General features: G+C 33.5%; 2 protein-coding genes across 2 annotated transcripts; one reads left to right on the top strand and one right to left on the bottom strand.

The window, feature by feature from the left end:
• Positions 1-71722: 71722 nt before the first annotated feature.
• On the bottom strand, positions 71723-100153 carry LOC133198502 (uncharacterized). Its single transcript, XM_061334587.1, has 24 exons — positions 100091-100153; positions 92716-93174; positions 89983-90981; positions 89276-89431; positions 88417-88588; positions 87776-87894; positions 87172-87268; positions 86239-86435; positions 85642-85735; positions 83403-83488; positions 82742-82997; positions 81567-81682; positions 81160-81322; positions 80659-80856; positions 79700-79787; positions 79447-79595; positions 78993-79085; positions 78613-78701; positions 78117-78284; positions 77799-77949; positions 77120-77173; positions 76363-76521; positions 75384-75509; positions 71723-72276 (listed from the first exon to the last, which is right to left on the bottom strand). The coding sequence occupies exons 1-24, from the start codon at positions 100151-100153 to the stop codon at positions 71906-71908; spliced, it is 4623 nt and encodes a 1540-aa protein (XP_061190571.1). The 3' UTR covers positions 71723-71905.
• A 15869-nt stretch (positions 100154-116022) lies between these two features.
• On the top strand, positions 116023-142321 carry LOC133198501 (mucin-2-like). Its single transcript, XM_061334586.1, has 8 exons — positions 116023-116815; positions 133682-133777; positions 134319-134387; positions 135078-137447; positions 138558-138650; positions 140241-140486; positions 141896-141961; positions 142116-142321. The coding sequence occupies exons 1-8, from the start codon at positions 116023-116025 to the stop codon at positions 142319-142321; spliced, it is 3939 nt and encodes a 1312-aa protein (XP_061190570.1).
• Positions 142322-144179: the final 1858 nt, after the last annotated feature.

The raw sequence follows: 144179 nt of genomic DNA, 5'->3' as shown, positions 1-144179 counted from the left end.
GTCTTTGAATAACAGTGACATCGGTTCAGAAAACCATGTCCCTAGGAATGTACATGTATATAAAATAGGCATTGCCTTTCTTTCGGAATTCATCACCTGCTTCTGTAAAGCTCCTTCCTCTCTTGTACTTACATGTACCTGGTAAAACCAACCGACTGCGAAGGAAAACATTCTATTTATTTCGGGGATCGGGGTATACGTACAGTGATGAGAGGAAATTTATTCATCTATACGTTCATTAAATATGAAAGATTGCTTCTGAGTATTTGTATACGATCGCACGACTTTCGTGTTAATTTATAAAAGTTAGATTATGAAAGCAAAGAACTAAACTAACATTTGTTGTAGATGAATTAAAAAATTATTTAGCCGTTTATAAGGTTTTTTTTAACATCTGTGAGAACCACTTTATTTTAAAAAAAAACAAATAATCGTCCTATTATGGGCGCCCATGATATATTAGACTAGGTGTTTAAATAAAACCTAATTCAGATATCGACATCCAAGAGAATAACACATTCTTTTTCAGTGGCGGATACAGGAATCTTGAAAAGGGGGCCCGACCAGTTTTGTGTCCGGGTAGGGGCCCAAAGCCACATAATAATTTGATTTATTAAATCTTGTGTATATTTTGGATACAAAAGGGGGCCATGGGCGGATACAGGATTTGTGATGGGGGGGGGGGGCGTGGATAGCTTCGTTCAGGCAGGGGGTCTGGGGGCCGACTTAAGGCCCCCAGTGGGTCCAGGTGACCCAGGGCGCGAAGCCCCCGGAAGCTCCTGGGTTTTTGTGAATTTTAAGAGTCAGTAAAACCAGACACAAAAATAGTTGTATTGATTACTTCCTTTACACAAAAGCCTATAAGATATGAATTTAGTTTGTAACTTACAATACTCTAAAGTCTTTGTAGGAATTTCACGTCTGCTTAAGAATAATGTACAAATTTATTAATCATTCGATAATTTTTATTTCAAATTTACTCTTGAGAAAGCAGAAACTTTGTGTATCTCCGAACGTCGTGATTCTCCGAACTTCGTGTATCTTAGAAGTCGTTCTGAATTATTGTTATTTCAGCAAGGATGCTAGTCAACCTGATATTTGTATGTAACTCTGTTATTCCAAGAAGTGTTGTTTTTTTTTTAAATTCCATTCACTGACCTACACATGCAGCTAACGAAACAAAATAAACAAACACGCGGTAACGTGCAGTTCCTTTATAGTAGTATGAAATAAACGAAGTACAATGATACACAAAGAATATCTGAATATTGAAAAATTAAATATTGCAACGTTTGTTTTTAAAAGTATTATACATATATGACAGATACACTGTAGGGTAGGGTGGTGTAATTTCGACCGATTTTTTTTTTGTATTTAGATTTGTTCAAGTATGTCACTGCCCATTACATGTATTACGCTCAACTTTTACTGGATCCTTTTTCCTTCGGAATACCTTTTATTGTTCAGATTACATTGTATTATATGTGTTATTCGTCATGATATAAAATAAATGTGTTCGATTTACAAGATATGTGTGTTGGGTAACTTCGACCGCACACGGGGTATTTTCGATGTGCAAATATAAATGAAATTATTCGCGTCATCTCTATTTTAAATATATATATATATATATATATATATATATATATATATATATATATATATATATATATATATATATATATATATATATATATATATATATATATATTATTCTGTTGTAAAACATAAAAGATTGTAAAAAAAAAAAAAAATGCTGACAAAAAGAAAAAAAAAAGTAATTTTCAAATGTACCTAATTTGAAGACATTAAGTGCACCAAGTGCCTAGAGACTGATTTACCGATTTGTCAAGGCATGCTACAAATATTTATATGCGCAGGCATCTAAACCGCATGTCAACAAAACAGATGATTTTTTTCACGGTTATATAACTAGTTTCAACGGAGTATTCTTGTACATAATACTCATCATAATACTTTTTATACGGACGGTGGTCATGATTTTTTTTCTGGTAACAAATAGCATTGCGTCATTTTCATTGGTCGAAATGAGTTACCTGCTGACGCCGTATTCATGCAAAGGGTAACTTCGGCCGATTTCTGTTCAGCTGATTTGCATTTTATTTGTAAAAACTAAATACTATAAATTTAAAAGGTATGAATTTAAGTTGCAAATTTAAATAGTTGATAAATTTCACGCCAGGAATATCCACTGTGTCTTTCTGTATATACAAGATATTTTCAGAGGTGATAAACTGATAATTCCCTGCAATAGTTTAAAAATACTCGTCCGTAATTTTTCGGGCGATAAAGTTTCTTCTTGTATGTAATTTTCCAGTGAAGAAATAAATTTCGCCTATTATTATCGACAATGATTTGTATATGAAAAATGCATTTTCTTTCTGGATAAAATAGATGTGTGTACACTATAATGGGTTATAAACAAATTATTTTAAGGTATTTATGAACGGTCGAAATTAACCAGGTGGTCGAAGTTACACTGTGACCATCCTAACCTATATCCTGACGTTAAAAAAAGTTCTTGTATCTATGTAAGTAAATTACTGCATAGTTACACCATTTGATAAATAAATACATAAATCAGTGGATAGGTTTGTAACGTAGACCGTCTGATTTTAAATTCATTTATTTACCTCACTTGGCACACCTCGGCCGATTCGTACCTCATCTGGATGAAGGTGACGGAATCAGCCGAGGTTTGCCGAATGTTATTTACCTTCGAACAGCCTTTAAATATTGCAGTATTTTTCCTTGCATCATGATAGGAAATTGACAAGTGCTGTCTACCCTTCAAACGAAATCGGGAGACGTTTTCCGGTTTGAATAATTAAGATAATATTCGTAGCCCAGGGAATGCAAGGTTTTCAGACTTGATTTTTAAGAAAACCGATACTTGGTCATAAAACAAAATTACCATATTTTAATTGACCGTTAATTATAAAACCAAAGTATGGCATTATAAATATTGGTCATGTCATATTTTGAAAATTTTAGGGTGGGGGGCGTGCGCCCCCACGCTCCCCTTAAATCCGCAAATGGGGGCAGGCCCCCTGAACCTCCTCTAAATCTGCCAGTGTTTTCTTTCATTATAAGGACTTGCAGAATAAGCGAAATACTCCAGACATTTAATAAAAATATCAAACCCGATCTAAAACGCGTTGACAAAGTCAAACCAGACGGTTTTAGTTTTTTAGGGCATTTTTACAGTGATATGAGAAAAATCGGATAATTGCTGTTAATTTTAAGAAATAAAGTTCGGCATTTTTCAACCTCGTTCGGTATAATATAATTTACTGATAATTTTTTTCCGTTAAGGAGGAACACATGGATGAAGGATAAAAAAAAGCGGTATTCTGCATGTACATGTACACATCATTGCTATGATAATTGTGTACTCGAGATTAAACCCAAAATCCTTCGTTACATTGTATTTGGGTATAATTTTCACATGTTCTCAGGCAAGACAATAATTTCAGTTAATAGAGAAATGTTTTTTTTTTCTTCGTTTTTTCCCATCCTTTTGGTTTACACATTTGCTTTGTATACAAAAGAGAGTGTTCATATACCGCTGTTTCTACACGCTATCGATGTGATCAGGGAGAACATGATATTCTCCAGCAATTTACTTCTTATGAAAACACTTAATGAAAACATATTAGGTGAAAATATATATACCCATTAGTATCTTAGTACCTTAGTATCGACCTGTTTAATTGCAATGTCACCAACCGGAACGATCGCTGGCCAGGACTTGAATATAATTTATTACCGTTATTAAAACAACTCGTCAGCTGAGCGGACCTATTATTTAAACAGTAAAATAGGGAAATTCCAGAGTTCGAAGTGTATTTATTTTGGGCACAAATTAAACCGCATTTACGCGTACTTACATGCATGTACCAGTAATTCGTGTCATGGGTAAATTCAGTTTATTAGATGAAATAAAACAAATGCATAAGATTAATCTTCCTAAACAACACGTTTTTAAAACAATCTATCTGATATAACTGACGGTATAAAATAACAAAGAAAATAACGGATTTGTGTTTGTATTTAATTTGGAATGAGAACAAATCTTAAACTGTCAAATCACTTATACAACACACTTCGTTTTCCAGACACTAATTGCCATGCGTGATCTTCACATGCACTGACCAAGAGGTCACAAGTTTGAAATGTATGGCTTCTCATTGCGTGAGTTTTGTCAACACATGTCGGAGTAGACTATCTAAGCCAATTGATTCCCAAAGAAAACTGCATAGGAAGGGTTTTTTTTGGTACACTTTTTAACGGGTAAAATTCATTCGACGCTCCATAGAATTTTCAAATACAAGTGAAATATTTGGGTTACTTGCGTCCGACCTAGTATTTTGTATGCAATAATATTGTAAGTTAAGAAGAAAATAATACAAACTCAAAAGTACTTAATTTTATTTTCGATTTTCCTGACAATTAAAAATGTGACCTCTACATACAATTATCGGGATAATTATATACATCCTGTTTAATGTTCATGAAAGAAATAGCAACTCGTTAAATAATAACATAAGAGAGATAAATAAACTGTTTCTTTAATACGCAAAGAAAGTGGTCTTTTCGGCATTCAAAATGCATTGAATTTGAAGTGAATAAGTGAAAGGCAGTTAAGACTAGCTGATTAAAACAAGCGAGTGATAATTAAGCAGTAAGACGAAATCATGTTAAAGATTCGAAATGATTTTAAAGTAATTTTCCACAAAGCGCAATTATCTCAACAATGCAATGTTTATAAGAATAAATATGCTACTTTCTTGTAATTCAGCGAATAAAATATAAATTGAAATGTACTAGCGACTTAATCAAAGATATGAAATAATCTGAAAGATTCAACATATTTATCCACTCATCACGTAGTTAAAATGTATTTGGAATGGCCATTCTATGGTTTGTTTTGTGTATGACCTTAGGTCGCTGGTTCACACGCCGATTGATACTCGGTGACCTCCTTTGCCACGTGCTATCGAGGGAGGATTTACATAATTGTAAACAGTAAAAGGCGTGTACTTAATGGCTGTGAATAGTCTATGTTTAAAGTTTTGTTTTATTTTCTAGCTTTATTGTTTGTTTTCATATGATAAGAAGAAAAGGTTATCTTTTTTTCCCCTGTTTAGTAGACTGGTTTATCCAAATTTGAAAACAAACGAAATAAAAGGGAAAGTTGTCAGTAAATAATTTGGAAATAAAGCACAAAATACTTCAAGAACCTGATTCTAAAGAATATTAGCATCTAATGTAGCAAGGTTTATTATTTATAGTAAGTTTATTTTAATTACACGCATGAAGAGCTCTTTTTTACTTGCTGAATGAAAACACCTGTATATGTGTTATGCTTCTAGCCCATTTAGAACACAAGACTCAAACAAAATAACATTTTCTTGAGATCAATAAGATGTTAAATAACAACTTTAATTACGGCAGCTATTTTGAAATATGTACCGTTTTTGAGTTATAAAGCAAAAACTTTAAAGGGACCCAGATCCCTAATTTCCCCTAATTTTAGGGGCCAGACCTCTTTTAGTGGTCTCAAATGAAAGGCCTTAAAATTGTGCGCAACTTTTATTCTACATGTTTTATCAAAATATTTTTAGTTTAGAAGATAAAAAGGAAAATATGTGTAAATTTTCGCTCTTTTAGGCGTTCTAATTTTTGACCCCTCTCTAGCGCCATTTTGAATACAGAAATTGAAAAACAAAAACCGATGTGCACAACTTCAGTGCTTCTTTTATTAAAATTCGGTAGAATTTCTACTCCAGCTTCAGTAGTCTCTGAGCCTTTGTCTGGAAATGAAGCCTCATAATTTTCATGTAAAGGGAGATAGCCAAAAAGCGGAAGTGGGTTTTTGAAATGTTTGACAGCATTCTGATAGAGTTTTGTAACGTCTATAAACCCTGCAAATTTGAGCATATCCGTTGAGAAATGAGCAAGATATGAGGTCTCAAAGTTGGCGTCTAGGAAAAAAAAAAAGAATAATAAAAATAATCTTAACCATCAGAATCAGTAGAAGGTCTCCTGCTGGAGCGGAAGACCTTAAAAAAAGAATAACTAGATGCGATCTCGTTGCGAGCAACGAGTGGGTCTTCCGTCCGATTTTTGATAAGATGAGATAAGAATTTGACTGAGATTTTCGTTCAAATACAATGATATAAATAAATTGTTAAGACAAAGAATTTTGCTCTAGTAATATTTAAGAAAATATTGATCATTAAAAGGTTACAGATTAAAGACTTTCGGCCCTTCTTTGCCCCTAATGTGAGAAGTCAGCCCCCTTCTCTTGATATCATCCTAAAGCTCTCATAATTTTGAACACTTTTTGTTCAACAACTATTCAGAAATTCTTTTTGTTTTCGGGATATATGCAAACGAAATATTAAGGGCCGGCCCTTCAAGACCTAAATGGGAGCGTCTAGCAAAAATTGAAAGAGTGCATATTGTTCAGAATATTATTTTGAACGTTTTTTGTTCAATACTGTTTATCAAAATATTCTTCCTTTTCGAGATATATTGCGCAAAAGATTATGTAATCTGGCCCCTAAAGACCCCTTATTGCGTAACATATGATATCAACATCATGGAATTGAGATAAAGAGTGTGAAGATGAACTATTTCGCTTCAGTAATATATTACAAAGTATTGATCATTGAAGAGTTATTGATTGTATACTTTCGGCCCCTCTCGGCCCCTATCTTAAGGGGTCAGACCCTTTTCATTGATATCACCTTAAAGCTCTCATGATTTTTAACACTTTATGTTCAACAACTAGTCAGAAATTCTTTTTTGTTTCCGAGATATATGCGAAAGATATTCTAGGGGCCGGCCCTTCAACTCCTTAATGGGGACGTTTAGCAAATAATGAAAGGTTGCATATTGTTTAGAACATTATTTTGAACATCTTTTGTTAAATATTGCTTATCAAAATATTTCCCACTTTTGAGATATAAAGCGTCAAAAATTTAGCATTCTCGCCCCTTATTGCCCCTAATTATGTAACATATGATGTGAATATCATAATATATACGAGGGGTTATCAAAAAGTTCGTGGACTTGCGCCATAAAATTAAAACCGCTTTAGATACATCAATGACTTTTAATACATTTAATTAGCATCATCTTTTCTATCTATAGAATAAACCGTAAATCATAAAATAATTTTTTTTAATAAATTGTTAATGTTTTTGTAAGCAATGGTATGTCCAAGCGGCGCAACCTCAAATATGACGTTTTTTCTACCTGAGTTTAACTGAGAAAAACTCTTTTGATATGAGCATTTGTCGTCCAAAAATCCGGTTAATTCAGGCATGTGATACAACACAATTGTTCCGTAAAATTTTCAATTTTTACCCCATTCTGTAAATTCTATGATATTTTATCGTAAATTTTATATGGAGAATCCAAACAATTAAGGACTTGAAAATGACGTCAAAAAGGGGGAGGGGTTTCTGTTTCCAACATTCTTTAAAGTTTCGCACCTGGAAAAACTGGTATAGACCTAGAGAATGTTTAAATCGGCTACAGAAAAATAAGATACACCCAGAGTACTCGTTTTAAATACCCAAAAAGATTCAGAGAGATGAAAGATGCACAGTTAAAGTCAATTTGTAGTCATGGTGTCAAAAATCAGTCACGTCGAAAAGTGACATTGATCATGTGTGGTAGAAATTGAACTCCAACAAGCTAAGTATTCTGGCATAATCAAGTGAGGATCTTTCCTTATATATAGATACATTTACAATATTATATGCATTGAAAGCAGCTGTTCATGACATTGTAAAGTCACATAAACAAGACGGGCTAAAGTACTTACTTAACTCCAAGTAATCACTTTAAGATAAGTGTATAAGGTAGACGGAGTGGACATTGAGAAACAATGACGTTGTCGGACGTCATGAAACTAAACGGCGACAGCGCCGGGTGATCATACAATGTCTTTTTTAATTTAGAATAATTTGGCAAATTATCAACTTATTAAGCTAAAATTTTCAACATTTCTTAAACTTTTGTTGATTTATGTTTTTCATAAATTTTGTAAGCACAGACTACATAGTATTAATTTTATCACATCAGTCCACGAACTTTTTGATAACCCCTCGTAGTTGTTGAGTTAAACATTTTTGCTTCAGTAATGCATTACAAAATATTGTTCGTTAAAGAGTTATTGATCAAAGAATTTCGGCCCCTATCAGCCCCTTTTTTGAGGGGCCAGCCCCTTTTTCTTCATATCACTTTAAAGCTCTCATGATTTTGAACACTTTTTGTTCAACAACTAGTCAGAAATTCTTTTTCGTTTCTGAGATATTTGCAAAAGTAATATTTAGGGGCAGCCCTTCAACTCCTTAATGGGGATGTTTAATAAAACATGAAAGGTTGCATATTGTTAAGAACATTATTTTGCACATCTTTTGTTCAATATTGCTTATCAAAATATTTCCCACTTTTGAGATATAAAGCGTCAAAGATTTAGCATTCTGGCCCCTTATGACCCCTAATTATGTAACATATGATGTGAATATCATAATATATAGTTGAAAATTGTTGAGTTAAACATGTTTGCTTCAGTAATGGATTACAAAATATTGATCGTTAAAGAGTTATTGATTAAAGACTTTCGGCCCTATCGGCCCCTAATGTGATGGGTTAGCCCCTTTTTCTTTGATATCATATAAAAGATCTTGTGATTCTACACAATTTCTGTTCAATATGTTTTACCAAAATACTTATAGTTAAAAAGTTATCGTAAGAAATGTCTCTAAAATTCACTCATGATTCGTGTCCTAAATTTCGTCCCCTACCGAGCATCCATACTAGGCACTTCCGGAAGATTTGAAAACCCAGGTGATCAACGGCAACATGTCCTCTATCATCGCTAAAAATTTCAACACTCTAGCTTTACTCGTTTTTGAGTTCCATTGCAGACAAGGAGGTCCTCTGAATTTTGATTAAAGGGCGATAACTTCCGACCAGAAGTGAATTTCAAAAAAATGAGAAAAACCTCTGAGGTTCACTCAAAGATACATCTTCCCTGAAATTTTCAAGGAAATCGATCGAGCCAACTCCGAGAAATCTTCTGCACAAAAATTGTAAAGAAAAAAAAAAGAATAATAACTAGTAGACTAAATGTTCACAGAACAATTAGAGGTCTTTCCACCTTTTAAAGTGTTTCCATGTAATTTGGGCTGTAAAAAAGGAAGAAAAATGGAAAAAAAAAAATGGAAAAAAAAATTCTTCCAGCAGGGATCGAACTCAGAACGCTTAGCTTGAAAGGCAGGCGTGCTAACCACTACGCCACGAACTCCGATGAAGATGTATGCAGTAAACTACCTATTTAAGAATAAAAAAATGTTGAACAATGTAGTTATCGGAATTGAATGGTTTTGAGAAACATGTTTCCATATCATTTGGCTTTCAAAAGAACAAAAGAAAGAAAGAAGAAGAAGAAGAAGAAGAAAAATACAAGAAAATAAATAAAACTCAAAAATTCGTCTTTTGCTATAGATTTATTGTCGGGCTCGTTTCTCTGTAGAGTTCAAAAGGTCTTCGCGCAGCTCCAAAAAAAAGATGTTTTTTTTATTTGTTTTTCTTTTTTTGCGATTTAGGGGCCAATTTTTCTCTCTTTCCCCTTCTCTCTTCCTTTCTCTTCCTCTCTCTTTCTCTCTCTCTCTCTCCTTTTTTCTTTTTTGCTTCCGTGTTGATGGCATTTGTTTACATAGTTACCATGGAAGTACAATGCATGACATGTGTTTTACTGTGCATGTCGTAATTCTATTTTTGTGCATTACGCTTACGAAGGTTTAATTTGAGGTGTTAAATGTTCTGATTTAGTTAACCTACTTAAAAATGTGCCGATGATATAAATCGGACTCGAGGCTGATGGTACGTAGGTCGTCATATAGGAAAACTTGGATTGCATGGACTCAAAGCGACCTGACTGTGGATGCTGAGATTGTTGCAGGTTCAGTATGAAGATTGCTGAATGAAACAAGCCTCCACGTGGGTTATATTAAATGCAGTTATGATGAATAAAATGTTTCACATGCATTTTAAGAAGAAAACAAGATAATTAAAGCGTGGAATAGTTTATTTCATACATTTATATTGGTTTAACCCCCCCCCCTTTCATATATTCAGTATTCCTCATATTTTGGATGACCTTGACCTTTGACCTTGACCTTAATATCAAGAACAAAAATGCAAGAATCCATTCCAGTTGGTCCCATGTCTCTACGTCTCAGCGTTAAATTTTTTTTCAAGTTTACGTCAACAGCAAAAAACCTTCAGGGGCAATAACTTGTATAAGGCTTCGATGAATCCTTTCACAATGATAGATTGGAAAGCCCTCTCTATTAGTGGAAAGCATTGGTGAAGGTTCTGTATCTCTACGGTTCGTGGTTTCAGAGGAGTAGCGATAACAAGCTATTATTGCGAAAAGGGCAATAACTTCATTAAATGTCATCGATCGAAGTCATCGGGTCAAATCTGAAAATCATTTAAGTAGTCGACTAATATGTAAGATGCGTCTCTTCGATAAGTTGTGAAACAAAAAATCAGTGGAAGAAAAATAATAATAATAATAAACAGAACAATTTCAATAGGACTTTCCACAGAAAGGTGGAAAGCCCTAACTAGATGGTTCTCGTTGCGAGCAAGGAGTGGGTCTTCCGTCTGATTTTTGATAAGATTAGACAAGATCTTGACTGAGATATTCATCTATAAAAAGTAGAAGGATGCATATTGTTTTAAACATTATTCTGAACATCTTTTGTTCAATATTGCTTATCAAAATATTTCCCCTTGTTTGAGGTGTCAAAGATTTGGCATTCTGGCCCCTTATGGCCCCTTATTATGTAACATATGATTCAAAATATTTTAATATATAGTTGCATAATGTTAAGATGAACATTTTTGCTTCAGTAATTTATAACAAAATATTGTTTATTAAAAAGTTATAGATGAAAGACTTTTGGCCCTTCTGAGCCCCTAATTTGAGGGGTCAGCCCCTTTTTCTTCATATCAAATGAAAGGTCTTGTGATTTTGAAGACTTTTTGTTCAACAACTATTCAGAAATTTCCTTTCGTTAAAGAGGTATATAGAATAACAATATTTAGGGGCCAGCCCTCCAACTCCTTACTGGGGATGTCCTGCAAAAATTAAAAGGGTGTATATTGTTTAGAACATTATTCCAAACATCTTTTGTTCAATATATATCCCCTTTTCGAGATATAAATTGTCAACGATTTAGCATTCTGGCCCCTTATTACGTAACATATGATCAAAATTTTATAATATGACTGCCGTCATGAGAAAAGGGCCCTTAAGGTCAACATTTCACAAAATGACTTTTTGGTAAATTTTGATAGCCTGACTCTTTCTGAATGCAAAAATACATTACCTTTAAAAATATCTTATTTTTTCACTATTTTATGATAATTTTAGTAAGGCGCATCAAAACAACGTTGACGTTATTCCATGAAGACGTAATGACGTCGCGAGCGTAAAATTCGGTTTTAAATTATTCAAATAAACTTAATAATACGTATAAACTCTAGCCGATATTTGATTTCTTCTTCCAAGTTACTAGTTTGTCAATATAAACCCTGAAGTTGCCTTTGTTCTAACATGTTTACAATTCTAGAGGCAGACACAGCTACATGGATTTGGAAAAAGGAGGGGGGGGGGGCTAGACAGGCTTAGAAACGGATTATGTTCATTCGAAAATAAAATGCATGTACCGTACAATTCCATACTAGGCATTCTATTCTACCTCAGTTAAAGAATATATAAAGCACTTGTATATTAAAGTATAAAAAAAAAATCTACACAGTTCTGGAGTAAGGGAAGATCCAAGCCAAACAAAACCTCGCGTATTCTCTGTATCAGAGAAGAATTCTAATGGACAAAATATCACGTCATAATATGTAAAATTGTTTCCAAAAAGGTTTATCCGTAGTACGTGAAAATCATATATTAAAATATTTGTTTTCTATTTAAAATTCCAAGCGCATTTTCTTTTGTATACGCTGAAAAAAATTTCATTGTTCACACAATTTTGTTTCTGCCTTATTGATGGAGTAGAAACAGAAAATAGAGGCACAAAATCAGGTCTTAGGATTGTCTCATAAAAGTTTAGCCCGTGTATGAAAATTGATACGTTTGTCAACTTATTTCTCTTTACAAGTAAATCATATGTTATCAAAAGCTGTTATAAATGCCTCTGTCCTTTATTTTCTTTCATTCTTTTCTTTTTTTTTTACCTATGCTATCTTTAATCATTACTGTGAAATTTCAAATATTTTCCTCTTCTCGACGTTACTAACATTTGTACACAACAAATCAAACATTTGTAAAAGGGCCGCTACTGTAATCTCAAAATGAAGTTTCTGTAATAAATATATCTAAATGCGATTATATATTAATTCTTACCTGCTGAACATAGAAAAATAGTTGGCAATCACCTGTAATGTTTTAGCTTGTGTGCGCATGTGCGTGCGTATTTTTGATCCATTTCTTAATTTCATTTATTCACAAAAATCAAATTCTTCCTTACATATTTCACAGGCATCAAAGTTTTAAAAGAAGAAGCAATAGAATTTATTAAATCTCATTATAATTGTTCTATATAAGCCTTATCTGATTGGTTTCAGACAGCCAAATGACAAGGCCATAAATTTTTATATATCCCTGTCGTCGTCATGCTTTTTGTCAACGAATTCGACTCGGGAAATATGATTTTTCTTGACTGAATAAATCCTCATATTTCTCAGACGATCATGAAATAAAAGTAGAATACATGCTAGGAATTCATCGTTTGCAATATTTTGAGCTGGCAAATGAAATATAGTAAATTTACATAAAGCTATATTTTCAATAGTTCGTCTTGAAACTCTCCGGTTGTCTATTCTAATTTCTTCGTGCAGATCAACGAGCTACATACCAGCAGCTACAAAGTTGTATGTGAAAACCCATCTCCGTTTTCGCTCAAATCATTACTGGTTCTCTTATTTTTTAAAAATTTTCCAATGATGTAGATTTCTTGATCAAAGGCGGATCCAGCGCCGGGCGTGCGCCCCCCCCCCCCCCCCCTTTGATTTTTTTTTTTTAAAAATTTGTTTGTATTATCCTAAAATCAAGGGAAAACACCTCTTATTTGTTAGAATTCGTCAGTTTCCACGGGATTCGCCCCGAGACCCCAGCAGAGCCTTGCTGCACCCGCTGGAGCCCCTGACTTCTACTGCGCCCCCTGTTATGAAATTTCTGGATCCGCCGCTGTTGATTGTCTTTGTTGAGCTTGCGGTTGATGTTAAAATTGACAATTTGAGAATTTTTATATCATTTTGAATGACACCCACGACCACTTAAGCTTGTTACTAGTACTTTTTCTATTTCTACCAAAGGTTGTCGTCATATGCTATTTATCCGAAGTAAATTTCTTGAAAACCTAATCTATTGTTTCTTCTTTTTCAAACATTTTTTCAAGAATAAAACTACTATCGAAGTGACTGTTGTTTACTTAGTCGGGGGGGGGGGGGGTCCACCTTCATTGTATTAATGCAAGTTCCATTAATTTCAAGCTGACTTTCATCAGAACAAATTAAACAAAATAGAAAAAGCTAATTCAGTGACCACTGTCCAATCCGACAACTGTGCAATCCGGCACACTGGACTTTCCGACCTCATATTTTATTCCCAAAAATTTCTTTAAATTTTATATAGAACAAAACACTGTATATTCCGACCACTGTACATTCCAAATTCCGGCGCTTTTTTGTTATGAAAACTAGATAATTACATTACGATTTCACCTGGGTAATCCGACATAATTACACGGGTGTTCCGTAATTAGCCGCAGGCCAGGTGACATGAATGCCCCGTTTGGCCACAAGATTGGTCTACTTAGAAAGTAGTTAATTACATGTAAGTTTGAAAGTGTTTATGTAAGCGTTAAATGATCAGTTTTTAAATTAAAAAATAGGCAATCAGTTCTCTTTGTTGTTATCAGTTTTATTCTCGCATTTAAGAAATAGCATCCACGCGACAGAAAATAAAAAGAGTACATGATATTTTGATTCCATGAAGATTTTTAGCTTGAAATTAAAATCAAACCTGCAGTCAGTCCTTCATAAAGCCATGTCCCGAAAAAAAAAAAAAGAGTACGGCGAACGTAACATGTAGACAATACACAAGTTGAATGGTACATCTTGTTTAAAATAAAAAGTTTCATTTCAGGGTTAATATACACTGAATTAAGCAAGGCTGTGCACATAAAGGATTTGCCGGAAGCAAAAATACCGCTTTAAGTTGTCCATTAAATTTTAAAATATTACGATTGTTTGATAAAAATCACAATGTTTTAGAGTTACGTCCGGTTTGTATGAAAAGTTGCGTGACGGTATTAATAGCACAGTCTATGTTGAGAAGTAAACAGTAGAGAAAATTCGGAGAGAAATGTAGTGTAGAAAAAAAAATAATACCACTGTGTAAAGAAGGTACATGTAAACGAAATATTTACTTAACCATCTACTGCTTTAGTAAAATGCAAAAAATTAAATTGCAACAGTTCCATCTGTTTTGTCCATTAAAAAAACAAACATCGTATATTACTACAGAGTTTACTAGTGCTCAAAGAAATGCTAATTAACGAAGGTATATTTTATACAACAAAGAAACACACAATTATGCAAACATTTTGACAATTAAATACACGTGTACTCTAAACCTAATGAAAAATGGTTTTTGAAGTCATTTGACACCAATCATAACGCTCAGAAATATTCAACACTGGGTAATCCGACACACTGTCTAATCCGACATTGATTTTATTTCCCGCAGCATGTCGGATAAGACAGGTTTCACTGTTGTTATCAAAGAATAATACTTTTTCCGATATTTATGATAACAGTGTACCTCAACTTTTGTTAAAGCAAATACTTCGTATTCATCAGCAATTTTGTGCATGCTTTATTGTTTTCCGGGATCGTGTAATTTCACCGTTTATTAGTTCTCGATTTGAGCTTTCTTACATGTACAAGTATTCAATGGATACGAAAATACTGTGGAAAAGACACAAAAACTTTGAAAACACTCGATAGTGCAAGTTTTTATGCTATGTACACATGTTTATTATGCCCGATTTCAAAACTTACATATTTACCAGAGACACATCACGCACATCACTTTTCTTTGATCCTTAGGTAGTATAATCAAAGGGGAGAGGGAACCCCCCCTCCCCATTTTCCCCGGAGAATATTCTCATGCTGTTAATTATTTATGAAAAGGCCTTTTGCCACATACACACCCCTTCCATTGTTGTGATAGGAACATCAAATTTCCCATATTACAGTATCTATACCTTTGGAGACTTTTCTGGTTTGTTAATTATTACCCCCCCCCCCTCATCTCCACTTGGAAAACGACGCCACACACTTGAACTGGTCTAACGGGGCTTATTGATATGATGAGCAATGGAATAAAAATAAAATATGTCATAACATTATTACAATATATTTTTCCAAATGAAAGAAGCATTTTTACTTTTAAACAACGCGTACATGTGTATGTGCATTGAGTGCCCCGCCCTCTCTCTCTCTGAAAAAAATATAAATGTATGTACTAACTACCTATCAGTACTAAGACTAATTAATACATCAATGTATATGTCGAATATAAGCATTTTCAAATAGCTCAGTCAAAAAAAAAAGAAAAAAATATATATACTAGTATATATCTGTAGCCTTGCATCATATAAATCGCTCTACTAGTAACTGATATTGCGTTCAACATAACGTTTGGATTATGTTATACAGAATATTTACACAGAAACCTGAATAAATACATGTACTAAATGGTAAAAATGTTATTTATTAAAATTTTCCGCTTCGAAATTCGTATGATTTTATTTTTTTCACACCAGGAAATCCAGTTTTATTTCATTCTATCTACACGTGTATTTCTAAAAAAACGCAGTCAACAAAATTTACTTCCGTGTTTACAATACCGCGACTTTGACGTCGTTTTCTGAGCATTGTGACGTCAAAAGATAAGGGCCCTTTTCTCATGACGGCAGTCATATATAGTTGTAGAATGTTAAGAAGAACATTTTTGCTTCAGTAATTTATTTAAAAAATGAATTTAATTTTTGAAGATTCATGAGGACATGAACTACGACGCTTCACGCCAGCATATTTCATGAAGCGCGTTAGCGCTTCATGATAAATATGCCGGTGTGAAGCGTTGTAGTTCATGTACCTCATAAATTTTCAAAAATTAAATTCATTTTTTATATTTACATTATTTTCTGATGAGTTACCACATATTACGCCATTCAACTGTCATTTTTATTAAAGCAAAACAGTTTGCACTATAGTTTTGACGTCATGTACGGTATTATGACGTATCAATGGATATATTCATGCTCATCCATGGAAGTTCATGAGAAAATGAACAGCCTTCTAATTTGCAAAGAATCTTAAGGAAAAATATTTGGAAATGTAAATATAACAAAATATTGATCATTAAAAAGTTATAGATGAAAGACTTTTGGTCCTTATGAGAACCTAATTTGAGGGGTCAGCCCCTTTTGTTTCATATCAAATGAAAGGTCTTGTGATTTTGAAGACTTTCTGTTCAACAACTATTCAGAAATTTCCTTTCGTTTAAGAGACATATAGAATAACAATATTTAGGGGTCAGCCCTCCAACTCCTCAATGGGGATGTCCTGCAAAAATTAAAAGGGTGTATATTGTTTAGAACATTATTCCAAACATCTTTTGTTCAATATTGCTTATCAAAATATTTCCCCTTTTCGAGATATAAATTGTCAACGATTTAGCATTCTGGCCCCTTATTATGTAACATATGATCAAAATTTTATAATATATAGTTGTAGAATGTTAAGATGAACATTTTTGCTTCAGTAATTTATAACAAAATATTGATCATTAAAAAGTTATAGATGAAAGACTTTTGGCCCTTCTGAGCCCCAATTTGAGGGGTCAGCCCCTTTTGCTTCATATCAAATGAAAGGTCTTGTGATTTTGAATACTTTTCGTTCAACATGTTTTAAAAAAATACTTCTATTTAAAATGTTATTATAAGAAATGTCTCTAAAATTCACTCATAAATCACGTCCTAAATTTCGACCCCTACCGAGCTACCATACTTCGCACTTCCGGAAAATTTGAAAACAAAGGTGCACATCTAGAACATGTCCTCTATCACCACTAAAAGTTTCAACACTCTAGCATTTGTCGTTCCTGAGTTTTTGTGCAGACACAAAGTCTATCTAAAAATCGATCAAAGGGCGATAACTTCCGACCGGAAGTGATTTTTCAAAAACTGACATGCCGTTATAAACTTCAGATAGCAACGCATTAACCCTGAAAATTTGATTTAAAATTTGATTTGAATTAATACTAGCAGACCATAATCTTACATCCAAAAAAGTAAATCCACAACATCGGATTCGATAAGGTCAAGAAACTTTCAGTGATTGTATGATAAGTTAAGGTAAGATTGATTGATTGATTGAATGTTGTTTTACGTCCCATTCGAGAATTTTTCACTCATATAGAGACGTCACCATATACCGGTGAAGGGCTTCAAATTTTTACCTTAACTCGGCACTCAGGGCCATTAAGCAGTGAGGGGTCTTTATCGTGCCAACCTCTGCCTGCCGTGACACGGGGCATCGGTTTTTAATGTCTCATCCGAAGGACCAGCAACTTTCACATAAAAGTGCCGAACGCATGGGGAAGGAACAGTTGCTACCCATTTGTTATCGACATATGTCAGTCGCGGCCGAGATTCGAACTCACAATCTCACGATCACGGAGCGAGCGCTCTACCGACTGAGCTATCGTGAACGGTAGTTAAGGTAAGAAAATTCATTCATGACTTAATAGTCTGAACCTTTTACCAACAGTGATTTAAATATAGCACGCGTTTTAAGTCTTTTCAGATGGAATGCTTCATGAACTTAAAGATGCACAACAGACTGGGGGAGGTAACACTTGCGATTTCAATGAAATATATGGAGATAACGAACAGTATTCAAGCTCAAAAGTCCATTAAACAATACAGAACAACTTTAAGCGTAACATCAAATTTGACGTATATTGTTAAGTGTCAGAATGATGCGCGATACTTTCCCGATATAATCAAAATTTTAAAAAAATCTGGTTTTGGGTTTTCCTTGTTTCTTGATGTTCTTATAAATATGAAATCCTATATTGATAATTTGTATATTTGCAGCATACCGTCCATGACACCCGTCCATTAGTTTGAAGAAAGATTATCCTTTCAATTTCGTATTATTTTGTTTTTTCTTATGTTTATAAAAAGAAATTCAGGACCAGATCGAAATTATTTATCTTTACTTCGGAAGAGTTGGCAAAAATGTAACAATTTCTTGTGTTGAATTAAAAAAAATAAAATATTTCAAATTAGTCCTTAGTTCTGCTTAAAAAATACAAAAACTCTGTTCCAAACAATGCTTGCCTCCAATAATTTGGATAAAATTAGTTATCTTAAATTGGCTTTTCAAATAGAAGGTTCATGTATGCCAATTATAACAATTCATTATCACAATAAAATACAGATTGACGCACATGTTCCTTCCAACCCTCTCATTTCAATTTGAAGGATCTATTTACAAGTTTAAATATTTAGATTTTCATTTCCAGGTCTTATAGGAGACAGGAGATAACGAACAGTATTCAAGCTCAAAAGTCCATTAAACAATACAAAATAGGAGCAGAGCAAACACGGTCCTCTAAACATCAGCGGTGGGATCGGGTGCCATGGAGGAGTGAGCATCCCCTGCCGACCGGTCACACCCGCCGTGTGCTCCTTGTCATGATCGGGAAATAACGGAAAAATCCGTCGACAATTCAGTGTGTAAGTAATGGCCTAACAATTAGTATGAAAAACGACAGTCAGAAATGACTTTTTGTTTGTTTACAAACTTTGGGTTTAATGTGCATAAAAAAGGAAGAAAACCTGGAAAATTATAGATTTTTTTGAGACTTCATAAATTTATTTTTACGATTTTGATCTGTGTACAAAAATAGAGAGGATACGATCTTTCTATAACTATGGATAAACATTTTTATGGGTTGCAATATATGAACATTCATATATAAGGAGTTTAAGTCACACCATTCAACACGACATGACATCTTAGTACCTTCTTTAAGAGATTCGGCTTTTGATACAAATAAAATGAAGCTTCTATATCTTATATCTTTCTCAAGTTTAAAAAAAAAGATCGAACAAAAAATTGCGATAGTTAACTATACTTTACTAGCGATAGTTATCTAAAGTAAATCAAAGTGTTCACTATAGTATAACAAAGTTTTTTTTACTATGAATTTCAGATCGATATATTTTATTTTTTTTTTCATATCTAGAAGTAATTTTCTGATATTTAAAAGAATGGAATTCTAGCATATTCACATATCTTTTTTTTTAAATTACATCATTGGTATATAATTTAAGAAATATTAATGCTCTTAATCTTCAAAAACGTTCTAAAAAAGTTCTATAGTAAATCAAAGAATCAAAGTATTTACTATAGTATACTATAGTTTAAAGTTATAGTAAATTTTTATTAGGGATCCGTCCAATTAAGTGAAGAAAATGAAGGACAAGAATGCAAATTAGTACATAAAAGCACACTTCTAAAACGCATTTTACTTTTAATGGTGTAATACATCTTCATGGAGCTTTTTACTAAACAGCAAGGAGAAAAAATTGCAAGTAAAAAAGACATTGTGACAACTTCCGGTTGCTCCAATAAACCTTTTCTGACTACTTCCGGTTTGAATGAAAGTGTCATAAATCGACAAAAAAATGAGACTAGATGTTTCCGGTTAATTTGATTACTCAATATCCCTACGAAAACTGCCAAAATATGCATTTGCTTCCGGTTTTACCGGAAATAACGTCATAACACGAACATTAATGATATAAACAGCTGTCACATTTTATTCTAAATAACTTTGCTTTAATAATGTATTACAAATTTTTTAAAAAAGTATTAAAATATAGAAAAAAAAATTCTGATCCTTTTTCTATTTTTTAACGACTTATTTGCAGGTAAAGAGATACTGTTTGTTCTTTTGTTGTTTAAGGCCCCTCTCCAGAATTTTTCACTCATATGGAGACGGTGCCACTTGCCGACGGATGGTAGCAAATTTATACATATACTGAGCACTCAGGTCCATTGAGTAGTGCAGGATCTTTTTGGTGCCAACACCTTCTGAGACACGGGACCTCGGTTTATACAGTTTGATCCAAAGCACCGGTCTCAACTTCCAGCAGTGGATTTGAAATTGCAATGTATGGATCAGCTCCTTACTCCGTCACCCTAGAGCAACCTCTCTAACCACTGCGCAAACACGGTGGAAAGGCTTGCAAAAAGTACTTTATTGTATGTTTTTATACATATAAATGAGCATTTCGGGTTTTACAGTATTTCATGAGAACAAAAACACCAACTGTAAGGATTATTATACTCACAACTCAGTCAAAAGCTTAACATTTTCACAAGTCTTTTTTTCTTTCATTTTTACAGAAAATGTATGAATTTTAAACACTTTCCGGTATAAAGCATATTTTGAGTTTGTGCAAATTAAATAAGAACGCGGAAAAATACTTAGGTTAAAAAAAAATTAGATGATGTTTTTGAAAGCTTTATGAGATTGATTCTTTTTTATTACTTTAGTTTTGGCGTAATGAATCTAAGTTTCTTTTATTCCGTTGAGTGTTGCAAAAATATCTCCATTAGAAGCCCAAAATCTCGAAATATTACAACGTCGTGGAACAAGAAATACTTAACATGTATTTAAAGAATGTTCTTTATGATAAACGTGATGACTTTAACTTTTCAATCGTCAACTTCCCTTACTTATGCAGCAATATACCTTCATCACCTGCATACGTGGTATATATCTCTCAGTTGATTCGATACGCAAGAGCATGCTCTACGTATGTACAATTTCTAAAACGAGGTAAATTATTGACAAATAAGTTCATGAAAAAAGAATATCAGCTGTCTCGTTTAAAGTCATCATTTCGTAAGTTCTATGGTCGATACAATGATCTTGTCAGCAAATACAATTTATCATTGAGTCAAATGCTGACTGACGTTTTTCATACTAATTGTTAGACCATTATTTACACACTGAATTGTCGACGGATTTTTCCGTTATTTCCCGATCATGACAAGGAGCACACGGCGGGTGTGACCGGTCGGCAGGGGATGCTCACTCCTCCATGGCACCTGATCCCACCTCTGATGTTTGGAGGTCCGTGTGTGCTCTGCTCCTATTTTGTATTGTATAATGGACTTTTGAGCTTGAATACTGTTCATTATCTCCATATATTTCATTCTTAAGTTTTTTGTGAGTTATTGGTGTGTAAATCACACAGACCTGTCAAGTACGCATATTTCATGAAGCGCGCTACACCAATAATTCACACTAAACTTAAAAACATTCCTTATATTTACATTTTACAAGTTTAAAAGCACCAATAATATACATATATATAATTAGTTTAAATTTCTTGCTGCCCTATATCTTTACATTTTTATTAACGTCTCTGTAGGCTCATTGTGACGTCACTCTTGCTCGAGTTTCACCATGTATATTTCTACGCGTGAGTATACACAAAAATGACTTTCAAATCAATTTCACAGTTGGCTTAGTAGAAAAAATACAGCAAATGTAAATATTTTAACATGATTGCGCTGCTTACGAACAATTTAAGAAATTAAATAATATACACTTTTCACATGTCGTGATTGTTCTTTTAATATGAATTGTCTGATCCACAACCTCTATTCCTGATTTTTTTTTTTATATAAATATTCTAGAAAGAAGCTTTCTCTCATATTTATTTCATTTATTCAAAGCAAGATCCTGAGCCGATGAAAATCTAGTGAACTTATAATTGTTTAGCGTCACGTAGCTCAGTCGGTAGAGTGCTCGCTCCGTGATGTACACAAATAATGTCGTCGAAGTCGATAAAAAAAAAAAATAGGTAGCAAATGTTCCTCCCTGAAGCCCTCGGCACTTTGAAGTGAAAGTTTCGGGTCCTTCGGATGATGCCTTAAAATCGAGGCCCCGTATCACGGCAGGTGTTGGCGCGATAAAGAACCCTCGCTGCTCAATGGCCCTGAGTGCCGAGTAAAGATCTAAATTTGAAGCCGTTCATTGGTATATGGTGATATCTCTTAATGAGTGACAAATTCTCGAATGGGACGTAAAACAAAATACAATACATACTTTGTTTAAAACTAATTCAGTTTTATGTATCTGATATCAGTGCTCTAATAAGATTTCTTACAATTTAAAAGTTACTGATAGTAATAAATAATGTTGAAAAAGAATACTCAATACAATGTATAATGTCTTTGATTGTTGATGTTGACGGCGACGTTTTCTTTGTATTCCAGGAAAATTGACATTTCAGCGCAAATAAAACAATTCATGTGGACAAGCATAATTTTAAATATATCAGAAAAGAGACTCAGAAAAACAATAATGAGCATATTTTCTTTCACATATGAAGGGGTGAATTAAAAAAAACTTTCAAGGCAACCTTCAAAACAAAAAACTTAGTTTAAAAAAAAATCCAAATTTCAATAGGTGCATAGGAATAATTGACAATATCTTTGTAGTTTTTGAAGACCAGCTTTTCAAACAATCTGTTAAAATTCCCATGGGTACCAACTGCATCCATTTATTAGCAGACCTTTTTGTATTTATATAAAAGAAAATTTATTCAAATTTTTCTTCATTAGAAGAAGAAAACACTTGTGGTGGCTTTCAAACCGTCATTTCGATATATCGACGACTTTTTTTTTTATCAATTAACAATAATTGCTTCCATTCATATGTCGACTCGATATATGCCAGTGAGCTTGAAAGCAGAGAAACCACAAATTGTAACAGATCTGTTTCATATTTGGATATTTTACTAGAAAAATTAATGGAAGCAACAAATCTTTTTATTATACCTCTATTAAGAATATTTAAATTTGATTGGCTTGTTAGAGAGCTTTTAAACTCAATAATGACTCCAAAAAGTACCATTTACAGCAATAATGACCAAGGAATCATTGCACGTGGGGTATAATGACCCGGTCATTATAAATAATGACCGCTAAAAATGACCTGTAAATTTAAATTCCATTCAAATTTAAAAATTAATGCATAGAGTAATGACCGTTCATTACAAAAAATGCCGTTATAAAAAAATTTATAGTCTTTTTATGATATGGAATACGATTGTTCTTTAGATGCGTCATAAAATTTATCGTTTTCATTGAAACTTTCGTTACAATGTCAAATTCAACGAATGCAGACTTTGCTCTTTTGTACAGTAAAAGTCTGCACCAGATTGTCATGGTATTTGTGAATTAATAAAAATGCATGTTACTGATAATCACAGAGTGTTTTAATAAATCGGCGGTGCAATAACTTACAAGACTTGCAGGCGAAAAGTAAATAACTTCATTAGCGAATCCTGATCCCGATGAAACACTGATAATAACAGTTCGTAGGTCTAATACACAATTGATTATTTTAGTAATTAAGCCTACAAAAATTGTTTTCACTTATATCGGTATAATAAAACAACTGATTTCCCCTTATTAGTTCAACATGGTGAAAAAAGGACCCTCGACCTGGCCCACTCGCTGACCTGACCTGACTTCAGCTGCTACGCGGCCTCGGTCAGGTCAGGTCACCTCATGGGCCAGGTCTCGGGTCCTTATTTCACCATGTTTACCTAATAAGGGGTACTTAATTGTATAATGATAAAAGTTATGACTTAAATTTTAAATGGCCATCTCAGATATGTTTATTTGAGAACAGCACGAGAGTTCCTCTACAAAATATTACGGAATGTTAAGACCCTTCCAAGACATACTTACTGTAGTATGTATAAATGTCAGGATCCTATAAATAATTACGATGTGTCTATATAATCCAAATGTTAATATTAACTTATTCTAAAAACAAAATTCTATACAATAAAACAAAGTTAAAGAAAAGGCACATATGGTATGACATTTTTTGTGATGTATATATTGGAGAATACGTTCTACTCACCACTCCTTTGAATGGACAGAATCTTTACTCATTCTCCTTTGTGTTATATGTAAGCATCAAATTTATGGATCCTTGAAAAATTCCCTGTAAAGTGCTAATCTTGCACAAGCGTAAATCAAATCAGAAAATCATTCATATTGCAGAATATGTGTTAGTTTAATGGAAGTGAAGATATTTTCCTGTTTGTACGTCAGAATGTAATATGAAACACTAAACATTTTCTATTGCTATCCATCACTGCGACAAACTGTATGTTTCAGAGTTCTTCCTTATATCAATGCATTGCCTTTTTGTTTAGAGTACAAATGTGAACATCCGTTTATTTCTACGTCAAGTATTCTAACTATATGAAGGCCATATCTGGTGTTTAAAACATCATATATTCTTGCCTGGTACACACGAACTTAAATAAAAATCATGTCGCATTTTGTTAACCAAAGCCTCCTTTCCTGTTTTGACTGAGCGGGGTAACGAGAACATATACTTACTTTGTTTTGAACAATAAATAACCTGAAAATTATTCTTCCCACCTCTCCAAAATATTTATTTTATTATATATTCTTTTGCCCTCTATTCTGTATCTATATTTTATATGTATATATCTGCATCTGTAAGTATACACTTCTAATCCGATGGTAATGTATATGTATAAATGACAGATAATGTTAACCTTCTACTCTTCTGAGATTTATCTGAACTTATCCACTGCTTATCATTCAGTAACTCAATAACATTTAATTACAATTAACAGCCACACTAACTATTTCTACATGTTCCTTTGGATCGGCTTAATAGTTCAGTATATTTTTGTAGATTAATAATATTGCTAGAACAATCACATTTATAACTGAAGACTTCCTTCCTGATACAGGTTATATTTTAAAACTATTTTCACATCAAGTAACACTTTGTGCAAAGTGTGCAGAGTGTCTTTCAATCCTAATGTAAGGACGATAACTCGCAACGGTGAACATAGTTATAAAGAGAACGTATTATTGTAATTGTTAAGGGTCTTGCCTCAAAAATGCAATAGTGACCTCATATAATGCTAAAATTTGAAAATCCATTGGTATGGGTTTGTCATAGGGTATATAAGACGACGCTTTAGGAACCTTAGCCATTAAGAAATTAGCTATAGAAGTTGATTGATGAATTAGGAGATAACAGAAGCAATCATGGACTAACTGTCTCATTAAAGGTCCTATCAGTACAAGAGTCGAGCTAGACACAGAGTTTGCATGTAAGAGAAAGACTAGCTAGGTTTTATGGGGAGACATTGCAGCCAAACTGAAGGAAGAGTATGGCTTTACTGTTGACTGGCTGTAGTGCCAATCAAAATTCAACAAGTTGACTGCATGGTATAAGGTAGTAGAAGATGTCAACAAGAAGTCCGGTGAGAGGCAGTGGTCCATGGAGTATATGAAGAATGATAGATGGAGATAGCAAACTGTTTTCAAGCTAAAAGTCCATTTAAACAATACAAATCGGGAGGAGAGCAACGACGGATCTCTAAAAGCATCAGAGGTCGGATCAGGTGACATGGAGGAGTGAGCATCCCCTACCGACCAGACACATCCGCTGTGTGTTCCTTGTCATGATCGCGAAAATAATATAAAAAATAATGATGGAAGCCATGGGTGATGATCCTAAAACACTTATAACAACGGTATCTGTTTGTGTGGGAAACAGAGTAAGTATTATTAATGGTAAAAAGGGGGAGGGGTTTGAGAGGGTGATGGTAAATTAGGGTGTAAGAAAGTGCAAAAGGGGGGATAAGTTGCTGGATTTTTTTTATTGTGAGCGCTCTAATGACTAAGATACCTTGACTGTATGATATTTGTTGTCACAAAGAACTGTTTTTACTTCCACTAAATATTGTCTCTTTTTTTCCTTATGAAAATCGCTTATCAATAGTAAAACACCGCTAAGAAATTTACCTTGATTTGAGAATGGCCTTTCAGTCAATGAAGCGTACAATGACTTGCATATCAGTAATACATTATTTGATCCTAATTTGGTTAATTATTATTATTTTTACACGGGTATGTATTTTTTTAATCTGCAAAAGATGCAACTCAAATTCCTACAAAATTAACGAAAAAGCATTTTATTTTCAAATCAACCTTTGCTTATATTTTTTTTAAGTTAAATGAATTTAACTATTGATTCGCTTAATAACCCATACGTCCATACAAATATTCAATAAATTATAAATAATACAAAAATTTGCTTATCCTCTCCAGACAACATTTTTTAGCGTCCGGGAAGCAATATATCTTTTATTATTTCCGGAAAAAAAAGATGTTGAAAATTCAGGATTGATCTGAAAATTTTCCTTGGATTTTTTTTAATAACTTCCTACTGACGCATTTTTTTTTTCATTATGAGCGGGGGGGGGGGGGGGGTAAACGAACGTTATTTAAAAGCCTGATAGAAAGGGCTATTCACAGATTTTTTCCTATAATTACTAGTATTCCACTGTTTTGTTCTACGTATAAGAAAGAACAAATCACTTCATGAAAATCCAAGAAAAATGAAAAAAGCAAAATACAAAGCAAAGTAAATAGAGGATATTCAATGTTTTGCTGTTGGATATGGAATTTATTTCACGAATGGGACAGGATTTTTTGATATTTTCACGAGGACGAAGTACGTGTGAAAATATCAAAAACTCCTGTCTCACGAGTGAAATAAACATTGAGTTTTCTCTTTATTACATTTTCTTTGATTTCTCTTTGCCTCTGTCTTTTCTTAACACAGTGTTATAGGCTGTGACGTCTCATAGTTGAGCGGTTAAGACGTCATAACTTAGCAATTGTGAGATTGAAAACATTGTAAAATTGATTTTTAGCAATATATTTGAGAGAAAATTAACATTTTTAGTCTCTATGAAGATGGTTTAGTTACTATTTCTATCTTATGACAGACCAGAAATCATTTCTACTTACTTTGATATCCATTCACACTGTGAGAGAATATCACTTTGGTATCCTTTCACACTGTGAGATAATATTACTTTTATTCAATGAATAAATCACAGTATTTCACTGTTGAAAATATTATAAAAGCCAGTTATTCACTGGTATATGTATATATTGTATACAAACTTTGATCTAAAACAATCGTAGATTTCAAATAAAATTCATCTAAGATAGATATATACTGGTAATTTATTTGCTTCCTAAAAAATGATTCTGTAATTTGAAAGATTTTTTCACGTTTTGGGAATAATACCTATGTTAAATATTCAAACAAACTGCATTTAACGACGAAAACTTCAATTATAGCTCATAAAAATATCAGTAATTGGTCATACTTTTTATTAGAAAAAAAATATTGCTTTTTTTTTTGCTTTTTCTCTAAGGACTATATTCTGAACACAATTATACGTTACAGTGTACATGTACTTATTTGAATATACTGTGACCTAGTGAAAACATTAAACCCTAGCTTAACAAGTATTTTCAATAAATTATTGTACAGAGAAATGTCCTATTAAATTTCCGCATGCTAAATAATTTGAGGACTAGTCGCAAACAAAATGGAGTGTTTAACAACATTGATTTTCATCACAATATCTGGTGTCTGCCATTGCACGAAATGCACTGGACTTTCTAAAGGACAGTTAGTCATTTCAGATTTGTTACTTATTTTTTAGACATTCAATCCCCTTCAAAGAATCATAAATTTTCTTTCTTTCTGTAATATTTTCTAATTGATTAAATATGCTTCACAACCTATTTGTTTTTGTTTTGTTTTAATTTGTGGAAAGTTATCAAGCTAACGATGTTTACATTCGTGAAAATATTTATTATTATCCTTATAATGATTACCTCCTGCAATATGAATCTCGCTTTAAAAAAGAATATAATTAGTGTATCTTTGGTAAAAATAACTAAAATCTTGCTTAAAAATGTCACATTTACATTCGATGGAGAACATCGTTCTTTCTTCTTCTTATGTGCGTCGTGTCAGTTGTTAAAAATTGAGTTAAGAACAACAAAATATCATGCAAGATAATTTAACACTTATTGTGCTTTGCTTTTCTAAACAATACAGCTGCTGTGCAGGAAAATTTTGGGACGCAGTTTCTGAAAAATGTGAAGGTAAACAATTACCAACATATATATACATATAGATTTGTTACCTAAAGAAAGCAAAAAAAAAAAAAAAAAAAGGCTGTCCTTAATTTTTTTTTCAATATTCAGAACAGTCGCTATATTAAGCTAAATGATAATGTAAGTATCACTTCCTTGTTGTGCTTTTTCATTACTTGGTAAAATGAAGTATTATACACCAAATTTGATATTAATTAGGAATTTTAATTTCTGTTCCAGTTTGTCCTCCTGGTACATGGGGATTAACCTGCAGCAATACCTGTAAAGGCCTTCGGTATGGAATGCGCTGTATGAACTTGTGTAACTGTTCTGAGAACGAGTGTGATCCTGCCCTTGGTTGCCTACCAATTCAGAGTTTTTCAACACAAGGTATTGATCAGTTCCAATCATAATGTAACAAACATTAGAAAACTATTCTATTTAAAAAAAAAAAGCAAAACGAGACCTATCTTACGAGGAAGTTTCCGAGGTTTAAAGGTATATTTCATAATTTAAAATGTAAAGGAAACGATGGATTAAATTACCTAAAATGGTAAGAACATTTCTTCAATACTATGATATATAACATAACATGATGATGGTTGAATAGTTAAATTACATTCCAATATCAAAAAGTAGATATTTTTGAAACTTTAAATAACATAGAATTATTGCTGTTTTTGAGGTCAATACGATGACTTAGCCACCTGAGGAGTACAGTACTCAGCGAGCCCGAAGGGCGAGGTGAATATTGTACTTCGAAGGTGGCTTAATCATCGTATTGACTGAAAAATGCAGAAATAATTGTTTTGTTGTATGATTCAATGATTAAATGATACAAACGCACTAAGCAGTTCATGCCATCATATTTGTTTACATTTGCTAAAGACCTACCAAATGCAATGGGAAAAGCAGGGTTTAATAAACATTAGCAGTCTTATTAATTTGAAACTTTTTTCAATATACTTTAATTGCTAAAAAAATAATAAAGTCAGGCTCTTTTATGGGATCGATTTTGAAAGGGCGGCGATATTATCAGGGAAAAATGACAGCTGAAAAAAATCTTAACCCCCACAAAAAGATAACTCTCGCAACTTTAAAGGTGCTTGGACACAAATTTGAAGTTAATATTTTCTCGAATTTTCTGTATAAATTCGTGACTTATATGTTGCTATAGTATTTCATACTAAAATATAATAAAAATCTTATTTCATCTCGAAGTTATTAAAACTTCGAATTTCTGGACGTGTTGGATTGACACATCCTTGCGCTTTCACATATTTTAATTTTATTCTTAATACTTAAGAAAAGTGGCAATTTTGTTGTGTATCAATGAAAAATATTAAAACTATAACCCAGAAAATTCAGGGTAGAAATGTTCGAAAGCAAAACCCACTCACAGTATTGCAAGTCCGTGTTCAGTGGTGTGCAGAGTACAACAATTGAACACACCCGGTGAATTGTAAACATTAACAATAACAGAGCTCGTGCCCTGTTTACAAAAACAGTTTACGCTTCACGGGTGTGTTCAACTTGTTTAACTCTGTACACATCACAGAACACGGACTGACAATACTGGTGTGTTGGCTTTGCTTTCGAACATTTCTACTCTGAATTTTCTGGATTTTAAATGTAATATTTTTCATTAATACATAACAAAATCGCTTCTTTTCTTAAATACTCAGGATAAAGTTAAAATTTGTGTAAGTGCAAAGATGTGTCAATCAAAAGCGTCCCGGAAATCGTAGTTCCAATAATTTCCAGATAAAATAAGTTTTTAATTATATTTTCGTGTGAAATGCTATTGCAATATATAAGTCGTGATATTATACAGAAAATTTGAGAAAATTTAAATTCATATCTGTATCTAAGCACCTTTAAATTATGTTTTGGGGTTGGGGTGGAGTTACATGTTTGGGATTATGGTCCATTAGTGGAGGACAATTTAATGAATATTTTTAGTCTAAATTAAAAGTAAAAAAAATTGCGTTCGGGAAAAAGGGTCCCCTGCACCCCCCCCCTATCCAACCGCCCCAAATTATATACTCCCTGATGTTATGTTCATCTGAGTGGAAGTTAGTAGCAGGTGAAATAGCTTTGCAAAATTATTTGTATTATTTGGGAATTTCCCACTCTATTTTTAGACCAATGTAGAGAAAATAATTTTTATATTCACCTGGAAGGTCACGTGCAGGTGAATATAACCTAGTATTTTTTCTACATTGTTGGATCATAGCCAATCAGAGAGATAGTAATTATTCAATCATATAATAAAGTAGATTTTTAACAGTAGCAACCAGAAATATTAATATCAAGAATTTCAAACCCAAAGCCTCATTTCATTTAACTAACCTTGACCAAATACGATAACTAGTTTTATGCTGCATCAGGAAGGAATGACACATTTATGCAAAATGATATCTGAGCGTTACACAGTGTGATCTCCAGACTTCATATCATGACTTAACACATTGACTTTGACTGTTTCCAGTTTTCAGATGTACAAGAAGAAAACCCATATTTAAATATATTGAACAATGTTTCATTGTGTTCCTCAAAGGAAGTTTGAAATCATATTATTTTTCTTCGTTTCTTTTTTAGCTCACCAGAGCTGAAAGCTAAAGTGAGCTTATCTGATCGCCTGTTGTCCGTCGTCCGTACGTCCGTCTGTAAACTTTTTCACATTTTCACCTTCTTCTCAAGAATCACTGGGGCAATTTTAACCAAAGTTTGTACAAAGCATTTTTGGAGTGAAGGAGGGGTTAAATTGTTAAAATGAAGGGCAAGCCCCCTTCCAAGACGAGATAAATAAGAAAAGAAAAAAAAGAGGGTGGGTCATTAAAAAATCTTCTCAAGAACCACTTTGCCAGGAAAGCCGAAACTTATGTGAAAGCTTCCTGAGGTAGTGTGCATTCTAATTTGTTCACATCAAGGCACCCAGGGCTAGGGTGGGGCCACAATAGGGACTCTAAGTTTTACATCGAAATAGATAGAAAAAAAAATCCCTGAAAATCTTCTTCTCATGAACCGCTCGGCCAGAAAAAAAAAGAATTAGAACCTTTGTTGAAGCTTACTGAGGTGTTAAAAATTTAAATTCTTCAAGTCAAGGCCCCCAGGGGTAGGGTGGGACCTCAATAGGGAATCAAAGTTTAACACTGAAATAGATAAGAAAATTCCTTAAAATTTTCTCGTGAAGCACTGGGCCAGAAAAGCTGAAATATTTGTGGAAGCTTCCTGGGGTACTGTAGATTCTCAATTGTTCAAAACATGGCCCCCCAGGGGTTGGGTCAAGCCACAATTAGGAATTAAAATTTTACATTGAAATATATAGGAAATCTTTAAAAATCTTTTTCTCAGTAACTACTGGGCTAGAAAAGCTGAAACTTATTTGGAAGCTTCCTGGGGTAGTGTAGATTCTAAATTGTTTACATTTTGACCCCTGGGGGTAGGATGGGGCTACAATAAGTATTACAAGGTTGAAAATCTGATGAAGAACTGTAGCGGGTAAAAGTTACTCAGGTGAGCGTTGTGGCCCATGGGACTCTTGTTTTTCCTCACAGGAACTTTTTTTGTTCGCAGGTGTTTTGGAAACTACCAATCCGAGTGATAAACCTTTTTTTGGAATAATAGACATGTTGTGTAGATTTGCGGAACAAAGGCTATTTTGCTCATATCTGTATGCACGTGCAAGGAGTGAAATGATAGATATAATTTAACAAAACCCTAAGCTGTAAAGTTATGTATGAAGTTTTTTGAAACACAGTACATAAACAAAGATAAGTACTCAGGACAAAATGACATGGTTGCATTGGCATGAATACATACGCATGCACATGCGCTTCAATCTGATTGGCTGGGACAAAACTCCTAATAATTTCCTTGTTATTTTTTTTTTTGACAAAATAATTTATGAAACTTGAAATATAGACACATATTTTAAATACCTACAAAAACATTCATACAGAATTTCTTCAAAACACGCGCTGCACATGAGCTGCAAATTCAGTGGGTTAAACTATAAATATATAAATGGCTATAACTTTCTTAGTTTTCAGCAAAAAAGAATGTGATTTAGAACAGAAATGAGTGTGTGCTGAAATCTGATTTACTGTATCGCTCTTACAATTCAATGAAATACTTCGAAAAAAGGTGTATTTTTTAAAGACACTATCAGTGAACATCTGTGTGGTTTTCCCCCTTTCCGTTGGAGGGATGGAATTTTTTTAAAACAAGGAATAAATTTAATTGTTTCCCAAGTTATGCTGTATAACCTGGGTTGGGACAGTTACGCATCATAAACTTCGTAGCGGTTTATAAGAAAGCGTAAACTGTTCCAACCCAGGTTATACAAGTATTACTTGGATAGCAATAAAAGAGGGTGTTGCAGTTCTTTTGTTATTTTCCCTAAAGTTGTAGCAGTTTAAAAGAAAAATTTTAAGAAACAGAAAACGGTCTTAATCTTTTTTCAGATGCAACAGTATATACAGCACAATGTAGAACAATATTTAGAAACTGCATATTGACTTCCAATATGCCATTAAATGAGGTATAAATTAGTCAAATAGCAAAATAAGTCAAGTTTTCTGTTTTTCAAATAGGGAATCCTCATTGTTCTGAAAAATTGCCTCCTTGAAACAGAATGAATTTGATATACGCATAAAGAGACATGATTTTTCTTCAAAAATGCCATTTCCGATTTTTGTTTCAAAGAGGCATATTTTTGAAAATCATAAAAATCAAATAAAAATTATGTTATCCGAAATGCAAAATGTGCACATAAAATAGCACATAATACTTCACTGTCGGAGCTGGTCTAGTGGTAAAGCGTGTGGACTCTATGCAAAGATTCTTTTACTTGAGAATGGGTTCGAATCCTGGAATGGCTGGTATATATATATATATATATATATATGTGTGTGTGTGTGTGTGTGTGTGTGTGTGTGTGTGTGTGTGTGTTTTCTTTTAATATATAAAATTTATTTGATATATTTTTTATATAACGAAGTACAATGTAACATCTCTCTTGAGAGAGAAAGAGAGAGGGAGAGAGTATCAGAAAATTAATGGTAATATTTTAAATGCATGCAGAATTAAATTGTTTTCCTTGATATTATCTAAAAGTAATAAGACATATATTTAATGTTATCATTTAGTATTTATTTATTTAATCCTCCATCGTGTTCATGTTCTTCTTCGCCCTATAACTATAGTCCTGCTGGACACGTTATTACTGGTGACGTTAATATAGTTAATAATGAGGACCTTAGATCACTAATTTTAAAAGGTCCTAAATTTAGGGAACCCCGATCCTTCAACTGGCGTCGGAATTTCTAAATATTATGGATTCTGTAGAGGACTACGCCAGGTGATGGGCCAGACATGAAAAAGAAGACCTTGACACTTTGTCAGAATGGATTAAATGTATCAGATGTATGTTAAAATCACGCATTAAAAGATTGAGGGGCAATATGAGAACCATCTATCCTTCTGTATTCAATAATCCAGAAGTGAAAAAAAGAATTATATAGATTACATGATCAGTACGTAATGGACCCTGCTGACAAAGCAGGTAACAACATTGTCTTTGTTTGTAAGGCTCATTATATTAAGCGTATTTTAGAGGAACTTGGATTTAATTCTACAAGTGGTAATCCAACTTATACTCGTAGTTCCCTTTCTAAGGAAGAAATTCTTCAAAATCATATGTCAGTTTTGAATATTTTTAATATTCCAAACAACCAAAATGAATTTGAATTACAATATTTATATTGGATTCCGAAACTTCATAAAAATCCTTACAAAAAAAGATACATATCGGGTTCCAGTAAATGTTCAACCAAGCCTCTTTCTTTACTCTTCACTAAGATATTAACAGTGGTGAAGGAGAAACTTCAAGAGTATTGTGCCACAATATATTCGAGAAGTGGTGTAAATCAGATGTGGATACTTAAAAATTCCAAGGAACTTTTGGAAAATTTGAAATCGCAAGATTTTACCAAAATCAACAGCTTAAAAACTTATGACTTTTCTACTTTATACACAACCATTCCCCACGATAAATTAAAGTCCAGGCTTTTTGATATAATTGACAGCTGCTTTTTCAATAAAAATGGAACTCGTAAATATACTTACCTTGTCATTGGTCATTTGCAAAATTATTTTGTTAAAAAACATTCTGATTGTACACACAAGTACTCTGAAGTTGACATTAAAAAGATGCTTGAGTTTCTGATTGACAATATCTATGTGGTTTTTGGAGACCAGGTCTTCCAACAATCTATTGGAATTCCCATGGGTACCAATTGCGCCCCGTTATTAGCAGACCTTTTTTTTGTATTCATATGAAGCAGAATTTGTCCAAAATCTTGTACGTGAAAAGAAGAAAACACTTGCTGTGGCCTTCAACTCGACATTTAGATATATCGACGATGTATTGTCAATTAACAATGGCTATTTTCGTTCTTATGTCGATACGATATATCCTGGTGAGCTTGAGATAAAAGATACCAAAGAGTCCGACACATCTGTTTCATATTTGGATATTTTACTTGAAAAAGACGTTAATGGTAATCTAACAACCAAGCTTTATGATAAACGTGATGACTTAAACTTTTCAATCGTCAACTTCCCTTACTTATGCAGCAATATACCTTCATCACCTGCATACGGGGTATATATCTCTCAGTTGATCCGATACGCAAGAGCATGCTCTACGTTTGAACAATTTCTTAAACGAGGTAAATTATTGACAAACAAGTTGATGAAACAAGAATATCAGCTGTCTCGTTTAAAGTCATCATTTCGATACAATGATCTTGTCAGCAAATACAATTTATCATTGAGTCAAATGCTGACTGACGTTTTTCATACTAATTGTTAGACCATTATTTACACACTGAATTGTCGACGGATTTTTCCGTTATTTCCCGATCATGACAAGGAGCACACGGCGGGTGTGACCGGTCGGCAGGGGATGCTCACTCCTCCATGGCACCTGATCCCACCTCTGATGTTTAGAGGTCCGTGTTTGCTCTGCTCCTATTTTGTATTGTTTAATGGACTTTTGAGCTTGAATACTGTTCGTTATCTTCATATATTTCATTAGTAGCGATGTCTTAAAAATATAAAGTACTATTATTTTAAATAATCTAATTTTTTTCATACGCATTTCGTTCATTATTCTGTTAATTAGTGGCTCAGATTTGACTTGAAACAACTAAAATTATTAATGACTCAATGGAATTTATTGGATATTGCATCAACAGCGTAATTATTGGACACATTTTTATATATTGAAAAATATTAATGCACGCTGTCTACGGTACATCTATCAAAATGATGTGCGAGGTGCACTTGCAATTAATTGTGCTTTTTATCGTTCTAACTTTTCTCGTGCAATTTGGCGACAGTGACCATAGATGTGAAAAAGTTTACTTACAAGTCGCCAGTCTATGTTAGGGGGAAAAACTACATAATGCATGAAATAAACGTAATGTTAAATGCTGGACATACCCGTCGTATAAATAAAGTCATCTACGTAGCATATCTAGATTTAGGGATAACTCTTCATGCGTCGTGGTATTTAAATGTCCTTCTTGATATAGGGAATAATCACGAGTTTCTGCAACACCCTCTTTATTCCTTTTAATTTTATTTTCTATCATTAAGTGTAAAAAAAAAAATAAAACGATTTCCCTTCAAAAAGACCCTCAGATTTTAAGGTAGATAGCGGGTTTGCTTTTGTCATCAATTTCGGTACACAATTTCGACAATTTGTGCACATTTGAATATGACGTCGGTTACGTCACAAAGGCTACCAGAATTAAATTATTAGCAATTATTTCCCTGTTGCATTATTGTTTTCATTGAATGTTTTTCATTTGAATGTCATAAAGCTGTTGTCTGTGCTGGAACCTGTGCGTAAAAATACAAGGCTTAAAGCACATAGAATAGAACGGAGAGAGAGTGGGGTATATTGTATAAGGGACTATTTTGATATATATCGAGAAATATGGAACTCGATCATACAATTCCCAGAAATGTACAGCAATTATAGTATTCAATTTGTAGTATGAAGACGGCACATGCACTTTAAATAGCTTTGATGTATATGTAATAAAAGAAAAATCTTCGTCAAACACACCGAAAGACTTTTTGAATTACCCTCTAATTATTTTCATTATCATTAAAATTTATTGCTGTTTGATTATTGGTTTGTTGTATATTTCTCTTCATGCAATTATTTAACAGCACCTAATACACACATACATGCTTTTATACTGTAAGAAACATGAAGCCATATATATATATATATATATATATATATATATATATATATATATATATATATATATATATATATATATATATATATATATAATGCATCAAATGTACACTACAGTACATGTCCATAGGTATGTGTCTTTATTTATTTATTTATTTATTTTGTCGACAAAAAGCGATGTACACGATATTAATCTAATCTAGTAGTAAAACTACAAGATAAATAAGCCGATTAAATTTACTTTTCTTTATAAATACGAAATAAGTATAGTTCACCTTGCGTTCACCTAGAGTTCATGGTGCATTCATCTTTCACTTCACGATCTGCGTTCGCTCACGGTTCACCGTTCAATAGCCGTTCACCAAGTTCCATTCAGCGTTCACACATCGTTCACTCAGCTTTCGCTCTGTGTTCGTTAAGCGTTTGTTCACCGTTAGCTCACCGTTCAAGTGGGAAAGTACATGTAGAAGGTTTCAGGGACTGTAGCTCTTTAATAGAATTAAGTGTAACTTTCTCGTCTTACCTTAAACGTTTAATTGATAATCTACCCTGTTTACCTTCATAGTCTCAACAAAAAGTCCCTTCCACTGAAGCAATAGTTGATTGTTGTCAGTTGGTAATAGAACTAAAGCTTCCTCTCCTACCTTTAGACTTCTATGCCTTGTTTTCTTGTCATAGTTTTTCTTATACCTGGTAGATTACTTTCTAAACTCTCCTTGGCTGTCTGCCATAGATTGAAGTCTGTTTTTGAAATCCAGGACGTATTGATTTGTAGTCTTTACGTTTGGATCTGGTATATTCTTGGCCCATAACTCTTTCAAGATAGATATTGGTTCACGAACTGATCTTCCATATACAAGCTCGAAGGGAGAAAATCCAAGACTCTCCTGTGGAACTTCTCTCTAGACGAACAGAACTGCACTCAGGTACTTGTCCCAGTATTTAGGTTTCTCAGAATAAAGTCGCTTCAACACTTGTTTCAGGGTTCCGTTAAATCGTTCTACCAACGCATTGTAACTCGGATGATATGGTGTTGTTGTCCACTGCTGAAGAGAAATGAGTAAACTCACCTGTGACATAAGGGAAGAATTTTTAAGTGAATTATGTTCCATATCTCTCAACATCTCACGGGGCACACCAATCCTCGAGAACATGTCCATAAGAGTCTCTGCAACACTCTCTGTCTCGATGTTGGGTAAAGCAAGAGCTTCGGGATAGCGAGTAGCATAATCCACCAAAGTCAATATATAACAGTAACCTTTGTCTGTGGTTGGATAAAGTGGTCCAACAACAACTCTCTGGAAGGGTTCATCTATAAGTGGGATTCGTTCTAATGACACATTCTGAACCTGACCTTTGTGAACTGTGCGTTGACATATGTCAAATGACTGACAGTAACGCTGCACTCCACTCTACATCCCTGGCCAGAAGAATTCTGAGGCTCCTCTTGCTAGGGTCCCGCTGCATTCCCAAATTACCTGCTAACAAAAAAATCATGCACTAGTTTCATGACATGGTCCCGAAACTTTGCAGGAACAACCAACTGGGTAGAAACTTTTCCTGTCCTCCAAAATGAGTGGTATATTGTCTAAAGAAAAGTCCATTTTTCCTAAACCAACTCACCTTACCATATTTCTTCATCTGTGTCATGTGGTTCTCAACATATTCAAGTACTTTTTTCAGAGAAACATCCAGCTCTTTTGCATTTTTATTTTTTCAATGAATCAAGATCCTCAGATATGATTGCTGGGACGTTAAGCTGAGAGTATAGTTTGCTGTTGTTACGTTTCTGTTGGCGGGTCTCAAAAGCATTTACCTGCCAATCTGGATCTGGTTGAGTCGCTGGCTTGGCATCTGGGGCAATACCAACTATCGAGTCGTACACAGTACTTTCCATGCACCATACCTCATACTGTCCTTTTAGGAATGGAGTGTTGATGGAAACCTCTGAAATCGGAAAAGTTACTTTGGAACCATCTGCTAGAATACGAGTCTGTTTCCTACCTTGTACTAGGTCTTCCTTTGTATTTTACAAGACTGTCATTGGTACCTTGTGAGCATATCCTGCAGATATGGACCTACTAAAAACTAAGCTCCTTTAGCAAGATGAAAATGACGAAGTTGTTGGAACAGAAAAATGCAGTGGACGTTTTTAACAGAGTTTTAGGGCATTGTGCATTTGCTCAGAAAATCCGACGTCCTGCCCGACACATTGGTAAAAGTTGTTTTGGACCTACACTCTGAGCTATATGTCCAACTTTGTGGCATTTAAAGCACTTACGTTCTGACTTGGGTATGAATCTTTTCTATCAAAAGATGAACTCTTGTTTTCACCAACATCCGCTTTTTTACCTGATCGACTTTTTTGACAAGCAAATCTTACCCTTACCTGCAGCTTGAATCGCACTTAAGTTACCAGCATCTTTGTACTGGTCAGCTACGTTTGTCATTTTTGTTAAGCTCTCGGGTATTCTCTCCTTTAAAAATAATCTTAAATCTTCATTACATACATGCAGAAATTGATCTTGCAACATAAGATCATACAAGCCATTTAAATCTAACTATCAAAATAACTACTCAATCACACAACAAATTAAGAAAAGGTTTCACATTGATCTGGCCTATAGTATCTAAACTTCTTTTTAAAACGATCATCGATCAATTCAAACTGTTTCAGTATAATGGTTTCAAGAGTTTTGTTATCAAGGGCATCGGTTTGGGGCATCAATGCATACATCTAAAGCCTTTCCCTTTAACAATGTACTAAGATTTATAGCCCAGTTTGATTTATCCCAGTGCTGAGCTTCAGCATATCTTTCAAATCTAAGGAGAAAGCTATCCATTTCATCATGAGAATCATCAAGGAAAAGGAGTGTGGGTGTTTTGGGCAAAACATGACCAATTGTAACCTTTGCCTCTTCTAACAAAATGGGCTTTTGATATATTTTCATTCTCTCAATGTCATTTCTCAGATTTTCTCTCTTACTCAAAAGTTAATCTCTCTCTTTTAACCTCAGCTTGAAAATTTATTTTCATCTTATCTAATTCCTCTAAGCTTGTCTCTCATCTATTTGCATAGCTTGCTGCTTTTTAGTAAAAATTGTCAGGTCTGAATCTTGAAGACCTAAAATCTCCCCAAATGATCTTAACTCATTTAAATCATCCATTCTGGAAATAACTAACACATGTGTTTGACTTCCGTAAAAGTAGCAAAAACTATGCATTTACTAACCGCATTGCGATAATCTCTACATCCAGCTACGCGACATGCACCATTGTTTACTCTATCTTTACCGGAATGATCCAACTCACTGAGACTGATACGAAATAAATGAGCATATAGAAAACAAAACGAAAGGAAAAAATCAATAAGAATAGAAAAATATATATATATATATTTTACTTTTACAAAATTATACCAAATAATTCAGAAAACTTAAGATGGATTCACAAAAATAAAACAAAAAGATAATATTCTTAGGTAATCTTATCCCACTTCTGACTCCAACTTCTCACAGGTTTTCGAGCGGATTTATTACTTAACTAGTCAAAATGCAACACAGGTGAAAATAGCATTAAAAAAATACTTACTGACGCGCTGCTTTTATTTTCTTGAATCAGTTGTCTTTACCACAGCGAACTATAACTGTTTAAAATGGTCATCATGTAAATGGAAATGGTCATAACATAAATAATTTAAATAAATTAAATCGCATACTGACTTTTCATCACGTGTTTTATTTCATACTATGCTACCATGCATTTATTAACAGCAAAATTAACACTCTGATCCATCTTCATTGCAAATAAAACAGTTTTAATATTCTCTGGAAAAGAATTGTCCCAAATTCACATAAAATCAAGACACATACATGTATAATGTATTTTGAGCTAATGTCAGTATTTCAATGATGAAACTTTAGTTTGAAGAATCAAATTCATCCTAATAATGATTTAAAACATATTTATACTCATCTGCTTATTTCAGTAAATACATTTTAAATTGGCAATTTTTTTTTAGTAATTACTTGAATTTCCTTGCCATTAGTGAATATACGTATTTCTTGAAACAGCCAGTAAATACCTGTTTTTACTTAACATGAAATTCCTGATTACACTTATTTACTGTAACATATACATCAATGACCTAATGATATACGCAGCACAGTTAAGGCTGCAGTAAGGAGGTGGAGCCTAATTCATACGGGAAATGCTTACTATGACATCACACAAAATTACAAGTTCTTCAAATTACCACAAAATGAAATGATTTGCTATTTCAAACTGTTGAATAACTTTAAACTACATCAATACTAACTAGTGCATGCATTATTGCCGTTGGTTAAATCCCACACAGCAATATATAAACAATTCACTGATCGCAATGCACTTGTCAATGTGACGTCATATCGTAAAATTTGACACAGTTTGTATATGCATTGAGAGGCGGATCAAGTTATATCCATACAATGAAAAATGTATTTTGAAATTAAATAAAATATAAATTGTATATATAAGAGGCCATTAACTTGGATGTGATGTCTATTTTATGATTTTATTCATATACTTCCCGTACATTCACTAGCACTACTGGACGAAAAAAGTGCTGAGAATCCCAAATTTTACTGATAATGTTTGATAATTACTGATACGGTGCTGTTCTTGCTGATAAATACTGATATTTACTGTTATTATTACTGTCGTTGCTGATAATTTTAGTTGTTTCTAAAAAAATACTGATAATTACTGTCGTCTTTACTGTGGAGTCTGATAAATACTGATACAGTACCCGCATCGTTATTCTTTACAGGATACACGATACGATAGGGTACACGCACGATACGATAGGATAAACGCACGATACGATAGGATACACGCACGATAGGACAGGATACACGCACGATAGGATAAACGCAAAACACGATAAACGCAAAACACGATAAACGCAAAATACGATAAACGCAAAACACGATAGACCTGATAAACGATCTTCACGATAGGATAAACGGAAAACCTGATAGGATTGTTTCAAAATGCGGAACGTTTTTTGACAAGACGAAAAGTTTTCTTTTTGATATACTATAGTATGATAATTTTAATTACTTACAAAGCCGCAAATCGAAATGATAAAACATTTTAAATTTATCATGATAAAACATTTGAAGTAATTATGCTTTGTAAAAGATATGGTGTTTTTGTCAATAAAATTGATCGTCATCAAATTCAAACTCTAATTATTTTAAGAATAATTCCACTCTATGATGGAAATTAGGCGATTTTTTGTGTAATCATACAAATTTCGAAATTCCCTCGAATCGTTAAATTTGAATTTTGAGTCCGTAGACAAGCGAAGCTTTACACCCAAGTGCAATAAATTCACGAAACGCTATAAATATATTCATTATTTTAACAAATAAAACCTTACGAAATTCATAACAAACATTGATTATTTTTACGGAAAAACATGTAAAAAAAAAATGAAATTTTTGGATTCAATATCTTCTGCTAGAAGTCTGCGAAGTATCCAAATAGTTTGTATTTAATAATTCAAATCTTACCAAAAAAATACTAGTCATAATTTAGGGGGGGGGGATTGAAAAATTATTGTTTTCATTATTTTAAGATTAATGCTTTCTCCTTCAAGTTTTTTTACGAATTTGATTTATATTTTATATAAGTTAATTAATTTTTTTTACGTTTTAAAATTGCTGAAATTCCTAGTTGCATTGAGACAGACCGTGCACTGGACTGTGAATAATTAATCTCTCCTATATATAAATATACATGTCACACATATCCCGTGTACACAGAAATTATTTACATATTCCAAGTACATTCCAAGTACATACATTGTATATGTATATATGAGGAAGGAGACCTGCGAAAAAAATCGAATTTAATAAAATTAGTAAACGTCACTAGATCTGTCTTCATCTATTATCCGAAAAAAAAAAATCACATTTCCATTCTTTTGTATTTATTTTGGTATTTTTATAGGCCTGTAAGATTAAGCTAGAAGGGAGCATGCAGTCGTATAAATAAAAAAAATGTTACAGTGTACCAGCATGTGTAGTATACAGTAGTAATATAATGCTTATATAATATTGCCCATCGACAATAATAATGTCTTTAGCCATTTTTGTTTGCTTTTCAAAACATTTCTTTTTAGAACCCACCCATCTCCCCCCCGCCGCCCCCAAAGAAATGATACTGCTTTCTTAGCGTGCTTGTGTTACATGTATAAGCATTTACAATAACAGAATTTGTATCTACTATAGATACGTGTAAACTAAGCTTACAATGTATATGAATATATTTATTGGGTACTTAATCTTTGTATTAATTATATAACATTGAATGGTTACGTACACTTGTTTACAACACATTAGAACACACACAAAAAGTAAATAATAAATCAATTTCCACAATTTGACAAGTGGATTTTCGGATTGAATAATTGTCAATTATTGCTATTAGACTTTGTAATAATTATTACAAAACTTATCTGATATAGGACGACATCGGCAAAATTAAACAAAACTTTGTAAATTATGAAAGTCGTAACCCCATTTGAGGCACAGTCAGCGGGGAAGGGGGGGTCCATAACCCCCCCCCCCCAAAAAAAAAAGATTCAAAAAGCCCCCCCCTAAAAATAAATAAATAAATAAATAAATAAAAATAAAAATAAAATAAAATAAAAATATATATTGACTTCTTCAATATAGTCACGCATTATATGCAATCGATAAACACGAATAAAATTAAATACAAGGTATTCACCAGTCTTGTGTATCACCGCAGAAGCGGGCGATTTTTTTTTTTTTTTTTTTTTTTTTTTTTTTTTTTTGACGCCTTTACATGTAACAACGACAAACAACACAGAAAACCCTAAGATCTAGAAGTACTGCAAGCGCATTTTTTTTATTTGATCACACCAATCATGTTTATGACTGTAAACCTATAAAAATTACATAAAAGTATACAAATGAACTAAATCAACGGAATTTGGAGGACAAACCTCGCCTATATTTTAATTGATTCAATTATTCAATTTTTAGTCTGTAACGGAAGTGTACATTTACCAATTTTCTTAGTATAAAATCTTTAATTGTTAATTAAGTGTTGTTCATAAAAATTATGAACAATATCCAGAAAATAAGTAGATACATTTCATTGAAACTCAGTAGGGTTCAAGATAAATACTTGACACCAGGTGAGAGCTAGAGTTCAGGTATGTCTACGTTGAATACACACGGGCCGGTCATGTAGGGGAAAGGGGGGGGGGGAGTCTTGACTTGACAAGAAGACAGTGTACGGATTAGGCAGGTAGGTGTCAGTTCTCTTGTCACAGGATCGCTTCCACCTGTCACTAAGTTACGGTATATATTACTTCATCTCCGCGCCGAAGTAGGTAAGATGTATAATAAAAATTTGTGTAGTTTTGTATATTTATTTATTTATTTTTTATATCTTCTAAATGCAGTAGTTAAATATGAATGGCAAACATCTATATTATAATATATACTTATTAGAGAAAAATAATAATACAAAGGAACACCAAAACTTGCGCGCATAGACAAAATTTATGTTTCCGTTATTGATAAAAGATAGCCTTAATAAAGATACTGATATTTTTTTTATTCATAATTTATTTTTTGCACACATACCTAATGTTTTATGTTTCTATAATTATCAAAACAAAGTTAATAAAGGTCTCGCTTTTGTGACTCTGACTGTGTAAAGGGATTATAATATTTCTATCTTTGACAAAAATATTTCTTACATATCGACAAATTTAAAAAAAAATAACGAATGATTCAAATAGTAGATCGATTTTTTCATGTACAAAAATAGAATTTGACTTTCGATTTATGTTCTCTGCTTGGTGACGGTACTTGACGTTTATTTATTTATTTACTTATTTATTTATTTATTTTCTTTAAAAAATATACAAGAGTTAGAGTATGAATTTCTCTTTTTGTTCAACAGTAAGATTAATCCTAAATAAATTAACAAAACGAAAGATGAACTCGAGATATCTCGGGTGTTTCTTTTCAAGGTAAAGATAAAAAGCGAGGGTTTCCAAATGCACACAATAAACGCAAAACACGATACACGATAGAACCTGATAAACGATCTTCACGATAAACGCAAAACCCGATAAACGGAAAACACGATAGAAAACGCAAAACCTGATAAACGGAAAACACGATACGATAGGATACGATAGGATACACGCACGATACGACAGGATACACGCACGATACGATAGGATAAACGCACGATAGGACACGATAGAATTGTAAAGAATAACGATGCGGGTACTGTAAATACTGCTGATGTGCTGTCGATGCTGAGATTTACTGATAATTACTGTGGTCTTTGTTCTTAAGCTGGGAAGGGCTAAAGAAGAACTGAGGGCTGTAAAATTAAAACCTTCAATTATTTCTTTCTTTTAATTATAAATTATCATTACATTTTCATATTTCTTTAAATGTTCTGCTAGTGACAAAAATTACGCTGTTCTCATTTACTACAATACGGTTGTGAAAATGTTGACAATAAATAAATGAAACCTTCCGCGTATATCAAGCAAATGTTTTCTACCAAATATCAGTATTTATCAGCAAGAACAGCATCGTATCAGTAATTATCAAACATTATCAGTAAAATTTGGGATTCTCAGCACATTTTTCGTCCAGTAGTGTAGACAAGCGATACTGCCGTATTTTTGTATGCAGATTCATTGAAGGATAATAGAAGGGTCGTAATAAATCGATATATTGCAAGGGCATACTCTCAATGAATTATGACAAGCTTTTACACATAAACTCAAGAAGTATGAAGATATTTGGAAAGTGCTGCGAACCTGTTGAAATCTTGCAATTGAATTAATTATATCTATATTTAATGTATTTGACAAGCAAAATATTCAACATACGGTCTAACAAATGTAATTTCAGCAATTAGATAGTAGAATCTATATAGGTTTGCAGCACTTTTCACAAACTACAAAGAGTGTTGAAAATAATTATATGTTAAACTTAGATTTTTAACTTGGTTATGCCCTTGCAATATTAGAATTTATAGATGACCTCAATACTTCAGGTATATTTGCTGAAATCACGTGACTGCCACATCACGTGACAAGTCTAAATAAGAAATCTAATCGTCCTCAACATGTAGTTTTCAACCACGTTACATTTGTCCGATAATAGTAAAGTCCTAAAAAGAAACACCCATCCTTGTAAATGTATTTTCTATTTAAAAAAAAATCGCCGATATTTCTATTTGGCACCTTAACTGTACTGCGTATTCATTCACAATAAGTTCGTTTGATTATTTATATATTAAAGAGAGAAATATAATATTACATATTTGATATCAAGAAAGAGAACATTTTGCATAGCTATACTATCAAGAGATTTATATCTTATTAATCACTAATAACTATTCTTAGTGAGAAAAATACGGAACACGGATCATCAGTATCAAAATCAGTATCAAAATATTTCATAAAAAATAAATTCACCAGAAATCTGAAACATGGACACCTTTAAATATTAAAGCATAAGATTACTAACCCAAGCCAAAGGAAGGAAACATGACTGGTCATTGCCGCTCAGAGAACTCTTTATTGTTAACGTAATTGTAGTAATCAAAAATCAAAATGAATTTTTACACAATGGCTTAACAATTAGTTTTAAAAGAAAGTCAGTGCATCTTCCATCTAACGATGGGCTGCATTTTAAACAGACCAATATAATATAAAATACTAGTATATGCTGTCATCGTTACATTTAATCTCTGTATGTGTTGTGGCTCTCTATTTGATAACAGGAAAAAAAAACACCCAACACTTAAAAAATTAAACTCATATGTATTATTCAGGAGATTTTGAACACTCAAGATAACTTGTTTTAAATTATCTTTCTAACAAACATCTGACATCCAAGCAAAATAAAAATACTTAGTACTGAGTCAAAGGGACAACATACATGTACATGCTTCTTAATTAAAAACTTTCTAGGGAAATATATCTTTCTTAAACATGACGAATAAATATTTCGTAATACAACATAATACAATTAGAGCATCATCAAATTTAGCACCATGTTATCTTCATCAAAGTTGTCATTTAAAAATGTTTCTAAGCATTCTTTTCAGAAATCCACCTAATAACGGAGTCTGATTTACACCGTGCTCTTTTAATAAATTAATAATATCTACGTCACCATTCTCAAAAGAAATGTCTTTGACTGATTTGCCGTCAATATCTTTAACATCTAACAAATGCGGAAAATTTGTTAATAGGTACCTACAAACGTTAACTTTACCATTGGAACAAGCAATGTGAAGAATACTTTGACGATCATTTGTCAGTGCACTGATGTCCAGTCCTTTTTGGACGAGCAACGAAACTATTTCTACTGCTCCAATAAAGCAAGCTACATGTAACACTGTCCATCCCATATTGTTTCTTATCTCCAATAACTCTGAATAATTATTGATCATATATTCACAAAATTCTAAATTACCTGAGCGACAGCTTTTATGTAGAATTGTCTCTCCACTTTTAGTAACTGAGTGGATATCTATTCCATTATCAATTAACATCTTTATTATTTGCACATTACCTCCCAAGGCTGCACGGTGTAAAACAGTCATGTTACATTCGTCTCTAACATCTAGTAGATGTGGATAATTCATAACTAAGAACTCACAAATGTCAAACTTCCCCATGTTACAAGCAAAATGAAGAATGCTTCCACCATCATTCGATAAAGCATTGATATCCAAACATTTCATGACTAGAAAAGAAAACATTTCTACACTTCCCCCAAAGCAAGCTGAATATAACGCTGTCCACCCGTTGTTGTCTGTCTTCTCCAATAAAGCTGAGTAATGATTGACCAGATACTTACACATCTCTAATTTCCCTGAACGACAACATTTGTGTAAAATAGTTTCTCCATTGATACATACGGATTCCGTTTTCATCCCTTTACCTATAAGCAATCTTAGGATTTGAACGTTACCTTCCCATGCTATTTGATGTAGAACAGAAATATTAAATTTGTCCATCACGTCCAATAATTGTGGGTAGTTGTTAACTAAGTATTCCATCAATTCATACTTCCAGTTAACACAAGCAATATGCAATACACTTTTACCATCCATTGTCAATGTATTGATGTCCATTCCTTTTTTTATTAGAAAAGAAACTATTTTTACACTTCCACCTTTAGAAGCTTCATGTAAACATGTCCAGCCGTCAATGTCCCTCATCTCCAATAATTCTAAACAATAATTGACCACGAACTTGCACATCTCTAAATTACTAGAGAGACAGCAGTAATGTAAAATTGTTTTTCCATATTTTGATACTGATTTGATGTCCAATCCTTTTTCAATCAATGTTTTCACGATTTGAACATTACCTCCCAAGCCTGCGCAATGTAGAACTGAGTGATTGTCTTTGTCCTTGATATCTAGTAATTGTGGATAGTTATCTACTAAGTACTCAAAAACATCACGTTTCCCATGTAAACAAGCAATGTGAATATTGCTTTGACCTCCTTTTAGCAGTTCACTGACGTCTAATCCTTTTTTGATAAGAAAAGAAACCATTTCTACATTTCCACCTCTGCAGGCTGAATGTAATGCTGTACATCCGTCAATATCTCTTATTTCCAGTAATTCTGGATACTTATTAATCAGATACTTGCACATTTCAATTTTTCCAGAATGAAAACATTGATGCAAAACTGTCATGTTATTTGCTGATACAGACTTTATGTCCATCCCTTTCTTAATTAAAAATTCAACTATTATAATACTGCCTCCAACGGCAGCGTTATGTAACACTGAGCTTTGGTTTTTATCCCTGACTTCTAATAATTCTAAATAGTTTTCAACCAAATACTCACAAACTTTATAATTCCCATAGAAGCAAGCAACATGCAAAATACTTGCCCCCTCCTTTGACAATGCTGTAGTGTCTAGTCCTTTTTTTATCAGAAAAGAAACTATTTCTACACTTCCACCCTGACAGGCTGAATGCAAAACTGTATATCCGCTTTTGGACCTTTTCTCCATTAAAAATGAGAAATGTTTTACAATATATTCACTCATTTCTTTTTCTTCTGAGCGACAGCATAAATGTAAAATTGTTTCTTCATTGGCTGTAACGGATTTGATATCACATCCTTTAATAATTAAAAATTTTAATATTTGAACGTTCCCTCCCCAGGCTGCGTCATGTAGAACTGAGTTGTTGATGTTGTCTCTCATATCTAATAACTCTGGATATTTCTCAACTATGAATTCACAAATATCATATTTCCCAGCAAAGCAAGCCATATGCAGAATGCACTTACCATCATTTGACAAAACATTAATGTCTGAACCATTTTCTATTAGAAAAGAAACTATTTCTACATTTCCGAATAAGCAAGCTGAATGTAACACTGTCCATCCGTTATTGTCTCTTATCTCTAATAAGTCTGAGTGATGATTTACCAAGTATTTAAACATCTGTATATTAATGATAGGAAAGCAATTGTGTAAAATTGATTTCCCATCATATGCTAAGGATTTGATATCCATTCCTTTTTCAAGTAACATTTTCACTATTTCCATATTACCTTCACAAGCTGCATGATGTAAAATTGTGTCATTTATTTTATCACTGGTATTCAGTAACTGGGGATAGCTTTCAATCAAGTACTCGCAAACATCATACTTCCCATTGATACCAGCAATATGCAGGATACTTTTACCGTCATTTGAAAATGCATTGCTGTCCAGTCCTTTTTTGATTAAAAAAGAAACCATTTCTACACTTCCTCCAAAGCAAGCTGAATGTAGCACTGTCCATCCTTTTTTGTCTCTTAATTGCAATAATTCTGAATGTTGGTTGACAAGATACTCACACATTTCTGTTTTACCAAAGCGACAACAGTAGTGTAAAATAGTTTCTCCATTGTTACTTACAATGCTGACGTTCATTCCTTTTTCAATCAACAGTTTAACGATCTGAACATTACCCCCACAGGCAGCGTAATGTAAAACTGAATAATTGAATTTATCCTTTCCATTTACTGACTGAGGTTGGTTTTCAATCAAGTATTCACAAATTTCATACTTCCCACTGAGACATGCAGTATGCAGAATACTTTTATCGTCATTGGACAATACCCCGATGTCCAAACCTTTTGAAATAAGAAAAGCAACAATTCCTATATTTCCACCAAAACAAGCAGCATGTAATACTGTCATTCCGTTTTTGTCTTGGGCGTGTATGAAATCTGGATATGCATTAACAAGATAATAACAAAGATCTTTTCTGCTTCTGGCACAACAGATATGTAATAAATTCATTCCACTATTTGTTGTAGAATAAATATCCAACCCTTTTTTTAATAGATACTGGAAAAGAGATATATTACCACCCAAAGCTGCAGAATGGAGAACATTCATCCCCTCATTGTCAGATGCATTTAGTAATTGTGGATATATATTCAATAAATATTTACACATGTCTAATTGACCATTTTCACATGCAGCATGTAGGATTGATAGACCTGATTTATCTTTTCTATATATCGTTTCTTCTATGCTACTCGTTAAAGGTAATATAATTTTTCTGTTCACATAGAGATTTAGAATATATTCAAACATATTTATTTTTCCACAGAAAGCTGCCCAATACAAAAGACTTCTTTCATTTAGGTCTGTATGGTGATGGAGCATTGCGGGGTACTTCTCAATAAGGTATTTTACCATTTCTAGTCTTCCATCTCGACAAGCACATGTAAAGACCGTGTGGCCAAAGTATCGATCCTTTTCATAAGGGTCGAAGCCAAAATTTAAAAGCAAATTAAACGCATGCTTGTCCCCAGAACTTGCCACGGATTGTAAGGCGTTAGAACCTTGGTCATTTTTTATATTCACTAGAAAAGGATACTTAGATAGAATCGGTTCAATAAATTGAGTTTGTCTCATCAGACATATTTCCTGCAGCAAACTATGTCTTAGAAAAGACCATACAGGATGCAAAGATAAGGCTCTTTGATGAAGATCTACTAACTCACAAACTCGAAGCAGTAACTCTAAATTTCCACTTTGCACAGCATAAAAACACGTTTGAAGATCACACTTTACATCAGAAGACAGAATGAGATGAACAATATCGGATTTGTTTGTAGAGCAAGCAGCATTGAGTGATCGGTATCGTTGTTTTTTGTCTGAATTCGGTAGTAAATATTCTACCCAACGCCTTTCTCCTGCTTTAGAAAAATGTACTATCATGGAATCTTCATTTATATCACGACAAGCTTCAATCTTTAAAATAAATTGTTTTGTTAGTAATATGTTTTCATAGAAATTTGAATCGTTCCATAATTCCAGAAAAGATATAGACGAATATCCTTCAGCAGACTGACTTTCAATAATATTTGCCAAGCGACAAGCAACATCAACAAATAAATCTTGTCCTATGACAACATGTATATTGTTTGGTTTTTCATTTGTTGTCAACATATTCAACAAGGAATAGTGACAATTCTGTATCATATTACTGGGATCAAAGTAAAAAATGACATTGAACAGCGTTTCTTGAACTGAACTATGAGAGAATTTATAAGTATGTTCTATTGCATCTCGAATTGTCAAAAATCCTTCGAAACAAAAGATATTTCTTTGAAAATTGTTTATTTTAGATGAATGTAGACCTATATATTTTAAAGAGGCACGTTTTAACTCTAAATCTTTATGAATGCTTTCAATGTAATTAAGATCCACTTTTCCACCACTGAAGAGAATATATACGAGAACTGCACTTTTTACTGGGTTCTTTTGTAAAAGTTCTTCGAAATACTCTTTCAAAAATACCCTAGGGTTTAGCATAAAATGTTCAATATCATTTGAAATTTCAGCGTTTGTGCTCGCTAATTTGCAACACTGTGGAAAACCTATCGACAACGGGATTTCTGAGACCTTTCTGACAATATCCGTATTTGAATTGCCTTTTGGCAAATTATACTTTTGCAAAAGAAGGGTCATTTCCTGTTCTTGTAAGGCATAATCGCTACTGCATATATCTATCAAGGATGATTGAAAGAAAATTTCATTTTTCCTCTGACTGATAAATTCGTGATATACATCATTTCTTATTGTAAATATCATACTGTTGGAATTGTTTTCCGTGTCACGTTCAATCAATATTTTTATCAATTCAGCTCTTGTTGTAAATTCCTGAACATCGTTATTAGACAAGGACAATTCTCCGAACACATTATCAAAGAATACAATTATTCCATCGGTCCGTGATATGGTATCATACAATTCTGAGAATTTAAAAAGCTGAAGAGGAGATTTCCCTTTCTCTATTAATTCTTTCATCAGCATTTTGGCTATCGTGGTTTTTCCAGTTCCAGGATTTCCTTTGATGACGACGTACCCGTTTGCGTCCAGCAATTTCTTTGCTTCATCAAACGCACGAGTTTTTACAAATAGACTGTTCATAGCTTCATAATGCTCTGATATCATTTGCTTGGTTGTTTCTATGAATAGAGAAAGATTAGCTTTCTTTAAACAACAAGCAACAATGTCATTGAAGAATTTACTTTAATAAATTTTCAAAACTTTTTACTCATCGATCTACAAATATATCTAATTTGCATCGGTGATATTGTAAGAATGTTTGAACTTTAAAGGAGATTTAATTTGTTTCATCCCTAGGGGATGTATAATGATTAATATTTTAAGTGATAAGTGCTTTCAACAAATTGTTCTTGACTCTTCTCTTGGAATGTGATAAAAAAGGGAAAACGAGATGAACATGAAATACGAGGGTTGTTCTGAAATTATTGAGACTTTTACTCCATGAAGGACAGAGATAAATTCATTAAAAAAATTGTCAACATTTTACAAAGAGTGAATAAAAGAAATGTGCAAAATTTCTAATTTATAGGATAATTAGAGAAGTTCCGGTGAAATTATTAACATGCAAAAGTCTATCGTCCTAGAGCTGTATCACTACGTCATTTTAACGTCTCATCAGGTGTAGATGTTTTCGCATGTGAAACGATCGGGAAGCGTTTACTCTTCCTTCTCTGTTATCATATATAACATTTCAAGAATCAAATGTGTCCTTTATTCAACGATTCTTTAATGCATTATGCTCCATCATGCATAGTTCCGATCCTTCGGGTTCGAATCCCACTGTGGGACGTGGAGACCGGTCCTTCGGATGAGACCAAATAAACTGAGGTCCCATGTCGCAGTAGGTGCTGGCACGAAAATAGATCCCTCACTGCTCAATGGCCCTGAGTGCCGAGTATAGGTCAAAATTTGTAGCCCTCCTCGGGCAAATGGTCGCGTCTCCAAATGAGTAAAAAATTCTCGAAAGGGACGTTAGACAACATACAAACAATCAATCAATCGACGTTTGGGCTTTTGTCTTTGGCACCCCCCCCCCCCCCCTTTTCAGCTCTTTTTTTTTTTTTTTTTTTTTTTTTTTTTTTTTTTTTTTTTTTGTAATGAACATTTTGGTTTTCCAACGTTTCAGCATGAACATCACTGAAGGGTCATAATCTGTCAAAATTCGCATAATTATGGTGCACCAAAACTGGTACCGTATATCAATTTCTTTAAAAGATAAAATAAAATAAAATGTGTGATGTTGCTACTACCTGTGTAAAAATACATGAAGTATCATATGCAGGTTGACTGCAGTACCGATTTATGCATGGCGAGTCAATTTTAATTAGTCCGTTATAATTGATGGACGTTCGGAGCTTTTGTTTTTTACTCTGGTTGAATATTTTGTAAGAAAAAAAATATATACCAATGAGGAAAATCAAACCCTTAGACATGTTTCTCATTGCTTCGAGGGTTGATCAAATAGTTCGGGAACTATCTCTATATTTACAAAACCACAATTAAGATCAGAATGAAATTTGGCAATCATATATTCATACATGTTCTATAAATAGCAGATGTTTGTTCCATCTTTATTGACGTCACAATGTGAAAATGACGTCAATATGTAGGTGACTTGTGACAGAAAATGATTGACTTAGTCGTTCTCGGTTGTAAAGTTTAATGTGTATATTAGAAATTCTTTTGCATATAATAATTTGTACAAGGTTTATGAAGACAAAAGACTTGCCAGAAATTTAATCATTAATTGGATTGATTGTTTTAGTGACGGAAGGGAGATGGTTAATAATGGTTTTTGTTCTGTTGCTCATTGAAAGCAAGCTGGGGAAAAGATGTGTCAGTTGAGCAAGATCGCCAAGTTACAGTCAGAAAAAATAGTTGAAAATCCTAACAATAATATAATCATTAAATCCCTAAAATATCGTTACCTTTAGACTTTAAACATATCAGATATGATAAAAAGGAGGCGGTCTTACTTTATCCTTATTGGATAAACTACGCTCCCAAGACAGAGGACTCGGGTTGTGGTGGTCACCGTGCTCATATTGGGAAAGATATCCTTATCCACCCATCCTATTACCGAGATTTAGCCATTCCTGGCAAATGGACTTTCCTTATTATAAAAAAAATAGTTTGCATGGTGAGAAATATAAGACTCGGAAAAATCTTTTAGCTTCTATGAACAGAACGCTACGGAGTATGCCACGTGACCGCCTGTATCAAGTGATTCGCGCATGGGCAGAACTTTGACAGATGTGCATTTGAATCCTACAGGACTACGGTAAAATATAATGAACACTGAAACCTATTTTATATCCTTTATGGAAGTAATTCATATAGTTTTCGAACTTTTCGATCACCTCTTGTACTGTTTTAGCAGGTCGTTTAGTCTGGAATAGGGTTCTCCATAGCTCTACACAAAATTATAAGTATGCTTGCTGCTCCACCTTAACGTCAAAAATCCATTTTGTTATCGTTCTCAGATTTCCATACCACGCTTAAATTTATTTATGATTGCTGTATTATTTATCGAAATTCTAACAATTTTGCACAAAAATGAATTCAAAACCAAATTGAAAAATTATATACATATATTGAATTATTTTCTCTCTTACTATGGGCTCATCGGGCGTTTAACGTTTGTGTTACATATTTTCATTTTTATTTCAGTTATCTTTTTATTTCATATTTTCAATAATTGATTTCGTAGCTGCGCCGGGTATCCCTACCTTTGACACATTAATATTCCAATGAAAAGAAAAAATAAAAGATTTGTAAAACATTTCTTTTTTGCTTTTATTATATCTTAATGTTTATCAGACGTATAAGCAAATTGTCACCGAAAGACATTCATTGGGGAAAAAAATACACAATATCTCAATAATTTTCGAACAGCCCTCGTATGTTAAGGTTTGAAGATGAAAACAAACACATAGTATATTTTTATTAACTTAATGATTTCCTTAAGTCAGACAAATATGCATTCTGTGAAATCACTCGCTTTTGTGGGGACAAATTTTCGAGTTTTGAAATAAAGTATTGGTTAAAGCAGAATTGTTTAAGTGGCTGGTGAAGTGTTAAATAGAACAACTCGAGAGGAGATGCTTACTCTTTCATGCCAACAGATCCCACCTCTGATGTTTTTGGTGGCTCGTGATTACTCTGTTCCCGGTTTGTATTTTTTAAAGAGATTGAATACTGTTCGTTATCTCCATATTTCATTGGATATATCGACGATATATTACCAATAGTTACTTTCATTCATATGTCGATTTGATATATCCTAGTGAACTTGATACAAAAAAACACAGAATCTTCCACATTTGTTCACATTTTGATTTTTTACTGATTATAGACGACAAAGGCGGACTAACAATTAAATTATATCACAAACGAGTTCACTTCAACATTTCAATCAACAACTTTCCTTATTAATGTAGTAATACAAAAAATACCGACATCTTACGAATGAACGCAACTCGAAGAAGGATTATTGGATTCACAGTTGCATTTATTGAATTCTTCAATGTTGTGAAATTTCAAAAGATAATATCCCTGCAAGATAGCCAAAAACTACTTCTCGTCGTAGTCGCTACTGTGAAGCTGCAATACATTTTAATGAACCTTTTAACGAACAAAGGGGTTCTGAAAAGGGAAATGAAAAATTTATCTTATTTTGAACAATATAGTGAATGATATTGTCTTAATACAAAATAAAAAGTTAACATAAAATAATAGACTTCCTGTTCATACTACTGGCTTAACTTTGTAGATGTAATCTTAAATTACAATTAAAGACTTGTTTTTATTCTAATAAAATTTTTAACTGATTATATGGGATAGGATGACGATCACCGGGACAATTTCGATCGATTGTGAATACCAGAGAATGATTTGTTTATTATCTTTTATTGTGTACGTACATCTTTTTTCATGCAGAAACGAATTTATTTATTGAAATGTGTTTACACTAATTTTTGTTCTATGAGCGTAAGTTGTGTATTGAAATATGAAGATATCAAAGATCAGGTATTATCAACCGAATTAAAACGAGTATTTGTTTTTCCATGGATTCATAAGACTGTAACACATTAATGCCGTGTTTAATTTGTCGCAGAATATAGTATTTTGAATAAGTATTCTAAGCCATTACGAGATATAAACACAATATCAGTGTTGAAAATTTTATCAATAGATATATCTGATGTCACATTTATCAGATTATTTTTGAAACTAAAATCTAGGCACATTTAATTCGTAAATTCTGGTTTTCAAAAATTAAAATGCAATTCAGCTGAATAGAAATCGTCCTACGTTATCCTACACAAAAATTTCACTACGTATTGGAATGCGATGTAGTATATTCTGTAATAATTGGAAATAATATTTGTTACAAAAATGTGATGTGCATCGAAATATTATAAAATTTTGTAATTTGATGACAAAAATTGATCCGGCATTCTTTTAAAAAATGTGTATATTTATCAACAAATTTTTGAAACTGTCTGTCCTCCTGTATCTACCCTTTCATAATAGTTGTAAATATGCATATAGGTACCTTTTGTACAATTGATATGTTTTTCGAGAGAGAATAAATAAATAAATGACAAACAATGCATAAAAACAATATAATCTGAAGAAAATTTACTCTGTTTGAAAAATAGCCAGTGGAAGCCATAACATTGCACACAATAACAATAATAATCAATTACCACATTTCTTGTTCATTTTACTCTCTCTTTCTTACAAACACAAACATGTACACTTTTAAAACAAGACACTACATAAAAATACATAAGTTTTCCGATCTTAAGGTTCCAGGAAATTAACAAAATCGGGACTAAGGGCGAATTACATTCGTTCTTCAGATGCCGGTATTTCTCTAATATCCCGCTATCACCTTCATTATAGGATTGACTATATAAATTATTTTGTTCATTGAGAAATGAATCTAAAAAAACGAATCGCACACTTAATGAATCTAAAAAAAGAATCGCACACTTTATGAATCTAAAAAACGAATCGCACACTTTATGAAAGCCGAAGGCTTTCATAAAAAAGTGTGCGATTCGTTTTTTAGATTCATTTCTCAATGAACAAAATAATTTATATAGTCAATGCTTATAATTCAATTTCAGCGAAAAAAAAATGTTTCTTTTCATGTACATACTCATTATTTAGCTAACTCAAAAAGTTGTGCAAGAAATTTACATGCCGACAGGTGCGTAGAAATATACCGATTGGAAAATTACACGATTCTTGGGAGCGGATCTAAAAGCCTGTAGTACACAAGGCGGGTATAATTTTCTTTTAAATGTTATAAGAACAAAGAATTCCCCGTTATGTTTTATTGTCTTTATAATGATTTACTAAGTTATCGATTACGTGAGTTATGAAAATGTGCACGTGCAATTTTTAAAAGCTATTACACATAAAGCATGCAGAAACTTGCTTTGTTGTCAGTAAGCAAACGGTCAACGGTAACACGTCGAGTGGAGTGCAATGGAATATTAGAAAGAGATATCTTCAGGTTAAAAAAACCTAGAAATAAACTTGCTTGTCGATACATATGGCACGCCGATTGCGTCAAAATTATTTTCTGCACAACGATCATGATTTTATACACGAGCGTGAAGAAAAATATACACGAGTAAAATAAATATGCACGTATCGGTAAAAATTGCACATAGTTTGAAAGATTTTTACACAAACATAACGAAAAATACACGAATCCAATTTTTTTTTTCACGATTAAGGGGTATAAAATGCACAAACGTAAAATCAAAATCTGCACGAGCAGAGGAAACTTAAAATTACAGAAACAATTTGACTGCGCATACAGCTGCGCATATCATTATCATGCACATAGAATATTCATCGTGTTCTTGGTTTTCTGTACTCTTTATCTCTTCATGAATGCTGGATGTAACCGAGAGAAAATGGCGTTGACGATGATATACATGTTTGTTTGCTTCTCTATTTCTTTGCTACAACTCGGTCTGATTTCTAGCTAATGCCAGTCGAACGAATGAAGTGTTTTCTTGTGAACTGTGTGAGAAAAAATTAAAAGTTGTTCGGAGATATCATATTTTTCTTATATTGACCGAGATCCTAGCCAAAATATGGAGGTATTATATAATGCCGGACATAAATTGTGGCAAGAAAGGAATCGCATGTTTGTGTTAATGCGGGGAAAAAAGTACCATTGCATATGATGCACTCGACTCCGAACTAAAAGTAATACATGTAGCAAACTCTAAATTCCTAACGATAAACATATCTTGCTTTTAAAAAAAATGAAAGATATTATTTAGTGTTTTTTTCAAATATATGCTCTATGGCCTTTTAAAAATCTCTAACTGATAGATACAACTTTAACGGAAAGTACTGGTATAAAATAAAATTAACACATGCATAATAAAACGATTAATAAAGAGGATTCTTCATGAAAATGATGGCAGAATTATTTCAGATTATAATTTATTTTGTTACTTCTCATTTGTATTAATTATGAATTCATTTGGGCAGATTTTTTTTCATTTAGGAATAGGAAATTATTCAGTATTTTTTTATTATTATTATTTTCAAAAAGATTAAAAAAAGTGGGGATTACCTGAACATAAAAAATATTTTATTTCTAATTATACATGTATCTTTACTTATAAAATATGAGGATATCAGCCTACACTATTATGAATTCCTACTCAATAAAAAACAAGACATTTCTAAGGGTAAGCGTTACCCTCATTCGTAATGGCGATTACTTGATAAATGTTTTCACTTTTAATAAAAAGGACCAGATAATTAAAGGGAAAATATATATACTTTATGTGCTATAATATATGCGGTTTTGTGTTTTGTTACCTAAAAATAACAAAACTCTACTCAAATGATCCTGGCACTGGTAAAACATATCATCAGTGGCGGATGTGGTTCGTGGATTGATTGGAGTCGCAACATCTGAATCTACGTATTTATTAAAGTTTCAAATCGTTGGACCATAATGATACATCAGAAATTTTAAAAACATAGTGAATTACTAAATACACCTATGTACAGTGTTACAAATAAGAAAATGGGAAATGGATATCATAATAAATAGAAAGGACATAGAATGTGTTTTATCACTCTTGAATAATGCAAATAAATCATGTTCTTTATGGAGCTAGAGGTTTGACAAATATTTTCCAAGATAACAATTTCTCTTTACATTTCGAATTTGTATGCATAAAATTTTAATTATTTTCCGAACACTCAGTTTTTGTAATAACACTTCTTTACTCAAATCTATAGTCATTATAAAAAGAACATGACTGTATAATTATAAAATGAAAATAATCTTCAATAACATTCAAGGAACATATTTGATAAAAGATCCTCTTTTTAAAAGATTATTCATGTGCATATCTAACGTTTTTGAAAATTCAGATTGTGAGTTAAAAAGCCTAATCTATGCAATTTGTATTTTGTACGTATACATGTATAAGTAATTAAAAAGTTTGCTTTATAACAATATTGTACATGTGTATCAATGGCATTAACCAGGTCTTGTTTTACTTCGAGCATGACTACGAATAAATATAAGAAAACATGTGATGAATATAAACCTCAAGAAATCTTTGTTTTATTACCGTGTGCAAATTTATTATTGTCAAAATTTGCATTGAAAATAAATATGCATGTGTAGCCAAGTCCAAGCTAATTAAGTTCATCTTGTATGTCTTCTTGAATTGGTCTTACAATATCGTTACAGTTCAGTTGAATTTCAATCCTGATTTCCGTAGACTATTATATGTAGCCAAAAATTCTTAGAAAATATTTCAGGCACGTAGCATCAGTAGGGGCTTGCCCCCCCCCCCTTTCCAAACACAACCTACTTCTTTTGTAAATGTCCACTGAAAAGCTGGTCCCCCTTCTTTGTTGTAGGATAGTTTAAATCAAAGTAATCTGGTATTATAATGTTTTTCGAAAGAAAGTGGAAGCCCCCCCCCCCCCCGAAATAGGATTTTTGAGTTTGGCAGGTAGGTTGTCAAAAAGAAATTCTGGCTGCCCCTGCATTTTAACCATTCAAAATAGACTACCTCTGGTACATTAAAAACAACATAAATTAAGCTTTAATTCACATAAGTAAAACGACTGTATAATTTTTCTACATTTTCGTGGAGTTTTATGAAATCACCACACGTTGCTAAAAAATTAAGACTACATGTACTTTATTACATACATATATCAAAAAGTGAGATATGCACTTCAATATTAAAATTTAAGTTGCACAATTATTTGCTCGATTTTCTTTACTGTTGACTCCCAAAAAGTTTTCGGTCAAATTCCACAACCCAGATGATCGCAACATTGCTTCAAAATCTTTGTTTGAATTGCTAGTAATATAATCTTTAATCAAAAGGTATTATTGGTGTGTCAAATAGCTATAAATCGATTAGCGTACAGGTGTCTTTCGTTCCAGAACCAGCAGGGAGGGATCTCTGCATGAAAAGGTCAAGCATGTACATCCTTGATTATTACCAAAAGTACACTCAGTGGGTGGTGGAGGAGAAGAGTTTGATTTGTTGTTAACTCTCCTGTATTATATCACATGTTGTTTTTATTTATTTTTATTTAGGCCTATATGTCATTGTTTTAAACTTTCAAAACAAATTGCTATACAGAGGAATGGCATACTTTAAAAAATCCAACAATTAAACACACAACTGGTAATATGCATCCCTCTTTTTTGCGTTATCTATACAAGTATTCTGTGTAGAATGTTTTTTATTCGGGGGTGATCATATACTACAAGTTTAAGATTGTGTGCCAGTCAATTTTTCTACATAATATACGTTGTACATATTCTTGAGAGTCTAGCGGAATTTTAAAAGAATCTTTTTAAAAAAGATTATTAACACGTTACTCCTCCTTTTGTATTTATAATATGTTTCAAGCATCCAAGTCACATTGAGCTGTTCTCTAATGAATATTAATGATATGTGTGCAATGAGGATGCGTAGCATATTATGTCGATGTTGTATTCTCTCTCGTGCAGTTTTTTTTGGTTTTTACGTTTGTGTAATTTCCTCACTATATCGTGTAAATATTTTGTTGATTGTGCAGTTTTTCTATAATTTGTGTAAATTTCAATAACTTCGTGTATATTTTCCTCACTTTGTGTAAGTTTTTACTTACTCGTGTAATTTTTGTTTAAGGTCGTGCAGAAAATAATTTTGAAGCAATCGGCGTGCCATAGATAAACCTTAAAATACACGTACAACTTGTGACAATTAACATGGTTAGTACCCTGTATAAGTTTGATGTGCAGACGAAATACTTCAGAATGTGATAATAACACTCACATCAGGAAAACTTAGTCTAAGGTCCCTCTTATCATTTAATTTTCATAACCTACATAACAATTTTTTTTTCTAGTTTGGTTTTCAATTTGTATTAAATTCAATGTAAATTCTTTCTTTACAAATAAAAAACGTAAAACACGTGCTTCATTACAGAGTTATATCCCTTGCCATCCCCGGCATTACCCAATGACAACAATTACCTCGCTTAATAATTCATTTGAATATTTTTTCTTTTTTCTTCTCAACAAGAATTTTTATTGTATAATTTAAAAATAGAAATATATGATTAAAATATTTCCTTTAAAGCACACGGAGAGAAAGAAAAGATTTACAGAAGCTCAATTTAAATCATGAAAAGAACATTGTCGTACATTTTAGAGACTATTAGTTTATAACACAGTCGGCTTTTTATAATTATTGGAATGACAAGCACACGTATCAAAATGAATAATGAAAAGTAGTTCGGTTACTAAAATTTACATTACATTCATCGGAAAATGAACAGAAAAAATTCTCCGTAGAAGTACATTAGTTCAAAGTGATGAAAGTAAGGAAAATTGAATTATATGGTGTTTACATCTTTCAATTTATTCCAAACGCAAGAACATGCTCCGAGTACAATCAACTTTTGAACAGAAAAAGACCATTATTTAATTTTATGGTTGTTATAATGACCCTGTTAGTAAATACAACTTATCATCGGGTCGTATCTTGGCTGACTTGTTTAATACCAATCCTTAGGTCTTTGGTTTTATACTGAATTTGACCACTGAATATTCCGTCTACCTGATAAATACATAGGGTTCACGGTGGATGTGACCGGTTAAAAGGAGATGCTCACCTCTCCTAGACACCTGATCCAACCTCTGGAATTTCTAGAGGTCCGTGTTTTATGCTCTCTTCATAGATCTGTATTCTTAATAGACATGTTTTGATTGATCATTGTTCGATATCTTCATATTTTTCATATGCATTTGAAATTTTACATTTTGTCGTGAACATTAAGCTTTGCATATACCGAAAACAATGACAATTAATCCCGAGGAAATAGTGATTTCGCGGAATTAAATCTATAGATTTTTTTCCCTCTTTTTAAAAATATCTGAAATTGAAATGCCCAAGAAATCATATATGATTTGTCGTATTTAAAAATCCTCATACCGATCTTTCTTGCAACTCTTAGATCTACAAGAGAAAACAACAAGGCATACTAATCAGTATTAAAAAATTCATATTTCAGTTCTTATCTTTAATTCAGTATTTGATTCATTTTCGGAAGAAAAAAAACTTTGGCATATTCAGTGCAAATTATACAAATTTTCTTGAATGACATTACAATTTCTAGTGGATGTGTTCTTACAGGACAAGTCTCCTCAGTTCTGATTGAATTTTGTAAAATTTGTGATTCATAATCACTTCAGGAAACATGTAGTAATCAGGTTGCCTTTATGTTAATTTTATATACAGAATGTATCTGATACTTGTGCTTGAATGTTGAGGTCTATAATAATATAAACACAATATTACTTTAAATCGATAAAAATGCTGTGACCTTCCATTGACCTCTGTGCAACATATCATTGGAAACTAATGCTTATTTTGTGTAAAGGGTGACAATGGGTGTTTTTTTAATGGCTGTTTTGTTTTAAGAGACACCCGAGATCATGAGCCAAAAATGACATTCATGCTTATAAAGCTTGTCTATTCACGTTACAATAGGCCACACACAATAAAAATTCATATAAAAGCTTTCTTTTTCTTTTTCTTTTTTTGCCACAAGAAAGGTTAAAAACTTGATTATTTTTTTTTCTAATGAGGTTGCCGCAATGTTCAGTGAATAGTATTATTCATTAAAACATTCAGTCTAAAAGCATATAACGATCTACAATTAATATTGTTATATTTACCACGATGGAGCGCCGAATCTTGAATAATTTGTATTTTATCTGCAAATAATAAAGTACCATTGTGAACAAAACTAATGAGATAGTTTATTTATTCGTTATCTGTTTTTTTATTATTGATGATAGGTATGATAATTATATATGTTGTATTTTTTCTTCTGAACTAAAAGAATATTTCGATATATATTATGTCATATGACACAGGATTCATTATGTTATACAAGAAATAACCGCTTACTAACTCGATAGAACATCCACAGTTGTATGAAGTTCTCTGATATCTCCAAGTAAGTCTATATATTTTTTCTCTTGTTCTGGGTCCATGGAGCAGGTTTTTATCTCGTTGACAGAATCCTGGTAAACCGTGGTGGTTCCTAGGTGTCGCTCTAGCTCCACAACAATGTCCCGGATGTTTCGCCATTCCTGTCTAAAGTCTGACTCTGATAGAGAGAGATCAGCTGAATGGCCGTAATACTGGTTTCTAATGAGGCGGATTCTTTCAATGTTGGCTGCAACACTTCTGTCTCCAGGATCTGGAATTTCTCCCCATCCTTTGGAATGTGGTGCAATTTTACTTACATTTCGCAGAAGTAAATACAATAAAGATATGTCTAAGTCTGAATAATTACCACTGTATTGTTTCGTTGGTTTTGGAAATATTATCTCTGATTGTGTTAGATTAAGTGGATTTCGAAATCCTTGTTTTTTCATTTTATCTATAGATTTTTTTACTTCTTTGGACAGATCAGATGGTGATACTTCTTTTTTTTAGAATTTCACGCAAGACATCTGCACATGGGCCAAGAATTAACCTCGCTAGTCTAGCGGTGTTTGTTGTTTCTGGTGTAGAGGGATAGCACTTTGATAAAGACATACTGACTATTGTCAAGTTCTCTCTGTGAAAAAAAATATTAAACTGAAATATTGAAATATTTTTCGTCAAGAGTAATATCATTGAATAACAATAATAAATAGAATGGAAGAGGTTGAATGATTTTTAGTGCTTAGACATAGTCGTTAAATTGAACTAAATTAAACAAGTCCACACAGGAAAAGATAAATAGCGGGTTCCAGTGAATATTCTACCAAGACTCTTTCTTTACTCTTCACTAAAATATTAACAGTAGTGAAAGAGAAACTTCAGGAATACTGTGCAACAATATATTCGAGAAGTGGTGTAAATCAGATGTGGAATCACCGGATCCTTAAAAATTCCAAGGAGCTTTGGGAAAATTTGAAATCACAAAATGTTATCAAAATCAACAACATAAAAACATCATAAAAACCTTAGACTTTTCAACTTTATATACCACCATAACCCACGATAAATTAAAGTCCAGGCTTTTTAAAATCATTGACAGCTGCTTTTTTCAAAAAAATAGAACTCGTAAATTTGCTAACCTTGTCATTGGTCATTTGCAAAATTATTTTGTTAAAACACTCTAATTGTACAGACAAATACTCTGAAGTTGATATTAACAAAAAAGCTTGAATTTTTTATTAACAACATCGATGTGTTTTTGGAGACCAGGTCTTCCAAGAATCATTGGAATTTCCATGAGTACCAACTGCGCCCGGTATTAGCTGACCTATTTTTGTATTCATATGAAGCAGAATTTGTTCAAAATCTTGTGAAAACGTGAAAAGAAGGAAACACTTGCTGTGGCCTTCAATTCGACATTTAGATATATCGACAACGTATTGTCAATTAACAATGGTTATTTCCATTCTTTTGTCGATACGATATGTCCTGGTGAGCTTGAGATAAAAGATACCACAGAATCGGACACATCTGTTTCATATTTGGATACTTTCCTAGAAAAAACGTTAATGGTAATCTAACAACAAAGCTTTATGATAAATGTGATGACTTTAACTTTTCAATCGTTAACATCTCTTACTAATGCAGCAATATACCCTTATCACATACATACGAGGTTTATATCTCTCAGTTAATTCGATATGCAAGAGCATGCTCTAAGTTATTGACAAACAAGTTGATGAAATAAGAAAATCAGCAGTCTCCTTTAAAGTCATCAGTTCGTAAGATCCATGATCGATAAAATGACCTTGTCAGCAAATACAATCTATCGTTAAGTCAAATGCTGACTGATGTTTTTCATACTAACTGTTAGGCCATTATTTACACATTGAATTGTCGACGGGTGTGACCGGTCGGCAGGGGATGCTCACTCCTCCATGGTACCAGATCCCACTTCTTATGTTTTGGAGGCCCGTGTTTGCTCTGCTCCTGATTTATATTGTTTAATGGACTTTTGAGCTTAAATTCTGATCGTTGGCTTCATATATTTCATTGAAAAAAAAATGAAAAAAATTAAGTTACATTTATCCTGTCCTATCAAAAGATGAAGAACATTGTCCAGCTGTTTTTCATACACTTTGACTATTAAGCTGACTTCTTCTGAAGTGATCGTCTTTCTTTTAGAAAGCTACCTTTTATATGCGGGAAAACAATCTCTCTGGGGCCTTTGTGTACCTTTAAATTACACTGGGGTACACAATATAAAGTGATGCTCTACTGAGCACGAGATGTTGAACAAGAAAATAAAGCTAATTCATTAATTTTTTTTCCCAAAAGAAAGTTATTTCACTGTGGAAAAAACAGTGACTTTAGAACCTCCTCAAACATTGCATTCAAATTGTTACAACAGCAAAATAATTCATTTGGAAAATAAGATCCCTTCATTAAAAAATAATATTTTAAGTGATAAACAATGTGTTAAATGCACATTTTTTTCGAAATAAATTGAATATTACAACTGTTGGGTACAAATTACTTCTGGGAAAATTATCTCTGAATGCAGTCACTATTTTGTATATGCCTTTTGCAGTGCAAAAAAAGAACCTTCCATTTTTATGAAGCAGGATAGGAATTCGTTCAGTTTTATGCAATGACAGCATGTCAGTTTGATATTTTGATTTACCTAAAAGACTGTATTTAAATTGTAGACATAGGCATGTGTTATTTTTTTATGGCTTTTCATATAGGTTCTTATTTTATCTTATTAATAGATGTTACCTGTTAAATTCAATTCTTTGTCAAACATAAGTTTAAATTTTGAAGGCATCACGTTTATCACGTTTATTATAGAGTTTTGTTGTTGGATTACCATTATTGTCTTTTTGTAGTAAAATATCTAAAATATGAAACAGATGTGTCAGACTGGTATCTTTTATATTGTGTATACTCGGATATGTAAATTAGAATGGCGGACACAACACAGAGCCATGCTCTACTGAGCAAGAGATGTGAAACAAGAATCTTAGTTTCCTCTTTAAAAAATGATTCAGTGTAAAAAAAAAAAAAAATAGGTTGAATTTTGAAATGTCATCCCCTTCATATAATAGGGTTGTTTAAGTCTAAATCGCTTTGACACACTGGTACCCCTAGCTATTTGAAAAAATAGAGATGTACACCTTTTTTACCTGATAGAATTCAAGTTGTTCAAAGAGGGAAAATTACCCAAAGATTCGCTTTTAAAACTAATTAAACTTATAAATATGAGATGAGGGAGGCAAAAGGTTCTTGAGATACTTCCTTGAGAAAAAGTGTTTTTATTATTATCTAATTTCTAGTATGACATTTTCTTCCCCTTTCCCTTGAAAATTTTTTTCTATATAAGGTTGCATGTCTTTTTTTTTTGTGAGAATAAAAAAAATCCGTAAATTAACTAAAGATGATCTGAAGATGAAGCTAAAAAAAATTTAAATAATCCATAACATTTGAAGGTTCTTAACAAACAGGATCATTCCTGGGTACATGAACACAAACGATAAAGGCATAAATTATGTAATTTTATATAAATTTCACGCACTGTTCAAAGCACCAAAAAAGTGGTTTATGACATTTGTAACACAATGAACTTGATATCGTGTCACGTGTTACAATGCAGCCAGATTTATCAAGAAATATCTTTAAAAAAATAACCTTATTGAATATAGAGATATTCGTTAAATTAAAACAGTGAAAGATTGGATGAGAAACTCCTTTAATAAAAAAAAAATATGAGTGGCCTCTTTTTCAGTTGGTGGGTTGAGAAAGAGCACACAAATCTTTTTTTTTTTTTAAAAAAAGATAAACAAAGCATCATTTTTAATGATGACAGAGACGGCAACTTAGAATAATTTGCCGTCACGACAAAGCAAGACTGGAGAAAGAATGAAACTTTAATTCAGTCACATTTTGTCTGATGTTATCTGATTTCTTATTATAATATATCCGGTACGTTCTTTATAGCATGTTTTCTTGCATATTCATAAGACAAATAGAATTCTCCTATTAAAAAAAAACTGGATTTTTATATCAATTATAATTTTGATAGTGTATATTTGCATTAAAAATTGCATGTGAAAGATTAAAATATATTTTCTAAACGTAGTAAGTATTTAATAGAGCAAAGGTATATTGAAAATATACAAACATAAACAATTATAAATATGTTTCAAATAACAATGTATTATGTGTATTGCGATAATGCCATAATAATCAACACATAGACATTTCTTGTTTGATTCTGTGAAGTACCTTCCATTGCTTTTTCCCTAGACATTATTGTACCATGTTAATAGAAGTGTCGTCTTTTTATTGGCATAAAGATATATACGAGGGTTGCCCCACAAAAACATGGAAACAGTTTCATGATAATAACACATTGAATACGATACTAATGCAAAAATTAAGAAGATATATAAGCTTACATCGGCGCACAAAGGCAAGAATAATTTATGTCTCTTATAACGTCATAATCATTTTAAAGTACTGTCCCGTGGACTTACCACGCAAAAAAGCATCTCATTTATTTTTTTAACTGAAAAAAAAAACAACTTGACTGGGGGCCTCACAAAAAATAACCACTGTCAATTTCTATCACCCAATTCAAATTACAGTCCTCAATTGTAGCCTTATATTGTAGAAAGTAGAAAATATACAATGTTAGATATCAATCATGATCCATAACGATCGTCACCGTCTGAATTTATCAAACAGCACTATTTTTCATATGTCTTTTTTCGGTAGGAGGTGAAAACTGTACTTGAATCACTTCGGCCATATATAAACAACTTCTCTACTACCGTTCTTGTAGGTAATGCCACTTCTCTATCTTTTATCTAACTTTCAAACTGGCAAACCACATATTAAACAATTTTATTACATCCCCGTGCGCCGCTAACGCATTTGATGACGTCATTCTCAGCAAACTTAATTCCAAAAACATTTCTTACTAATGAAGATAAATGTTAAGTTAACAACTTCATCTTTGACCAAGTCATATAATTTGGTGAAAAGAGGAAAAATGTAACAAAACGGTAATGATAAAAAATAAATAAAGTTAGGGACATTCTGTGCATCTGTATAATGTTTGGCTCTTTTTTTTTACCCCTATTGGTTTTTTTAATTTACCAATTTAATTTATCTGAAATAAGAAATTAAAGATATCATATCTCATTCTCAATTTGCACGAATGATACGAAAACAAACATAATAAGGGTTAAACAAATTAAGTTTTACAAGGATGTTTTTATTTGAGGGGGATTGCACAATCCAATTATTACAGACAAATGTTTAGTTAAAATCCTTATGGGGTATTTTTGTAAAAAAGAAAAAGGCGAAGAACATAAAATAAGCGTATTTTTTTTCTGCCTAAGCACTTAATGTACCTCTTTTATTTTATTCTATGTTATTTTTAAAATCTCAATCATCAACAAACAAACATATCTTAAAAAGGTATCCCTGTTATCTGGCTATTATGAGTCACACTCCTCAGTTTGGAAAACTTGAAAATATGTCTGTTACAATTTGTAGTGTGCAAGATAAAGCTCTTATTTGTCACTATAATTATTTTGTTAAAATATGATAGCATTATGTATTAAAAAAGGAATGAAATTAGTTTGCTTACATATATCTTGTCCCATCAAAAGATGATTAACACTGTCCAGGTATATTTTTTTCATACACTTTGACTATTAAGCTGGCCTCTCCTAAAGTGTACGTCTATTTTATAGAAAGACACCTTTTCAGTTTATCTGTTTCCATCTCTGAAAAATTGTCCAGTGGATTTTTCATACACTTTGACTATCAAGCTGACTTCTTCTAACATATTTTTGAGAAAGACACTTTTTTCAGTTTATTTATTTGCGTCTCCGGAAAATGATCTCTCTCGGCGTCTTTGTGTACCTCTAAATTACACTGGGGTACACAATAAAAAGTGATGCTCTACTGAGCACGAGGTGTTGAACAAGAAAAAAAAATCTAGTTCATTATTCATTTTTTTAAAAAAAAAAAGAAAATTATATCACTGTGGAAAATACAGTGACATTTAAAACCCCTCAAGCAGTGCTTTCACACTGATACAACGGCAACAAAATTCATTTTCAAAATGAGATTTTTTTTAATATTTAAGGTGTTAAAACAGTGTTTAATGCACTAAAATATTTCTTTAAAAATTTGATGTATAGAATATTGTACTGATGATAAATACTACTGGGGAAAATTACAAAGCAAAATTCTTTTTCCAATAAAAAATGCGTATTAATAACAATTGATGTTAACAATTAAACTTTTCTGGAAATTTATACAGAAATGCGGTCACCTCTGTGTATCTTTTTTGCAATAGAAAGCAAGAACCTACCGATCTTAATGACATTTTTCATGAGTAATGATTAGGAAGCCTAATCATACAATAAAAATTTAAATTTAACAAATTGACGTTAACTCGACAAAACATGCATATAACAACATATTTTCTGGTTTGCAAGCGCTATTCTGTCAAACATAAACCAATGCATGCATTTATTATATAGCGTATAAATAATAAATCATCTAAAATCTATAGGATTTCAGCGTTCGATATCATACAATTCATTGAGATGTGCTTGTTGTATTTCGTAATTCAGTAACTCCAATGTAAACAAATTTGATTATTCAATATACGAAAAATAGCGGGGTCTCTTTTCAGAAGAGATTGCAGAGTTATACAATATTTCTTTTAAAGGAATGATCGACATAGGATCATAAAATTAACGTTATAATATATGTAGATATTCTTTTTTTATTATTTTGATTACCTTAGTTTAATTTTGTATGGGTATTTATATACATACATTTAATTTTACATATATTTAATTTCACCACTGAGTATGACCTGTAAAGGATAGCCCCATTAATTAAGCGTCATCGTAGGTATCATGGTGTGTAAGGTATAGCTAAGTGATGTGTCAACCACTCTGTTATATCATATTAACATTGCAAATTGAAATACATATAAACTGAAACTGGTGAGATTTTAAATATCTTTATCAACGTTAATATGCTGAAAGTCCCCAATGCTAATAATTTATTCGGAAACACCACTGAACGAATTAATTTCTTTATTAAGGAATGTGTACTTCAAAATGAAATTCTTACGCATTTAAAGAAAAATGTAAGTTTAATCCCCATGTAACTGAATAAACTTCTGCATCTCGATGGTAAATGCAAATAATACTCGTTAGTACTAAACAGGTTCTGAAAGATTTACATGTCGGTGCATAGTTTGTTTGTTTGTTTGTTGTTTAACGTCCCTCTTTAGAATTTTCACTCATATGGAGACGCCACCACTTGCTGGTGGATGGCTGCAATTTTGACCTTTACTCGGCACTCAGGGACATTGAGCAGTGATGGATCTTTTCGTGCCTGCACTTATTGCAACACGGGACTTCGGTTAATACGGACTCATCCAAAGGACCGATCTCTACGTGGAATTCGAACCCACGAGGTAATGATCAACTCCTTACATCGCGACTCTAGAGCAAACGCTCTAACCTATGCGCCACGCGGGCGACGGTGCATAGCAAACACAGTAGTAAACAAAGAAGTGCAAGGCGTAATGTGTGAGCAAAGTGTTAAATCTGCAGGATTCCTCATATGGAATCATCTGTGATCGGCTGGTAATTCTCATGAAATTTGATTCTTGTTTACATTATATAAAACAACTCAAATACGAAAATGTTTTACCTTTCTTATAAAAGAGTATTAAAACCCACTGGAAGCTTGTGTATTTGTACTGCCAAGTCGTGCCTATCATCACCAATATAAGTGAGATAACCCTATATTAATCACCTTCTGTTTCCACTACATAGTAGGATTGTAATATATCTAGCATAAATGAATATATTAGAACATGCTGTTTCATAAAAGGCTTTAATACTTTGCTTTTTTCAAACTACACTTTCCCATGTTATGACACAGAGTTTCTGCAAAAAGCTTTCTTTTTTGGAAAAGTCATACCTATATATATCTCCTCGTCTTACTGCATAAAATACATATTACTCACTTCCTAAAATAAATTTCCAAAAATATTGTTTCAGTATAAAGAGAAACCAGATACCAGTAGAGTCACATTTTCTTACAACGGTGCTAATTAGATGTTTGGTTTGGTTTGAACATATTGAGCCCTCTCCACAGTCATGCTAATTAGATATACATCTCTATGGGAAACACCTAATATTCATATGTATGAGGATCATCAATGAATTTTTATAGGTATCTATTGTTACTCCTTGTTTAAATTGTATTGTCGGCAATATCAGTAAATTTATTCACATAGCATCGCAACTGGTTATTGATAAGAAACAATTCTCCTACACAACTGTCGATTTTACACAGTTTCATACGGACTGGTATTTTGGTGACCTTGGTGCACTTCATTCAAATGATTAGGTAACAGTAATGTATTTTCGGAAGTATTGTCGTGGTTGCCATGGCGATCGATGCTCCGCTTCCGCTTTCCAATTTTCGTTTTCTTTATTCTTTCCAAAAACTTTGGCTCTAAACTTCTTGCTTCCCTTGCCAGATGTTCCTCATCCGGGTCCAGGTCACGTGACAGAAAAGCAACAGATGTTCGATAATTCTGCCCAAACTTGTATGGCGCACGCGCAATAAAGTGAGAGAGTGTTGTGAATCTGTGCACCAACATGCAGAGAAATTGAAGAACGAAAAGAAATCCAAATACAATTAGGAACACTAAACCTACAAAAGAAAAAAAAGATGTGAAAAATAATGTTTGTCGAGAAAGGCAAAAGCTCGGAAACATCGGTTCTTTTTATTTAATTACATGATGAACATATTTAGTATATTATCAATTTTGATGAAAAAAAATGCAAATAAAGATTAAGCATTCTGAACATAAGGAGTTGATCAAAATATTTGAAAATGATCAGGTTCCATTTCCTGAAGATAACAAAAATTATAAAAACAACCAAAGCCACCCCCGATTCTAAGTGAAAATGCTCTTCTACAGTCTTTGATAATTCTAGATGAACAGCTTATTCCTGTCCAGAGATCATTTACTTACTGAGTGGATTTGTCCCTGTCACGTGTAGGTCTATATATTACTTACTGAGTGGATTTGTCCCAGTCACGTGTAGGTCTAGATACTGCTTACTGAATGGATTTGTCCCAGTGTAGGTCTATATACTACTTATTGAGTGGATTTGTCCCAGTGTAGGTCTATATACTACTCACTGAGTGGATTTGTCCTAGTGTAGGTCTATATAATACTTACTGAGTGGATTTGTCCCAGTGTAGGTCTATATACTACATACTGGGTGGATTTGTCTCAGTGTAGGTCTATATACTGCTTACTGAGTGGATTTGTCCCAGTGTAGGTCTATATACTACTTATTGAGTGGATTTGTCCCAGTGTAGGTCTATATAGTACTTATTGAGTGGATTTGTCCCAGTGTAGGTCTATATAGTACTTATTGAGTGGATTTGTCTCAGTGTAAGTCTATATATTACTTACTGAGTAGATTTGTCCCAGTGTAGGTCTATATACTACGTACTGAGTGGATTTGTCCTAGTGTAGGTCTATATACTACATACTGAGTGGATTTGTCCCAGTGTAGGTCTATATACTACGTACTGAGTGGATTTGTCCTAGTGTAGGTCTATATACTACATACTGAGTGGATTTGTCCCAGTGTAGGTCTATATACTACGTACTGAGTGGATTTGTCCTAGTGTAGGTATATATACAACTTACTGAGTGGATGTGTCCCAGTCACGTGTAGGTCTATATACTACATACTGAGTGGATTTGTCTCAGTGTAAGTCTATATATTACTTACTGAGTAGATTTGTTCTAGTGTAGGTCTATATAATACTACTGAGTGGATTTGTCTGAGTGTAGGTCTATATACTACTACTGAGTGGATTTGTCTGAGTGTAGGTCTATATACTACTACTGAGTGGATTTGTCTGAGTGTAGGTCTATATACTACTAACTGAGTGGATTTGTCCCAGTGTAGGTCTATATACTACGTACTGAGTGGATTTGTCCCAGTGTAGGTCTATATACTAAGTACTGAGTGGATTTGTCCCAGTGTAGGTCTATATACTACATACTGAGTGGATTTGTCCCAGTGTAGGTCTATATACTACGTACTGAGTGGATTTGTCTCAGTGTAGCTTTATATAGTACTTACTGAGTGGATTTGTCTCAGTGTAGCTCTATATACTACGTACTGAGTGGATTTGTCCCAGTGTAGGTCTATTTACTACATACTGAGTGGATTTGTCCCAGTGTAGGTCTATATACTACATACTGAGTGGATTTGTCCCTGTGTAGGTCTATATACTACGTACTGAGTGGATATGTCCCAGTGTAGGTCTATATAATACTCACTGAGTGGATTTGTCCCAGTGTAGGTCTATATATTACTTATTGAGTGGATTTGTCCCAGTGTAGGTCTATATACTACTTATTGAGTGGATTTGTCCCAGTGTAGGTCTATATAGTACTTATTGAGTGGATTTGTCCCAGTGTAGGTCTATATACTACTTACTGAGTGGATTTGTCCCAGTGTAGGTCTATATATTACTTATTGAGTGGATTTGTCCCAGTGTAGGTCTATATACTACTTACTGAGTGGATTTGTCCCAGTGTAGGTCTATATACTACTTATTGAGTGGATTTGTCCCAGTGTAGGTCTATATACTACGTATTGAGTGGATTTGTCCCAGTGTAGGTCTATATATTACTTATTGAGTGGATTTGTCCCAGTGTAGGTCTATATAGTACTTACTTAGTGGATTTGTCTCAGTGTAGGTCTATATAATACTTACTGAGTGGATTTGTCCCAGTGTAGGTCTATATACTACTAACTGAGTGGATTTGTCCCAGTGTAGGTCTATATACTACTTATTGAGTGGATTTGTCCCAGTGTAGGTCTATATACTACTTATTGAGTGGATTTGTCCCAGTGTAGGTCTATATATTACTTATTGAGTGGATTTGTCTCAGTGTAGGTCTATATATTACTTATTGAGTGGATTTGTCCCAGTGTAGGTCTATATAGTACTTACTGAGTGGATTTGTCCCAGTGTAGGTCTATATACTACTTATTGAGTGGATTTGTCCCAGTGTAGGTCTATATAGTACTTATTGAGTGGATTTGTCCCAGTGTAGGTCTATATAGTACTTATTGAGTGGATTTGTCCCAGTGTAGGTCTATATAGTACTTACTGAGTGGATTTGTCCCAGTGTAGGTCTATATAGTACTTACTGAGTGGATTTGTCCCAGTGTAGGTCTATATACTACATACAGAGTGGATTTGTCCCAGTGTAGGTCTATATATTACTTACTGAGTGGATCTGTCCCAGTGTAGGTCTATATATTACTTACTGAGTGGATTTGTCCCAGTGTAGGTCTATATACTACATACTGAGTGGATTTGTCCCAGTGTAGGTCTATATACTACTTACAGAGTGGATTTGTCCCAGTGTAGGTCTACATACTACTTAATGAGTGGATTTGTCCCAGTCACGTGTAGGTCTATATATTACTTACTGAGTGGATCTGTCCCAGTGTAGGTCTATATATTACTTACTGAGTGGATCTGTCCCAGTGTAGGTCTATATACTACATACTGAGTGGATTTGTCCCAGTGTAGGTCTATATACTACTTACAGAGTGGATTTGTCCAAGTGTAGGTCTACATACTACTTACAGAGTGGATTTGTCCCAGTGTAGGTCTATATACTACTTAATGAGTGGATTTGTCCCAGTCACGTGTAGGTCTATATATTACTTACTGAGTGGATTTGTCCCAGTGTAGGTCTATATACTACTTACTCAGTGGATTTGTCCCGGCCACCTGTAGGTCTATACTACTTGATAACGTCATTATTATCACAATCCACAAACAGTTGACGATCCCGGATACCATCAGCCACTCGTTACGTAGAGTCTCTAGTTTTGCTACAAATAATAAATGTATAATCAGTGACCTATCTGTACTTATCTTTTATCCTTCCAAAGAAATAATTATTCACTAATTTGAATGTAATGTATTCATAAAAAATTTGATTATGGTGGCTAGACAATTTTTAAGAATCTATTTTTATTTATTGATAAGGAAATAAATTATACATACATGAGATGTGAAACAAAATCATAATTTGATCGTAGTTCAAAGTTAATAACTATATTTATGTTTTCCTTTTAAATACAATTTAGGCGTTCAAACAGTTATAGATAACACTTTCAAAATAATCTACATATACCAATACATTTTTTTTTAAATCAGCCGATTTCAAGAACTTTTAAATCCCTTTTATTGTTAAAATAAGATGAGAAGTTTTCTATGAATTATTCGAAAAGGAAAGACAGTATTTATGTTTAAATTCTAAAACATAACTTTAACATTCAAGTAAACATGTATTGAAAAGTTTTTGGTAGGATTTCAAGACGATGGGCTCAAATTTGGTGAGACCAGTCGACTGAGAATATTGACTCCAACAAGGCACCTGATCCCATCTCTGACGTTTTCAGAAGTGCGGTTGACTTTAAATAACGAATACTGTTATTCATCCATCTTCATTAACTGTTTCTTAAATGGTCTCAAATGTCTTGAAATGATTTTCTTATTGAAAAAAAATTGGTTTGACTTTAAAATAAAAAATGAATTTTATTCCTGCTTATCGGTGGTAGTTTAAGAAAGAATGATTTTCTTTTAAAATGTAAGCAAAGAAAGGTTTAAGAAATAAATTATTTTCAATATGGAAAATTCACAAAGTCTGATGAATTTTGATCTTCTTAAAAGTATATTTACTTTTGAGAATTTGCTCAAAACCAAACACGTCAGCAGAGGGCGCTAAACACGCCTCAATTAGATCCGCCCAGAACTTGTACTCCTCCTGGTTCACGCTCCTTAGGTCGTGTTGGTAGGCCCGACCGATCTGCTCCTTAATTTCTGTAATGATCCGCTCCTCTGCAATAGTAGAAAGAAAGATATGTTATGATCCGCTCCTCTGCAATAGCAGAGAGAAAGTTATGTTATGATCCGCTCCTCTGCAATAGCAGAGAGAAAGTTATGTTATGCTCCGCTCCTCTGCAACAGCAGAGAGAAAGTTATGTTATGATCCGCTCCTCTGCAATAGCAGAAAGAAAGTTATGTTATGACTCGCATCTATAATTTTGATTTGATTTGAATATATTTTATTGTAATTCATAATTACAAAGGGATTAAGCACAAGTTCTGAAAACTTATTACGTCCTCTCTCTAATCATCTATCATAACACATACACGTTTTCTTGTATAAAGAGAATATCTGTACGAAATGCGACAGGTGTACATGTGCGCATACAAAATACTGTGTACTAACAGATTGTGTACTAACAGATTGTGTTCTAACAAATGTCAAATTACATCTTCCCTAAACAATGCCCTAAAGAGAGAGGCATTTTGTTTTTCTATATAATTTAAGATATAACTATTTTGGTATGAGAAAATCTGCGAAAAGATTTTTTTTTTGTTTTTTTCATACAAATGTCAGAGAAATACTTTCTACTTATCTATATTACTTTACCCGGTGTTGGATTGCGAAGGCAGTCTATGGCGTCAAGTAAACGTTTTATATGACCTGAAAGTATGTAAAACTGACATAAGAATCCTACCTGAAAGTGTATAAAACAGACATAGTTATCTTACTTGCATTAAAAGGTAACAAATTCTCATATTCATTTCAACAAGACCTTTTGGCATATAAAGAAACCTAATGCTTTCATATTTGTTGAAGTCGCCTTTATTTACTCCTACATGTACATAACATTCACTTTAGGAGCAGCCCAACAATTGCTGCAACTCTATCTCCCATTCAAGTCCTTATTTTCTCTTACTCTTTTTCGCCCAAAATATACAGAATTCATTTATATCCACCGAATAAAACCTTAAGCTAAGGCATATTATTTATTTTGATGCATTTGAAATTTGATATCTTAACACAAAAGATGTAATGGAATACCTAGCAGAACAGTCTATCAAAATCCCTTAGAATGCATGTTCATTTACTAACAAAAATTCATCTGCCCTCTCCAATCAACATCATTGTTTGTTTTTTTAAAATAACTCATCCATATATAATTTACGTATATTCATATATTCATGCATGCAAACATTGTTGAAAAAAAACATTGATGAACAGTTTATTTCAAAACACAATATAATTGTATTATGCGGATAAAAGTCAATTCATTATAAATATATACCGGGTTTTGTTATTTTAAGGTCCTCCTTAATTTCTTTTTCTGTAAACGATTTCAGGGCTACCATATCTTTGACTGTTTTAATTTGGTTTCTATTGAAATTGTGTTTGTATTCCTCCAAACCAATCATGTGAAGCCATGATGACACGTCTTTCTGAAAGAAAAATATTTTTTGGCTTTCAACCACAATGATATTAACGTTTTTCCTCTATCACAAAAATAAATGAACCTTAAATCCTGTCCTGATTATAACACTCAATATTTTTCCGTTTTCAAAAGTTTTGCATTAATGAAATATTAAAATTTCATATGAGAACACACCGGAACATCGATAGGAATTTTAAATTCTGGAATATCCTGGATTTTCCGGTACAGTTTCTGGCGATGAGCCACTTTCTCAATCCCTATTCGCTTAAGGTCCTTCTCGGTTAACATCCCTAGAAAGTTTGTATTCTCATATCCCTTATCCATAAAGAGAGATTTGTACTCCTGAATAAAACAAAATAAAATATCTAAATCAGCATCATCTGAATGAACGGTAAAACAAAACTCAGGTTTAACCAGATCTGACATTTTCTAAGAACATACTTCACGTCGATGCAGTTTTAATCGTTTAATACAATAATTTTAAAATCGATGAAAATCAAAACCAGTTTTAACTAAAAATTACTACAAATCATAACAAAAATTCCTCACATAAGCAAAAAAAACTAAAGCAATGGCTTAGTTTTCATAAAAATTACTTAAAAAGATGGAATTTTTTCTTGTCTTCTGTTAGAGTTGAAAGAAGAGTAAATCCAACACAGGGCATCTATACCTTCATGCCTTTTGGGAGCCATGTTTCAACAGGAAGAGGATTATCTTCATCAAACTCTTCTTCACTTTCTATCTCTTCTACTTCATATTCTTAAATGTAAAAAAAAAAATCAAAATACGACAATAAATATCTCAAACAAAAAGAGTGGTACAACAAAGGATTAATAACTTTAAATAAATTATGCAATTAAAAATAACAACTTGCATTTATTAAAAAGTGATCCATAGGAACTTGTTTATCTCATTTAGAAGAAATTGGCATGTTTCAAGTGGATAAGTCTGTATTTCAAAATATTAAACACAAATTTAAATCGGGTTTGTTATTCCAAATAAGGTGTTAACGCCAAAACATGTCTATTATATATATATATATATTTTTACCTATATCCTCCTCCTCTTCAAGCTGGTGAAGTCTCTCATCCTTGTCTTGACTTCTTCCCTGATCTCTCCGTAGAGATTGGACTGGGACATTGCCTACAAATAAATCGTTATGAAAATGTGAAAGGAATGGACTGTCAAAATTTATATAAAACAGGTTAATCAGGGTTCTCCATTGCCTACAAATAATACGATATGAACAAAACGAAAAGTCAACATTTATATAAAATATGGAATTGATGATTTCAAAACGTTTCTGTCAAATTTGATATAGAATGTATTTCACAATTTAGTTCATTAAAGAAAAATAAGAAGTAATAGGTTTCAAATGGTTTTAACTAAGAAAGATAGGATTTAACATCTAAAATATTTGACTATTAAAAACATTCCGTTAATTTCAATGTCCTCTGATTTATATAGAAAGATTAATACCAAAATGTAAGAATTCTAGCATTACCATCAAATCTAAATCCTGGACCAACAGTCTTAGAAAAATTTTGTGGAGATGAGTCCTCATTTTGAGAATTCCTTCGCAGTACTCGGGGTAAGTATGTGCTTTTCTCGGTTATTGTTTCTTTAGTCGAGGTTTCTTTCTTGTCAAAACAGCTGTATCAGATACAAAAATACAAATATATAAGATTAGAACTGATTTCTCTCAATCATCAGAAGTCAAATTGCCATTTACTATGAGATTTCTTGGTTTCACTTACAAGAATATTTTCCTCATGACTGTCTCCATGTCGTCATACCACGGCTTGTCCTTTTTCACAGTGTTGTGTTCTTTTTCCTCTCTTGTTCCTGTTAATTCATATAAAGCGAATTATTTCATTATGACGTGTTACAATACAAGCAAAAATGCAAAAGAGTAAAAAAAAAAATCTTTATTATTTTATTAAAGTGGCCTATGGCGACACTATGTTTTAAGCGTTTTTCACGGGACCGATAAAGTGTCCCAAATTGATAACATAAACGTCGCTAACGAGGGAACATTATTAAACATTTTTCTCCCTATACTAAATTTCTTTAAAATTCCTGTACGTTATAGCTGCAGGAAACGCTCTTCAACAATAATTGATTGATTCTCTTTCCCGGCGAAGCTTCCAACTTAAGAGGTAAATATATGTATTGTTCCTTCGCCAAGCGCCTGGTACTACAAGAGAAAGTCAAGGTCTTTCGGATGAGAACTTAAAATCCGAAGTCCCGGTCATGGTAGGCGTTGGCATGATAAAGGTCCCTCACTGCTACGGTTGTAAGTGCAATACATAGGTAGTAAATTGAAGCCAATCACCCGCAAATGGTAACGTCTCTATATGAGTGAAAATTATCGAATGGGACGTTATGCAACATAATATCAATCAATTAATCGGTAACGTACATTTGTTGCACAGTTTTGTAGCCACTGCGTACAGGATGACACCTGGTTAGTAAATTTCATACATGGCTCGGCTTGGATTCCCAAGGTACTAAGTTCACTAACCAGTTATTATCCATTCTTTTTCACTACAAACCCACATGTATGTAACTAAAAATACAAATCTAACCACGTCATTTGATGTGATGTTTAATACAAAGCCTAGACGGGAGTATATGTTGAAGTCACAGAAAATGTTCAATACATCCTCATGACCGGTTTGTGATGCTAAAAATAGTGAAAATCTTCTATACAAACCCCACGACCTGTCTGTGATGTTCACCACGCTGTAGATGTTCAGCACCAGGTACCCGGATGGTAAACAGAGCAGATACGTGATTCCATTCAAGAGACATGTAAATTCTGACGGGTGAAATGCTCCGGTGACGAGGAATATAGCGATTAAAAGACCCAGATACAACGTCACAAAGGACACTGGAAAATCATCACTGATAGCTAAAAATAAAGTATTTAAAGTTTTTTACCCTCATAACATTTTTTTGTTATTCAAAATGTATTGAGAAGGAAGTAAAATCAGAAATCAGAAAATCGATTTCTTTCTCAATTTCTCTATGTACATCAGTAGTTAGAGCTATCCAGATTCAGAAATTTTGCTTCGTTTCAGAAAATATGAATGTCTAGAAACAAAAAAAGGACTTTGCAAGGTTGCATGATAGACTAAACAGTTTGTTTTTAGCTTGATAAAGAAAATATACACCGAGGTCGTTGTTTACAAATTGTACTGAAACCATATGGTACCTCCTGGCACAACAGTGGGTTCTACAGTAACAGTTTTGTTGTCCTTAGTTTCGACCTTGACCTTGTCATTAAAACCAATCATGTCCTCAGCCACCTGCTCTGCTATCCCGACCACGACCGCTGTCATAACAACCGCGTACAGGAAAGTAATGATCTTACCAGACTGTAACAAACGACATTTAATCAAATACAAATATTAAAAAATCAATAAAGGCTTTTTTACCTTCAAGGAGTATATGGAGCCTCTTAAGATTTAAAAGCAATTTATCAATGTCCAAAATCTCTGTTTTTATTCTGAAAAGTTTCAATAATTATTTTAAACAAAGGGACAAAAGAAAATAAATATATTCTTAGAATTCATAACAACCTCCTTCTTATCTACAAACTGAGACAATGAAAATATCTACCTGCATTTGCCATCTTTCATTCTTAAACAGACAAATTAGGGCATAAATCACACAGACTGCGATTTGTAGTACCACCGCCCAAACCACGTCAAAATTCCATGCGTAATTCAAGCCACCTTAATAGAAAAAGAACACATGCATATTTTGTTTATAAACCTTGAAGACCGTTCTATTTACCAAAAAGTTAAAAGATAAACAATAATCTGCATGCAACGCAGCATTTCTTAATAAATATAATATCTAAAAATAATGAGAGGGTAGGAACCTGTGAATGAAGGCAAAATATAAAGATGAAGTTCATGATGATGGTAATGTTTTTGATTATGAGACTTGATGACGTTGCCAATATCAAATGATGAAAATACATGTAAGTCATTTCATTCATCCAATTATAGCCTGAAATTCTGTCAAATTCAATCTGAAAAGAAATATTTTTGTGGGTTTAGATGAAATGAAATCGAAATTTAAGAAATTCGTGAAGAATTTTAAAGAGGCACCCTTTTATGATCCTAATCAAAGCAGGGCGTAAAAAATCAAAATGTCATCATGTATGTTAATACTTTAACAATGATGTTGATAAACATCTAGATGTTAAATTAATTATCATTTATTTAAAGAATGCTTTTAAGTTTTGTGTGCGTTTTTGACGTGTAAATCACACAGACTTGTGTCTGCGCTTCATGAAAAATATACCTACGTGCAAGTCTGTGTGATTTACACACCAATAATTCACACTAAACTTAAAAACATTCCTTATATTTATATTTTACATGTTCAAAAGCACCATAAATATACTCAATGTTTGAATTTCTCGCTGCCCTATATCGTCATTTTTTTATTAACGTCTCTGTAGTTCATTGTGACGTCTCTGTAGTTCATTGTGACGTCACTTTAGCGCGAGTTTCTCCGTGCATATTTCTACGCGTGAGCATACACGAAAGTGACATTCAAATCAATTTCACAGTTGGCTTAGTAGAAAAACAGCAAATGTAAATATATGAAAGTAAAGATGATGATGTATTTTGTTGAAGAGGATGTTGAATGATCATGCAGTAAATGGAAATGTTACTAATTAAAATCATGGTGATGATATTTTTGATTAATTTATACTGACATACCGGCTACTATAATGATGACATGGTGATGATATTTTTGATTATTTAATACTGACATACCAGCTACTATAATGATGACAGTACTGGGTCCTATGAATGTCGAAGTAAGGAGGAATATCTGATAGATACAAAAGAGATAGGACACGCGGTGGTTCAGTAAACGAATCAGGTTCCATTCTTTGATTAGAGAGATAATGTTAGCTAGGGTAGAGGCGATCCACCTCCTTCTCTGTTTATAAAACTCCTCAAACTCCTCAGGGCAGTAGGTTTCATTCTCTGAAGCTGCGCAGTACTCGATCCGCCAACCACTCTGCACCTAAAATACTCATCAAAATTATAGATCCGTCACCCACTTAGTACCTAAAATATACATCAAAATTCGAGATCCGCCACCCATTTTGTACATGATATACACATCAAAATTATGCATCCGCCACCCACTCTGTACGTAAAATACAAATCAAAATTTTAGACCCCCCTCCTTATAGATTCGAGCACCTTAGCAGATATCGCTTAAAACAATGTCGCTCAATACTTGGACCAATACACAAAATACTTTCGAATACACATTAAATTATTTAGTTTGCAATAAGATTCGAAAACTCTTCAAAATAATACTTCTGTGTGTAATTTTCTAGCCCGAACATGTAAACATATTTTTTTTTGTATCTAAATGTACAGGAAGGCAGGCTAAGCAGTGTCCCATATATGTAACTCTTACCATAAGTGTACACAACCATCGATCCTCTCCCATATCTTTGATGAGGAAATCAAATGCTCTCTCTACACTAGACGCGTAAGTGGGAACTACAGTCCCTGAAACGTTCTACTTTCCCATTTTTCCGTTCGCTCACCGTTCGTTCACCGTTCGTTCAGCGTGCGTTCACCGTTCGTTCACCGTGCGTTCACCGTTCGCTCTCCGTTCACAGTTTTGCGTTCACCGTTCACCGTGCGCTCGCGTTCACCGTTCACAAAGCGTTCAGCGTTCGCTCTTCGTTCCGTTCACTTTGCGTTCACCTTGCGTTCAGCGTTTACCTATCGTTCAGTTTTCATTGTCATTCGGAACTCCGAAGTGAAAGGACTTATCTTTTTGTAGTTAAGGAATTACAGGTTTTTTTTTTAATTCATTAACTAACATATCGTGCTTGAAGAATCATTATTTCATAATGAAAAATATCTACGATATATATTTTTATTATTCTAACTTAACTGTTAGGTTATTTATTAAATTACTCTGGAAAATAAATGTTGTTACAAAATATAATTGAACTAGTTCTGAGAGTTATACATAGTACTGCGGATATCCTGTTAATTTATTATCTTTAGAACGAATTAAATTGATAGTGTGGTTAAAGGAAATATTTATTTAAAATGTAATGCACTACAGAATTTCTCTACTGTAATATGTAAAGTCTATAGTTATACAGAAAAAAAATCTTTCTTCACCGTAACTTTATATGTTTGCCATTCGATATGATTAATACCCCCCCCCCCCTTTCCTTCTAAATCGGTGACTTAGTCAGTACCGTATTTCCAGAATATTTTAATTAACATTTGAAAAAAAGCTACGGTCTTTTTAGAACAAAAATTTCAATCTCAAAACGAACATGCATCTAAAAAAAGTCACAAAACAATAGTAGATCAAAATGTAAACGTGTCAGCGGTGGTATTTGAAATTGGCAGAGAGTATGTTTCACATTCAAGTGTTAATGCCCAATGTATTTTACTAATTTATTATTCAAATGTTGGAATCAAATCTAGAAATGATAAAAATAAATGCTATAACTTGTTGGAAATACTCGCACTTCGTCTTCGATGTGACGAAACTTTCACACCTGCACAGTGTCGAATGATTTTGATTGACAGGACAAGCACGTGGACTTCGTGTGAACTTGAAGCAGGAAAATAAAAACGAGTATGACTGTCAAACAAATGGATATGATTTGTTGATTAAAAAAAAAAGTTACTTTCACTGTCTGATATATTTAGAAAAAAATTTCAGAGTTTTTGTTTGATATAGGTACAAACATTTGGTGAAGCCTGAAAGGAGGGGGGGGCTAAAACTGAATATTACTCTCTCTCTCTTTCTCTCTCTCTCTCTCATTTGTCTGTTTAATAAAAACTATAACACCATATTACTTAAATATCAAGTTCTGAAAATTGAATTTATAACAAATAATATGAATATGTATCTTTGTGTCATCTTGTCCGAGTATAATCACGGCCATCTAGAGATACATGTAGACGTCTGCTCAATAAATCATAATGAAAAATAGAAATGACACATAATATATTATTGTATCAAAAATTTAAAATACGAGCGTATAAATGTAATTAATTTTTTTTTTCCATTACTTTACACGAAATCGCCTTGACACGGAGATATATATATGAATACAAGTTTCAACCGCTTTAATTCATTCTATAAATCATAAGTTTTCTCTGATTTGTTATCAACTAAGAATAAACATTTTTAGTTTCTAACTAAAAACAATATCTTTTATACTTCAGCGTTCGACAATTGCAATGTTATAATGCGATAAAAATCGTGTGATTAAAAACTTTATGAGCATGCATCGTCTTTCTTAGGACAATTTTGGAGAATTTATTTTATTGACTTATTTATTCATTCATTTATTTGTTTACTTATTTATTATTTGTTTTTTTTATTGGCACCTGACATTATAATACAATAAAAAAGTTTCAATACAAGGAAAAGATCAGAGGCATTCCGAATATATCGTTCATCTTGCGTTCACCGTTCGTTCACCGTTCACTTTGCGTTCGCGTTTGCGCTCCGTTCGCGTTCTGCGTTCGCTCACCGTTCACCGTTCACACATCGTTCACCAAGTTGCGTTCAGCGTTCACACATCGTTCACTCACCGTTCGCTCTGCGTTCGTTCAGCGTTCGTTCACCGTTCGTTCAGCGTTCGCTCACCGTTCAAGTGGGAAAGTAGAACGTTTCAGGGACTGTATGTCCTTAATGGCGGAACATCGATAGACGCTGAAACAGCCAGGGGCACAAAGAACGGACCCTAAAACGTGTTCAGCGGCCTAAAATATCATTAGACCAAAGATCCTTCAACGTTATCAACAATAAAACAATTCAGCAAATGAAAATAATACTAGTGTTGTTCAAATAATTAATGGTTGTAACGCGTTTAGTGTATTTGATTGGATAAAAAATGCCCTGTGATTCCTATGTAATAATCTGACTTGTGACAAAAATGTATTAATCCGCCTAAATTGTTTTGTTATAGTAGAAAATATAAAAACAAGAAATGAATTTAAAAGCAATCCAATTAACAGAAGAACAATATGGGTAAGTACATTTATTTTTTTCATAAATATAAACCACCGTGTAGTTTTCAAAATATAATCTGCCCCAACCATGGTTATTCTCCCAAAACTGTGGCAGCTTTTATATTTCTCCCTTTATTGGACAACGTAGAGAATACAAAAAAGAGAAGAAGAAGAAAACATAAAGTTTATATGATAAAGTAAGGCTGGAATGGGTTTCTAATATGATAACTAAATTTTCATGTACAGAAAAACACCTTTTGAAACCAATGTCCAATGGCATATTCGAATTTTTGATACCACACAAGCGGCCCTTCTCCTAGTGGATAGGTGCGCGCGCATACAGCTCCGACAGAAGAGTCCCGTTTCATCAGGTCAAGCAAAGCCTCGACGGATTCCGGTGTAAACTTGACGTCAGCATCCGTTGTTAGAATGTAGCAGTCTGACTCGCTTACTGAAAACAAAACATTTACGACAGGTCTGTTAAATGATTCATGTTGACTGAGAGTAGAAGGTTAATTGTTCATGGTAAGTCATATGCTGAGTAATAGGGTTAAGAATTTCAAAATTTTATTATCATGAGCAAACTTTAGCTTGTGGCAAAACTTGACTAGCAAATCTGATCTGATTTAGCATTTTTAGAGATTGTTTAATAATAGTAGATTAAAACTCGAGTCCAATGCACTAAAAACCAGCAGGTGAACATTATGATTCTCCCTTACATATACAAGCAATTTATTAACAGATTTAATTCTGCCTCTTGTTTCATCTCTCTATCCACTTTTTTTATTAATAGGACCAAAAATTTACCCATTATATTTCTTATTCGTGTGTTTAATTATAGTAAAGCAAATTACCCATAGGATTTTTATCTCTACCAATCTCCGCCTAGTATAACATTCATAGGACAGCTTCTTACTTGAAGGATTAACGCTTATATTTTTTTTTAAATTTACAGATATGGGGAAAAACGGTAGGATTTTCTTCTCTAGCCATGTTTTTCTTATTTAAGGCACACTTACCTGTAGGATTTCCCTCTCTGTCTACGTGTTGTTTATTTATAGTACATCACACTTACTTGTAGGATTTCCTTCTCTGTCTACGTGTTATTTATTTATAGGACATCACACTTACCCGTAGGACTACCCTCCCTGTCTACGTATTGTCTATTTATAGGACATCACACTTACCTGTAGGATTACCCTCTCTATCTACGTGTTGTTTACTGAGAAAATCCAGTACATATGACATGTACATAATCTGACTCCATCGCTTCTTCTTTTTTACCTAAAAACAAACAACTTTTAAGTCGACAGAAACTTAGGCTCTGAGAATCATTTTACAAAGATTTTAGTTTACTTTTATATAAGCTTCAAGAACATTTCTGGAGTGATAATGAAAGTAAAAAAATAATATAAAATATAAACATACATAGTAATAATATCAAATGCGCATAATCATTTATAAACTATATTATAATATAGTAATTATTAAAAACACCCGAATGTAAGAGAAATACTATCATATTATTTACTCGTTCAAGGTAAGCCAAGTATTATTTTTTGTCTCAAACCGCAAAGAAAGACAAACAGAATACTCCATCAATTGTCCCAAAAATATCAACTAGCCAGACAGACAGATGCCAGAAACATCGACATAGCATCATAATGCATTGAAGAGAACAAACAGCTACAGAAAACTTACTTTCAATTATAATAAAATGATAAAATACCTCGTGAGAAGAACGATTTCAAAATCTTTGAATTATGTCTTCTTTACGAAACTTTTGCTTACTTTTTTTGGATCTTTCATATGAATGGTGAAGGTCATTTCAGACGGCCCCGGTAGTTTCCAGCCGAGCTTTAGTCCGTAAGGTGTCGCTGTCTTCGTACAGGTCAGAAGGTTATCGATATCTACCAACAGAAAAAGGAAAGTCTTATGAACATATTTTGAAAATAGGGTCCCCAATATACTGTGAAGCATTTAGCTTTGTTTAGATAGAATATCTTCATTTTAGAATCATTCCAGCACCCTCCCCTCTCCTTCTCTATTCATCTCTCTTTCTCTTAGTCCGTTTTGCAATAGACTGGCGAGTCGTAGGGCTTAGTGCGTCATTTCGTCCCCTTTGATCTCTCTCTCTCACTCTCTTACTTAGTGCGTCTTTCAACAGGCGGCGTGGTGCGTCATTTCGATCCCTTTAATTTCTCTCTCTCTCTCTCTCTTACTTAGTGCGTCCTTCAGTAGACTGACTAGTTGTAGAGCGTAGTCTGTCATCTCTCTCTCTCTCTCTCTCTCTCTTAGTGCGTCCTTCAGTAGACTGACTAGCTGTAGAGGCTAGTCTGTCATCTCTATCTCTCTCTCTTGCTTAGTGCGTCCTTCAGTAAGCTGACTAATTGTAGAGCGTAGTCTGTCATCGCTCTCTCTCTCTCTCTTACTTAGTGCGTCCTTCAGTAGACTGACTAGTTGTAAGGCGTAGTCCGTCATCTCGTCCCCTTTGATGGCCCCATCCAGGAAGACGTGAGATTCGAAGTGAATCTGTGACCTGTCTGACGTAGCCTGGCTGATCTTCCCTATTGACTCCAAAAGTTGTTGCATTTCTTTTCGACTCTATAAAAATCAAAGTACTGAAAGTACCTAAAGCTGTGCAATTTAGTAATGTGATGCCAACTTCAGGTTAAGGATCAACAGAGAAGAAAAAAGACTTTTTCCACAGCTATTTCATTTTAGTACACAAACAAGTAAAAAAGGCATTCCGTTTTTGTTTTTGTTTTTTTTTTGTTTTGTTTTTTTTTTTTGTTTTTGAATCTTTTTTTGGTTGAGTTTTTCAAAATACAAGAGCCATTACTGCACTAAAAACGAACATGCATATCACAAGAATTACAAATATTTAATATTGAAATGAATGTCCTTTTATCCTAGAAGGGGGACTTTAAAAATCAGTGTTTTCTTTAAAAAAAATTTAAAAAATAAAAAATTTTAAAAAACCCTACTCTCTGCCTGTTCTTAACCTTTACACAACCTCAAAATTCGACTAAAAACCGCAGTTATATCGGGAAATGTTTGATTAAGTCCAATTCTTGTGATATTTTCTTATATAAAGGACTCGCTTTTGTTCCAGCTCTCTGTTAATACTGTATATCTTTTTTTCTAATCGTACAATATGTATATTACTTTTCCATGATACTTTAAAGTGGAAACTTAAAGGTCTTGTTCTTTGAAAATAAGAAAGAAAAAATATCACGAAAATGCATAACGGCCACAAAAGTTGTGATGTACGTAAATAAATAGCCCTACCTCTCTATACATGGTTGTACATATATAAACTCGCGTTTTCTCGCAATTTCTCGTTGATGTCTCGCTGGTATCCACTTCTGAGTCATCGTTGAGTTTCCGGTTAACCAGTAGCCATTGTTCTAACATAACACTGTTGTATGTCGGGTACCAAAACAACTGGAACAGATAACGTACGTGTTATGTCATGTACATACGGAAACAGCTGAACGTTCATGTCCACAATTAAAATCATATCTTCATTCTGTCTTTATTTTTCTAACTAATAGATTGAAAATTCAGATATTGGTCTACAGTTGCTATCAATAAAAACTTAATATTCTCGTTCGTTTTCTTTTCAGTCCTATTAAAATAGCAAAAGTCCAGCTGTAGATTTTATCTGTATCAGTTTTTACATCAATTACATTCATATATTAACACTCCTGACATAAAAGTGATTGTTTTTATATCAAACCTTTATTTGATTTTCCTATTTTCAATCGCATGAAGATATTTTAAACGAAAATGATGATTATATAGATGGTAATAGTATAATGGCGATGCTGTATATGGAACTATTAAATAAGATATCGACAAAGATAACCCAGAAGATAATGTTGATGATGATGATGTTGATGTTGTTGATGATGATGATGATGATGATGATGAAGATGATGATGATGATGATGATGATGATGATGTTGATGATGATGAGGTTCGTTGCTTTCTACCTGTGTCTCCTTTAGTAACACGATCTTCTTGATATTCCACAACAGTCGTCCAAATGTGAGAGAAATCGCTATAAAAAAGCACACCATCGCCAGTATACTATATATCAGATAATTTTCTTTAACACAGAAATCTTGGGAATGACCCGAGAAGCCCTTAATCCAGTCACATGATACCGGAACAGAAAGTAAGACAGATGATACAGGGGACGATAACAGCAGAGGTATCACGAAGGCCCCACGATCCATGCAGGTGTGACAGGCAAATACTGCGGTAACGTATCCCACAATGCTTGTTGTAGCGTTGACTATAAATAGAATAAAAACTTCATCAGATGGACTCCAATTCCATCCCTGTGTCCAGCTGTCATCAAAGTTGAAATCGTCCATTGCAAACTTTAGAAGTAAGGCACTCGTAGCTAAAATGAAGACTATTCGTGAAAAGGCAGATATAAGCAGAACCTTCCATGCTGACGTCTTATCTACAGGAAGGTCGTTAGATAAGTCGGGCTCGACATTTCTGTTATTGCCAATGTTACTTGCCATTGAACTGTATGAAGTAAAGTCCGAACCCGATGATATACCTTGAAGAGATGCAGATGAATTTGTTCGATTGATAGAGCTGAGCGAAAAATTTTGAGTATTGGTATTAGTATGAGAGTGAATTGGGGTCTGCACATGAGGAAACATTTTCTTATTTAAGTACGGGAACCATGATAAAAATATAAGAACATAACCGCCGAGAGACCACACTGTATCCGATGCCTTGCTAACATGTGTCAGAATAACAAGGGACACACCACCAATGGCGAATAAAACAGCAAGAAAAGACAGCGAGCGAAAGAATCTGATTTGACGATTGCCCTTTTTCATGTAGTAGAAGATAGGGATTATGATTCCAATTTCCATCGCACTGACTCCGGAAGCTGTCTGTCCAGTGTTAAAAGCCTTAAAGATCACAATACATGATCCAACGGATTCCAAGGCCGCCGATGTGACACCCTAGAGGACGAGAAAAAAAGAAGAGTGAATGATGTTCATTCTTTTAGTTTTATTCCAAATAGATATTTCAAGACATTTTCTACCACATTAGATCATTACTGAGTTTGATACTAGTCACTAGTTGTGTCTGATACTAGTCACTAGTTGTGTCTGATACTAGTCATTAGTTGTATTTGTTTATTTCATACTTCTGAATGAATACCAATATTTTGTTGGACAGGCCATCTCTCTTGGACATTATCCCATGCTTTAAGGCTCAGGTTACATAGTTTACAGTAAACCTTGCTTATAAGGTTTCAATTCCTTACATCTACATGAATTTTATGTTCACATAAAAGAATCAAACTCATATTGAACGTGGGAAAGACGAATATTTTATTTAATTTTTTTAATGAAGATGAACATGATGAAATGATTATAAATCCGACCACAAGACTTGCCGGGCAAATATACATACACCATTTTAAAAGGGTAATTAATACGTTCTATTTCCGTTAGTGAACCCCTCAAAATTAGAGGCGCGTTTGGTCGTCTGACCAGGACAGCATGGCGTTGCGGATAATACAAAACATGCCAATCTCAATCCAATTTTAAATGTTAAATGTATTTGTCATTCCAATTAAAGAATAGAAGAACTAAAGGACATATTTAAGAGAGCGAGAACCCTAGCTTTATCATCCATTAATGAAAAATACGACATTTCCGAGGCATGTGTATTGTATTTAGATGTACCATACGATAAATAGATACACACGATCAACAATACATATAAATTGATATCGTTGTCATTCCTACTCTTGATGTATATAAAGTCCACAACAATAAACATTTCATTTGCATTTTCTTAGGAATTGTTCATCAACATTCAATATATTGTTTACATGTTTATGTTACGTTTGTCCCAGAAATCCCGCAAGATTTGTACATTTTCCGACTTTTTCACAAAAGAGCGCACTAAGAAGTATAACTCTTCCATAGTGGAAATAGAACGTATTGTTTAAATGTTTTTGGCTAACGACTTTTATCACGTGATCAAATCCTGTGAAGGTCAACCTAAGTAAGTATGATGACACACCAGGAAAATTCACATTTTCACTGCATTCCCTTAATGAACATTTACAGGGATAAGTATCCAAATATATCCTTGTATACTTTGTGACAATCTTGGACGCAGAATAGTTAATAGAGAAACTCTTTCCCACAAAAGCCGTTTGAAATTTAATTACAGTACACTGTATCTGCAATGGGGAGCTATTCACATTTTCAGAAAACAATATTTTCTTTGATGTTTTGGACACAATGATAATGACTTTTTTTTTTATAAAATCAAATCATTTATCTTTAGTTCTGTACTCCTCTTAACAATTAACTGGACGGGTGTAAGTTGGACGAATTTTGAAATTCTAATCTTTGGGCTGATTTGACAAGGACCTAAAATGTACAATATAGATCCTAATTTCGTAGAAGCAGGAGTTGATAATTATAATTTATTTTTTTAGGTGACATTTGACTACACTATTTTTTATCATTTTAAATATTTCTTTCTTATATGTATTATTACGAAATAGAATAGATACCATTTGCTTGTATACATTAGACTTGTTCTAATTAACTACGGTATATCTACTGTATGCTTCCTAACATGTATATAAAATTGTACTTTTTTATCCTATAATTGTGGCAATCACCTAAATGTTAGCAGAACGTACATTAAGAAAAACTAGAACTCCTTACCAGAGCTATAACTTTCTTGTTTGGCCACGGAATGTCACTCCGACCAATAATATTCCACAGAGACCTCAGAACAGATAGCACATTTGGCGCCAAAAGTATAATTAGACACATAGTGAAGGCCTGATACTGAGCAGCACTGTTGTTACTAAGATGCTGAGCTAGACCAATCACAGTTAGTTTACTGGTCACGAGACAGGATAACAAGACCGCAGCAAATGTTAAAGTTGTAAGCCATTTGAGGATTACAACTATTCTGGACGGTCCCTGTGATTGAATGCCTTTTTTGGTACTTCTCTCAATTTTTGACTCTTTTTTCACGCTGAGGTAGGAAAGGTCAACCTCGATCGTCTCTTTTGGATGTGTTTCTTCGGGTGACGTCATACTGTACTGCCCGCCGTGCTCAGTCCTCTCATCGACTGGGGGAAGGGAACTAGAGTATTTCAAAACCGCTGAACCAGTCTAAAAAAAAAAGAATATTGATATTCTACTCCTAAATATGAATGTTTTAAATGAATCTATTATCTACTGGTTAAGACTTTATCTGGAGTAAGAAATATAATATAACCTAAGAAACGTTGTAATGTTTGCTACAAAAAGATCTACGCAAGAATTTCATACTTTATTTTATATTTCAGGGACTACAAGAGATGATTTTCATGTACATTGTTTTGTTGTTTTGTTTTTGTTTTTTCTAATCGCAGACTTTGTGCACACATGTAACATTTGTACATTACACAATTACACAGTGTTTATATATATATATATATATATATATATATATATATATATATATATATATATATATATATATATATATATATATATATATATATATATATACTTTGCAATGTGAAATCATTTGCTTCATTAGAAGGGGTGATCCTGAAATTATGATTGGTATGGGAAATGGAGTATTTCATTTTTAGCACCCAACAGGACAGAATGTTTATTTCCATGATGATCATACAATATTTATTTCACTGAAATATGTTTACCCCCCCCCCCCCTTCCCAGCCCCATTTATAAAGTGTTAGAGTTAGGTACGACCTGTCCCTATCATAATCTTAATTCTTTCGTGCCAAGAGGCACACAAGGCCGGTACCACTTGTGGAGGTCATTTCATTGCCAGTAGATGACATTTTACTTTTTTAAAACATTTTTCAAGACAAGATTATTTATTTCCAAAATCGGCTAACCTCATGTCAATACACCTTATATTCAAATGGTCGTCCCGGATATAATTGTTGTAGATAAAGCCAAGAATTCGATAAAAAAAAATCCTTTACATATTAAACTGACTAAAAACAATTTACATGTTCTTAAGTCCGATTTAATGGTAAATTAGTATATTCCTAATTTCTTTAAATGCATTTTTGGGGGGCAGAAACCAGGACAATTCAATGCAAGAAATTCCAGATCTTTAGAATATATCTAAGAAAACAGAACTCAACGTAAAGAAAAAGGTGTTTTATTATTATCTTTATTTTTTATTTATGCATTTATTTTATAATTTATCAATTTATAATTTTATGGATAAAATATTTTTTTTACTTATTTATTTGTTGATATTTTTTTAATAAAGCTTCTTGTGACCCCCTTTTTGTCCAAATAATCAATGATCTGTTTAATCCTTTTGTTTGCTTGTTTGGTTTTGTTTTTGTTTTTTCCTATCAATTTGAACATTAATACATTTCTTTTCAAGACTGAATTCGAATACTTTTTATAAAGCAATTTAATTTGTTACCACTACGTACACATTTTAAATGTGAGATAAAAACAAAATATAAGATAATATAAGAATAAGATACACTGTACGTAAATTTAGAATATGCATAAATGATCCCAAAGGGTAAAATAAAAATATATATATATATATCAAAATAAGTTTTTATTGCAGTTTAGCACATTGAAATTTTTCCTTTAGGAGTTACAGTTCAATTGATTTTTTTCTCTCTTCTCTCTATCTACATATAACTTAAACAAACATTACTCATATATATTATATTTCAACAAGGTAAATTGAAAGTTTCCCCTGGATCTGAGTCAATTATTTAAAAATATGCATTCATACTCAGATAATTACATTCAATGACGGAAGTTATGTATGAATTCAGAGGACTGGGTGTCTATATGTATAAGTAGTTATAGTATATGATTATAAGTATAGCATGATTAAATCTCACATTAAATTTATTCTTAAAGCTTACGTAAATCAATGTAAAAATTTGAAACAAAAAGTAAAAAAAAAAATGATATATACATCGCTAACTTTATTCTATTAGAAAATTGACCAAGGGAGAAGGTTTCAGTTATGTAAAAAATAGGTATCTCCCCACTTTAATTCATATATTTTTAATTTTAATTCACATATTTTTAATTGAAAATTTTAATTAATTAAAGGTTGAAGTGAATCTGATTCTGTAATTCCTCCTCCATCCCTCAAAAAGAGATTCTGAGTTCTATCCCCTCGATATCCCTACTCCCCATAAAATAAGAGAGCGTCCATCAAAATAAAATTAACTAATTCTTCAAATCATTTTAGTAAATGTACGGAGAAAAATTAATTTTATTTCACTGCAATATCGATACAAATTTGATAGTTCGTATACATTATCCTCATAGTGTGGTCTCAAATTGAGAGAGAGAAAAATTAAAAGAAAAAATATAATGAAAGACTTCAAGTGAATTATTGAAAGAATATATTTAAACGCCGCTTAATGGTAAGGTCTGTAAGTGAAATATACACTCATAGGTAAAAAGAAAGTAAACAAAATATTTCTATTTCTATTTAAAGAAAAAATTACCTGTATATGTTTTAGATCTACTCATTTATAAGTTATGCTTTGCAAATCCATACCTATACTCTTCATATTTATGATTTTAAAATTTAATCCTTGTACCCCGTATTAATTAAAAATTATTCTAACCAATGAAAATGATGAAATGATAAAAATAAATATTTACCGATGGATAAGATCCCCGGCCTTGGTCCATGTTAACCGCTGTCTGATTTGTGAGCTTTAAATGCGGAAGTTTTTTAAGTTATCGATAAAACGTTATAGTTCACAAAGGTTTAGCTACAGGCCAGATACGTACGAAAGTCAAGTTTACTTCAAAAAAGTCATAGTCCACCCTTTAATTTATGTTAATAACGACTGCCGCTACTTCACGGTGAATTTGTAGATATCTATACTACTATAATGTACCTGGTTAATTATCACATGCTTTTGATCCATTGTCTCAATTATATACATCCAAAGACAAGAACAGTTCTTCCTCCAGCAGGAACCATTAGGACGTCATAATCGGCTAGGTTTGGTCAGTGCCACTCAATGAAGACTTAACCTGTACCACACCGAGTTAATTTCGTCTCAATCCGCTGTCAGGTACAGATGCACCTCGATGTGCATCACCTCTCGCACGAGACATTTAAATGTCCCCTTTATCTCGATATGCGGATAAGAGTTTACTGGCTTAGGATATATCTTTAATTTCTTGTTTGTATTTAGATTGATTATCTCTGTCTACGGCGGATCTAATAATTACAGGTGTAAAACGTTGTAAATATGTTTTCAAAAAATGTCAACGTCGACCTAGCCCGAAAAAGGAAGGAAAAATGAACAAGGTAAGCAATTCCGATGTATAAAATCTTTAATGTAGCGACAGTAATCAAACAATCTATTAAAACCTATGGCGGATCATTATTTGCGTCAGTTCTTGAGATTTAATTTTAGTAACTGAATACCCCCCCCCCCTTTCCGGTTAAATCGCATTCTAAACTTGACAATTTAACCTTTTCTGTATGCTGGTAAATATCTAATATTTAAATCTGCATGTAACATAACGAGTTGGCTAATTATAATTATAATTATAATCACGTATACTATAAATAAACTAGACATATACATTAAACTCTAACAGTGAACTTGTAAACAATAGAATTATCATCATATTGTTTATTATTACATTATCTATATTATCAATTATCAGATAGCAAAGAGACATATCGCTAATATTTTAAAATTTATTCTGTGCTTTGTATTTTTTATGCAAGAGAGGCTACAAAGCCCACACTATACAAATTGCTATTGATGAAATGGCAGGGTACTAGGGTCGTCCAATAAGTAATTCAACATATTGTTTATCATAATAAATGTAGAAGCAATTAGTTTTATTTTTTTTTACAGTCGAGAAGTACTATTTAAAATCTCACAATCACCAAAAACCGCATGCTTTTTCCTACTCTCAAAGAAATTAATTTTTTAAAGTAAGCATAGTCACTACAATGAGTCGAAAACTGTTTAAAAATGGTCTCCTAAAAGAAGATGAAAATGAGGGGATATGTAAAATCTGCGATTCGTTACAAAAATCGCTGAATATGAAAGATATAGTTTTGATTCCATTGGTGACCAAAAGTTGTTGCACATAGGCCAGACTTTAGAGGACAAAGTACACGTGTGTAATGGGATTGTTGATTTAGTTCTGAATTAAACTGATTTTAATTTGACACCAGAGCCGGTTACGACAGCGAATGTTTTACAGCAGTTGTATCTATATTCAAGCAATCAGAAGTTGAGAGAGACATTGTAAACCTGTTAAATTATGCCGAGAATATAAATACATGAAAAAATAAGAGTGGGCGTCTGAAAACTTTCTAGGAATAACGATCCAACATCTGAAATTACAAAATTTTACCAAAATCAAAAGCATAAAAACTTTCGACATATCAACTCTATATACAACCATTTCCCATGATAAAGTAAGGTCCTGGCGTTTTGACATCATAGACAGCTGCTTTTTCAATAAAAATGCAACTCGTAAATTAATGTACCTTGTCAATGATCATTTGCAAAATAATGTTGTTAAAAAACATTGTACATTGTACACACAAGTACTTTGAAGTTGATATTAAAAATCTGCTCGAGTTTCTTCTGATTGGCAATATCTTTGTGTTTTTTTGTGGTTTTTTTGGAGATCAGGTCTTTCATCAATCTGTTGGAATTGCCATGGGTACCAATTGCGCCCCGTTATTAGCACACTTATTTTTGTATTTATATGAAGCAGAATTTATTCGAAATCTAAAACAAGAGAAGAAAAAAAACTTGCTGTGCCCTTCAACTCGACATATATATATATATATATATATATATATATATATATATATATATATATATATATATATATATATATATATATATATATATATATATATCGACGACGTATTATCAATGAACAATAGTTACTGCCATTCACCCCACCTACCGGTCACACCCACCGTCTGCTCCTTGTTATGGTGTTCATACGTAGAGCATGCTCTTGTGTATCGGATCATCTGAGAGATATAAACCCCGTATGCAGGTGATAAGATATATTGCTGCATAAGCAAGGGAAGTTGACGATTGAAAAGATAAAGTCATCACGTTTATCATAAAGCTTTGTCGTTAGGTTACAATTAACGTCTTTTTCTAGTAAAATATCCATTTGGGCCCAACCTTCCGCCCCTTCGTACTTCGGCCCTACGATTTGTTGAATTTTAAGTGGTGATTTTTTTTTCTCAGTTCTACTTTGAGAAAATAATTTGAGAACAATATCAATTTAGAGATACCTGATATTTGTGTACCATAAGCGAGTAATCAAACAAAGGTAATCAGAGATTGCAGAGTTTACCTCAACGAATGTTGTCTTTAAGTAAGGCTAAGTCCCACACTAAACTAATAATCTAGTAATCTAAATGTGCATCCCTAGAAACAACATTTATCAATTCTGGTCGGATATGGCTTAGAGTTACATGTACTTGGGAATTGACTTATCTAAAAACTTTAAAATAGTCACTCATTCCGAAAATGCAAGTCAAATCCAGTATCTGAAGCAAGTTTGAGAGTGTTCATCCTTTGATGTATCATCCATGCAAGTTCGGTTCAGAAAGACCTTGGAGTTTATTGGTAATGGACCTGCTCCAAAAAATTTAATCAGGGCACTCATCCGGAAAATGTAAGTCATATCCTGCATCCGCAGCAAGTCCAGTTGTGTGCATCCTTAGATATATCATCCATGCAAGTTTGGTAAATGTAGGGCTTATAGTTACTTGGAAATGAGATCTGCTCCAGAAATTTTAACCTGGTCCCACCGACGCCGACGCCGAGGGTATTACATTTATTAAGCTCCCCCAACTTCGTTGAGGTGAGCTAAAAATAGCAGTCATATTTATCATATTTTCAACATCAGGATCCATGTGCAGCGATCTAGTGAGGTGATGGTGCCAGTATATACTACACAATAGTAATTAAAGCAGTTTCCGATTATGCTCCTTCAATAACTTTGCCGGTAAATACTTAAGAAATGAAATCGAGGCTAATTTATCGTTGTGCCCCCTCAACAGTATGTCTAATTTCTAAGGGGGGTGTCAAGAAATTACTGCCCCCCCCCCCCAATGAAATTGCTTCCTTCAAACCTGAAAATGAGAGAAAACAAGCAAGAATGATATCACATGGTTTTTTAAATTTAAAAAAAATCATGCTCCAGGGAATATTTCTACGTTTCGTAGACTGTTCGCGCAGGGTATCTTTGTCCACGTACACGTACACCGTAGCGCCCTTTTCGATTTAATTTCATCCGGATTCCTTAATCTAAATTTCTTAGTCCTACTTTCTAATTCAAAGTTTCGTTTCTGTTATAGTTGTAACCAAAAAAAAAAAAAGAAAAAAAGAATTAATTTATTTAGTGAAACATACTTTAAAATTTAAGATTTAAGATAGAATCAAAATACCAAATGAAGCCAAATTCTAAAAGTAAAATAAAGAAAATAAAATAAAATTGGAAAATATAAACAAGACGTTAGAATAAATTAAGAAAAAAATATAGAATTTATTTAAATTGGAAAACAAGAAGCTAGAATAAAAAAGAAAAAAAGAACATCTAAAAAAGAATTATGACATTGATGCCCCTCCATAGTTCCTCTATCAAAATTCGACAAACGTGTAGACTTTACATTTGCAGACATGTGAACTGTCTTCGTGTTTTATCCAGAGTGCAGCAATTTGAATAATGGAAAACAAAGTTTAAAGCATCACAAATACACACATTTATAGTATAAACTCAAAGTAAACACACTGAAATTGATATACGATTGCAAGTTTGGATTTACAATCTTACAAGTCCGGATTTTAGAACACGATTACCCTCCATACAAAACATGTCATATTCAACATTTTTTTTTCAAAGAAAATGCATGCCTCCCTTTAGCCACATACCTTATATAGCTCCACTTTACTCCATTTTAGTGTTTCGGCTGTGTGATACACGGTTAATGAGTTTTAAATACGCCATCATCATGGGCCTATTTGCACAACAATTATTAGTCCGGAACATTACTTACATTCTTACTGCGTTCATTGCTAGTGCTAGCAACTAAGATAGTCTTTTCTATTGGAATAATCATGCTCGATTTAATTTGCAGTAGGACATCTTGAACTAGATACCATATATAAGTTTCTTATAATCATCTGAACAATAATAATAACTGAAGCGTTGTGTTTTGTTGTAAACACAATTGCATCTTCTTGAGCCCTTTCGACAAGCTCATAAAAAACACCTCGACTATATTTACATCACAGGATGTTAAAATTAAAAAAAAAAAATACATTGGCGTCCAAGACACCCTCCCCCTTCTCATAAATTGAATTAAATATAGGGAGCATACAGCTTTACTTCATTGAATAAAAATAGAACTTAAATATTTTACAGAAAGAACAATTACAAAATGGAGTCGCTTCCTATTCATAAAAAGTAGGTAGTGTTGATAGTATAAAAAAAATCTCCGGGTAACAATATGTAGGGCTAAAAATCAAAGAAATGTATAGATTTGAAGAATTTATTACTAAATATCTTTCCATTACAAGAAACATTTCCATTTTTTACAGTAATATTGTTGATCAAAGCTTATCAAAATTTCGATGATTCCTAATTACATAGAATTAAAAAAAAGAATCCTCGTCAAAGAAAACAATTTGACGTGGAAACTTTGACGAACTTTTACAATCATTATCACTCTAAGTTTATACTTTATCTTGACATTTTTCACGTTTCTTGGCCTGGTCCAGTGCGGTCAGATTACTGCTATAATTAGCCTAGCAGGTGCCCCCTCTATCATATGTGACCATTCCGTCGGGAGGAACTATCTAACGACCAATACACACAGACATGTACCTCAGGACCTTACAGTTAATGGTGATCAGCATAATAATACATAATACACAAGGTAAGGGGTTCATTTCCTGGGGGTCAATTTGACGATTAACTAGTATTATCGGTAGGGGAAACTCTTATTTGTTGATAGATTTAAAAAATAAAAACTAGATATGTGAACTCTGAAAATTCAGAAAAAAAGAAATTGTATGTTGCGTCCATCCGAAATCATTTATAAACGTCGCAGTACGGAGCCAATGTCAGAAGTTAATAAAAATACTCTATTAAAGGGAAATCATAGAGAAACATAAAAATAATCAGTAGCATGTACCCCACCTCGACAACCTCAGAAATATACACAGTTCAATTAATATGAATATTTATACAATTTTTTCTCCAAACACAACAAATTAATATTTTTTTGAAAACAAGAAAAAATCAGCAATTTTCGGTTTAGAAGTAGAAACTTAAAAACTGCCGTATTTCTTGTTCAGGGAGACTTGTTTGAAGTTAGGTAAAACGAAAACATATTCTTATTTTGTTTATTTAATAAATATGTTATTTATGCAAATGACAAAACATTAATACAGAATTATGAGGGATGCGTCGCCATATGTACACATATATGATACGTTTTTTGTATTTCTCGCCGGCAATTGAAAAGTCAATTTTTACCAATGTTACTAAAGAATATTTTATAAAAAGATCTTTAATGCTTTAATTTCGCAAAAAAAATCTTGTTGTGCGCTCACTTTTTAGAGGTAGTTACGGTCATTTAAAGGGTTGTGTTAAAGATCTTCCATCGCCCGGTTTGCAAATTATCTCAGGTATCGATACGTCCCTAATGTCCTTGTATACCAAACAAACTAGACAGAGATTCACTAAATAGATTAAGTTGTCCCTACATACACGGAACAACCTTTATATGTCACAGACTGAAGTGTTTTCCGTTACTGAGTTTTTGATGTTATCTTTTAAATTTTCTTCTGTAAAATTCGGACACTTTCGAGCTTTTGATCCTTTGGAAGCAATTTCCGGTTTAAGCGAAAGTGAAAACGGGGTAACGTGTTCTGGTCAACATTTGCGTTCATCGATAATTATCTAAAATGTAAAAGATGATGAAGATTAAGAAGAGTGGTCGATCTCAAAAAATCTTTAAACAGTACAAATTTGTGAAGAACTCTTAAAACACGGATCCCTGGAAATTCCATAGGGATCAGGTGCCCAGGAGGAGTAAGTATCCCCTGTTGACTGGACACACCTGCCGTGATGACTCCCAATGGATCGATTAGATTTTTAGATTATTACTTAGTTATATAATGTATTTTATTGATCATAGGTTACTGATTTTATTGATTGAATGTTTTTGATTTTAGGTTATTGATTGTATTGATTTCAGGTTATACTCTATCCAGGCGTAGAAGATGTGCCCCTGTCAGTTTTATGTGTTTCAACATGAGATACGATTTCTCCACTGGCTGTTTTGTATGTGGAGGTAAGGGGAGAGAATAAAGTACAAAAAGTAAAACAAAAATTGAAATATCTGTAATATCCGGATATTTAGTATCTTTCTACATTTTCGGTTACTTCCTGTATGTTTATTCTATACATGGAGGGCGTATTATCAAGCTATCACTGTGGGTAGCACGTGACCTGTGTGTTTGTATATTGTTTAACGTTCCTCTCGAGAATTTTTCTTATATGGAGACGCCACCGCTTGCTGTTGGAGGGCTTCGAATTTCAACCTATGCTCGGCACTTAGGGCCATTGAGCAGTGAGGGATCTGTTTCGCGCCAACACCTACTGCGACACGGGACCTTGTTTTATACGGTCTTATCCGAAGGACTGGTCTCTACGTCACACAATGGATTCGAACCCTCGACGTAAGGATCAACTCCTTACTCTGCGACTCTAGAGCAGGCGCTCTAACCACTACGCCACATATTTTGTTACTCTTATAAGAACATTACGATATCATTAATGAATACATTTTTTACTTGTATTACACGTGCTTATTCATTATCTATTGACTTTACATTTTAGCAGGACTTCCTGTTTTATCTTTCTAGGCGGCGGTAACGATAACCAGCAGGCAACTACGACGACAGCCACTCCACAGTTCACCAACACCGTCAAAGGACAACAAAGTACACATTACATACAGATAGCAATTCAAAAAAGAGAAAATTTGTTTCTCAATCATTTATTACAAGGTCAAACGTCGAGGTCAAAAATCGAATTCAATGTCATTTTGATGGTTGTATTTAAATAATTGCAATTTATAGGACAACGTTAAGTAAGATGCTATAATATAATGAATCATCAAGACTAAATCTAAAGGAACGGAGGCATTTTCATCATTTATAAATACTGTAAACCAACTATTATTCGCGTCATCTTTTATTCGCGATTCGTCAGATTGAAATCAATCCACGATTATTAATTTTTGCGACTGGGGAAACATTCTGTACAAATAAAAAGAAAATAAATGATCTACGGCGATTAATATTTGCGAGTAAATGTAGGTCGCGGTACTCGCGGATATTTCTCGCACGCGAATAAAAGTTTGTTTACAGTAAGCAATTTTTGATCGGGATAGGGATCCAGATAATATTTTTTTCTTTTACCGACAGAATGTACAGACACGGCTGTTAACTGCCCACATTTCATGATTCAGTATGATAAAGATGGCTGTCCGTATTGTGGATCAGGCGGGCCAGGGTCAATGAATAATAATGGATGTGAGTTGAAGAATAATTTTATTTACTTCAAAGGTTATCATCTGGAAAAAAACACAACTGAAGTAAGGGGATAACAACGATCAAAAAAACTTTAGCTTTATAACAAATATGTATTGTGGAATCTTAGAAATGTAGAGTCGAGCCTAGTTAATCGGGACAATAGATATAAATGTATTTTAAGTTTTTTTTTTCCTTTCATTTTTTCCGGAAATGAAACATCCGGTATATTGGTGTCTGGATCGTTGTTCTACTGTATTTGGTAACGTAATTTATTTTCCTTACTTCACAAAGTTCTCAACCAGGGAGCCGAGACGAATTGCCTGACGTTTGCCGAATTAATGAAGTGCCCTATGCAATGTCATTATACAGATCCCATAAACGGCTGTAATAAGTGTACCTGCGATTCTAACGGTAATAGTTGTATTACTAGTACTATTTTCACGAGAATGTCTTACTATTAATAGACAGTTTTTTATCGCAATAGTAGAACAGTAGAAGCTGACTAATACGACAAACACGGACACACGGATACACAAGGTGTCAGAATGCAAAATGTTTGGAATATGACAAATAAAAAAATGACAATAAAAAAGGTCAGAAATCAAATTGAAAAGAACTGTTATCTTATAAGACATATTAAATAAGTACGCTTGGTAGGCGTTGGTCATGTAAAACACACTTAACTAATTTTTCTTTACGCGTTTTCATATATATTTATTTTTTTGTTATTTATGCAATTCCTGCTTTATTACAATAATTTTCCAAACATAGAATCATTACTGAAGGTTTATATGTCAATATACGATACTTAAATAACTTTAATTGACTGTCTCAATTTGATTGTCTTACACACACCTGTAAAATAGACATAATCTTACAACTGCTAAGCTGAATTTATATGTGAGACAGGAAAACGGCTTTTTATTAATATTTGTGAATAAATTGAGGCAAAAATGTTATTTATTAGGCAGAATTTATTTTGTACAAATTATCAAATTCAATCTGAAATCTTTTCAATATATAATCATTTGTTTTACAATATACTGATTGAGAAAATAACAATATTTACCGGAAAAGCCTTTCTATTCATTCATGATTAAAACATTTTTTCTAACACTGGTTTTATCATGTTAACTGTAAATATATTATTTTTAATTGTTCTGTGAACAATGATTGACTTTTTCTTTAAAAAACAATTACCCTGAACCATTAAAGAAAAATTGCAGATGACGTGCCTGAACATTTTGATTATTTAAGCACATTTTTTTAAATATGATTTAATATCAAGAAAGTGAATAGTTATCTAGCTGAACAGTCCATTGGTACAATAAAGATGGGCAGTAGAACAAACATGGAGCTCTGAAAACATCAGAGGGGGGATTAGGTGCCACCGGAGAGTAAACATCCCTTGTCAGCCGGTCAAACCCGCCATGCTCTCTTTCCCATGATCTAACAAAAAAAATGTTATTAAAATACGAAGACAATCAGTGTGAATTTAATAGATAAACAATTTTTCTAAAAAAATTCAAGTCAATATTCGACTTACGGATAGATTATATTTGCATACAAGGTCATTGTATCTAACATAGAATTTGTAAAATATTGCCTTTAATGACACCGTTGATATCCTTGTATCATCAACTCATGACATCATATGATAATAAAATTATATTTAATCAAATTTATTTAAAACCGGATTCTGGTTATCTGATGTAAAAGCGATATGTTTCAGGAAACCCTATTACAAAACCTACAACGACTACTCCCTCAACAACAACTACACCGACTACAACGACTACTCCCACGACAACAACAACTCCCACAACAACGACTACTCCCACGACAACAACAACTCCAACGACAACGACTACACCAACGACAACAACTACTCCATCGACAACAACTACACCGACTACAACGACTACTCCCACGACAACAACTACTCCCACGACAACAACTCCTCCCACTACAACGACTACTCCAACAAAAACGACTACTCCTTCTCCAACGACGAAGTCTACACCAACACCCACTACAATGACTTCTCCTTCCTCAACGACGACTCCAACTCCTACTTCAAAGTCTACCACAACGACTACTCCCACAACTACTACTACTCCAACGACAACGACTACTCCCACGACAACAACGACTCCCACAACAACAACTCCTACTTCAACAACTACTCCTACTACAACGACTACTCCCACGACAACGACTACTCCCACGACAACAACAACTCCCACAACAACAACTCCTACTTCAACAACTACTCCCACGACAACAACTACTCCCACGACAACAACAACTCCCACAACAACGACTACTCCCACGACAACAACAACTCCCACGACAACAACCACACCGACTACAACGACTACTCCCTCTACAACGACTACACCAACGACAACAACTCCCACAACAACAACAACTCCAACGACAACGACTACTCCCACAACAACAACAACTCCCACAACAACAACTACTCCCTCTACCTCAAGGACTTCAGCCCCTAATACTACCTCAGCTACAACGCCGACAAAGAAGACTACCACCACTAAACCGACACCAAAGATTACCCTGCCACCAGCGAAAACAACTACAGAGAAAGTAACACTTCCGCCGTCCCACTCAGCAGGAACGGTAAACGTCTCTACAACAATAAACCCCACAACCACTGGTAAGTATATAACAGAGATCATCAAAGCTTAGAAATTATAACAAATTAATGAACAACGGAAATTGGACTGCACTTAAGCACTGCAAGAAAAACATGAACAACAACATTTAATAGCGTACTGCAGCGTAGCACAGAAAGAAGGACATGCATGATAAAATGTTGTGGATTATACTTTAGCATTCTACTTCCTGAATAGTACCAATTTCCTATCTGAATAGTAATAGTACCCATCTCCTTTCTGAATAGTACCTACTCCTATCTGAATAGTAATAGTACCAATTTCCTATCTGAATAGTAATAGTACCCATCTCCTTTCTGAATAGTACCTACTCCTATCTGAATAGTAATAGTACCAATTTCCTATCTGAATAGTAATAGTACCAATTTCCTATCTGAATAGTAATAGTACCCATCTCCTATCTGAATAGTACCTACTCCTATCTGAAAAGTAATAGTACCCATCTCCTATCTGAATAGTACCTATTCCTATCTGAATAATAATAGTACCCATATCCTATCTGAATAGTAATAGGACCCATCTCCTATCTGAATTGTACCTACTCCTATCTGAAAAGCAATAGTACCCATTTCTAATCTAAATTGTACCTAATACTATCTGAATAGCAATAGTACCCATCTCCTATCTGAATAGCAATAGTACCCATCTATCTGAATAGCAATAGTACCCATCTCCTATCTGAATAGTAATAGTACCCAACCCCTATTTGAATAGTACCTACTCCTATCTGAATAGTACCTACCTTTATCTGAATAGTAACTACCCCTATCTGAATAGTACCTACGTCTATCTGAATAGTACCTACGTCTATCTGAATAGTACCCATCTCCTATCATCCAGTTGATTAGTGACTACAGCAACAAATACTGATTCTTACCACTAAGTTAAAATAAACAAATAAACAACGCCAATTCTAAGTGACTGAAAGATGATTCAATACACAGTAGAAAAGCAAATATGTAAAAAGAAAAATGTAGAAGCATATGGAATCATTTAATGGCACCATCAGGTACGTCACAACGCAGGTTTAATTGAGGAAAAAACCCCGTGATTGAATTGATGCGTAATGAATTAGTGAAAGAGAATGACCAAAAATAAACACCAAAGAATAAAGGATATATTACCTTCGATTATCTTGCTGTATTGTTTTTGTCATTGTTGTGTCCACTTTTTGATATTGTTGTTTTTCTTAGGTTGTCCACCATTTCCAAATAACTGTCCAGGACCCTGTGGAAATTTTGACCCAGTAACTTTCTGTCCAGTCTGTGACTACAAACTGTGTGGTAGTAAGTAAACTTTGACCTCCTGGACTTTTGTCCAGTCTGTGACTACAAACTGTGTGGAAGTAAGTAAACTTTGACCCCTTGACATTTTGGTTAACGCAACAAGGTCTCCCTTGGTTTACATGTAAACCATTGAGAAATTCTGCAGACAGGTTCCGGATTTCCAATCTACAACTTGTCAGATTCTTTCTTTAAGTGCTATATTTCTTACTAATATCATCTAGAACAAATGCACTCACTAAGTTCCGGAATTGTAATTTACATCATGCCTGGTTTTCTATTTTAGTGACGCCTCCTCCAGCTGGCTCCTCTACAACTTCCGGTTGTCCAGCAATGTTCTGTGTTCTCAGCTGTCCTAATGGTTTCAAGAAAGACACTAACGGCTGTGATAGATGTGAATGTATTTAAAAATAAATAAAAAATATAGTTATTACACAAGTTGATTCGCTTCTTATGTGATTTATGCTACTAGGAGATTTTCTCAACCATGCATCGATATAGATAACTGATGGATCAGAGACACAAGAAGCTTATTGGAAATAAAAAAAAGTAAAAAATTAAAATGTTTTGAAAAATAGATTAAAATTACTCTGAAGAAAACAAGAAAACAAACAAAGAGTAATTAATTAAAATACTCTTTGGAGAAAACCCATAATTTCATGAAAATTTTGGAATATTTGTTTGATATTTTAATTTGCGGCTGTAGGGCGAGATTAAAAAAGTATTTGTTCTTAGGAATTGGAAATTCCTCTGGACAAATAAGATATTTGTTCGGACGAATAAGAAATTCATTAAATACTATCTAGGCGAATTAGATATGCGTTCAGACAAATTCGATAATTATTGGAACGAATCAAAAATTCAATCGGACGAATTATATATCCGTACAGATGAATTAGCGAATGTTTTAAACAAATAAGAAATTAGATATTTGCTTGAATATATTAAATATTTATTCAGGACAAAATAGTAATTTACACTTATTTTCTTATTTTGAGATATTTATACCTAACCCTGACCCTGACCCTAACCCTGACCCTGACCCTAACCCTGCAGATCTAGCAGAATTCATTTATACAGAGAGGGTTCAATATTTATTCTTTTTTCGTTTTTAAATTAATACATAAATGGCTGTTTGGACTAGTTAAATGACATGTTATAACTTAAAGCGCCGCTGGAGAGCCAGAAAAAAAGAAAATAACTATTAGCTCGGACAAATTAGAAAACCATTGTCAACTGACGCGTCAGCGGAGGTTAACAATGGTTTTCCTTGGGGTGTCAATTTCAATTATTACCCTCCAAAACAGGCACCATTTATGTTATAGTTACACTATAGATATTAATTGGTTAGCTGTAAATACACTCACAGTTTTTCATTCACGAGGGGCGGTGCCCCGAGTGAATAAAAACTGTGAGTGTATTTACAGCTAACCAATTAATATCTATTGTGTAAGTTACTTGTACCAGAGGACCAATGAGAGAAAAGCAAGTTGATAAATAGCACCGCCTACTACGAGGTGTCAAGACACGGTCCGGAGTCTGTATAAATAGCTGTCTCCATCTGCAAGGATCATACTTTACTGCGGCACTGCTACTACAAGTTGTTTTAAAAATTAAAAAAAAATCGGAATTGGTACGTGTGAAGATATTGTACCTTTGAAATGTTGAAGACGCAGAAAACATGAATTTTGTCAGGTACAGGTAAAGGGGTAGCGATTGTAGGCTTTTATGTCCAAGCCGTCAACTCTGAAAGAAAAGTTATCTTTCTAGATTTTTTTTTTTTTTTTTTTTTGAAAAAAGGGGGGGGTGGATATGGGAAACATCGGCATTGAACTTTTTCTTTATGGCAATCGGCCTACAGAAAAAAATGAAATGATTTGTGACATTTTAATGAAAGTTTGTAATGGTATTTGAAGTAAAAAAAATGCGAGGACTTCTGATGTGAAATTGCTATATGTATTTGGAGACGGGAAAGAAAATGACGAGAATTCGAGATAGGACGTATCATTTACTGATTAAGGATAGGCGGAGAAAACATACAGAACCATTTACGAAGCGGACACCGACAAGCTAAATATTTATAATGTTAGTATTTTTGAAATTTAAAATGTTGACTTAATTCATTCATCAGGCATTGCCTTGGTCTTGAAATTGACATCATTCATTCATTAGTCAAGGTCTTGACACAGTTTGGCTTGATGCCAAAAGGTGGGCGTGACTTAAAAAAACTGTGATTCTTCTGGCAAATACACCACAGCAAACATGAAAGCAAAATCTAAATTTACCGCCAGTCCTATGGTACAATTTATTATACTGATTTAGGATTTCTGAAAAAAAAATCGTCGTTAAGTTTACGTTTTGAAAGTTTAAAGCTCCCCGCTTCTGTTTTAACTCAATAAGAAAGCTTCAAAAAAGATTTACCGACCTCTTTACATTCTCTATTCGAGTTGTCGTTTCCGCTACGCTCCCACATATATACACCTCTGTCACGTGCAGTTTAAATCTGAATAAGTATCTGCGCTCGCCCTAACGGTCGCACTGTCAACATATTAGATTTAAAATAAATGATACAGTATCATCTTTTTCGATAATTACAATAATTAATAAATTTCAAATTTTCAACATTTAAAACTTTTACACGAGCCTTGATAGAGGTGTTGGGTGCGTAGTGGAGGACAACTCTGGAAAGAGAATGGCCTCTTTATTTTTTGTTTGATACATAAAAAGTCCTTTATCATCTAAGTTTCTTTATTTCTGCACTCACAAACATTTGTTGTTTTCAAGTAAGCTACATCGGACGCAAGCTTTGATTGACGTCAAGTTTATTCGGCTTATTTCAAACGCACAACGTCGCCTGCGTGGCGCAGTGGTTAGAGCGTCTGCTCTTGAGTCGCGACGTAAGGAGTTGATCCTTACGTCGCGGGTTCGAATCCCACTGTGGGACGTTGAGACCGGTCCTTCGGATGAGACCGTATAAACCGAGGTCCCGTGTCGCAGTCTGTGCTGGCACGAAAAAGATCCCTCACTGCTCAATGGCCGTAAGTGCCGATTATAGGACAAAATTTGCAGCTCTCCACCGGCAAGTGGTGGAGTCTCCATATGAGTGAAAAATTCTCGAGAGGGACGTTAAATAACATACAATCAAACGCAAAACTGACGTTTTATGAATTCTACGGTGAAACATACGCGCATGATTTGCACGCATCTGACATTATCGTTGTGTTACCCGTTGCCAAGTGTGTTGTTCAAGCTGAGGGTCAAATTTCATTGAAACAAAGATGAGAGTGAGGTTATATGCGTTATGTGTATTTATTTTATTTGGTATAAAACTGCTGTTTGTCAAATCACAGCGGTAGGCAGGTGCAGATCCAGGAATTGAAATTAGGGGGGCGAAAGTAGGCAGGGGGTCTGGGGGCCGTCTTGAGGCCCCAGTGGGTCCAGATCGCAGCCCTAGTGGGGGCCTAGGAGGCAAAGCCCCGGAAGATCCTGGTTTCTAGAGACTTTGTAGTGTAAAACAAGGTCTACAGAGTAGACATTTTACATTTTCTCGACGAAGCTGATTTACGCTAACTTTGACAATTTTAGGGGGGGTCTGGGTGCGCCCCCCCCCTCACTTTAAATCCGCCACTGGTACGTACACATAAAACTACACAGGGACCTCGTCTAAAACTAAAAATAAACATCGGTTGTTTCCTAATCGTCGGAATTTCATAATCTTTCTTTCATTAAAAAGAATATCACGATTGGAACGTGCATTTTATTGACTAGCATACTATCAGCACTAATCTTGCATTATCGGAACTGAAGACAGGTGAAATTATTTAATTCCGTTTTCTTCAGTCTATTATCGTTCACAAATTCAAGCATGCGCGTTAGGTCATTCATCGACGAACTTTATCAAATTTTCGTTCATTATCAATATACAGAGAAACCTAATACAGCAATCTATTTCTGAAAAGTCAATCAATATGTTTTAACCTAAATTTTATTAGCAATCATGTAAGAAGTGAAAGCGGATTAAATGAAAACTTAAATTTGAGACCCGGGGGAAGTGTTTATTAACGATTTACGATATCATTATAATGTGGACTGTGACAGTTTATTTATTGTGCATTTCTCTGCTAGCAATAAAAGGTTTGTGAATTCTTTACACAAAACATTTCAGGTAAATTAAGAAATTAAAATTTTTGTGAACAAATATTTAAGACACCCAAAGCTTATTATATCGCATCAATATATGGTATGCAGTTATTGTTTTGTATAAAGATGGCCTAAAATGATTTTAGGCATCATTCAATATAGCAGAATATATATGACTTCAATGTCTTTTCTTCTTAAGACTTCGACAATTTTTTTTATCCGATTTATTTATTAGTCTGTATTTATCTCCGAGTTTTTGAGTGTGTCATGCAGTATCACATTGTATGACAATATTTATATATTTCTTAATGAATATTTTACTTGAAATTTCCATTTGAACTTCATTGTATTACTCAAAAATAATCTGAGCTAAATATTGAAATACGCGTAAATTTTTGAACGATATATATCAATGATTAATTTTTTTTTTGTTATTTACAGGAAGTATTTTGTTTCGGCGGAAGAGCACAAAATGTGAAGCAGTGGTGATGTGTCCCCAGTTTTGCTTAAAGGTGAAAAATGGATGCTATATCTGCGAATGTGGAGGTATGAGACAGAGTGAAGACGATAATCTGTCTGTTATAACATAACCACTCTGTGATAAGTAACTGTACATGGTTTGTGTAGAAGGATATCAGAAGAATAAAGCAATATTTAACAGAAAAATAGATGTATGATATTGTGGAATAAATATACAGTAAAACACGCATATAGCGAACATCCTTATAATAAATTGACGCTTACAGCAAAGTGATTTTCATTTTCCGTGGCTTTAAGATATATTGTGAACTTAATAGATAAAACGAACTATGTTTACAACGAAGCCAAATTGTCCGTCCTTGGGACTTCGTTATAATGGGTGTTTACTGTATAATCTACTGATAAATTAATACTGGTATTAATTCGTGTACAGATTAAGTTTCTATCTATAAATATCGCTATCTATAAATAGCTTAAAGGAATCACAGTTTTATTTTGGTAGGGGGTGCACTTCATCCATGACGGCTTCCAGATATCTTGCGTTTTTTAAATTTAATAATTATTAATAATTCAACTGCCAATTCTGTATAGAATTACTTAATTAAATCTCTTTTTTGAATTGAAGCATTTCGGCATTAATCTGTATTCCATTTTGTACTTCTAAAAACTCAAATGGTAAAGAGCAAATCATTTAAGACTCAACCAAGAATTGTTTTCTTTTCTTAAAAATGGACCGAGTATGTCTGAATTGATTTTAATGTAAAAACAGAATTACAAATCTGATATTACCCTAGATTTGCAGTGTAAAACAAAGATGGTTTTAAGCAGAATTAAAAGAAATCAATCTGATCACATTATTTTTTTTTCTCTGAGACAGATTCTATGAACTCCTTTATGGAAGAAGCGGTACAGAAAATGAAGCATGACTATGACCCCATTTATCAAACAGGAAGTCGATATCTTAACGTAAACATGGGATCACGTGGGGCTATAAATGGACAGAAACCGAATTCCGCACAATCCCCCTGGATGAGTATGGGCATGGGGGCATTTGGAGCTAATTCTTTTGGTGGACCCATGATGGGTGAATTATCCGTTATCGAACAAAAGGGACAGTATCTCGAGCCCGACTTTAAAGGTAAATCAGATTAAATAAAAGTTTTAAGGCTTTTTATTACTATTCGAAATAATAATTTCGGAAAGTAGCCTGTTTTGAAGCTTAGAATATTCCTGATAAAAGCATGTTTTTTTCAAAACTTTCGTCGATTGTAAGTATACCAGTTATCAACCACTAATTACTGACAGTCGATATTTCAATAGGACTCTTTCTCTTTTATCATGCATAACTATCAAAGCTCACAATTTACGATTATTTATATTGACATTTTAGAACAATTCTATGGTGGCATATTTCTGCCCCTTGTGTGCAAGTTATTTTCCTATCAAATATGTCGACATGCAAGATAAATATGTTGACATGCAAGATAGTTATGTCAACATGCAACATAACAAAGTTGACATGCAAGAAAATTAAAATCAAATAAAAATTATAAAAAAAAATCTTCAATAAATCTCAAATATCGCCCACATGTGACAGCCAACATGCTAGATGCTACTTATTTATGTCAACAAGCATTTTATTTATGTTAACATGCTAAATAAATATGTTGATATGCAACTTATTTATGTCAACATGTAACTTGGTTATGCTGACATGCAAAATAAATATGTTGATATGCAACTTATTTAAGTCAACATGCAACTTATTTAAGTCAACATGCAACATATTTATGTCGACATGCAACTTGGTTATGTTTACAAGCATTTTTCAGATACAGTTCTGTTATGACCTTAACCTTAGAGCTTGAAACATAGTTCAAGGTCACTGCACACCCTTTAAAGGAGACCTCGGACGAACAGATGGACCGACGGACACATTAATTACTATAGGTCGCCCGCTGAGAGGGGCTCTAAAACGTTTTATAATCTACTGCCACGTTTCTGAATCGCCAGGACATTTTATCTAAGGAAATTCAATTATACTTTGTTGTCCACCTCATATTATAGAAAATAATTTAAACTGCAACATTTGCTTGAATAAATTTTCGATCGTAAAAATCAACTTCAATTTTACCGAAAAAAGAAAAAAAAAACAGAACCGTGCCTCATTGCACGTGTCTTGGGTAGTAACGTATCTGCACGCTCGCACAAATGTTCAAATTGTGTATCGCATAATTTCTTTTGCATTTAAATTTAATCATTTAATTCAAAATCCTATCATTTTGAAAATCAATCATATTTAAAAAAAAGTATATACATGTATCCAAATGAAATCACAAATCGGTCATATTCACTGTAAACTTTTTCGCCATTCCTTGGTCTTCAGACATTTACATCGATTTGTGATTTCATTTTTGGATATTTACTTTTTAAAAATTATATATATATATATATATATATATATATATATATATATATATATATATATATATATATATATATATATATCCGCTACTCAACATAACTAAGTTGCATGTCAACATAACTAAGTTGCATGTTGACATAAACAAATTGCATGTTGACATAAATAAGTAGCATGTTAACATACCTAAGTTGCATGTTGACATAAATAACTTGCATGTCAACATATTTATTTCGCATGTCAACATAAATAACTTGCATGTCGACATAAATAAGTAGCATCTAGCACATTGGAAGTCACATGTGGGCAGTATTTGAGATTTTTAAAAGATTTTTTACAGTTCTTATTGATTGCAATTTTCTTGCATGTCAACATAGTTATGTTGCATGTTGACATAACTATCTTGCATGTCAACATACTTATCTTGCATGTCGACATATTTGACAGAAAAATAACTTGCACACATGGGGCAGAAATATGCCACCATACAATTCTTTTTTTCATATTAAAATTGTTTCAAGAGTTTTACAGACCTGCTGGACTTGCTTTACCAGGAAGATGTCCGGAGTTGAACTACGCATGCCCAGGACGATGCTGGAAGACTGACGGTTTTAGTGGGTGTTTTCGTTGTGATTGCGAAGGTAGATGATTTCTTTTTCTTCAGATGATGCAATACACTACATTTCAGAGCAAGTTTGTTCTTTTTAGAATTAAAAAAAGAGTGTAAACACGGACATTCATCATATTTACAAAATTAATCCTAATGTTCTATGCAAAGAAACAAAAGACTTATATGAAATATCTTTTTCCTACCTTGTTTCCTCTTTATTTGTTATAACTTCAATATTGCAGAGATGATGACAAATTTATGCGAGATATAACGTTGTCTTCCTCCCCGCAAACCTTACCCATTCATCTCTTTGTTAGACATACACATGTATTGTGAGTAATATTAAGTAACGAAGACGTTTAAGATGCAAGAAAAATTAAGTTTAGAATATCTCTGAGTCAGAGTTAGATATAAGGAAAGTATAAGTTAAAGAATTTGACAGAAATTGTTAACAATGGCTTGTGTAAAACGCCCTATGGTTGAGATTTTAAGTAAAGACTCGCCATCTGATATTTTCTGAATGAAAGTCAAGGTAAAGTTTTGCTCTAGGAAGATTTTAGGTGGTTAGGTGGTGGTTAGCCGAAAGAACCATCAGGTGAGGTCATAAGTAAAGGTTAGAATTAAGCGCCCTCTGGTGGATAATATATAAGTGTGGGTAGAGATGAGCATCTCCTGGTTATAATTCTGAGTGACCATTTGTTTGACAGATAATAAATCAACAGCTAAGAGCACATCATCGTCCTTACGAATGTCAACAAGAGCGCCGCCTACCGAGAACAAATCCACAACTGCAGCGCCGTCTACCAAAACTGAAAGAACCACAACCCACGCCCCAGCAACACAAGCAAGTAATCATGCAACTTCAACTGTTTCGTCCCATAAAACGTCATCAATTGTATCATCCTCAACAAAGCTAATCTCATCACAATTAATAAATCTGAATAATATCAAAATAAACCAAGGCAAAACTTCAGAACTTGATGGAACAAATTCATCATTGACATCTGAAGGAAATCCTCAAATGGAAACTACAGGGGTTAAAGGACAAAAAGGGAATACATCCGGCAAAAGTAGCGGAAATGTACAACAAATAAATACGGTGTCGAATTCCAGTTCCACTATGTTAACCGAAACAAACCTTACCGGACGTGTCGGTCCCCCTAGTGCAAAAAGTTTAATGGATCTAACAGGAGTGGATTTATTTAAAATTTTAATTGATGGAATTAAGAAACATCAATCACTTCAGGAGGTGCTGTACACTTTGGCTCACGTTGGAGGTCAAGGTCATACAGCGCAAAATGCTGGAAATCTTGAGAAAATGGATAACACTGAAGCAATGAAACACGAATCCCAGAAAGGTGATAGAATCAATAACTCAGAAACATCACTCCAACAAACAAACAGTCTTTTAACACACCCAAGAACGAGTATTGTAAACATTACATCTGAAACAACTTCAGAGCCTCCAATAACCGAAGTGTCGGGTGGACCTCATAAAACTGACAACACAGAAGGAAAAGCTGACCAGAAAAGCAGAAAGGGTGAGCATATTTACTCAGAGAGTAAACAGATAAAGGGTTATCAATATTTACTACAAATGATATTGACATCTTTCTGTTTTCCATAGATAGGCTCTTGAAAGAGAAAAAGATCCTCCATGTTCTATTCTATTTTTCTATTTATTCTGATTATCCAATTTGCCATTTCAAAATATATGAAGATGTAAATGGAATTCAAATAAATTCTAAATAACATTTTAGGTAAAAAAAAAATATTTTGTTGAAAATCAAGTCTTTTAAAACAAACTGATTATTTAGAGGAGTTATTTCTCGTAGCAGAGGGTAATTTGAAAATTAAAGTTCAGTTTTGTAAAACATTCGCAGCTCATGGCATAAGTAATATAATATTTTTGTTTTAAAAGATTGTGTAGACGTTGGAGCCATATGTCCAGTTGAGTGTCACGTGATCGATCCCGTTTCACACTGCCCTGTATGTGGCTGTTCAAACAAAACCTTGAAATCCAATGACCCGGATATAGGTATGCCAAGTGATGTGGCTAGTAATTACTTTATTGCAACAAAATTAAATATCATATTTAGTGGATAAAAATCATCAAATCTGCGCAAGTCAAATCTGATCATTATAACAGTCGTTAAGTCAGCGTTATGTGAATCTTAACAATTCAGGATGTGCGCCTCTAGATGTAAGCTGCCCTAGCGACTGTATTACTCTGGCTGATAACATGTGTCCTGTGTGCGCTTGCACTCACAGACAGACACACAAAGTAACATCAGATGCCGTCTTTAACACTGAACCAACACCAACAACTATTTCATCTCAAATGGGTACATATGTCCTCGTTCTTTTTATTTTCCCCCTTTTTTACAGAACATTTTTAATTCTAATATTTCCGATAGAGTTTACCCTTAATTCTATTTTTGTCGTGTTTTACAGTATGTAAAGTTACAGAAGAAATTCGAAATTGTGCAACTTCCTGTTTGAAGTTTGATGAACATTTTTGTCCAAAATGCACATGTACTGCGAACAGCAAATCAGGAAAAGGGTCGGACAGCCCACAAAATTCACCTGACAATGATAATAGTATGTATATGTTATTCCATTATGGTTCATTCATATTAGAAATACGTGTGTATTTTTTAAGATGTTGGACTTCTATAATTTCTTATTTTTCGTTTCTTCCATTTCTAATTTTACTTTTCCTTTCAGTTTGCCCAGCAGTAGAACGAGGCTGTCCACAAAGATGTCTAAAATTTGACAAAAATTACTGCGCATACTGTTTCTGTGATAATGACTAGAATAAATGTGAAAAAATATCGGACACATATTGGTCTCTTTTGTTTCTTTTCTGGTATGCTGTGTGTTGTTTGTCTTTGTTCCATATCAACCTTGCTGCTATAGTAATTTCAAATTATAGGCATCTTATTCAAAGTTTAAAAACTGTAATGCCGCATCTTTATTAAGGAAACATATACTTTTATTTGTCAAATACAATATAATCCAAGATATAGACAACTGCATTCATATATATACACCCATACTTCTCTTTTGACACATGCTTCTGTTCTCCAATTACACACATTAACACCAAAATGTCGAAATTGTTTTGCAGGTAATTAATCAGACCTATATCGATTCCCCCCCCCCCAAAAAAAAAAAATACTTGGGAAAGGATGAATTAGTACACATAAACATGCATCTCGAAATTAAGTTTTAAAAGACCTAACAACAAAGCTCCCCCCCCCCCCAGCTTAGAACGAAGGTCTACCATCATTCTAAACTCACGTAGTAAGCTGATCCTTGTGTTCTAATTCCACTGCCGGAATTGAAGACCGATCTTTTGGATCAGAGTATAAACCGAGGTACCTATCAAGAAGACATGAAAAAGATCCCTCACTGCTCAATGGCCACACGTGTTGAGTTAAGGACGATTTTTTGCAGCCATAAGTGGTGTATCAAAATGGATGAAATATTTCAAAGGTACTAAAAATAAAACAAAGAGGTCACTTTTATCTGAGTAATGTCTTGCTTTTTTTCCCTACGTTTTTACTGTATATCGGACAGCCACCTTTATATGCTGGACAGCTGGTGTCCTTATCACTCCTGAGCATCTGTTTCAATATCACGCTCAAGATACCGCTGTGTACTACCTTTCAGTGGCATCTAGAGAAATCAGCCTTTTAGAGGTCCTGGCATTCTTCTACTCACCTATCTGAAGTACCATACATAAAATACCTATAAAGGACTGCCACACAGGTAAAGTATGTGATCACTTTAACATTTATACAGGGCTCATTCGGTAAGATATAATTTTCATTTTGCTTTCCCATGGCGACTGATTATTTTTATTTCTGGTTTCTGTCAGTAAGGAATTTTCTTCTTTGAACATATACAATTAAAGTGACATTTTTGTCCACGCTTATAGGAAAACAAATGTGTCAAGAAGAAACATTTCTATAATCGGAATTTGAAGTTATTTTTATCTTTTTGGGAAACACCAAAGGTGAAATAAAAATAAACTACATAAATTAAGGTTCGAATTACAAATTACTTTGAGTATACACAATAAGAATCTTGATTGTAGCAATATAATTTTAAAAGAAAACAACAGGAAGAAAATCGTGTTGAATTGAATTTAAATTTTGTACTTTTAGACTATTTTTTGATTTATACAATAAAAATTTATTTTCTCCAAAGCAACAACGGTCTGATATAACATTTTGAAGCCAATTAAAAAAAACAACAATATACGCAATGTCGTACTCTTGATACCGAAATTATTAACCATCTTACATGATAAACGAACGTAACAAATTCCCCTGTCATAAAATATCCTTTGTATTATGTGTTATAACATTTGATTTGTAATCTTTTTTGTAGAATACATCTAAGAGAAAAGTACAATATATCGCAATTATAAAGTGTAAATTCTTAAATGGGGAGTTAGACCTGGAAGGAATGTACTGCAAGGGATGAAAATGGCGCATGGAGGGGTCGAGGAAGACCCCCGGAAATGAGGATTAATGTAAGAACAGTTTGCAGACAAAATATTATACTCTTTTACTCTTTCACAACTTTGAAAAATAAATAACTTTTCATAAAGAAAAAAACAAAGCAATTGTGATGATTTATTTTTATGCTACTTGTGCTCGTCCATTGTTAGTCATCATCTTATTTTTAACTTTATTTGATTCTTGTCAAGTGACCTCAAAGATTTTCAACTTGAAATACAGCATCCCTTTTTAAGGGTGGGGGATAACTTTTGTTCAAATGAGATGCCAACCCCTTTTTAAATGAATAAATATTATGTATGAGGATAACTATATTGTGTATTATTTATTTTTTCTTCTTACATGATTGAATAATAGAAAAAAAAACACTACGTCATATTCACCTGCTCTTGTCCTTTCAGGTGAATATACAAGAATTAATTTTCTCTATATGGAACTAAAATAGATTTAGAACTTCTAAATTGATAAAATTAGTAATGAAAACTTATTTCACCTAAATCCGACTTCCAAGCAGATGAGAATGACTTTCAGGGACGTAGTATTGGAGAGGGGGAATGCAGGGGCTGGGTGAATATTTTACTCATATTCGAATGAGTATGGCTAAATCATTGTATTGACTTCCAAAGTAGCAACACTTAATTGTATAATGTGCAATGCTGCTTTCAGAATGCAATCAATGCTCATTATAGTCAAAGGAAAAATGCTGATGTGTTCCAGATTGTTTTCAATATTCAACATCATTTATCCTATAGTCCGAAATATTTGACTCTCCTTCTCCCTTTTACGAACTGGGTATTAGAAGCGCTGGGAAAACTGCCGAACCTTTAATATAACGAAAATTTCTAAATTGCCCCCCCCCCCCCGTATTCTGTATGCTTCAAGGACTCACAAATAACATGTTTTGGTTTATTTAGTACTTATCAGTTACGCAAAAACTGAAATACTAAGCTTGAAATATTTTTTAAGTCCAAACTTCGAGAGGCTATGAGAAAGTTCGTGGACTGATGCGATAAAATTAATGCCATGTAGTCGGTGCTTAAAAATAATAAGGAACATAAAAAAGTTTGAGGATAATTGAAAATATTAGCTTCATTTGATACTTTGATAATTTGCCAAATTATCATTAATTACAAAAGACATCAAAACGTTATCGCCTCTGAGTTTCTTGACGCCCGAAAACGTTATTGCTTCTCAATGTACGTTCCTCTGCCTCATTACATTTTTCTTGATGACAATACCTAGAGTTAAGCAAAGAGTGAAACCCGTCTTGTTTATATGACTTTACAATGTCATGAATAGCTGATTTCAATGGATAATATTGTAAATTGATCTATACTTTGTAAAGAATCATCAATTACGCAGGTAGGTTAAGGCTTCCCGAAGAAATATCACAGTACACTCTGTGCCTTCACATCTCTAAACTACCAAAATATGACGTCATAATGGAAAATGACGTCAAGTCACTGCAAACTTGAGGTGTTATGACGGGGAGAGTATCATGAACTTTACACTTTATTTCAAACTACATGTAAAATGCTCGATAGCTATTGCAAAATTCACGGGTCGTTAAAGGTTTTTTAAGTCTTATATGTCCGATTATTTTAATTATAGAGGGCGGAGCCCTCTCACGGGCCCGAAGGGCCCGTGAGAGCGAAGCTCTCCCTATAGGTAACACGTATAGTATGTAAAATATATCGAATTCTATTGTAAACTAAAATGTATTATTCAATAGAAAAATTACGCAGTACAGTTAAGGTGACAAATGGAAATATCGGCGAATTTTTTATATAGAAAATACATTCTTTACAAGGATGGGCTATTCTTTTTAGGACTTTACTATTACAGTACCTGAAACGTTCTACTTTCCCATTTTTCCGTTCGCTCACCGTTCGTTCACCGTTCGTTCAGCATGCGTTCACCGTTCGCTCACCGTGCGTTCACAGTCTTGCGTTCTGCGTTCACCGTGCGCTCGCGTTCACCTTTCACAAAGCGTTCACCGTTCGCTCTCCGTTCGTTCACTTTGCGTTCACCTTGCGTTCAGCGTTCACTTATCGTTCAGTCTTCAGTGTCATTCGGAACTCCGAAGTGAAAGGACTTATCTTTTTTTGAAGTAAGGATTTACGGGATTTCAAATTTAATAATTCACATATCGTTTTTAAAGGATCATTATTTTATTGGAATAAATTATCTACAATATGTTTTATTATTATTATTATTCTAACTTAGCTGTTAGGTTATTATTTAAATTACTCTGGAAAATAAATGTTGTTATAAGTATGTACCTATGTAGAACGATGCTGAAAAATTAAATTTAAATACGGGCAATATAGGGGTACTTCAAGCACTGCAACATTTTACTGTTATGTTAAATACGACAAGTCGTTAATGGAGAGATAATAATCCATGTCATTTAATTTAGCAACTGCAGGGAAATTAAAAGTATTTATTACTAACACGTTTTTTTCTATTATTATAGAAATACATTATTAGAACTAGTTCTGAGAATTATAAATAGTACTGCGGATATCCAGTTAATTAAATATCTTTGGAACGAATTAAATTAATAGTGTGGTTAAAAAAATATTTATTTAATGTAATATACTACAATTCATATATAAATTCTACTGTTAGAGAGAAAAAATTCCTTTCTTCACAATAACTTTATATGTTTGCCATTCAATATGATTAAGAACCCCCCCCCCCTTTTTCCACTTAGATCGGTCACTTAGTCAGTATTTCCAGTATATTTTAAATTAATATTTAAAAAGAAGTTAACGCGTTTTGTAGCACAAAAATTTCAGTCTCAGAACAAACATGCTTCTAAAAAAGTCATTAAACAATAGTAGTTCAAAGTATACACGCGCTGACGGTGGTATTTTAAATTCGCCAGGGAGTATGTTTCAAATTCGTTCGAAGTGTTTATGCCAAATGTATTTTATTTATTTATTTATTGGAAAAATTGGAATCAGATCTAGAAATGATAAAACATGTAAAACTTCTTGGAAATACTACAGTGTAGCACCTCGCCTTTGGTGTGACGAAACTTTCACACTTGGCTGCACAGAGTCGAATGATTTTGATTGACAGGACAAGCACGTGGACTTCGTGTGAACTTGAAGCAGGAAAATAAAAACCGATTATGACTGTCAAACAAAGTGAATTTGTTGATAAATAAAAAAAAGGTTACTTTCACTGCCTGAGATATTTAGATACAAAATTAAGAGTTTTCGTTTATACAGGTACATGTACATGCATTTGTGAAAAGGGGGGCTAATACATAATCTCTCTCTCTCTCATTTGTCCGTTTAATCAAAACTATAACACGTATTACTTAAATACCAAGTTCTGAAATTTTAATCTATAACAAATAATATGAATGCTTCTTTGTATCACCTTGTCCGAGTATAATCACGGGGAATTGTTTATAGATACATGTAGAAGTCTGCTGAATAAATCATCATTAAAAAAAATGAAAAGGCACATAAATATATTATTGCATTAATTTTTTCTAAATATGAGGGTATACATGCAATACGTCCACAGACTAGCAAAATATTTTTTAATTTTTTTTCTCATTATTTCACACGGAAATGCCTTGACACGGAAATACATGTATAGTTGTTACAACCGTTGTAATTCGTTCTATAAGTCAGTAATGTACTCTTCAAAAATCATTATTTGTAATGGTTTTATATATCAAAGGAGAATAAACATATTTATTTTATAATTAGATTGATTTTATTTTTTAAACTACAGCGTTCGGTAACAATGACAATGTTTTACAGCGATAAAAATCGTGTGATTAAACAGCGGAATTTAAACATCATACATATGTGCAGAAAATATTGTAAGAAACTTAATTAATAGTTTTACTAAATGTGCATCTTTCATCTTTCTCAGGACAATTTTTGAATATTTATTTATTTTCCGCCTGACATTGGAATACAATAGAATAGATACAATGCATGGAAAAGATCAGAGGCATTCCGAATAAATCGTTCATCTTGCGTTCACCGTTCGTTCACCGTTCACTTTGCGCTCGCGTTCGCGCTCCGTTCGCGTTCTGCGTTCGCTCACCGTTCAGCGTTCACCTACCGTTCACCAAGTTGCGTTCAGCGTTCACACATCGTTCACTCACCGTTCGCTCTACGTTCGCTCACCGTTCGCTCTGCGTTCGTTCAGCGTTCGCTCACCGTTCAAGTGGGAAAGTAGAACGTTTCAGGGACTGTATCAGACAAATGTAATGTGGTTGAAAACTACATGTTGGGGACGATTAGATTTCTTACCTAGACTTGTGACGTAATGTGGCAGTCACGTGATTTTAGCAAATATACCTGCAGTATTGAGGTCATCTATAAATTCCAATATTGAAAGGGCATAACCACGTTGAAAATCTAAGTTTAATTTATAATTATTTTCAACACTCTTTGTAGTTTGTGAAAAGTGCTGCGAACCTATTAGATTCTACTATATGACTGCTAAAATTACGTTTGTTAGACCGTATGCTGAATATTTTGCTGGTCAAGTACATTAAATATAGATATAATTAATTCATTTGCAAGATTTCATCAGGTTCGCAGCACTTTTCAAATATCTTCATACCTCTTGAGTTTATGTGTAAAAGCTTGTCATAATTCATTGAGGGTATGCCCTTGCAATATATCGATTTATTACGACCCTTCTATTACCCTTCAATGAATCTGCATACAAATATACGGCAGTATCGCTTGTCTAGGAACTGTACGGGAAGTATATGATTAAAATCATAAAATATACATCGCATCCAAGTTAATGGCCTCTTATATATCTGCAAATATATTTTATTTACTTACAAAATACATTTTTCATTGTATAAAATATAACTTGATCCGCCTCTCACTGCATACAAACTGCGTCAAATTTTGCGATATGACGTCACATTGACAAGTGCATTGCGATCAGTGAATTGTTTATATATTGCTCTGTGGGATTAAACCAACGACAAAAATACATGCAATAGTAAGTATTGATGTATTTTAAAGCTATCCAACAGTTTAAAATAGCAAATCATTTCATTTTGTGGTAATTTGAAGAACATATACATTTGTGTGATGTCATAGTAAGCATTTCCCGTAAAAATTAGGCCCCGCCTCCTTACTGCAGCCTTAACTGTGCTGCGTATAGTGTGTCACAAAAAAATCTTATATTTCTAGTATGTGTATTGAAAATAATCCTAAAGACATTCGTAATTAATAAATTTTATTTACAAATAAATTAGGGTTGTTTCTTTTCCGTAAAGTCTGGTGAAACGGCCACAGAAAGATCCGCCCCTCCATACGCAGTCTAGACAGTGACGTCACTGGAATTCGTTAAACTAAGTTTTTTTGTTTCACCAAAATATAGTAAAGTTTACTAAAAGGTGAATAAATCTGTTTTTAAAAAGAGAGTACGCATATGAAATATCAATTATTACAAGTTGTTAAAAATGCAACAGTTTCCGCTGATTCATCAACGAATGACGTCACATGCCAGGTCTATGACGATCGAGATCAAGTTATAGTTGAAAACGAAAGTAACAAGGATGTGTACCATAAGGGTGTTTTTGATTATTAGAATTGATAAAACTTCATTAACGCAGGATTGGAATTAAAATTTCGATTCTCCAGCATCTCGTTAATGCGGGAATTTGTCGCGAGATTCAAGATGGAAAAGACTATGGACGCCATATTGGCGACAAGGTTCTCAGTTCCATAGGTATTGTAATAAAATTATAGTTTACAATAGAATTCAATATATTTTACATACATACGTGTTACCTATAGGGAGAGCTTCGCTCTCACGGGCCCTTCGGGCCCGTGAGAGGGCTCTGCCCTCTATAATTTTATTACAATACCTATGGAACTGAGAACCTTGTCGCCAATATGGCGTCCATAGTCTTTTCCATCTTGAATCTCGCGACAAATTCACGCACAAACGAGATGCTGGAGAATCGTAGTTTTAATTTCAATCCTGCGTTAATGAAATTTTATCAATTCTTATAATCAAAATCACCCTTATAGTACACATCCTTGTTACTTTCGTTTTCAACTAACTTGCACTAAATCGTCATAGACCTGACATGTGACGTCATTCATTGACTGCAGCGGAAACTGTTGAATTTTTAACAACTATGATATTTCATTTGCGTAACCTCTTTTTAAAAACAGATTTATTCACCTTTTAATAAACCTTATTATATTTTGGTGAAACAAAAACTCAGTTTAACGAATTCCGGTGACGTCACTGTCTAGACTGCGTACTACGCACTATGGAGGGGCGGATCTTTCTGTGGTCCCTTTCACCAGACTTTAGGGGAAAGAAACAACTCTAATTTATTTGTTAATAAATGTCTTCAGGATTATTTTCAATACACAAACTAGAAATATAAGATTTTTTTTTGTGACATACATGTAGTATAATACTACATTTTAAAAAAATGTTTTAGTGGTAAAATAATGCATGAAAAGCTTTACTGAATTCTGGTATGAACTCAAGAAGAGGGGGAAGGGTTTGCATTTTATTTTTTTTTCAATTTTATTTTTATTTATTTATTTTTATTATTTATTATTTAATTTATTTATTTATTTATTTATTCATTCATTCTTGTCTTTGTTAGTTCCTATATACATTTGCAGGTGGAGGTCTGTGTCTCATTTTTGTTGTTGTGATTTTTTTTCTCAAAAGATTTATCATTTTTTAAGTGTCAAATTTCAGTTTCGTGAAGCTCGCAATCAAAAGAGAAATCTTTGGACATGTCTGAAGCTCAAACTACCACATCAAACACGTTCCATCTATACATGTGGATACGCTTCAACGGATTAAATAAAATTTCTAATTTTTATTTTAAAAAGTACTTTAAAAAATATAGAACAGAAAATTTATTCAGCCAGTTGGAACCTATGGTGGATTATGATAGTGTATTAAGTCCAAAATCATATGAGAAAAACTAAGTTCAACAATACACGAGGGAGTGCAAAACACATGACATGTATATTAATAAAGTTTAATGTTCTCTTGGCTTAAACAACAGAATCTTCATTTGACATTACCCATGGTAATCCATGTAGAGAGTTCAATGTTGTTAAGTAGTACTAAAAAATCTTTTTCTAAAGCTACCACATATGATCCTTTTTATTAATTATGTGGTGGATAGGGATGTCACAAAACATCAATTACTGATGCAGAGAGGGGGGGGGGGGGGGGGTTCGGTACATCGCTAAATATTCTATTTGATACTTCCCAGAAATGTACCCTATTATTCACAAGTTTTCGTTTTAAAATTCTAATAGTTTTCGCATTAACAATTTAATATCTGGAAAAAAACTTTTATTGAGTTAAATTCGTTTTTCCAAATATTAAAAAGAAAAGATTTTTATGTTGCTTTTATGTTAGTTTTAGGAAGCACTAAAGACTATTCGAATCAGATTGGTTTTTGAAAAATGCAGAAACATTAAATTTACTCTACATTTTTTCCATTAAAATTAAGAAAATAATTCGTAGAAATTTTGCGATGCTGATACTTTAGCCCTCACGATACACAGCCCTAGAGTTGGTCAGATGATCAGTTTCCAAGTGTCCTGATAACCCAGGAGTTAGATCATCTTTCTGTAGTTTGGGTCCCAAGTTCGACTTCCGATGTAGTCCCTGACAATTGTCCTTATTTGTATTTGATGTCATGACCATGCATTGGAAGTAAAAGATGAGAATTAAATGACATGATGTTTCTGGATTGGGGTTTTTAAATTAAGTCGTGAAAGATAAAGAAATGATGCTCATGCAAGTTCATGTAATAATTGTTGGACAGACACATAGATGAAAGAGTTAACTTTTAAGAGTTCTTGGGCCTTGGTAGGTTGAATCCTTGACTGGTCCAGTGCATGCTCTTTCTCCATTATGCTATTTGATTTTGAGTGCTCTGGCTAGGCATGATGAAATATCTTAGTAAAAGTTTTCCAGACTTATAAAACCAAAAACCCTTGGATTTCTTTATTTGAAATGAAAAATATTTGAGGAAAGAGAACTTATAGTTTTTTTTAAAAAGGACTGAGGTCTTTGTTATGATTTTCTCACACTAATTACAACTTGATTTTAAAATGATTTATCATTAAACAATAAAATGTAGAAAGTTCACTTGATGGCTCCGCCCTCACCAACGGTCGCACCGTCTAACATATTACACCACTTCACATTCACTTCGATTTTTCGACTTTTTTATTATAATCCTATGAAGCAGAATTTATTCAAAAAAACTTATACATGAGAAGAAGAAGAAACTTGTTGTGGCCCTTAATTCGACATTTACATATATCGACGACGTAATATCAATTAACAATAATTAATTCCATTCGTATGTCGACTCAATATATCCCAGTGAATTCGAAATAAAAGATACCACAAAGTCTGACACATTGAATACAAAAATAAGTCTAATAGCGGGGCGCAATTAGTACCCACGAGAATTCCGACAGATTGTCGCAAGACCTGATCTCCAAAGCTACATACTATAGTAAATCAAAAAGTCAAGCATCTTTTCAATATCAACTTCAGAGTGCTTGCGTGTACAATCAGAATATCTTTTAGCAAAATAATTTTGCAAATGATCAGTGACAAGGTAAGTAAATTTACGAGTTCCATTTTTATTGACAAAGTAGGTTCCTATCATGTCAAAGAGCTTGGATTTTATTTTATTGTGTTGAATTGGTTGCATAAAGTGCTGAAAAGTCGTGCGTTTTGATGATATTGATTTTAGTAAAATTTTTGATTTTAAATTTTCTAAAAGTCACTTGGAGTTTTTAAGTAAAAAAGATGACTTCAGCTTTTTCGTCAACTTTCCTTATTTATTTAGTAATATCCCGGTTTTACCTAGCTGCATACGGTATTTCAATCTCCCAACTTATTCGATACTCAAGAGCATGCTCCGAGTACGATCAATTCTTAAACGTGGCAGGCTACGGAATGTTCCGTCTGCCTGATCAATACATAGGGCTCACGGCGGGTGTGACTATTTAACAGGGAATGCTAACTCCTCCAAAGCACCTGATCCCATCTCTGAAATTTCCAGTGCTCCATGTTTTATACCCCCTTCACAGATTTGTATTGTTTCTTTTGGAGATCGATCACTGTTCGTTATCTTCACCTTTTTCATTTAGCTGATGATTTCTACAGAACTCCTTTGCATTAATAGGTAGATGATTGAGCAACTGTTCATTTCCTTTTTAACGAGGCAAATTCTGTCGGTACATCTAATTGGAATCGTCTCTCGTGTTGTAGTTTTACAGTAGGTTTGAATTGGACAATCGAATTTTAAAATTCGCATCAATTCAATAATCAGAAATGCTTTTTTTTCTCTACAACTTTAATTGGTCCTTTCCATTGCATCAAGAGTTTATCACCAGCCGTGAATAATCTGTTCTTTGTCTTTCTGTCCTAATTGCTCTTGTATCTTGATTTCTGAAGTTATTTTTTCAAAAGTTCACATGCGCTTGATGTCAATCCTTCGGATTCAAGCAGCACTATACATTCATTGACTGGGTTCGAGGGCAAGATGCGTTTTGTCGGACACGGCCTCGGGCAAACAGTTTGGTTCGAGGGGTCGGCAGAGAACACAGTCAATAAATGTTTTGTTATACCTTTTATGTACTTTTTTATTTATTTTTTTTTTTTGACATACATGTATGTCGAACCAAGGAATGCAAATGAGATTTAGCTGACCCCGCCCATTATATGACGTAAGCTGCCCAACATCTCATCGACAGGTCCAATATCTCACCCCGCGGTCAAACATCGATTTTTTTATGCCCGCTCCGTAAAACATTGGAAATGTTAGACTTATATTAGTATTGATTTATATAGGAACACATTTTTAAAGGTATAACAATGGTAAGTGCTTTTTGACAGTTGCACGTTTTGGTCCATAGCTCTTTTAATAAAGTCGCTGGATCCGTATCTGTTCTATACCAAACAAAATCCTTGTTGTGAAAATGTAACATGATTTTTTTTTGTCGAATAGTCTCATTTTACATGACGAGCTTAATCTCATTTAACACTAAGTTTAACCATCTGTGTCCTTTTCCTCTGAAGCATAAGTATTCCTAAAAGGAAAGTCAGGAAATTCAAAACATTTGTTTATAATTAATGTCATTTTGAAAAATTTAACATTTACGCCTTAAGTTTGACGCAGCGCCAGGCACGAGAATTGAATCAGTGATCTCCCAATCACGAAGTTACCTACCCCGACCGGTCTTTGATACTCTGAAGCTCTATTACGGAGCATTACTCTAGAACTTTTACATGTATTTAGAATTTGAGCTTTAATATCTCTAAAATTCTAAATCAATTACGGCGATTTTTGAAATTATACTTGAATATGCAAATAATCATATAAAATATGTGATCAAAATTAATAGAAATTATAAAATCAAGAAAATCAAGAAAATTTCATTTGGAAAATACAACAATTTGAATTTCATAGTGAAAATACCCTGATTTTAAACTATGGAGAGATATTTTAGTTGCTATGGCTAAAACTTTGATACTTTGATTTACTATATCTACTATAATAGATACTTTGATTAACTATCGTAAACTTTCTTTGAATGTATTACTCTAAAGTTTATTAGCGTATTTTTGTAATGGTTACTTTTTAGTATGAAGGCACTTATCTCTAAGAACCACGGGTATAGTCATAAAATTCAAAGAAAGAACAAAAATATGAAAATGAAATTTCCAACAACTATACACATAAGTTTTAAGGCTACTGGCCAGAGATTGACACTTGAGCCAAAATGATTTTATAGCTCAAAATATACGAAGAGCTTACATAATCAAAGACATATCTCGTATTTCAAGTTAAAATGTACTTCCTTAAGTCTAGGCAAGCCTGAGTAATTAAATCTCAAACGAAAGTTTCATAAACAAGTAGGGCACTTGAATGTGAGTTGTAAAAAATCTATTAAATATTTTTTTTTCTTCCAAATTCTCTTTGCAGAATTTATTTTACTTACATTTTGGCCAGTCCACCGAGTGACCACTGAGTGCTGTATATCATACTAGACAGCTGGTGTGTTTATCAACAGGCAGTATCAGTAGGTAGGGGGCATCGCGTACCAGATACCGCCATTTTACTGCCATAAGACCTGACCCTTGTGGATGAGAATCATCACTTGATAGATATCGCCAGCCCTCTACCATGTCCCTCAGGAGTCTTCCATTGGTAACTCTAGTGGTTACTTTATTCCTTATACAGGCCACGGAAGGTAAGACAAGGGTTGTTCTATTATCCCTGGGTTGCTGATCTATTTGACACTTTGTTAAGGAGGCTGGGGGGTCAACAAATTAACCATCAGATAAAACTTAATTTTTTAGATATGATATTATAAGCTGTCAACTATCATTTGGCAAACAAAAATTTCATACATTTTAGTTTTAAAATTTGATCATTTTTATATATTTTTATATGGAGCTCTTCTTCTAAAGGAGATCAATATAGTCTGAAAATGGCCACAATCAACCAGCGAAGATGCAACTATTTTAATGATAAATTGCTTTTTTAACTCAAACTTTCGAATTCAGTACAGTAAGAAAGAATTATATAGCATAAAGAAAAAGCATTAAAATCCTTTGTCCTGCGTTTTAGTTTTTGGTGAGTAGGGGTAGGGAGTGGGGGGAGGGAAGATTGGGCTGCGGAGACACTTTTGGGGAGGTTATGACAATATTAGAAATTTAATTACGTCCAATGGTATATCTTACAATCTATTAAATTTTCTTGTCCAGTATCGTCATTTTCAACAAGGTGTTAAGACGATTTGAGTAAATTTTAGCATTTTAATCATAAATAACGTCCATGGGCCATAAAGCTCACCAGTATTATTTTCCTTCCTGTGTTTTTAGCTATTTGTGTGTATGTTTTTGTTGATGATATCGCAGTTCCTGAAATTTTAAACTGATGACCAGGGATATTGTACGAGAAGAGGGCGACATTTTGTGTATCAAAAACAAACATTATGTATATTTTTAGTTGTTTCTTCAAAAATGTCAAATAAAATCCTATGGATCGGTTAGAATGTGACTTTTTTGTACCATTTGTTTTTCAACCTTTCAATTAATTTCAACAAATTTCTTATCAGAAAAGATTAAAAAGGGGCACCTGATTCCTCTGATTCCCTTTGAGGTCCGTGTACGTCCTTCCGATTTGTATAGTTTCAAGGGAGCTTGGAGCTTCTATTCGTTGTCATCATTACCAATCAAAGAAAAAAACATTACAATAGAGATTATTTGACACAGATTGCTAGTTATACGCTGTCAAATAACTTACATTGCTCTCCGTTTCTACTGAGTGGTGTTAAAAATCAAATGAATGAAGATAATTTTAGGAACAATCTTTTATTAAACAAAAGCCCAAAAGTATAATGAAATATTAGCAAATAATACCTATCACCTGGGTCGTATTTTGGCTGACATGTTTCATACTAATTGTAAGGCCTTTGTTTTTATACCTAACTTTATTAAGGAATGGTTGGTCTACATGATCAATATTAGGGCTCACGACCGTTATAACCAGTCAACAGGGGATGTTTACTCCTTCTAGGCAGTCTGTACCGTTCTTGGCTTACAAAGTCATTTTCCGTATTGCAAGTTATATCCCAACTAGGTTTTCTTGACATCGGGTTGTACCTTTGTCTGTTTCGTAAACTTCATGTTGTATTTTAAAGCGCACGTAGTCAATTTTTTTAACTAAAGGTCATATTTAGTATACATAGCTTGTGTCAATGAATTATTTTGATATAGATATAAATCACTCTAGTTAAGTAAGTATACATGTCTTTTCTTTTTTTATTTTAAATTTAAATGGTCTGCACTTTTTATTTCTGAATGTATCCTAAGTTTGCTTAATCTAATTTCTTTTCTTAACTTACATAATCTGTTTTTTTTTTTTACTCGATGCTATATCGTTTTTTGATAAGTCTGTTTTTCTGAATGAGCTTTATATGTTTTTTTATAATTACTTACGATTATATAAGTGTGTGTGTGTGTTTTCTTACGCTTTGTTGTAGAGATGACAAAATTTATAACATAGATACTGATCTTTCATTTCAAATTTCAATTTAACTTTCTTAAGGTTTCATTTGTATATCCTATTTATTTTGTCTCTTTTCTCGATTCCGCATTATATATATGACTCCCTTTATCTCATCTATCCGTTTCATAGCAAACAAATTACATTCAAAGTTTACCTTGTTTGTTTCTTTGACCCCAGAATAGTTTTCAAGTTAATGTTGCCTATTTACTGGATTCCATGTTAAATCGTAAGTAGGCACCCTTTTTTCTGGACTCAAGCTTTTACTTCATTTAGACGTTGTTATTGTTTATATTATAGATTTCTTTGATTCATCAGTGTTAACGTTAACTGTTTTATACTCTGGAGTATGCTCTGAGTACAATCAATTTTAAGACAGAGACACGCTACTGAAAGATAAGTTGATGTTACAGGGATGTCAACAACCTCGTTTTAGGTCAACATTACGTTAATTCCATGGTCGTTATAATGACATTGTAAGCAAATATAACCTATTAATGGGTCGTACTTACATATTTCATATCAATTGTTAGACCTTCGTTTTTAAACTGAATTTGACTACTTTGAATGTTTCGTCTACCTGATCAATAAAAAAGACTTACGTGGACGTTACAGGTCAACAGGGGATGCTTACTCCTCCTTGGCACCTAATCTAGTGCTTGAATTTCCAGGGGTCCATATTTTATGCCCTATTTACAGATTTGTATTGTTAATAGATTTTATTTCAGATCGATCTCTGTTCGTTATCTTTACCTTTTGCTTATTAAAGGTTCCTTTGATTGCAGGTTTTACTTTGTCTAGACAAGGCGGATGTGCTCCTGTCAGTGTGAACTGCCCTAACGTCAAATACGACTTCTCCTCGGGATGTTTTGTTTGTACCGGTAAGAACAAGTTCTGATGATTGTTAAATACGACTTCTCCTCGGGATGCTTTGTTTGTACCGGTAAGACTGATTGCTTGTATGCTGTTTTACCTGCCATTATCATTTTTTTTCGCTCGTGTAGAAATGTAAAAAAAATAGTTTTGCAAAACTGTCATTATTTTAAACCTCTGTAAAATGAAAATATTCCTAAAAAGAAAACGGAGTACGTTAGAGAAGCTTTTTACTTCCCATCTTTATACTACCTCTTTTATTATAAAATTTTAAAGATTATTCAAACAGTAAATACAAATTATTTAAAAAGAAAGAAAGAAAAGAGACATTGTTATAACAATGTTTATATCGTGTTGGCATTATGGACACTACCCTGACAAAAACTGAATTTCGAAGGTTTATATCTTATAATCAATTCTTCTCATGGAATTCTATCATGAGCTTGAATTTATATATTGAACTATTTTACGGTTATTAATGCATTACATTTCACTATAAACAAAGTTTATTTATTTATTTATTTTACAATAAACATTCTAATCCTAAAGGTGGCGAAACCAATCAACAACAGCCTTCTGCAGCACCTGTCCCGCAGTATCTCAACCCAGTTAAGGAAAGTAAGATCTCACAATAACTCATGTAAAAAATAAATAAAGCATCTCACATAATAATGTATCTACAAAAGTAAAATAACACAGCTCCTCACATAAAATTGTATCTAACTCCGTAAAGTAGGACAATATCTCAGGTAAATCTACACAAGTAAAGTGAATCTCACATTAATATGTATCTCACATAGTAAGTTCTTACAAGATCTCAAGTAAAAGTAAAGTGGCACCGTATCTCACAAAATTATGTAATAAATTTACTAAAATAAGACATCTGAGATAATAATTCATATAACCCAGTAAATCGAGATCTACACAACCTCTCGCAAAAATCAAATAACATGGAGGGAAAATTTAAAACATCATGTCATTGTGTTACATTATATTTTTTAAATGTATATGCAATTCTAGGGGATATAGACAACAGAATAGGATAATTCATCTTTAAAAAATGTATGCATGCAAGGGCAATACATGGCAATTTACTTGAGTGTTAAAATAACAAATCATGAAATCAAGTCCCCTACATATTTATCATCATTGAATTGCCTTACTCACAATTTGTTGTAGTTTGTTAATTTCTTAAATCATAATGTTATTTTTTTTAAATTTGCATGTCTTTTATAAGAATATTTTTCAACATTATGATAGTCTTGAAAAAAAAATAGTTACAATTTATTTTTTAAAAAAAATACCCAGATTGCAAGGACAAAGGCCTTATGCTTCAACTCATGCTGAAGATTGATAACGATGGATGTTCTAACTGTGGATGTCCTAACTGTGGACACAGAGAACCAATGCCTATCAACAACGGATGGAATCCCATGGCTCATACAAATACATCCCCATCTTCTACAACGACCACTCCCCCAGCAACGACAAAGACGAACCCTCCTGAAACTACGACAGAGAATATTCCATGCCCCTGCAAAGACCCAGCTCATCATACAACAAGTTCTCATTCTACCACCAGTACAACTGCTTCGACTCCAGAAACCACTCCTATACCAACTACTACCACCTCTCAAACAACAACTACAGAGAAAACTACTTCAAAGACGCATCCTACTACAACATTGTCTTCCTCTACAATAACTACTCCTACTTCAACGATTTCAACGATTACTACTACAACGTCCAAAGCAACTTCAATGAAGCTAACTTCTACTTCGAAAAAGCCAACTTCTACTGTAAAAACTGTACCAACTAAAAGACTACATCGATCTTCAACGACGACAACCACCTCAACAAAGCCTACAACCTCTACAACCACTTCAACAAAGCCTATAACCTCTACAACCACCTCAACAAAGCCTACAACCTCTACAAAAACTCTACCTACTCACACTGCAGCAACTTCTCCAATTAAAAAGAGTACAACATCTAAAATACCTGTTTCATCCACCGCAGCTTCTACCTCAACTAAAAACTCAGCAACCTCGGCTTCTTCACAAGAGAGCAGCTCCTCTCATAACCACTCGAACAACAGCAATTCCAAACATGACAACGTCTCAAACAACAATTTAAATCAGAGTAACAACTTTACCAATAGCTCTTCTCATAGCAACACCTTCTCAAGCAGCAGTTCTTCTAGCAGTAGCTCTTCTAGCAGCAGTTCCTCTTCTAGCAGTAGCTTCTCTAGCAGCAGTTTTTCAAGCAACAGCGGCACCCAAAATAAGAACCAAACGCACGGCGGCCACCATCACAATAACCACCATCACAATAGCAAGCATCCAAACAATGGCACAAATTCTCACAGCAACACTTTCTCTAACAGTAGCTCATCCCAAAGCAGCTCGTCCAGCAGCAGCAGCAGCTTCTCGCAAAATAGCAACAATTCTAACAGCAGCCATCCTCTCAGCAACCACAATTCTCAAAACAACACTTCACACAGCAATCATCCTAACAACTTCTCTAACAGCAGTTCTTCCCAAAGCAACCATTACTCCCAAACAAACAGTTATTCATCAAATAACGGTTTTTCCCAGAATAACTTCTCAAACAGTAGCTCATCCCACAACAACCACGCCCAAAATAGCAGTTCCAACACAAACAATAGCAACTCGAATAACAGCTCCTCTAAAAATAACAACTTCTCCGGACACAATAATTCTTCAAATGGCACGAACACTTCCAACAAAAACTCATCAAGCACCATGAACACTTCTAAAAACTCCTCGAACAACACTAACACCTCCAGCAATAACTCCTCAAATAATATGAACACTTCCAAAAATAATTCTTCAAACAACATGAATAGCTCAAAGAACAACAACAACGCCAACACCATAAACAATTCTAACAATAACTCTTCTCACACCATGAGCACCTCAAGCAAAACCTCCTCAAGTAACATTAACAATTCCAAAAATAACTCAAGTAATACCAACACTTCCAGCAAGAATTCTTCAAATAACATGAACAATTCCAAGAATAATTCATCAAATAATATGAATACTACAAAGAATAACTCTTCTAACACCACAAGCACTTCCAGCAACAGTAACCAATCCAGCAGTTCTAACAACTCCAACATTAGTCAATCCCAAAAGAACAACTCTTCTAACAACAGTTTCCTAAAAACAACTACCCTTAAAACAACGACTACTACGTCGACAACGACTACTCCAACTACAACGACAACTCCCACAACAACAACTCCAACTACAACGACTACTCCTTCAACAACAACTCCAACTCCAACGACTACACCAACGACAACGACTACTCCCACGACAACAACTACTCCCACAACAACAACTACTCCCACAACAACAACAACTCCAACTACAACGACTACTCCCTCAACAACAACTACACCGACTACAACGACTACTCCCTCAACAACAACAACTCCCTCAACAACAACTACACCGACTACAACGACTACTCCCACGACAACAACAACTCCAACAACAACCACTACTCCCTCTACAACTACAACACCAACGACTACACTTAAGATAACTATGCCACCAGCATTAACAACTACACAGAAAATAACTGTACCACCCTCCCTGAAAACAACAACACTCGAGTCAACAACAACAACAATGCCAACAACCACAGGTAGGTCTAGACAGATAAAATTCTATATGATAAAAACCAAACAGTAAAAAGAACAATCGCAACAGTAAGATTATACTAGGTAGCAATATTAGGAAAGTAAGCGCTTTGAACATCGAAATCCATGTACAAAAAAACAAAACCCACGAAAATCTTCCATACCAAAATATATGTAATTTGTCTAGTGAAAACACACACACAAAATACAGCACAAAATCACTAAGGAACAAAACACGACGTATACAGTATCAACGCAAAAAGAAAAAAAACACTGTCCCAAATCACTGGCTAAGAATAAACAACATGTATAATCCTAAACAAAACTAATACATCACCAAATCACTTGGAAACAGTACACAACTGTTTACAACAAAAATTAATGCAGCACCAAATCAAAGAGGAATAAAACACAACGTATACAGTATCAACGCAACAAAAATAATTGTCACAAAATCACAACTATTTTCACAACTGCAACATCATACAGCAACATTACAAAGCAACACATTGATCAATCACAATCACAAAACACAGCACAACACTTAAGGTAAACGGTAGAATCAATAAAAAACTGCTGGTAAATAATTGCTGTATTACAACACGTCACTACAAGTTACTAACTACAGCAGCAAAACACAACAAACTGTAACACTAGAGATATATAATAACTGTAAAATACAACAAACTGTAACAATAGAGATAAATAATAACTGTAAAATACAACAAACTGTAACAATAGAGATATATAATAACTGTAAAATACAACAAACTGTAACAATAGAGATATATAATAACTGTAAAACATAACAAACTGTAACAATAGAGATATATAATCACTATAAAATACAACAAACTGTAACAATAGAGATATATAATAACTGTAAAATACAACAAACTGTAACAATAGAGATATATAATAACTGTAAAACATAACAAACTGTAACAATAGAGATATATAATAACTATTAAATACAACACATATTGTAAATAATCACACCAACCAAACATGTCATCATATGTTTACGTAATATTTCTTTCATGGAATTACCTCTCAGAAAGATTTCATCAGGATCATCTCACTGTATACTGTATTGCTATTATTTTTCTTTCTAGGTTGCCCGCCTTTCCCAAGCAACTGTCCGGTAGCGTGTGGAAGCTTTGACATGATGACTTTTTGTCCTATCTGTGACTACAGCCTGTGTGGTAGTAAGTAAATTTTAAAGTCCTTACATTTTGTCTTATCTGGGCTCACACTGATAGACATACAGAGGGAGAAACTTTTAATCCCTTCCGGTTTGGCCGTTAGATGGCAAACAATCAGTGCAGTGTAATTCTTTGATTCAGTAACGCTTCTTCCTACTTTAAAAGTTGAAGACAGTATCGGTTGTCCTAAACTCTTGGTTGTTTGTTTTCAGTGACACCGCCTCCTTCCGGTTGAGCAGCCATGTCCCGTGCTACATCCAACCATAAGGATTACAATGATACACTTATAGCTGTGACCAGTTTGATTGTACTAAGAAATAAATATTTGAAGAAAGATTCTGTTGAAATTTTTTAGGTACAAAAACATATATCCTAATACAAATGAATACGTAAGGATTGAATATAATTTGAAAAAAAACATTCTGAGCGTATAACTTAAGAACCAAGAGTCCGTTTCAGGTATATGTAGTTAAAGTTAAGCTCTCTAGTTCAAGAGGTCATAATTTCATCGAAAATCAAAGAAACGGAATGCTATGCAAAATCAATCCGAAACCTTTCAAATTAATCCAGTTCAATACCTGCATTGATATTGAATTATATTCCGGAAAATTAAGTGGTACAGACTGACTGACAGGGGTACAAACAGAAAGACGAAGAAAGAGGAATCTAAAGTGACCTACTGTTTAATCGGCGTGGGAGTTATAAAAGCTATCAATTTACGTATACAACCTTCCAACACGATACCAACACCGCAAAACAATACAGTTACAATAATTTCTTTATCAACGGTACTACCACCACAAGCCTACACAGGTACCATCAGCTCCTTGTTCACGGTACTAACACCACAAATTTATACATGTGTCATCATCTCCTTATCCAGGGTAATACCATCGCAAACCTACACAGGTACCAACATTTCCTTATCGTTTGTACCACCACCGCAAACTTTACATGTACAATCATCTCCTTTTCCACGGTACTACCACCGAAAACCTACACATGTACAAACAGCTTTTAATTGCTTCATACTATCAGCCAAATTCTACAACGTGTAATTTTCTAATGGTCACTTCAGAACCCCCCCCCCCCCCCCCCGCCAAAAAAAAAGAAAATAGGATCGTCCCGTCACTAGTTATAAGACTCAGAACAATAAGCCAGAAAGTCGGTTAAACAATTGATTATTTAAGAGCTTATAGTATAAAATCGTCTTTTGCAATGTGTAGTGCTAATACATATTCGTAATCAGTTCGTTATCTCCATATTTAACTATGATTTATGATCAAGAAAATATTTTCTCGGATTATAGTTAGACTAATCCACTGCTATACACTGACGTCATACATTGCATCTATTTTCATACTTTACCGGTTATTTTTTTCTTTATGCCTGCTTAGTTTCAGTTCCATTAGGTTTTGATTTAAAGAGACACACATTTGGTATCTGATAGGATTAGAAATATAGCATAGTCAGTCGCATGTGTACCATCTTTAAAATTGACCCTGTTTTACTATGGATCCTAAGATAAGAAATCGTTGAAAATATTTATGTTTCGAATTACTTCCATTATAGCATTGATTGTTTCCTATACAGTCGGGATAAGGGCGTCAATTTATTCATCTGAGGAGGAAAGTAATCGAGGAGAACGGATTTTGTTAAATGACCCGTCACTGTTTGACCAGCGACTTCAACAGATAGACAACAAAATCCAAAGTATGACGTCAGAAATTCAGAGCATGACGTCAGAACTCCATCAGACCACGCAAAACCTTCAAGATGTAACTATCAAACTTCAACAAGCAGAGGCGTCCATTAGTAAACTGATGCATTCCAGTGCAGGTGAGTACATTTATAGACTATTGATATTTAGGCAAAGAATTTTGACGCATAACATTTTGCTTTGTAAAGATTCTAAGACTACTGATACAGAAACGTTGTCTTTAATGCATCTTATTTAAAAGATGTTACGACTTCTGATACATAGGCAAACAAATGAACATATAAAGAAAACGGAAGACTTTGAACATGTGTATTTATTAAGATCATTTTACAGCGTTATTAGACAGATCATATGTAAAAATAAACACATTCAAGTTATAACGTCGATGTTTCCAATATAAATGTATAAAATATCTCAAGATTTTGTATTAAGAACTTGATTGATAAAGGTGCACTTTTGTTGCAGGAAACAATTTTAAATAAATTACATTCATAGTCAATTTTGTTATTAATTATTTTATCTATGTTATTGATTGGATAAGATTGAAATTGTAAATCTTGGGAGAATTGATGAAAGTTTTGTCCCTTAACTATGAGTATTCAAAATATTTATAGTCCTCTACCGACCAACAGGTTAAAAATGTCCCTTTTAAAAACTTTTCAGCATTCCGGAAAATAGATTTGGAAAATTCAACATTGATGATGAAATTTTCTTGAAAAAAAAAAATTAATTCAAACAAATCAAACTTTTTTATCCTAAAGTGGGAGAGGGCAAACTATCATTAATTTGAAAATGACTTTTATGTCCCTCACTTGATTCGATACGCAAGAGCATGCTCTACGTACGAACAATTTCTAAAACGAGGCAAGCTATTGACAAACAAGTTGATGAAACAAGGACATCAACAGCCTCGTTTGAAGTCATCATTTCGCAAGTTTTAAGGTGGATACAATGACCTTGTCAGAACATACAAGTTATCATTGATTCAAATGCCGACTGACGTTTTTCAAACAAATCATCAGGCCATTATTTATACACTAAGTTGTCTACGGATTTTTCCGATTTGTTTTCCGATCATGACCAAAAATGCAGGGCGGGTGTGACCGGTAGGCAGGGGATGCTCACTCCTCCATTGCACTTGATCCCACCTCTAAATTTTGAGGTCTATGTTTGCTCTGCTTTAAATTTATATTGTTTCGTTGGACTTTCGAGATTGAATACTGTTCATTATCTTCATATTTCATTTCATGAATTATTTTTTACTTTCAAATTATTGGAGAAACACTCGACATATTGCCTTGTAATCATTAACTTTATGTGGATACATGGTTACAGTAACGTTTTTATCTCTCAACATTTACATGATAAAAGTAATTTTAAGAGAGGTTAAGGTGACTCCAGTGATCGTTGTAGCTTTTGAGGATTTTTTGAACTGCCACCACAATGACTTGTGTAGATGTGGTGATTTTTATTACATCTGTCAAATATGATATTTGATAGGAAATAGCTTGTACTTGTCTCTTTTCAGGAAAATCTACTTATGTGAGGTGGGGAAAACATGGATGTGGTGACAATGCAACCTTAATATATACTGGTGAGACCAAAGCTCAAAGCTCTAAGTGAGTGAAAAAAAATGGCTTTTTAATAAGAATTAGTTAAAAGTGAGTAGTATAATAATTTCAAAAACAACTTGATAAAATCTTAAAGAGGAAATTATTACATCAGGGTGTGTTTTTTTTCTTGCGCAGGTCAGATAGGTGGTTCCGCCTATTCCCAAACTGGGGGCGCTGCAAACCCACTATGTATGTTGCACGATGATCTCTGGGGATCTAAAAAACCAGAAAACTACATGGCTGAAATTCGAGGTGCAGAGTACCAGGATGTCTTTTGGGGAAAACAGAAGTTTAGACAAGGACGTGCCATGCGCCGTGTGCTCGCCTATAGATGGCGCTAGTTTGTTAATGATCCCCGGAAGAAATAGATGCCTGCCTGGTTGGACAGAACAGTATCATGGGTATTTATCAGCAAACGCAAATACGCATCCGCATACTACAGCCTATATATGTGTCGACGAAAATGTAGAGTTTATGGATGGAGGTGCAGAAAATGACGAACACAGTTTCCTGATGTATGGTGTGCGCGCGCATTGCGGAAGTCTGAAATGTCCACCGTATGAAAACGGGAAACCCATAACCTGTGTTGTTTGTTCAAAGTAAATCTATTTAATAAAACAATTATGTAACATTGTGAGCGTCAGTTCCTAATAAAAATAACAATTAAAAAAAAATAATGATAACTTTGAAGTCGAAATTCTGTAACGATTTAAACTCAACACGTAATACAACTCTTCACATAATTTACTATGTTATTGATTGCTGAGTATTAACTTATTTGCAGTTGGATGCTTCCCTATGGAACGCCATAGCTGCCTTATGTGGTTTTTCATGAGAAGATGGTGCTTTATTATGTTATGCTGTGGTTATTTCATGTGAAGATGGTGCTTTATTATGTTATGCTGTGGTTATTTCATGTGAAGGTGGTGCTTTGTTATGTTATGCTGTGGTTTTTTCATGTGAAGGTGGTTTTTCATGTGAAGGTGGTCTTTCATGTGATGGTGGTTTTTCATATGAAGGTGGTTTTTCATATGAAGGTGGTTTTTTTTATGTGAAGGTAGTTTTTCATGTGAAGGCGGTTTTTCATGTGATGGTGGTTTTTCACGTGAAGGTGGTTTTTCATGTGATGGTGTTTTTTTTTTATGTGAAGGTGTTTTTTTTTATATTTAATGTGATGGTGGTCACTCGGAGCTCTTAATACTTTTAAAGACTGAGTTTAACACTGAGTTTAACTGCTATTATCTTGTTATATTATTTTAAAAGTGAAACAAATAGTCAATATAATTTAAATCATTTTAATACGCCATTGCTAGTTCCTCTTTTTTCCATAGGCACTTGGTTTCAGGATGGTGTATTTTGTGTATTATGTTTTTTTTCTAGCTATGTCTGCATTAACTCGATAACCTAAGAATAAAAAAAAATCACTGAAATAAGCAAGTTTTAAAAATGTCATATTACTTTATATAAAAAAGAGTGAAGGTACGACAGTTGCAATCTTCGATTTTACGTCGTGCCCGGCTCGGTTCATACTTGATTTTGATTTATCAATATCTACACTTTTCCTACCAGTTTCGGGCAGGAATTCGGATGAAATCTACATTTAAAAATGATTGAATAACGCCTTTCAATCGTCTGCCAATTCGAACTTGCTTTATAAAATATGCAATAAACAAAAACGTCCTGATACCTAGAACTGAAAGTAAAAGCAATGGAAATGACGATTTTTAACCAAGTAAAATGTAGAGGCGTCCCGGAATAACGAGAACAAGTTTGGCGCGGTTTCTGACTTCCCTAGATTTTCCGAAGATGGCAACTGTTGTACCTACTCTCTTACTATATAGACTAATATGACACTTTTTAAACATGCTAATTTCAGTGATTTTTTTTTATTTTTATGTTTTTGAGTGTATTCAGACACACCTACAAAAAAATCATTATACACAAAATACACCATTTTGAACCCAAGTACCTAGATGGAAAAAAGAGGAACCAGCAATGGTGTATTAAAATGATTTTAATTACACTGACTTTTTGTTTCACTATCAAAATTTCAAGATAATAGCAGGTAAATTCAGTGTTAAACTTAGTCTTCAAAAGTATTAAGAGTTCCGAGTGACCACCATCACATTAAATATTTTTTAAAAAAAACTTTCACATAAAAAAACCACCAACACTTAAAAAACCACCTTCACATGAAAA

This window comes from Saccostrea echinata, unplaced genomic scaffold (genome assembly GCF_033153115.1).
Source record: "Saccostrea echinata isolate AGI-Se365-2 ecotype Australia unplaced genomic scaffold, CSIRO_AGI_Sech_v1 ptg000033l, whole genome shotgun sequence".
Classification (NCBI taxonomy): domain Eukaryota; kingdom Metazoa; phylum Mollusca; class Bivalvia; order Ostreida; family Ostreidae; genus Saccostrea; species Saccostrea echinata.
This window is presented reverse-complemented; position numbering and strand designations above follow the sequence as displayed.

What these genes read in the sequence shown, in the direction of transcription:
- LOC133198502 (XM_061334587.1), bottom strand. Translation starts at nt 100,153, where the DNA reads ATGATTATTCCAATAGAAAAGACTATCTTAGTTGCTAGCACTAGCAAT. An exon ending in TTGGACATTGGTTTCAAAAG is followed by an intron (nt 85,736 to 86,238) that starts GTGTTTTTCTGT and finishes ATGATATTTTAG; the next exon opens with GCCGCTGAACACGTTTTAGG. An exon ending in GGCCGGGACAAATCCACTGA is followed by an intron (nt 72,277 to 75,383) that starts GTAAGTAGTATA and finishes TTTCTTTTGTAG; the next exon opens with GTTTAGTGTTCCTAATTGTA.
- LOC133198501 (XM_061334586.1), top strand. Translation starts at nt 116,023, where the DNA reads ATGTCAACAAGAGCGCCGCCTACCGAGAACAAATCCACAACTGCAGCG. An exon ending in TGACCAGAAAAGCAGAAAGG is followed by an intron (nt 116,816 to 133,681) that starts GTGAGCATATTT and finishes CTTTGATTGCAG; the next exon opens with GTTTTACTTTGTCTAGACAA. An exon ending in GGGATGTTTTGTTTGTACCG is followed by an intron (nt 133,778 to 134,318) that starts GTAAGAACAAGT and finishes CTAATCCTAAAG; the next exon opens with GTGGCGAAACCAATCAACAA.